The 144,179-nt window shown below is 44.9% G+C and overlaps 3 protein-coding genes and 1 long non-coding RNA gene across 8 annotated transcripts; 3 read left to right on the top strand and 1 right to left on the bottom strand.

Annotated features, from left to right (window-relative positions):
- Positions 1–39,737: 39,737 nt before the first annotated feature.
- On the top strand, positions 39,738–70,270 carry alox12 (arachidonate 12-lipoxygenase). 2 transcript variants are annotated; one of them, XM_048524214.2, is made up of 14 exons: positions 39,738–39,869; positions 47,077–47,144; positions 53,343–53,424; positions 53,778–53,900; positions 54,646–54,752; positions 56,012–56,181; positions 57,111–57,254; positions 58,610–58,813; positions 58,965–59,051; positions 62,663–62,832; positions 64,860–64,981; positions 67,398–67,498; positions 68,713–68,883; positions 69,728–70,270. In XM_048524214.2, the coding sequence occupies exons 3-14, from the start codon at positions 53,366–53,368 to the stop codon at positions 69,905–69,907; spliced, it is 1,638 nt and encodes a 545-aa protein (XP_048380171.1). In that variant the 5' UTR covers positions 39,738–39,869; positions 47,077–47,144; positions 53,343–53,365; the 3' UTR covers positions 69,908–70,270. The 2 variants fall into 2 exon arrangements, with proteins under 2 accessions (XP_048380171.1, XP_048380170.1); XM_048524213.2 differs by lacking the exon at positions 39,738–39,869 and adding an exon at positions 50,782–50,980 and having other exon boundaries at positions 46,867–47,144.
- Positions 70,271–85,005: 14,735 nt separating this feature from the next.
- Positions 85,006–93,787, top strand: rnaseka (ribonuclease, RNase K a). Its single transcript, XM_048524215.2, has 3 exons — positions 85,006–85,153; positions 89,396–89,475; positions 92,224–93,787. The coding sequence occupies exons 1-3, from the start codon at positions 85,076–85,078 to the stop codon at positions 92,366–92,368; spliced, it is 303 nt and encodes a 100-aa protein (XP_048380172.1). The 5' UTR covers positions 85,006–85,075; the 3' UTR covers positions 92,369–93,787.
- On the bottom strand, positions 85,038–96,424 carry LOC132207320 (uncharacterized). The gene is made up of 2 exons (XR_009443433.1): positions 96,370–96,424; positions 85,038–85,308 (listed from the first exon to the last, which is right to left on the bottom strand). It is a non-coding gene; the product is annotated as an uncharacterized LOC132207320 (long non-coding RNA).
- A 379-nt stretch (positions 96,425–96,803) lies between these two features.
- On the top strand, positions 96,804–118,931 carry LOC125448786 (chromatin complexes subunit BAP18-like). Of its 4 annotated transcripts, none has more exons than XM_048524319.2 (6): positions 96,805–98,175; positions 100,186–100,280; positions 106,501–106,602; positions 112,731–112,945; positions 113,996–114,100; positions 118,601–118,931. In XM_048524319.2, the coding sequence occupies exons 1-6, from the start codon at positions 98,155–98,157 to the stop codon at positions 118,663–118,665; spliced, it is 603 nt and encodes a 200-aa protein (XP_048380276.1). In that variant the 5' UTR covers positions 96,805–98,154; the 3' UTR covers positions 118,666–118,931. The 4 variants fall into 4 exon arrangements, with proteins under 4 accessions (XP_048380279.1, XP_048380276.1, XP_048380278.1 ...); XM_048524321.2 differs by having other exon boundaries at positions 96,806–98,175; positions 118,605–118,931; XM_048524320.2 differs by having other exon boundaries at positions 96,808–98,175; positions 118,710–118,931.
- Positions 118,932–144,179: the final 25,248 nt, after the last annotated feature.

Genomic DNA, 144,179 nt, shown 5'->3' with positions numbered 1-144,179 from the left:
GAAAGAAATAACCATGGCTACAGAAATATTTACAATTTGAACATTAACTCCTTGAGAAGCACAGAAAACCCATGTACCACTAGTTTGAATTTTAAAAATTCAAACTTAAAAATAAACAATACTAAAATATATATGGATCATACAGCTTACTTCACACCACAAATGCTGGCATTTCTAGCAATTCCAAGAATAAATTTTAAAATGTGCATTCTAAAAGGGTTCAACATTGTCAGTCAAATTTCAGGACAAGCCCATCTCCACAGGTCACTGCACCAGCACATTTATTTAGCATAGTTTCATTCTATTCCAGACAAACCTGGAGTTTATACATAACCATTCTGAACCTACTATTTGATTCAGCTTGTACACATTCCCATTGCAAAATATTACTCAGAAAATCCTTTCAAATGCTGTCATCGTCCTCAGCATGTCGCAGATTACTGAATGTGCATTATTCTACCCATAAACAATCTAAACCTTAGAATTAGACATCAAGTTGGAATATCTTCCAATATATCAATGATCTTATATGTACAAAAAACCTTCAAATTCCTCAATCAGCTCATAACTCATCTGTGAGTATTGTATTCTGTACCTAACACATGTATCTTACTTTACAGCTGAGAGTCACTGATGACCATTTGCCTATCGCTCCTGTTGCATCGCTAAGATGAACTGCAGGAGAAACAGCAGCTCTGCCGGTAACACTCAAATATCCCAACTAAAAGCAAAATACTGCGGATTCTGAAAATCCGAAATAATAAACACAAAATGCTGGAGAAAATCAGGAATTGTAGCAATGTAGAAATTTAGAAAATAGGAGCAGGAGTATGCTATTTAGCCCTTCAAACCTGCTGTATTGTTCAATAGGATCATGGCTGATCATTCAACTCAGTCCCCTGTTCCCACTTTCTACCCATCATTTAGCCCTAAGAACTATATCTGAGAAAATGTTCAATGTTTTGGCCTCAACTGCTTTCTGTGGCAGGGAATTCCATGGGCTCCCCTCTCTGGGTGAAGACATTTCTCCTCATCTCAGTCCTAAACTGTTTACCCGGTATCCTTAGACTGTGACCTCCTGGCTCTGGACTTCCCAGTCATTGGGAGCATCTCTCCTGTGTTTACCCTGTCTAATCCTGTTAGAGTTTTATAGGTTGCTACAACATCCCCTCTCATCCTTCTAAACTTCTGTGGATATAGTCTGCGTCAATATAGTCTCTCTTCATTCATCAGTTCAGCCATTCCAGGAATCAGTCTGGTAAACTTTTGCTCTGTTCCTTCTGTAGCCAGGACATCAAACCTCAGATAAGGAGACCAGAACTGCATACAATACTCCAAATGTGGCCGAACCAATGCCTTGTACAATTGTCACAAGACATCCCTACTCTTGTATTCAATCCCTTTGCTTTGGAGGCCAGTATACCACTGGGGAGAGTGCAGGGAAGTGGAGTTGAAATGCCCATCAGCCATGATTAAATGGCGGAGTGGACACGATGGGCCGAATGGCCTTACTTCCACTCCTATGTCTAATGGTCTATGGTCTTATGACTTCTTTGCTTCTTGCTGTACCTGCAGTGCTTGCTTTCAGTGAGTGGTATAAAAGGATACCTTGGTCTAGTTGCACCTCCCCATTTCTTAATCTATTGTCATTCAGGAAGTAGTTATAGAATCATAGAGTTTTACAGCACAGAAACAGACCCTTTGGTCCAACTTGTCCGTGCTGACCAGATATCCTAAATTAATGTAGCCCCATTTGCCAGCATTTGGCCCATATCCCACTAAGCCCTTCCTATTCATGTACTCATTGTGATGCCTTTTAAATGTTGTAATTGGTCCAACCTCCACCACTTTCTCTGGCAGCTCATTCCATGCACACACCACTCTGCATGAAAAAGCTGACCTTCTGGTCCTTTTAAAATCTTTCCATTTCACCTTAACCCTATTCCCTCTAGTTTTGCAGTCCCTTACCCTGGGGAAAAGACCTTGGCTATTCATCCTATCCGTGCCTACCATCATTTGAAACCTGTATAAGGTCCAGTCTCCGGCGCTCCAGACAAAATAGCCTCAGCCTATTGAGCCTCTTCATAGAGCTCAAGTTCTCCAACATCCTTGTAAATCTGTTCTGAATCCTTTCAAGTTTTACAGCATCTTTCCAATAGCAGGCAGACCAGAATTGAATGCAGTATGCCAAAAGTGGCCTAGCCAATGTCCTGTACAGTTGCAACCTCCCAACTCCTGTACTCAGTGCACCGACCAATAAAGGCAAGTGTATCAAATGCCTTCTTCACCACCCTGTCTACCTGCGATGCCATCTTCCAAGGAATTATGAACCTGTGCCTCAATGTCTCTTTGTTCGCCAGCGCACCCAGGTCCTTATCATTAAATGTGTAAGCCCTGCCCTGATTTGCCTTACCAAATGCAGCATCTCACATTTATCTAAATTAAGCTCCATCTGCCACTCCTTGGCCCATTTGCCCCCCGATCGAGGTCACTTTGTACTCTGAGGTAGCTTCTTCACTGTCCATTACACCATCAATTTTGGTGTCATGCTGCTTATATTCACATCCAAAGTCAAATTAGACTTAACCAAATCAAGTGGAGATCTCAATCTAAACAAATTGTCGGGCTTAGAGTCTCGCAAGAGACGTTTAGGGAAGAAAGTGAAACTATTGCAAAAAGTAAGGCAACAACTGTAACAAATGTTTTCTTCTGTAGATTTCGTGGTTAAACAGGATGAAGACTTTGAGTGTACGTCGAAGTAAAAATGTGTGTTTTAATTTAAAATCTGTTTGAATACACTGTGCGATCACGCCATGTACCCTGCTTTAAGAAAAGTAAACAAATGTCTTTGTATTATGTTGTGTGTGCAGCTCCTCAGACGAATGCGGAAGTGCTCAACTTCTGTGTTTCCGGATGACCTGTACCCGGCCGTATGAAGAAATAAAGAGTAAAGTCTTAAACAGCCAGACTGATTGCGGGTGCTCATTGACCGACCGCGGAATTGAGAGACCCTGCCGGGGGTCGAGATTTTCATTTGGTGCCGTGACTTGGATTCGGTACGGACAGATCATGGACAGTGGTGTAAGAGCCTTGAGTCTTCCACTATTGAGTGTCGAGGAATCGGTCCGCCAGACGTGAGTAATTTCTCCATCTGGTTTTCCTCTCATTTGCTGCCTATTGTCTAAGTCGAGCCTGAAAAAGCATCGGTCTTGAAGAGATTAAAAGGGAGTCAGGGACTCCATTTAAAGATCGGGGACCTATGGATCGGGGATCCGAAATAGAGTCGGGGACTCTAACATTGTGAATTGAGAGACGAAATAGACAGGTTGGGGACCTGAGTATTAGAACATAGAACATAGAACATAGAACAGTACAGCACAGAACAGGCCCTTCAGCCCACAATGTTGTGCCGACCATTGATCCTCATGTATGCACCCTCAAATTTCTGTGACCATATGCATGTCCAGCAGTCTCTTAAATGACCCCAATGACCTTGCTTCCACAACTGCTGCTGGCAACGCATTCCATGCTCTCACAACTCTCTGTGTAAAGAACCCGCCTCTGACATCCCCTCTATACTTTCCACCAACCAGCTTAAAACTATGACCCCTCGTGCTAGCCATTTCTGCCCTGGAAAATAGTCTCTGGCTATCAACTCTATCTATGCCTCTCATTATTGAAGAGTTTAAATGAGTCCGGCCTCAAATTTGGTCAAATTGACATTGTCTAAAGTGATTTTCAAACTGGTCTGTGGAAGACGAAACAAGGAATTATCACGATATGTACTGCCGCCAAATTGGGAATTGAACTGACTGATAATGGTACCGTAAAATTAATTGAGGTCCTCAAAAACAAATGTACTCGAGTCAAATGTCAACAGAAACAAAAAGAAAAGTCCCCGGTGACTGACAAACAAAAGGAGTTGTGTAATTCAATGGTTGGCTTTGGTTTAGGTGCGGGAGAGAACCGAAATTTGGATTTGGATGATTGTTGTTCCTATCTACGCCTCGCACTCCTGAGCAAGAAGTTGTGTTTAAAAGACCGGGAGGTTTGAGTCCCTCGGCGTTGGGAAAAGTAAAAATTCTGGATGTTAGCAGGTAAAAAATATAATTAAGTCTGGAGGGATTAGTATAAGACTGGTAAAGTAGAATAAGCATTTAGCTATAGGTATAGGATAAGTACTGTGTCTGTCTGTCTCAAAAGCCCTGCCTTAGACCGGTTGTTAAGCAGGGAAATCCCCCACGCGAAGGTCAGGACCCTGAAGTGGGTGTTGGGACCAAGGACACTGGTGTAGTATATAGAAATAAACAAAAAAAGTAAAAGCTCTAAAAATGGGACAAACCTTGGATCAATCTGGCACTGGAACTCCTCTACAGCGAATGTGCTGAGATAATTATGAGGATGAGGAGCGATGCAGACGTCTGTCAGCGTGCCTTAGTAACAAATTAGGGAATGAAATTTGGCCAATAGGGGGAGCTTGGGATGTAGATAAATGCATAAAAGTGAAAGAAGAAATTTGAAATCGCAAATTGGGGACAAAATGAAAAACTTTAATATCCATGTGGAGAAGGACTGCTGAGGAAATAATGAACAAATCTAAACTGGCGAGTTGGGAGAACAATGCAGGTTGAAGACGGCTTAGAGTATGTGATCATGAGGGAAACCCTAAATCATGGGAGGTGTTGAAGCAGCCATGTGAGGATTATGATTTGAGTAAAGCAGAACAGGAAAGATTGAGAAAGGAAATGCAGAATAAAGAATTAGGAGTGAAACGCCAGGCTGAATTACCGTACGGAAATAAGAAGGAGGTACCTCCTGACATACCTGGCTTGCTGATGTTGTTCCAAACTAATGACATAAATGAGTAAGACAAGGAGGACTGGAGAAGGAAATAGGCAACCTAAAATAAAGTGTTATATGCAATGCAGATTATCCAAAACATGCAGAAAACATATGATTTGCATTCTTGAAAAAAGTATCACATTACAGAAGCCGTACTTCACACACTGCAGTTATTCAACCCAAGTTAAATGATCAACTAATTTTTAATACATATCCAAGATTGTGTCATTTACAACCACAAGCCCAAGAATTATTTTATAAAGCAATGCCGGATATCCCCAAAAAATTCTACTGTTAACCAAGATCATGAGAGCATTGCATTCATATCTGTAAGAAATTCTGTTTGAAGTTCAATTTGTTAATTTGGTCTTCCCTGCCCAATTTATATTTCTGCAGAAAGATCTAAAATATAAAGTAACATTTGGCTCAACTACAAATAAGGATGTGATTTAAAATCTTCTGGCAAGTGTTCTGGTAGCATTGAGGGGTGTGTGGGATGCTTCAAGGGGCGGTGTGGACTTGTTGGGCCGAAGGGCCTGTTTCCACACTGTAGGGAATCGAATCTAATCAAAGTATCAAAAAAACTTTACTCTAGAAACATTTACAAATTAACAAATCTTGCAGAGAATCTGCCAATACTGAGTTGCAGATCTGATGAATTGGTTTAAACTCCCTGTTAACAATGCAGAAATTTAGCTGGGTTAGAAGTGCCTCATAATACAGCATCAAGGGGCTATTTCCCAGCAGAAGTTATTGTGAAAGAACACAGTAACCTGCCTTTGGTTGCCCACATTGGAATACTGGAGGAATACAGTTCCTTCATGTAGTCATTTTCAGATTAAATATCAGTAATGCATTTAAACTGTTGTCTGGCACGCCACACTTCAGGTGCACACCATAAGGTAAAGAATTACAACTTAAATAAATAAAGTGAAAAAACGTCCTTTAAAGAATCTTTAGTATCGTAATTCTTGAAGTCCAGATTCAGAATTCCTTTCCAAAAATTACATAAAAGCAGGGCTTTTACAAATGGTCAATATTCCACCATAAACTCTTGAAAACACTTGCCGGTTTAACTGCAAGTAAAGATTAAGGTAGCTCAAGGAATAAACACGTTAAAGATTTGTCTAAGAAAAATAACTGAAGTTTAAAAACCTATTGATATAAAGGTATTTTTAAAAAATTGTTGTATTGATTGTTCTAGCGTACAGTACTAGAATTAAGAGCAGGAGCACAAGTAAATCACTTTTGAATTACAATTGCTGGGACAGTGCATGGAAGAACTTCGAAAAGAATATTTAAAACAGTACTATTTACATAAGAAATACACTGTGTGTTATGAACGAACCAAGCAGGCATATGTTCACAGGACGACATGCAGTCAAATAAGACCAATGGCTTAGGTCAATGAAAAATGCACAAAAGGCTAAATATCACATTTCATTCTCTATTAAAGGAGGGAGGGCAAGATTCTTTTAAAACTCACAGGGGAGGCCTAAAAGAAAGTCCTCAGGTACGCCCATCCAGAATTCCCTGTATGTTCAAAACCTTCTCCAGGCAATCCTCCTCCCTAAACAATTGGCTGTTATCAAATGCGCTGCCCATGCCTCCGATGATTCTGTAGTTACTTAGGGTAACGCTCGGGTTGATCAGGCTGCCACAGATCAAACTTTTATTGTGCCCTCTATGAGCAAGCAGACAATAAATTGCTTGCCTCCTTCGAACACGACGGGCATGCCAGATATTGTCACTGTTCAGCCTTTACAGGGGGACACCCCTGACTCGTAAAAACGCATGGATGTTCGCACTCTGTGTCAAAGGCCTCTGGGCCACTCCAGTTGGCCAAGTGTGTCTATCTGATGCTTTGTTACCAATGCTTATTGACTGGTCAAGGAGTGTGGTGCGTAACAGGAAAACACTCTTGCCAGGTGGTCTGACTGCATTCAGCTTGATTTTATTGAATTGCCACGTGTACATTGCTGTAAGTATTGTCTTGTTATTGTTGATGTATTTAGTAGATGGATTGAGGCCTTTCCAATCACTAATAATAAAGCCTCGACAGTGGTAAAATCACTACTGACAGAAATCATACCAAGGTTCGGGGTACCTCGACAGATTAGCTCAGACAATGGCCCCCCACTTTGTAGAGAAGATCAACTGAGAGCTATGTGAGGTACTGCATATCCAGCAGCAACTTCATTGTGCTGAACACCCCCAAGCAGCAGGAGTAGTGGAAAGGGCAAATGGAACCTTTAAGACTAAACTGAGTAAGTCAATGTCCGAGACTGGTCTCAGTTGACTACAAGTCCTGCCTTTAGCTTTGTACCACATGAGAATAACCCCCATTCAACTACAGGTTTATTGGCCACTGAGATAATTTATGACCGACCTAGTAGAACCCTCTGGGACGCTGACACAGGCCCACCTACCCAGATAGACCTGAATATCATGGGAGAGGAGATGCAAATATGCTTTCAGCAACTAACCTCGTCTCTACAGTTTCTCCATTCACAGGTAAAGAATGCCTTCGGACCACTACTACAAGCAACGGATCAAAACTCGGACGACCAGAAGGAACCTCCCAGACTGCAAACGGGAGACCTCGTGTTGATCAAGGACTGGGGTTGCCCCAAGCTCAGGCTAAGGTGGAAAGGGCCATTCCAGATACACCTGCAAATACCAACAGCAGTCAAAGTTCAGGGACAGACCCGCTGGATTCACTTGAGTGATTGTAAACGACGGGCCCCGCAGAAGGATTAAAGGCCACTATTGAACTTTCCATTGTCATGGCCGCCTTTATGGCATTAGGCCTAGAGGACAATTTTTTTCCAAGACTTGTATCCTTTTATATGGAAACTGCACTGTGTGTTACCCACTTGCCCAGTCAGTAGAGGCGTTATTTGTAGCCAACCCTGGATGGACCCCCTCTGACTTATACACGACTGACACGACTAACGCCCCCTGCATAGACCAGGCTGGTACGTACCGACGAAGTGTTCACGGGAGATGTGTAGAGCTGATCCCCTAATTGTATAGGAATTTGGGGAAAGAACAGCACAACATGTTTGAACCCGCTAAGTTACCCGCTTTGCTTCTCGGGACAGGGATGGGGATGCGCATATGCTTTAGTCCCCAAGAACGCCTCCTGTATACGGACACAGTGCTCCCACCAAGATTGCCCAGTGAACAACGGCCTGTTTATGTGCACTTGCGATGAGCAAAGATATCTTAACATAACTATAGGTAGACAGTTTATTTGTGGCCAATGTAATGGGACTCATGTTAGTGCAGCCACTTGGACGTATCCATTTGATACTGTCAAGTTCGTTTTCGGAGACCCTCACGGACTTGCTGCAATAACAAGACACTGACCTGTTTAGAAAAACACAAATCCCTTTATTACCAAGCAAGTACAAGCTGTGGAGAATCACTGTACTCAACCCGGCACAGAGTGCAGAGTCTCGCAAGTAATTCTCTCCGAGCAGCGGACAGTCCCCGCTTTTTATACTTTACAAAAGACATGATACATAAAACGATTTCACAATTTACAATGGCATGATACATAAAACAATTACTACAACAGACAAAAACAGGATAGCAAACAATTATTACATCAAGAACAGAAAAGACCAGGATATAGTATCGATTGCTAGTGAAGTAGCTGCTAATGGCAGGAGGTGATTTCGAATTTTGTCCAGGACGGATTGTGATTTCAAGTTGCCAGTGTGTCTGGCTAGAACAAAGTCAGTGCCCTGGCCCCTTTGTCAGTGACAGAAGTTCCATGCTTTAGAAGTTTCACACCTTTTACAAATTTTCCGCACCTAACCCTATTTGAAACAGTTTGATTCTAATTTTAATTCAGTCAGGAAGCTTAGGACAGTGTCTGCATACCAATGTGTGAGAAGGTAAGGAGTTACCAAAGCTTTACACTGAATTCCTAGCTGGGCAGGAAGCTTCAGGGCAGTGCCTGCATACCTATGTGAATCAAATGCAGATAAAAGATTTGAATTTATAGAAGTATAGAAATCAATGGGATGTTATCACATTAACAACTCAATCCCTCCTTTTATCATTTCATGATAACCTATAACGGGGCCGAGAAGTGAGCTGCCAGCCTGTCAAACACAAATCTGCAACAAGGGCTCAGGCATGCCATAAATGTACAGCAGGCAGCTATGACAACCACTAGAACAACTAACCCATGCAGCAAAATGAGCCCCAAGAACCGCCCATAAGCCACCCCAACAAACCCTGTCCAGGCCGGGGTCCCTCTCTGTGCTGTTCCAACTGCCCCTGTATGGCTTGGATAGCCTGGGTAATGTTATAGGACTCGTTGATGACGTGGGTAATGCACTTATCCCCTATAATAGTGCAGACTCCTCCTTGCTGAGCCAGCTGATAGTCCACTGCATACCGGTTTTGCTGAGCATAGAGCCAAAGTTCAGCCAATTCTTGGTTGAGTGTCTCCAATGCTGTCATTGTGCTGTTTCCCAGGGCGGTGAGTCCACATACAAGGTAATTTCGAATTTTCTTTTGTGGCCACCAGCCCAGGGGAGCCTCCCAAGCCAACAGTTCCCAGGAAGCTGTATCCCAAGGAAGAGCCCAGGGCAACTGGGTTCTGCCATGCAGCGCAAAACTCCCGGCTGAGGTAGCATGTGACAATTCGCTGTTGAATTTGTGCATGTTGGGGACAAGGGACCGGGAGGGGCCCAATGGTCCCAACAGCAAACAGCACCGGCAGAGTTGGAGTGGCAGTAGTGAAGGTCCCATTAAGGAGGAAAGCTAATCCCTTTTTTAGCCCAGTAGCAGGTAACAGACTCACGTATTTCTTGATAGCTATGCCAGGAGGACTGACTCTTATATGGAAGTTTGCGGAGTTAAATGGAAATGACCCATAGTTGGTTTTTACATTAGTGCTATTGCAATCCCCACAACCCTACTGTATGCCCGGGGTCACAGTTATTGGCTTAGATTCTAAGCAGGGGCACTTCAACAATCCTCCTATAGTGGTGCAATTTCTCTTTACGCACCGATGAGGCCAGGAAACATTATGGAGGTGATTAGTGACTACAGCAGGCACACAAGTCCCAGTTCCATTAAAGCAAAACGGATAGCTGTTGGGATTTGTACAGTTAGCCTCTTCCTTCCCATGCCTAGGTCTAGTGTCCACACAACCAGGGAGGCCACTAACTACCCTGCACACCCCTTGTCCAAGTTCCCCCTCCCCTCGGCAAGGCTCACCGGAATACTCTATTTCATAAAGCTGACTAGGGTTCCAGGCAGATATTGCCACAAATAATGCTTCTACAGACCTGCTAGTGGGTAACATGCTGTCTGATTCCTGTGCAGCTGGATGTGTGTTTTATAAAACAAATTGTCCTGCTGCCCATGCATGGGCAGAATTACACTCAGTCCAATGGTTAACTGCACGCCGATGAGGAAATCCATTGTTTACAGTCACTTAAGTGGATCCAGCGACTCTGTCCTTTAACTTTAAGAGCTGTCGGAGTCTGAAGAAGCACTTGATATGGTCCTTTCCACCTTGGTCCAAGCTTGGGGCGATCCCAGTCCCGGACGAGTACAAAATCTCCAATCTGCAGCCACGAAGATCGATCCTGAATCTCGAGGTCTTGTTCCGGTGTCTGCGGAGGCGGTCCGAAGGCGCACTTCACCTGCGAATGGAGAAACTTTAAAGATGATGTTAGTTTTTGGAAGTACCTTTGCATTTCTTCTCCCATCACACTTAGGTCAATTTGGGTGGGTGGGCTGGTATTGGCATCCCATGGTGTTCTGCTGGGTCGGCCATAGACCACTTCCACTGCTGAGAGCCCAGTAGTAAAGTGGGGTGTTATTCGCATGTGATACAAGGCTAATGGCAAAACGTTTAGCCAATTAAGGCCGGTTTCTGATGTCAACTTGGTTAGTTTAGTTTTAAGTGTTCCATTAGCTCTCTCTACTACTCCTGCTGCCCGAGGGTGGTAGGCACAGTGGAATTGTTGTTGGATGTGTAATGTATCACACAGTTCCTTATTAATTTTCCCCACAAAGTGAAAGCCTTTGTCTAAACTAATTTGTCGCTGTACTCCAAACCTTGGTATTATTTCAGTTAATAACAGTTTTACTACGGTTGAGGCTTTGTTGTTTGTCATTGGGAAAGCCTCTATCCACCTACTGAATATATCTACAATGACAAGACAATATTTGTAACAGTTTACGCGTGGCAGTTTAATAAAATCTAGCTGAATGCATTCAAATGGTCCACCTGGCAAGGGTATTTTTCCTGGTGAGCATCTCACCCCCGAACCACATTGTTTTGCTGGCATGTGAGACATGATGCTGTATGAGACTGGGCTGCCTCAGTCATGCTGCCTCAGTCAGTCTGGGGTGCCACCGGGTACGGAGCATAATACCACTTATTCCCTCCTTGCCAAGGTGGGTGTCAGAATGCAGACAGTCCACAAGCATAGGTAACAAAGTATCAGATACACACACTTGGCCGCCTGGGGTAACCCAAAGGCCTGAGGATGCAGAATGCAAACATCCATGCACCTTCCAAATATTCTTTTCAGAAGCAGGGGCGTCCCCCTGTAAGTGCCGAACAGTGACTATATCTGGCATGCCCGTCTTGTCTGAAGGCGTGCAACGTACCGCCTGCTTGTTCATAGAGGGTATAATAAAAATTTGGTCTGCAGCAGCCTGTTTAGCAGCTGGATCAGCCCATGCATTGCCCCGAGTAACTATAGAATCAACAGAGGCATGGGCAGCACATTTGATAATAGCCAATTGTTTAGTTTTAAGTGTGAAACTGTTCAGGGAGGAGGATCGCCTAGAGGTTTTCAACAGACAGGGAATCCTGGATGGGTGTACCTGAGGACATTAAAAATCCACACTAGGTCCGCAGAAGGGAGTGGGGCATCTGTAAGGACCGGGCGGGGAGAGGTTAGAAATTGGTTCCTCAGCAGGCAGTCATGTGGGGGGATTCGCTCAGAAATGTGGCTGGGTTAATAGTGGAGCAGGAAGAGATAAGGAACAAATCGCAGGGAGAATGTGGGAATAAGGGGGGTAATCCCTGAGCTACAGTGTCCAGGCGAGTTGAGTAGTAGGCAACTGGTTGTTATAATTCAAGTTTAAAGGGCCTATTGTAAACCTGTCAGTTTCAGTATCATGTCTGTGCGTATGTAAGTGATGTAGTATCACACGGGATAGGGCAGTTTCAATACCCAGTCCGCATGATGATTGCTATCAGTCAGGAGGAAGGGCAACAGAGTGAGTGCACAGGAGGAATCTCTGCTCTGTGTCATGTCTCATTTGCACAGTGTCACCATATCCCATTTACCAAACTGAACCAGGGAGGCAGTATGGGCACTAACATTGCAATGGTGTCCTCAGTTAGAGAGAAAGAGTGTCCGGAGGGGAAGAAAACGCTAGTTTGTTTAAAAAATTACCAAGCAAGAGTTGGATTTATACATGCTAAAAAAATTAACCAAATTTACCATACACAAAAATCAGAAATTCTTGGGGAAAAAAAAATTAATGTTGCAGGTGGGCCCTCGGACCCAGCGGAGCCACAGCTGTGAGAGAAACTGCAAGTTTCAAGAGGGATCCATTACCTGGAGAAGTGGGCGTGAATTTCAAAATGATGGCGTGTGCCATTGATGGAAAGGCGCTCTCCTGGCTTAAAGCGGGGTGGGGTGGGATTTCACGGTGGTGGATATCCCGAATGGTTTCTGGTCTATCCCAGTTCGGCAGGACCAGTACAAATTCACATTTACTTTTACAGGACAACAGTACACGTGGAGTTGCCTGCCACAGGGTTTCCATTATAGCCCCAGCATTCTCCACCAGTGTATGGCAGACTGTTTAAAAGATTTCAGTGAGCCACACAGGCTTGTACAATACGTGGATGACATCCTGTTGTTCACAGACAATAGTGAGGAACATCGCCCCCTACTGAGTGAGTTGTTACAACTCCTGTGCAAGAGCGAGTTGAAGGTCAACCCTAAGGCGGCACAGATAGGGTTGAGGGAGGTCAAGTTCCTGGGACTGACCCCGAGGGCTGGAGAGCGCAGCATAGATGCAGCACAGGCTAAAGAGAGCTTGGGGGGTGACTTGGTACATTTGAATAGTGCCCAGGATGTAATCTATAAAATCTTCTGGGTTAGTCTTTCGATCAGGGGCCCTTGACATAATTAAACACATCTTTTGTGGCTTCCAAGGGGCATAGACTTGCATTGCATTTTGACCCCCTTGTGTTGGGCTCAGGTGAGGGACCGTGCGATTAGGGAATTGCCGGTGATTCTTTTCTGACAGGGGTCCTTCTTTAGGGAATGGCTATTTGAGGGTCTCTTCCAAACTCTGTCCTCACATTCACTATCCTCTGCATGTGAGTTGGGACTATCATATTCTTCGCTACTTGTGGAGTTGCCAGGAAACAGTGAACAGGTGTTAGAGGGTCAAGTAGGCTGCACCCAGGGCTTATGTCTTCCTGGGCTTCTCTAATGGGTTTTAAAAGGATTCTGTCATCCCTCCTTTTGTTCACTAACGGTCTGGTCTGCGTCCTGTTTCCTGTTTGTCTGTTTAGTTTTAGATCTGGTATGACAGGAGGTAGGGTGTGTACAAGCCGTGGGCTTGCCAGGGGATCCATGTGGGCTGACTACTGAAGGGCTTGGAGATTCTATGGGAGGTTTCGTTTGGGCAGCGTACGGTGGCCGTTGCTGGGACTGATGGCAGTGTTGGGCTGCCTGCAGATGTAGATTGGCCAAGGGCGGGTTGGGTTCTGGAGCGGGTAGCGGTCCCGATGAGGCAGGGGGATGCCTTTCCCAGTCCTCCTCGTCTTGCTCATCTGTGTCATTAATTTGGAACAACATCGGCACGCCAGATATGTCAGGAGGTACCTCCGATTTTTTTGTTTTCTGTCAACGCGGCCTGCCGCTCTAGCCCCCGATCTTTGTCTCGTTGTTCTCACTCCTGCCTTTCTCGTTTAACTCTTTCCCTTTCATTCATCTCATGATCCTCACACTGCAGTTTGAAAACTTCCCAAATTTTAGGTTTCCCCTCGCTATCACAGGCACTGATCCGTCTCCTACGTGCATTATCCACACAACTGGCCAGTTTTGATTTTTCAATCAGCTCCTCAGCTCTCTTTCTCCAGAATGACATTAACCCTTTCCAGTGCCTCTTCTGCTTTAGTACATAGATCTATATCCCACGGTCCCCCCAATGGCCAATTCTCATTTCCCAATTTTTTGTTTAAGCGTGCTGACAGACGTCTGTACTGTATTTCAGGTTTGGGATTATCCCGGCATAATCGATGTAAAGGAGTGCCGGCACCCAATTTATCCAGTGTTTGTCCCATTTTTTCCTTTGCTGTGTTTTTGTTTTATTAGCGCTTTAGCTTTTTACTATCCCTATATACTACTGCAGTGTCCTTAGACTCAACACCCACTTCAGGGTCCTGACCTTCGCGTGGGGGATTTCCCCTCTTAACAACCGGTCTAAGGCAGGGTGGTTGAAACAGACAGACACTGTAACTACACTGTATCTAGGTCTTACACTAAACGTCCTACCTTTTCCCTATTGCCCGACACAGGGTTTCACCCCCGGTCACCGGGGGGAATCTATCCTCCGGGATTTTAAAAATTACCAGTTATCTGACCTAGGGACTCTGACCCCGTCCACCGGGGGACTCTAACCTCCTGGATTTCTTTACTCAGTTATCTGACCTGGGGACTCTAACCCCGGCCACCGGGGACTCGAACCTTCCGGATTTCTTTACTCAGTTATCTGAGCTGGGGACTCTAACCCCGTCCACCGGGGGACTCGAACCTCCCGGATTTCTTTACTCAGTTATCTGACCTAGGGACTCTAACCTCGGCCACCGGGGACTCGAACCTCCCGGATTTCTTTACTCAGTTATCTGACCTGGGGACTCTGACCCCGTCCACCGGGGCCTCGAACCTCCCGGATTTCTTTACTCAGTTATCTGACCTGGGGACTCTGACCCCGGCCACCGAGGGACTCTAACCTCCTGGATTTCTTTACTCAGTTATCTGACCTAGGGACTCTAATCCCGGCCACCGAGGGACTCTAACCTCCTGGATTTCTTTACTCAGTTATCTGACCTGGGGACTCTGACCCCGGCCACCGAGGGACTCTAACCTCCCGGATTTCTTTACTCAGTTATCTGACCTGGGGACTCTGACCCCGGCCACCGAGGGACTCTAACCTCCTGGATTTCTTTACTCAGTTATCTGACCCAGGGACTCTAATCCCGGCCACCGAGGGACTCTAACCTCCTGGATTTCTTTACTCAGTTATCTGACCTAGGGACTCTGACCCCGGCCACCGAGGGACTCTAACCTCCCGGATTTCTTTACTCAGTTATCTGACCTAGGGACTCTGACCCCGGCCACCGAGGGACTCTAACCTCCCGGATTTCTTTACTCAGTTATCTGACCTAGGGACTCTAACCCCGTCCACCGGGGGACTCGAACCTCCCGGATTTCTTTACTCAGTTATCTGACCTAGGGACTCTAACCCCGGCCACCGGGGACTCGAACCTCCCGGATTTCTTTACTCAGTTATCTGACCTGGGGACTCTGACCCCGTCTACCGGGGCCTCGAACCTCCCGGATTTCTTTACTCAGTTATCTGACCTGGGGACTCTGACCCCGGCCACCGAGGGACTCTAACCTCCTGGATTTCTTTACTCAGTTATCTGACCTAGGGACTCTAATCCCGGCCACCGAGGGACTCTAACCTCCTGGATCTAACCTCCTGGATTTCTTTACTCAGTTATCTGACCTAGGGACTCTGACCCCGGCCACTGGGGGACTCTAACCTCCCGGATTTCTTTACTCAGTTATCTGACCTAGGGACTCTAACCCTGGCCACTGGGGGACTCTAACCTCCCGGATTTCTTTACTCAGTTATCTGACCTAGGGACTCCAACCCCGGCCACTGGGGGACTCTAACCTCCGGATTTCTATACTCAGTTATCTGACCTAGGGACTCTAACCCCGGCCACTGGTTGAATCTAACCTCCTGGATTTCTTTACTCGGTTATCTGACCTAGGGACTCTAACCCCGGCTACCGGGGGACTCTGACCTCCCGGATTTCATTACTCACTTGGGGACTCGAACCTCCAGGCGTTAGGAGTTAGCAGTGTTCAAGACCGTGAGCTGTCTCGGGTTCTGTCAGTACAGAGCCACGCAGGGACGAGGGGTCGCATGGGTGGCAGGTTAGTGAGAGAGACCAAGGTGAATCGTACCTTGCGGGCCCGTCCGTCTCACTCCACTGACACTCGAACGATCACTTATTCAGCCCTCCATGTGAGACTGCTGTATATGTTGGAACCCTGCTTGTTGCGCCAAATGTCAAGTTCGTTTTTGGAGACCCTCACGGACTTGCTGCAATAACAAGACACTGACCTGTTTAGAAAAACACAAATCCTTTTATTACCAAGCAAGTACAAGCTGTGGAGAATCACTGTACTCAGCCCGGCACAGAGTGCAGAGTCTCGCAAGTAATTCTCCCCAAGCAGCGGACAGTCCCCGCTTTTTACACTTTACAAAAGACATGATACATAAAACGATTTCACAATTTACAATGACATGATACATAAAACAATTACTACAACAGACAAAAACAGGATAGCAAACAATTATTACATCAAGAACAGAAAAGACCAGGATATAGTATCGATTACTGGTGAAGTACCTGCTCATGGCAGGAGGCGATTTCGAGTTGTTGTCTGGGACAGATTGTGATTTCCATAAGCCCATAAGACATAAGAGTGGAAGTAAGGTCATTCAGCACATCAAGTCCACTCCGCCATTTAAATCATGGCTGATGGGCATTTCAACACCACTTCCCTGCACTCTCCCCGTAGCCCTTGATTCCTTTTGAGATCAAGAATTTGTCGATCTCTGCCTTGAAGGCATCCAATGTCCCGGCCTCCACTGCAATGAATTCCACAAGCCCACCACTCTCTGGCTGAAGAAATGTCGTCTCATTTCAGTTTTAAATTTACCCCCTCTAATTCTAAGGCTGTGCCCACGGGTCCTAGTCTCCCCACCTAACGGAAACAACTTCCTAGCGTCCACCCCTTCTAAACCATACATTATCTTGTAAGTTTCTATTAGATCTCCCCTCAACCTTCTAAACTCGAATGAGTACAATCCCAGGATCCTTAGCCGTTCATCATACGTTAAACCTACCATTCCAGGGATCATCCGTGTGAATCTCCGCTGGACACGCTCCAGGACTAGTATGTCCTCCCTGAGGTGTGGGGCCCAAAATTAGACACAACATTCTAAATGGGGCCTAACTAGAGCCTTATAAAGCCTCAGAAGCACATCGCTGCTTTTATATTCCACCCTCTTGAGATAAACGACAACATTACATTCGCTTTCTTAATTATGGACTCTACCTGCAAGTTAACCTTTAGAGAATCCTGGACCAACACTCCCAGATCCCTTTGCACTTCTGCTTTACAAATTTTCTCAGCATTTAGAAAATAGTCCATGCCTGTATTCTTTTTTCCAAAGTGCAAAACCTCACATTTACTCACACTGAATTTCATCAGCCATTTCCTTGACCACACTCCTAAACTGTCTAAATCATTCTGCAGCTTCCCCACCTCCTCAGTACTACCTGCCTGTCCACCTATCTTCGTATCATCGGCAAACTTCGCCAGAATGCCCCCAGTCCCTTCATCCAAGTCATTAACATATAAGATGAACAGCTGTGGCCCCAACACTGAACCCTGCGGGACACCGCTCGTCACCGGTTGCCATTCCGAGAAAGAGCCTTTTATCCCAACTCTCTGCCTTCTGTCAGACAGCCAATCCTCAATCCAAGCCAGTAGCTCACCTCGAACACTATGGGCCCTCACCTTGCTCAGCAGCCTCCTGTGAGGCACTGTATCGAAGGCCTTTTGGAAGTCTAGATAGATAACATCTACTGGGTTTCCCTGGTCTAACATACTTGTTACCTCTTCAAAGAATTCTAACAGGTTTGTTAAGCATGACCTCCCCTTACTAAAACCATGCTGACTTGTTTTAATCTGACCCTGCACTTCCAGGAATTTAGAAATCTCATCCTTGACAATGGATTCTAGAATTTTACCAACTACTGAGGTTAGGCTAATTGGCCTATAATTTTCCATCTTTTGCCTTGATCCTTTCTTAAACAAGAGAGTTACAACAGCAATTTTCCAATCATCTGGGACTTTCCCTGACTCCAGTGACTTTTGAAATATCACGACCAAAGCCTCCGCTATTTCCTCAGCCACCTCCCTCAGAACTCTAGGATGTAGCCCATCGGGGCCAGGAGATTTATCAATTTTTAGACCTTTAGCTTTTCTAGCACTTTCTCTTTTGTAATGCCTACCATACCCAACTCTGTCCCCTGGCTCCCCCTAATTGTTGGCATACTACTCATGTCTTCCACTGTGAAGACAGACGCAAAGTACTTATTAAGTTCTTCAGCTATTTCCTTATCTCCCATCACTAGCCTTCCAGCATCAATTTGGAGCGCCCCAATGTTTACTTTTGCCTCTCGTTTGTTTCTTATGTATTGAAAGAAGCTTTTACTATCATTTCTAATATTACTAGCTAGCCTACCTTCATATTTGATCCTCTCCTTCCTTATTTCTCTCTTTGTTATCCCCTGTTTGTTTTTGCAGCCTTCCCAATTTTCTGCTTTCCCAGTACTCTTGGCCACTTTATAGGCTGTCTCTTTTCCTTTGATACATTTCCTGACTTCCTTTGTCAGCCATGGCTGTCTAATCCAACCGCGGATAATCTTTCTTTTCTTTGGGATGAACCTCTGTACTGTGTCCTCAATTACACCCAGAAACTCCTGCCATTGTTGCTCCACTGTCTTCCCCGCTAGGTTCTGCTTCCAGTTGATTTTCGTCAATTCCTCTCTCATGCCCCTGTAATTACCTTTATTTAACTGTAACACCATTACATTCGATTTTGCCTTCTCTCTTTCAAACTGCAGACTGAACTCTACCATATTATGATCGCTGCCTCCTAAGTGTTCCCTTACTTTGAGATCTTTTATAAAGTCTGGCTCATTACACAGCACTAAGTCCAGAATAGCCTGCTCCCTTGTGGGCTCCATCACAAGCTGTTCCAAAAAGCCATCCTGCAAACATTCCATGAATTCTCTTTCTTTGGATCCATCAGCAACATTATTCACCCAATCCACCTGCATATTGGAGTTCCCCCATGATCACCGTGACCTTGCCTTTCTGACATGCCCTATCTATTTCCCGGTGCATCTTGCGCCCCTGGTCCTGATCACCGTTTGGAGGTCTGTATATAACTCCCATTATAGTTTTTTTTGCCTTTGTGGTTCCTCAATTCCACTCACACAGACTCCACATCTTCTGACCCTATGTAATTCAGTGCCGTAAATTTAATTCCATTCTTAACTAACAAGGCAACCTGACCCCCTCTGCCCACCTCCCTGTCTTTCGATATGTTGTGAATCCTTGAATTTTTAACTGCCAGCCCTGAGCTCCCTGCAACCATGTCTCTGTGATGCCTACCACATCATAATCTTTCAAGATGATTTGTGCTGTTAATTCATCTACTTTGTTGCGAATACTACGAGCATTTAGATAAAGTGTCTTAATGCTAGCTTTCTTATCATTATTAGAGAGGTTGGAAATCCTAAGATGTCTTAAGCTATCCTTCCTTTTTGCTGTATTCCTAGTCTGCCTCGAGCTTAAATCCACCTGTACACGCTATCCTGTTGCTTATCTTTCCATTTAACTCCATACTCACTGTCACTTTCACTTTCCCTTGCCCCCGACTCAGAAGTTTGAAGTCCTACTGACCACCCTATCTATCCTTTTCGCTAGAACACTGGTTCCAGGTCGGTTCAGGTGGAGACCGTCCCAACAGTACGGATCCTCCCGGTTCCAAAACTGATGCCAATGCCCCATGAAATGGAATCCCTCTTTCCCACACCAATCCCTTAGCCACGTGTTTACTTCCCTAACTTTCTTTTCCCTGTGCCAATTGGCACGTGGCTCGGGCAGTAATCCAGAGATTATGACCCTTGAGGACCTGTACTTCAATTTCTTTCCTAGTGCTTGATAATCCCTGAACAGGTCCTCTCCCCTAGCTTTGCCCATGTCGTTAGTCCCAACATGGAACACAACAACTGGATCCTCCCCCTCCCGCTCCAATATCCTTTCAACCCAGTCGGAGATGTCCCGCACCCTGGGACCGGGCAGGCAACACACCATGCGGGACTCCCGATCCGGCTTGCATAGGATACTATCTGTCCCCCTAATTATAGAATCCCCTATAACAACTACCTGTCTTTTTGCACACCCTCTCGAATGGCCTTCTGCGCCACGGTGCCGTGGTCAGCTGGCTCATCCTGTCCACAGTCCTTTTCCTCAACCGTACAGGGAGCAAGAATCTCATACCTGTTGCTCAAGGTCAAGGGCTGAGGCTCCTGCACTCCTGAACTCTGAATCCCCCTACCTGCCTCACTTACAGTCACACCCTGTCCCTGAACACTTTCTGAATTTGAGTTATTTAATCTACCGGGTGTGACTGCCTCCTGAAACAAAGTGTCCAGGTAACTCTCCCCCTCCCAAATGTGCCGCAGAGTTTGAAGCTCAGATTCCAGATCATTTACTCTGAGCCGGAGTTCTTCCAGCAACCAACACTTGCTGTAGATGGGGTCGCTGCTGTTCTCAATGGGATCAGCCAGCTCCCACATCATACAGCTACAGCACATCACCTGTCCAGCCATTACTACTTGTTTAGTTAACTTTTACAACTTATGTATTAAATGCTTTCTAGTACTTCTCTGCTACACTCTTTTTCAATTAAGCAATTAAACTTTTAATAAATTACACAAGTTGCCAGTGTGTCTGGCTAGAACAAAGTCAGTGCCCTGGCCCCTTTGTCAGCGACAGAAGTTACATGCTTTAGAGGTTTCACACCTTTACAAATTTTCCCCACCTAACCCTATTTGAAACAGTTTGATTCTAATTTTAATTCAGTCAGGAAGCTTAAGACAGTGATAATGGGAACTGCAGATGCTGGATAATCCAAGATAACAAAGTGTGAAGCTGGATGAACACAGCAGGCCAAGCAGCATCTCAGGAGCACAAAAGCTGACATTTCGGGCCTCTGATGAAGGGTCTAGGCCCGAAACGTCAGCTTTTGTGCTCCTGAGATGCTGCTTGGCCTGCTGTGTTCATCCAGCTTCACACTTTGTTAGCTTAAGACAGTGTCTGCATACCGATGTATGAGAAGATAAGGAGTTACAAAAGCTTTACATTGAATTCCTAGCTGGGCAGGAAGCTTCAGGGCAGTGCCTGCATACCTATGTGTAGGTAGATAAGAATTTACTTCTATAAATTAAAGTCTCTGTATAGGAATCAAATGCAGATAAAAGACTTTAATTTATAGAAGTATAGAAATCAATGGGATGTTATCACATTAACATCTCAATACCTACCAACTGGTGGAGTCTCCAGCCAGCCGGGGAACTGGTGGCACAATCGGTTCATGCAGAAAAATAATCAGGAGGTCAAACGCTATTGAGCTAAGAAAGGCTTTGTGTTCCTCCTTAATGGAATATACATGACGGCCACCCCGACCTCTTTGCAGTTGGTACTCTCGGACCACTTACTGTCCCATGCCCCCAGTGAGGACATACTCGTAGGAAGATCGTGGCCTGAGCTGTTAGCGCACAATTCTGTGCAGACTGTGAGGACCCAGTCACACTGGGGACCTCGCTTGGCTACAGGTTCCTTGGGTCCCTGTCCCGAGGGGGATCAATGGGAGTCATTATTGCCAAGAATAGGAACTACCTTATTTGTGGATTAACCATCCTGGGAAACAACACTGTAGCAGGACTGGAAGCTGTTAATAAGGAACTGGCAGAACTAAGGCTCTACGCACAACAGACAAGGTATGCTGTGGATTATCTGTTGGCTCAACAAGGGGGAGTATGTACTATAGTGGGAGACAAATGCATCACCCCATGTTACAGACAAATCATATAACATAACCCATGCCATTCAGTCTATTAAGAAGCAATTAGATGATTTCAGGCAGGGTCCTGGAAAAGGAGATTGGAGTTTTGGCTCATGGTACCACTGGCTGCTCAAACTAGTGATAAATCTTGGTCTTACCTTACTTTGTCTTTTTGTTGGTATTGCTTTCGTTAAATGCATTATTGCTAAACTAGTGAATTCTATTAGTGATATCGGTTCCCCTCAGAAAATGCTCCTCCTCTGTCCTGATGGTGCCCCCAATGAGGATGAGGAGAACCAGTTGTCCACCCCGACTCCTCTTTTGAAGAGGAGGGGTATTGACAGGCTCTGGTGTCCATCCACTTGGACTGATCTAATTTATGCTCTCCCGCCCTATGGTCTGGTCATGGAATGGCCAAAGGGGGGAGATGAGAGTCTGAGAGTTGGATACAGCCTAGGCTACGATATGGAGGCTCATGACCTGCATCTGTGTGACTAGTTGCAGCTAGGAGCAACTGCCTGATGAATGCTGTTGGTAACTTAGATGGCAACAAGATGGCTTCTTGATGCAAGTTAGCACAACAAAAATGGCTTCTAGCCTGGGAACTGTAAATTCTGCTGGAGCTGCATAAATAACTAACCCTCAGCCTGTTGCAAAGATAGATTAGCAGACATTACGCCCTTTAGAATACAGAAGTAACTTGATAAGAAAATGTAGTACTAACCGTTCTAACTGACCTTCGAGTGCAAATGTTGCGGCACTATGTGGCGAGATAAAAAGTAGCCTAAGCATTGTGACATAAGTTGTTTACCAGTTAATATTATTGGATTAAGTAACTGTCAATGAAGCAAATCATGTATTGATTGGTAATTGTTTGAATACACCATGCGATCATGCCATGTACCCTGCTTTAAGAAAAGTATAAAAATGTCTTTGTATTAAGTTGTGTGTGCAGCTCCTCAGAGGAATGCGGAAGTGCTCAACTTCTGTGTTTCCGGATGATCTGTACCTGGCCGTATGGAGAAATAACGAGTAAAGTCTTAAACAGCTAGACCAATTGCGAGTGCTCATTGACCCCTCGCGGAATTGAGAGATGCAGCTGGGGGTTGAGGTTTTCACTCTCATTCTAGCTTGCTCCACCATGGGAAACATCAGCTCTACATCTACTTTGTCAATCCCCTTTAGCAGCTTATATACCTCCATTAGATTGCCTCTCATTCTTCTAAACTCGAGTGAGATCCAGCCTAAGCTGCTGAGTCTCTCATTGTAAAACAAACCTTTCATCTTTGAAATTAATCTAGTGAACCTTCTCTGAACTGCCTCCAATGCAATTGCATCCAACTTCAAATAAGGTAACCAAATCTGTACACTGTGCTGCAGATGCAGTCTCACCAATGCCTTGCACAGTCATAGCAACATTTTGCTGCTTTTACATTCTTTAGCAACAAATGCCAAAATTCCTTTTGCCTTCCTTATTAACTACATACTAGTTTTCTGCAATTCATGCATTAGAATACCCAGATCCCTCTGCACCCAATCATTCTGCAGTTTATCTCCATTTTGGTAATAAAGTCACCTTTTTAAAATTCTTCCAATCAAAATGGATAACCTCACACTTATCCATGTTCAACTTCAAGTGCCAAATTTTGGCCCATTCACTTGACATATCCCTGTGGCACGCTAAGAGTTACACCTTGCCTGCCAGAAAAGGATCCATTTATCCCATCTCTCTGCATTTTATTGTTTAGCTTTTATCATCTTGAAAATCACTGTTTTCTCAACTCTTAAGCTTGTCTGTTGAGTGTTTATTGATTTAGTTATGCTGAACTGAATTTGAAAGAGTCTGTGTACAAGACACACCATTGGACCACTGTTGAAGAATTTGAGCACATCTTTTGTAAAATCAGGAAATGGAAATCTGGCAATAAGAGGGCAAGTACCCTGACACAGAAATCTGACACAGTACCCATAAACTAACAACAGTATAACATTCATCACACCAGAGAGGCCAAGTAGAAAGAAAAAACTTTCATTTATGTAACATATCTAATGAAGTTGGGACCTTCCGATGTGCTTTACAGCCGATGATACATTCTTCAAGTTTAGTGTCAGGAACCAAAGGGAGAAGTGAATTTAATTATTTTGACTGTTTCATTTTTCTGTTCCTAGCAGAGATTTAACTTTCTGACGTATTTTTCTTTGTTTCCTTTGAAAATAGGCTATGTTTCTCCTCCCGCACCCCCTCACCTCCCTACACCCTCTGTCTGTGAAGCCCAATTTTAAAATGACTTACAACAAACTCTTTAGTGTTAAAGCAAAATAGGATGGTTTATTCAAGCATTCAAACCAAGGAATATTTTGAAAAATATACAAGGCAGAAGGAAGAGGAAAACAAAAGACCAAAAATCAAAAATATTGTCACATTAGTTCACGTAAGTTAGAGTCCAGGACATCAATGTCCAGTTAAACTTTGCAGTTGATTGGTGTGGCAGAGTTTCTTTTTGTCAGAGTTTGGATACAGGTGAATTGCAATCGAAAACACAGCAATATAATTCTTGCTGGGAATTTAGAACAAAGAACAAAGAACAGTACAGCACAGGAACAGGCTCTTTGGCCCACCAAGCCTGCGTTGACACAAAAGCCTTTCTAAACTTCTGCCTCCATGCGGTCCATTTTCTTCAAATCTCTGCCTATTCTGTCAAGATGCCCCTTAAATGTTGCTATTGTACCTGTTTCTACCACCTCCTCTAGCAGTGCGTAGCAGTCACTTACCACCCTCTGTGAAAAATCTCACCTCTCACATCTCCTTTAAACTTTCCTCCTTTTACCTAAAACCTAGACAAATGTAATGGACATTTCTTCTCTGGGAGAAAGACTCTGACTATCCGTTCTATCCATGCCTCTCATAATTTTGCAAACCTTTATCAGGTTGCCCCTTAGTTTCTGGTATTCAAATGAAAATGAATCAAGTTTGTCCGGTCTCTCCTCGGAGCTAATACCCTCCAAACCAAGCATGATCCTGGTAAACCATTTCTGTACCCTCTCCAAAACCTCCACACCCTTCTGGTGATGTCGTGACCAGAACAATGCACCACATTCCAAATGGGCCTTAACTAAACTTCTATACAGCTGCAACATGACTTACTAGGTTTTATACTTCATGCTCCAACCAATGAAGTCAAGCATGCCATATGCCTTCTTGACCACCTTATCCACTTATGTTGTCACTTTCAGGGAACTGTGGACCTGTTTGCCCAGATCCCTCTGCATGTGGATATATGTATATGTATGTATGGATATACCGTATACTCTCTTTCTGTATTAAATCTTGCAAAATGCATCACCGCACATTTGGATTAAACTCTACCTGCCATTTCTCCACTCAAGTCTCCAGCCTATCTATATGCTGTTATATCCTCTGGCAATCCATCTCATTAACTGCAGATCCCCCAATCTTTGCGTCATCTGCAAAATTATTAATCAGACCACAGACATTCTCCTCCAAATCTTTGATATATATTACAAACAACCGGCATTCCTGTGGAACACAACTGTATCACAGATCTCTAGTCAGGCCACCACCCTTCTACTGTTATTCTCTGTCTTCTATGACCGAGTTCTGTTACCACCTTACCAGCTCACCCATGTGAAATTCCATGTCACTTCACGTTATGTATCAGCCTGCCATGAAGGACCTTGTCAAAGGCCTCACTAAAGTTCATGCAGACAACATCCACCACTCCGCCCTCATCAATCATTTTTGTCACTGCCTTAAAAAAACTCAGTAAGTTTGTGAGATGCAGCCTCCCCCACACAAATCCATACTGCCTATCATCAATAAGTCCAAACTTTTCCGTTCCTAAGAATCTTCTCCAATAAGTTGTTCACTTTATAAATGAAGTATAGGATTCTTCCTAGAAACCACACTTTGAGAGATTGAGGTTGGAGGCACACTGTAACTAAACCTGGAATTGCTTCAGTGTTGACTGCACTGATGTAAGAAGCATATTGAGAAAAGCAGTCAAATCAAATATGATGAAAGATTTCAAGCAAACCAGCAGTTTCTATCATGTGACTGGAGGCTTCTGGTTCAGACAGCTCAGCTAACAAGATGGTTTTAATGTCCTTTGTCAAAACAAACTTTGCAATTTGGAGCAGATGACAGAGAGGCCATTGGCACCATGTCAGATGTAATGAAACATAGAAAATAGAAACAGGAGTAGACCATTTGGCCCTTCAAGGCTGCTCTGCCATTCATTTGATTAAGGGTGATCATCCAATTCAGTACTCAGTTCCTGCTTTCTCCCAGTATCCTTTGACCTCTTTAGCCCAAAGGACTATATCTAATTCTTTCTCGAAAGCATCCATTGTTTTGACCTCAACCACTTTTTGTGGCAGAGAATTCCACAGGCTCCCCACTCTCTGGGTGAAGACATTTCTCTTCATCTCAATCCTAACTGGCCTATCCTATATCCTTAGACTGTGATCCCATTTCTGGACTCCTTGGTCATTAGAAGCATCTTTCCTGTGTATAACTTGGTTAGTCCCACGAGAATTTTATACTCTGCAGGGGCTGTTCCTTCTGGGACCCCTAGTCCACTCCTCCTTCGCACCCAATTAGCCCCCACAGCCCCACGGCACCTTCCCCTGTAACCGACAAATGTGTAGCGCCTGCCCATTCACCGACTCCCGCCTCAGTATCCAAGGACCCAAACATACCTTCCAGGAGAAGCAGCACTTGCACTTCACACATTCTAGACTACTACATTTGCTGCTCATAATGTGGTCTCCCCTACATCGGGGAAAAGAAGCATACACTGGATAACTGCTTTGCAGAACACCTGCAGTCTGATCACAAAAGAGACCCTGGGCTTCCAGTTGCCTGTCCCTTTAATGCACCACCCCATTCCCTGGCCAACGTCTCTGTCTCTGGAACAAAAACAAAGTTTCTGGAAAAGCTCAGCAGGTCTGGCAGCATCTACATTTGCTCCCCATTTTCATAGCTACCATCAGTTGTGAGGAAGGGCCACTGGACCCGAAACGTTATCTCGGAATTCTGTTCGGAGATGCTGATAGATCTACTGAGCTTTTCCAGCAGCTTCTGTTTTTGTTTAGAATTTTAAAGGTTTCAATGAGATCCCTCTCTACATCTTTCTAAACTCCAGTGAATCTATTCCTAACCGATCCAGTCCATCTGTTGGCCTAGTGGTATTATTGCGAGACGATTAATCCAGAGACCCAGGTAATGGTTCAAGGACTTAGCTTGGAATCCCACCATGGCAGATAGTGAAGTTTGAGTTCAAACAAACAAAAGAAAGGGAGTAATGATAACGATGAAACCATTGTTAATTGTCAGGAAAAACCCATTTGGTTCACTAACATCCTTTTGGAAAGGAAACTACTATCTTTACCCGTTACCATCTTTACATGTTACTCCAAGCCCACAGCGATGTGGTTGACTTGTAACTGCCCTCTGGGCAATTAGGGATGGGCAATAAATTCTGGCCTGGCCAACAAGGGCCCACATCCCATGAATGAAGAAAATTAAAAGCCCTACATTTGAAGAATGAAGAATCAAACTGACAATTTTTGTTTGATCAGTAAACACCTGAAGAAGAATCAGCTGTTTTGAGTACTTCCTCTTATCTCAAAGATATACTTTATTCAGAGAAATATCTTTATGTACACAGAGTCACTGAAGCAGTTTGGTTCTCTGCAGTAGCATCTGGAGAAACAAACAAACCTTGGAGTTTGACTCTATCCAGAAAACAAACCCAAAGCATTTCTTACAAGAGGGTCTGATAACTGAATGGACCCCCATTTAACTTTGATAGAAAGACCTCAGATGGTGGTCTTTCTCCACTGTGCCTTGGCAGCAGTTGCCCCAACACTTTAGTTACAACGGCAGATTAAATTCGCAGCCTCTGGGAAGAGTATGCAATGTTAGCAATTTTAATTGCCCACCTGATTGCCAATTCTTGGTAGGGTTGGAATTGCTACATGTTTCTCTGGCAGTCAGTCTGTTCAATTAATTGTTTGGTTCTTTCACTGAGGTGATAAATGGTTTCAGCTTTGAACCTTTGGTTCTATCTAACCGCAGTCTGGCCGCAGAGGATTTTTCAATTCACTTTATTAATGGGATGCGGGTGTCTCGAGCTAGGCCAGCATTTATTGCCCATCCATAATTGCCCAGAGGGCAGTTAGGAATCAACCACATTGCCTTGGGTCTGGAGTCACAGGTCAGGGCAGCAGAGTTCCTTCTCGAAAGGACATTAGTGAACCAAATAGGTTTTTGTGCCCACCAACCGTGGCTCCATGGTTATCATTAGACCGTTAATTCAGATTATTGAATTCACCATCTGCCATGGAAGGAATTTCTGAATTAATAGGCTAGAGATAATGCCACTAGACTATTGCCTCTTAATGTAAGGTTCTATACTGGCTTGAAAAGACAATTAAATAATCACACACTATTTAATTCTTGTGACAAAATACGAGCGTCCTTACCTCTGGGGCAGAATATCATGTCCCACCTGTCTGAACACTGATTCAAAATAATTACAATCAAATTGCCCTGAATACATCAGCCTTGATTGGAGAACACCAGGACGCACACCTGACCTAAACACAGCTACTCTGCCTCTAACCTGAACACAGCAGTCCAACTGAGCCCACTCAACAGCCCCAGATGCAGGTTATTATAGTCTGATATGTTCTCCCTGTCATAGGCCCTGGCGGTGGTGGACAGAGTGAATGTTGAAGGTTGGTGGATGTGATGCCAATCAAGCGGGTAGCTTTGTCCTGGACGTCTAGAGTTTCTTGGCTGTTGTTGGGGCTGCACTCATCCATGCAAATAGGGGAGCATTCCCTCACACTCCTGACTTGTGCCTTGTAGATAAAATGGACAGGCTTTGGGGGGAGTCAGGAGGTGAGTTACTCGCTGCAGGATTCCTAGTCTCTGACCTACTATTGTAGCCAGTGTTTATGTGGCAAGTCCAGTTGAGTTTCTGGTCAATGGTGATGCCCCACTTATCCCAGCTGCAGATTTTTTTTCATTCATTCATGGAATGTGGGCATTTCTGGTTAGTTCAGCACTTCTTGTCCGTCCCCAAAGACCAGTTAAGAGTCAACCACATTGCTGTAGACCTGGTCAGATCAGGCCAGACTGTGCGAGAGCTGCAGATTTCCTTCCCTATATTGATTTGTTGAACCAAATGGTTTTATACAACAATAGCTTGTGGTCATGTTGTCGCCATTAGGCTAATTTTGTTTAAAATTGAATTCAAATTTCCACAGATGCCATGATGGAATCCGAACCCATGCCCCAGACTGTTGGCCTGGTGTTCAGGATTACTATTCCAGTGAGATTTCCCTCTTGCTCCATAGGCTCTCTCTAAACTTCATCGGGGCACAGCCAAGTCCACACAAGGGTGCACTGTGCAGTGCAATTGAGAGGAAATTCAGCGGGGATGGGACCTCTGGCTTTGGCCAAGTCAGCAATTGCACTTTGACTTGGAATCATGACGTACTTTCAGCTAATGGGGATACATGAACTGTGGCAGCTCAAAAAGGCAGCTCACCAACACGGCCTGAATGGGCATTTAGTGATGGACAATATATGCTTTCTAGCTGGTCACAGCTACCTCCTATAATGAATAAAAAAGTTACAGCTTGGGAGCTGATTTTTGCACTTAATCAGCTGAGTGTGCCAATTGCCAACAACCCAATTTTATGAGGTCAAAACCGAAAGAATTGCGGATGCTATAAATCAGGAACAAAAATGTAAGGTGCTGGAAAAGTTCAGCAGGTCTGGCAGCACCTGTGAAGGAAAAAAATCAGTTAATGTTTTGGATCTGGTGATGCTTCCTCTGGGGAAGGAGGACCCAAAATGTTAAGTGATAATGGGAACTGCAGATGCTGGAGAATCCAAGATAACAAAGTGTGGAGCTGGATGAACACAGCAGGCCAAGCAGCATCTCAGGAGCACAAAAGCTGACGTTTCAGGCCTAGACCCTTCATCAGAGAGGGGCATGGGGTGAGGGTTCTGGAATAAATAGGGAGAGAGGGGGAGGCAGAACGAAGATGGAGAGAAAAGAAGATTGGTGGAGAGGAGAGCATAAGTGGGGAGGTAGGGAGGGGATAGGTCAGTCCAGGGAAGACGGACAGGTCAAGGAGGTTAGTAGGTAGGAAATGGAGGTGCGGCTTGGGGTGGGAGGAAGGGATGGGTGAGAGGAAGAACAGGCCAGGGAGGCAGAGACAGGCTGGGCTGGTCCCGGGATGCAGCCTTCCCCTCCCCCCGCGGGGTATCACAGCTACAGAAGCTTCCTTTGTCGAGGAAGACCTGCCTACTGAGTCAGTATGGGTGGAAATTAGGAACAGCAAGGGAGTAGTCACCTCATTAGGGGTTTACTACAGGCCCCCCAATAGCAGCAGGGAGATTGAAGAAAGCATAGGTTGGCAGATTTTGGAAAAGTGCGGACGTAGCAGGGTTGTTGTAATGGGTGACTTTAACTTTCCCAATATTGATTGGAACCTCCTTCGAGCAGAAGATTTGAATGGAGCTGTTTTTGTAAGGTGTGTTCAGGAGGGTTTCCTAACTCAGTACGTTGACAGGCCAACGAGGGGAGACGCCATTCTAGACTTGGTGCTCGGAAATTAGCCGGGGCAGGTATCAGATCTTGTGGTAGGAGAGCGTTTTGGTGATAGTGACCATAACTGCCTCACATTTCTACATAGCTGTGGAGAAGGAGAGGATTAGGCAAAATGGGAGGATATTTAATTGGGGAAGAGGAAACTATGATGCGATTAAACATGAGTTAGGAAGCATGGACTGGGAGCAATTTTTCCATGGTAAAGGCACTTTAGACATGTGGAGACTGTTTAAGGAACAGTTGTTGTGAGTGATGAATAAATATGTCCCTCTGAGACAGGCAAGAAGGGGTAAGATAAAGGAACCTTGGATGACGAGAGCGGTGGAGCTTCTCGTCAAAAGGAAGAAGGTAGCTTGCATAAGGTGGAGGAAGCTAGGGTCAAGCTCAGCTCTAGAGGATTACAGGCAGGCGAGGAAAGAGCTCAAAAATGGTCTGAGGAGAGCCAGGAGGGGGCACGAGAAAGGCTTGGCAGAATAGATTAGGGAGAACACAAAGGCATTTTACACTTATGTGAGAAATAAGAGAATGGTTAAAAAAAGAGTAGGGCCGATCAGGGATAGCATAGGGAAATTGTGTGTGAAGTCTGAAGAGGTAGGAGAAGCCCTAAATGAGTTTTTTTCTTTTGTCTTTACGAAAGAAACGAAGTTTGTAGTGAATGAAACCTTTGAAGAGCAGGTGTGCATGCTGGAATGGATAGAGATAGAGGAAGCTGATGTGCTGAAAATCTTGTCAAACATTAAGATTGACAAGTCGCCAGGCCTGGACCAGATTTGTCCTCGGCTGCTTTGGGAAACGAGAAATGCAATTGCTTTGCCACTTGCGAGGATCTTTGCATCCTTGCTCTCCACTGGAGTCGTACCTGAGGACTGGAGAGAGGCAAATGTAATTCCTCTCTTCAAGAAAGGAAATAGGGAAATCCCCAGCAATTACAGACCAGTAAGTCTCACGTCTGTCGTCTGCAAGGTGTTAGAAAGGATTCTGAGGGATAGGATTTATGACCATCTGGAAGAGCATGGCTTGATCAAATGCAGTCAACACGGCTTTGTGAGGGGCAGGTCATGCCTCACAAACCTTATCAAGTTCTTTGAGGATGTGACTAGAAAAGTTGATGAGGGTCGAGCTGTGGATGTGGTCTATATGAACTTCAGCAAGGCATTTGACAAGGTTCCCCATGGTAGGCTCATTCAGAAGGTCAGGAGGAATGGGATACAGGGGAACTTAGCTGTCTGGATACAGAATTGGCTGGCCAACAGAAGGCAGCGAGTGGTAGTAGAAGGAAAATATTCTGCCTGGAAGTCAGTGGTGAGTGGGGTTCCACAGGGCTCTGTCCTTGGGCCTCTACTGTTTGTAATTTTTATTAATGACTTGGATGAGGGGATTGAAGGATGGGTCAGCAAGTTTGCAGACGACACAAAGGTTGGAGGTGTCGTTAACAGTATAGAGGGCTGTTGTAGGTTGCAGCGGGACATTGACAGGATGCAGAGATGGGCTGAGAGGTGGCAGATGGAGTTCAACCTGGATAAATGGGAGGTGATGCATTTTGGAAGGTCAAATTTGAAAGCTGAGTACAGGATTAAGGATAGGATTCTTGGCAGTGTGGAGGAACAGAGGGATCTTGGTGTGCAGATACATAGATCCCTTAAAATGGCCACCCAAGTGGACAGGGTTGTTAAGAAAGCATATGGTGTTTTGGCTTTCATTAACAGGGGGATTGAGTTTAAGAGCCGTGAGATCTTGTTGCAGCTCTATAAAACTTTGGTTAGACCGCACTTGGAATACTGTGTCCAGTTCTGGTCGCCCTATTATATGAAAGATGTGGATGCTTTGGAGAGGGTTCAGAGGAGGTTTACCAGGATGCTGCCTGGACTGGAGGGCTTATCTTATGAAGAGAGGTTGACTGAGCTCGGACTCTTTTCATTGGAGAAAAGGAGGAGGAGAGGGGACATAATTGAGGTATACAAGATAATGAGAGGCATAGATAGAGTTGATAGCCAGAGACTATTTCCCAGGGCAGAAAAGGCTAACACAAGGGGTCATAGTTTTAAGCTGGTTGGAGGAAAGTATAGAGGGGATGTCAGAGGCAGGTTCTTGACACAGAGAGTTATGAGAGCATGGAATGCGTTGCCAGCAGCAGTTGTGGAAGCAAGGTCATTGGGGACATTTAAGAGACTGCTGGACATGCATATGGTCACAGAAATGTGAGGGTGCATACATGAGGATCAATGGTCGGCACAACATCATGGGCTGAAGGGCCTGTTCTGTGCTGTACTGTTCTATGTTCTATGTTCTATGCTCTATCTTCGGTCCGCCTCCCCTCTCTCTCTATTTATTCCAGAACCCTCACCCCATCCCCCTCTCTGATGAAGGGTCTAGGCCCGAAACATCAGCTTTTGTGCTCCTGAGATGCTGCTTGGCCTGCTGTGTTCATCCAGCTTCACGGTTTATTACCCAAAATGTTAACTCTGATTTTTTATTCACAGTTGCTGTCAGTCCTGCTGAGCTTTTCCAACAACTTAATTTCATGGGATAATGTGTTTTTAAGTTCAGAAGAAACAGGAACAGGAGTAGTCCATTCACTCCTTTAGCCTGCTTTGCCGTTCAATAAGATCACAGCTGATCATTGACTCCACCTTTCTGTTCTTTCCCCATATCCACCGATTACCCTAGAGCCCAAAGATTTATGGATTTTGGCCTTGGATTTACTCAGTGACCGACCACCTCGCAGATTGAGAATTCCAAAGACTAACACAATATTTTAACATTATAAATATTATATTCACGTTTTAGTTTCTGACTCCTCACGTCAAGTACATAATGCACATTAACTCCATTGCAAGAACGAAACTGATAGGGGACGGTGGATCTATCAGTCAAATAAGTTATGCTCTACATAATCTCCCTGTTCTGGCTCCTTAATTACAATTCAAATATATTCAAATTTATTTAGTGCTCTCTCAGGTGTTTTGGGATAAAGATTTTCTAATTAGTGATGTTTGACTTTGAGTGTAGTCTGTGTTGTAATAACATTAATATAAATCATAATGGTACAACTAATATGCCTCTGACAAGAGTGAGTGATTCCAGTCTAGAATAAGTTTGTGAGGAGAGAGGTCTTACACACTCCACCAGACAGCTGTATTTGAGAACCCACAAAGTACAGATATAAATAAAGGAGTGGGACATCAAGCATTAGAGTGCTTCATTGAGGGATAAGGAGAAGGCAGACTCAAGGACAATGAATGTACAGACACATCCTGCCTCAAAGGAATCTCAGAATGGAGAGACTAGTATTGGCCTAAAGCACAAGATAAAGCATAACTCAATTCAGTGTGAAAGTGCCGTGCAGGATGTTTATGAAATTATGTCTTTGTCCAGGGTTTTAATGGGACTTGCAATAGCTCCGGGCCTGTTTGTGCATGAGTGCACGAGTTACTAGCATTAGAACATAGAACATAGAACATTACAGTGCAGTACAGGCCCTTCGGCCCTTGATGTTGTGCCGACCTGTGAAACCAATCTGAAGCCCATCTAACCGACACTATCCCATTATCATCCGTATGTTTATCCAATGACCATTTAAGTGCTCTTAAAGTTGGCGAGTCTACTACTGTTGCAGGCAGGGCATTCCACACTCTTACTGCTCTCGCAGTAAAGAACCTACATCTGACATCTGTCCTATATCTTGCACCCCTCAATTTAAAGCTATGCCCCCTCGTGCTAGCCATCACCATCCGAGGAAAAAGGTTCTCACTGTCCACCCTATCTAATCCTCTGATCATCTTGTATGTCTCTATTAAGTCGCTGCTTAACTTTCTTCTCTCTAACGAAAACAGTCTCAAGTCCCTCAGCCTTTCCTCATAAGTCCTTCCGTCCAGACCAGGCAACATCCTGGTAAATCTCTTCTGCACCCTTTCCAATGCTTCCACATCCTTCCTATAATGCAGCGACCAGAACTGAACGCAATACTCCAAGTGCGGCCGCACCAGAGTTTTGCACAGCTGCAACATGACCTCATGTCTCTGAAACTCAATCCCTCTACCAATAAAATCTAACACACCTTCTTAACAACCCAGTCAACCTGGGTGGCAACTTTCAGGGATCTATGCACATGGACACCGAGATCTCTCTGCTCATCCACACTACCAAGAATCTTACCATTAACCCATTGCTCTGTATTCCTGTTTCTCCTTCCAAAGTGAATCACTTCACACTTTTCCGCATTAAACTCCATTTGCCACCTCTCAGCCCAGTTCTGCAGCTTATCTATGTCCCTCTGTAACCTGTAACATCCTTCCGCACTATCCACAACTCCATCGACCTTAGTGTCATCTGCAACTTTACTAACCGATCCTTCTACGCCCTCACCCAGGTCATTTATAAAAATGACAAACAGCAGTGGCCCCAAAACACATCCTTGCGGTACACCCCTAGTAACTGAACTCCAGGATGAACATTTCCCATCAACCACCGCCCCCTATCTTCTGTCTTCTGCATTATCCCTGAATGCCAAGGAAAACTCACTTGCTCTTCTCTAAAATCACAGCCCTGGGATATTCTACATACCCCTGAGAGGGCAGGTGCAACCTGCGTTTAATATTTCATCTGAAAGATGATACCAGTATGTCAGACATCCCAGCACTCCCTCAGATCTTGGACCCAACTGAAAATTAATTACTTACTTTTTGCAGAGAGAATTGGGCAATTATGAGAAATATTTCACGGAAGAATCATTACAAAATTTGAGGACAAGTTGAATAGAATCATAGAAACCAGAATCATAACAGTGACTTCAAATATGAATACCAGTATCCTAAGAACATTGAGAACGGCATTAGCATCTGATGGGCAAAGTCGCAAGGGGTTGGTTGCCTGGATCCCTCCGAAAGCCCTGAATGCTATCAGGTTAAACGCCTGGGATGCTCATTTTGTTTTTTGCTCAAAGTACTACCCACGTTGTGAATCAAGCAATGCTCAGATAATTCGGTTGCTGTGTTTATTTTTGTACATTTTCAAGCTTTGGTGTGGCACATGGTACATTATAGTTTCACTCTGTGTGTCTGCAAACATGTGAGGTGGTAACATACATAGTTTTCCATCACAGACGTATCAATGCTTTGGCTACAGGAACTGTTCAGAGGATGGGAATTCTGGTGCAAATAACTCAGCTTATGACTTTAGGGGAATTAGTGGCATTGCAACAGTGTCACTGGATTGGTAATCCAGAGGGTCAGGTTAATGCTCTGGGAACATGGTTTTGAATCCCACCAAAATTTCAATTCATGTGACTCCTCACACCACAACAGTACAGTTGTCGCTGGGGAATAAATGCAGACCCAATCAGCGATGCTCACATCCAATGGACAAATTAGAAAAGGTCCTCAATACCTGGCCGAGGCTAGGCACAAGTGTGGATTGCGCAGGAATACTCTCCACTTGGCTGGATGGATGCAGCTTCAACAACATTAGAGAAGATTGATACCATTCTATACAAACCAGCCACCTGTTTGCACCTCACTCGCTCTCACTGTCACCACAACACCACAGTGGCAGCAGTGTGACCATATGTGCTGTGGTCATTCACCAGGGTTCCTTCATTAGATCCTTCCAAATCCATAACCTCTCCCACCCAGAAGGACAATTACAGCAGATAAAAGGGGCCTCTAAGTTCCCCTCCAGGCCACACAGCCTCCAGACTTGGGAATACATTGCCTATCCTTCACTGCTGCTGGGTCAAAGTTCAGGGACTCCCTCGTGACAGGTTGGAGTAGACTTTTCAGCCCCTCAGGGCCACTCCTCCATTCGGTAACACCATGGCTGATCTGTTTGTGGTTCGAGTTCCACATTCCCATCTACCACAATAATCTCTGACTCCTTTGCCTAACAAGAATTTACCTGCAATAATGGGAACTGCAAATGAAGGGTCTAGGCCCGAAACGTCAGCTTTTGTGCTCCTGAGATGCTGCTGGGCCTGCTGTGTTCATCCAGCCTCACATTTCATTATCAAGAACTTACCTGCCTTCACTTTAAAATATTCAATGACCTGCCTTCCGAGGCAGAGAGTTCCAAAGCCACGCAACCCTCGAACAGAAAAGAAATCCTCACTTTTATCTGAGAAGAGTGACCCTCTTTCTCTGGACTCACCCACAGGAAGAAACATCCCTTCAATATCCTCCTTGTCAAAACCTTTTCAGGATACAGGTAAGTACCCTGCTCACCGTACTAAACTCCAGGGGAAACAAGGCCAGTCTGTGCAACCATTCCTCATAAGACAACCCACTCATTCAAAGTATCAATCTAGTTAAAACTCCTCTGATACACCAAAGATACAAAGTCTAAAACACATACACTAACGGATTCAACAACAGCTTCTGTTATTAGATTTCTGAATGGACCTCAAATTTCAAATATAATGTCGGCCTCACTGTTTGTGCATGTTCTCTGCATAACATTGTACTCCTTGCTCTGTTGTATTGCCCTTGTGCACTGTGAATGGTATGATCTGCTTGTACTGCAGGCAAAACAAAATGTTTCACTGTAGCTAGTTACATGGGACAATAATAAATCAAATCAAATCAAATCTATTACACTGGCATCCTTCTTTTGGTGGAGACCAATGTTGGAATGAGTGTAATATGGATATTTTAAGCTAATTCTGTGCAGATCAAATTATCAGAACAAGCACTGTATTTATATAGCAACCTTTAATGTGGCAAAATCACTGTTTTTATATATGTTCTGAAAAGAAACTTCTCTCTAATACACCTGACAAGATAAAAGGGCAGTTGGCCAAACGCTTGTTTGAAGAGGTAAGTTTCGAGGGGTTAAGATTGGCCTTAAAGAAGATTACAGCAGGGTAGAAGTGGAGAGTGAAATAACTGGTTCATGATGGCGGCAGAGTAAGGTGCTCCAGTTGGAGCTCCTCTGCCCTGCCGATTCTTTCTCTTTCTTTCTTTGCTTTTTCTCCTAATTTCCTGATTTATTTTATTAAGTTTGGCTTTGGACTTTAATAGAGGAGCTGGCGAGCAGCAGAGGTGAATCCTGGAGCGGAGGGTGGCATGGGAACTGCAAGTCCCTGAGCAGACTGTGTTGCGGGGAATGCGAGTCCCGGGGCGGGGAATGCGAGTCCCAGGGCGGAGGCCGGGGGTGGGGGGAATGCGAGTCCCGGACCTGAGGCCAGGGCGGGGAATGTGAGTCCCGGAGCGGAGGCCGGGTGTGGGGGGAATGCGAGTCCCGGAGCTGAGGCCAGGGTGGGGAATGTGAGTCCCGGAGCGGAGGCCAGGGCGGGGAACGTGAGTCCTGGAGCTGAAGCCAGGGCGGGGAATGTGAGTCCCAGAGCGGAGGCCAGGGGTGGGGGGAATGCGAGTCCCGGACCTGAGGCCAGGACGGGGAATGCGAGTCCCGGAGCGGAGGCCAGGGTGGGGATGGCGAGTCCTGGAGCGGAGGCCGGGGCGGGGAATGCAAGTCATGGAGCGGAGGCCAGGGTGGGGAATGCGAGTCCCGGAGCGGAGGGTGGCACGCAGAATGCGAGTCCTGGAGCGGAGGGTGGCACGGGGAATGCGAGTCCCAGTGCGGAGGGTGGCATGGGGAATGCAATTCCGGATTGGAAGCTGGCATGGGAAATGGAAGTCCCGGAGCGGAGGCCGGCACAGAGAAGCAGTCCTAGAGAAATCTTACTTTGGAGCCGATGAGAGCTGGTGCTTTGAGAAGAGCTGAGGTTTAGTGTAGGCAGTCAGGCCATGTGTGGAAGCCCCTGCTCTGAGCTGACTTATACTATGAATCTCTGTAAAGAATTGCAACCACTTTTCTCTTTTTTCCTCTTTTGTATCTAAGATCTGTACCTAGGTACTTTGTACCTTGGATGGCATCATAACAGGCAACATTGTAAAGCTTACCACTGTACTCCTGTACTTGAGTACACCTGACAATAAAGGATATTCTATATTCTAAATGTTTGGGAAAAGTTAGGCTGTCAACTTTTCTGTTGCCATAAAGATAGATGGTGAAATAACTTCACACAGGCCAGTATCCCATCACCAAGTCAGTCGTGATTTACACATGGTGAGTCCTTCAGACCTATATGGCTCCCTCAGAGCCAGCTCTCAGAGTGAACAGAACACCTGACCCTCCTGTATATATGTGTCAGACAGGGCTCCCTGATTGGATGAGATTAACAGCCCCAATCAGGGAACTGATATTCTCTGAGGTCTGTCTGCCCGACATTGTTACAGTCGCTACAGAGAGGTTTAGGGAGGGAATTCCAGAGATGACGGTCCGGGAAGCTAAAGTCTCAACCACCAATTCAGCTGCAGCCATGAGGCCATAAATCCTGACCTCAACTCCAAGTCAACTGTTGTGAGCAAATTTCTCCATTTTCTTTTTCTCATCAACAATGAAATAACTCCACAGAGGCCACCGTTCCAGAAGAATACTGTTATCTCAGATTAGATTTCAGGCCTACCTTGGAAAGAAAATGAAAAACTTTCATGATGAGGCGTGGCTTAGTGATAAGGTTATCCAGAACTCTGCGCTAATGCTTTGGTGGCAGGTGATAAAACTTGAATTCAGTTAAAAACAAAAATTCAGAATTAAGAAAAAACCTAGTGAACTGGCAACTAGGCAGTCATTGTCAATCGTTGTAAAAACCCATGTGGTTCACTGATGCCCTTTCTGGAGGGAAATCTGGTTTCCTTACCATGTTTGATCTATGTGTCACTCCAGACACAGAGCAATATGGTTGACTTTTATCTGCCCCCCGCACAATTAGGGATGTGTAACAAATGCTGGCATAGCCAGCGATGCCCACATCCAATGAACAAATAAAAAGAATACTTATGATACACTGAGATAACAAAGTGTGAAGCTGGACGAACGCGGCAGGCCAAGCAGCATCTTAGGAGCACAAAAGCTGATGTTTCGGGCCTAGACTCTTCATCAGGTTTCTGATAAAGGGTCTAGGCCTGAAATGTCAGTTTTTGTGCTCCTAAGATGCTGCTTGGCATGCCGTGTTCATCCAGCTCCACATTTTTGTTATCATAGATTCTCCAGGATCTGCAGTTTCTATTATCACTTATGGCACACCTTTTGTTATCTCGGGCATTTCAAAACATTTTGTGGCCAATAAGGTGTGGCTGGAATGTTGTCAGTGCTGTAACAGAGAAGTAGAGAATGCACAGGACCCAAGGTCACACCGCAGACTACAAAGTCTGCAATGATCCCTTGGGGGCATTTGCAAACAGGAAGAGAGTTTTAGTTTAGCCTCAAAGCAGAGGAACCAGCAGAGGACAGCAAAGATCATGACTGACTGAGGAGAGAATTTACGGCAAATACAAAAATTGCTGGAGAAACTCAGCAACTGAGGTGAGACGGCTGAGTTAACATTTTGAGTGCGGTGACCCTGCTTCAGAACTGATGGTAGTTACAAAGAACTCGAATATATGTTGAAAGCAAGGTATGAGGGGGGTACGGGAAGGTGCAAGCAGATAGGTGGAGATGGAGCCCAGACAGAGAAAATCAATTAAACAGACAAAGGGAGGAATAATATTAAGCCAGGAAAAGGGGAAAATGGGGTATAAATGGGTATAAATATGTTGGCTTGCTGAAAGCAGCCCCATGTCATGACAGGGCCTGGGGTCTGGCGGAGGGTAAAGGACAGGGAAGGAGGTGTTCTGGCTCTAAGATTATTGAACTCAAAACTGAGTCCTGAAAGCTACAGCGTTCTCAAGTGAAAAATGAGATCCTGTTTGAAAGAAACTCCACGAAGGCTGGTATCCCATCACCAAGTTACCCTTCATTTACACGTGCATTGTACCTGACGTTGACTCAGCTCGCTCAGAGCCGGCTCGTAGAGTCGGCAAAATCCATGCCACTCCTGTCTATATAAACAAAAGAAAAGAACAAAGAACAATATAGTACAGGTTCACGCCCTTCAGCCCTCCAAGCCTGTGCCGTCGCATTTGTGCCCTTCTACACTAAAACTGTCTTCACCTACAGGATCTGTATCTCTCTATTCCTTTCCTATATCTGTTCGCCAGGGTTCCCTGATTGGACCAGATTAACTGTCCCAATCAGGGAACTCATATTCTATGGATCTACTTTGCTCCAATCACTACACTCTTCTTCCAAGTTGTAATTGCTGCAACTGAACCAGGAAAATGCAGAGAGAGACAGACAGGCAGACAGAGGCGGGTATCTGAGAGAGTGGGGTCCAAGATAATTGAGCGATATCATTGTCTTCTCTTGCTGTTTAACTGGATGTGGGCATCGCAGGCAAGGCCCGCATTTATTCCCCTATCCTTAAAGAGTGTGTGGCGAAGCCAACTTCAGCACCTGCAGTCCATGTAGTGTGACAATGTGAAGGATATATTTCTAAGTCAGGATGGTGAGTGGCTTGGAGGGGAATTTGCAGGGGATGCTGTTCCTGTGCATCTGTTGCCCTTGTCCTTCCTGGTGTAGAGGTCTGGACCAAGCCATTTCTACAGCCCAGTGAAAAACTCAAAGGGTGAGTCGCTATAAAAGTCCATGCGCTCTTGCAGAGGTGGCGATGAGACTAAGAAAATGACCTGCATCTAAATAACTCCTTTCACAATGACAGGAGAGTTTAAATCCAATGAAGTACTATTTTAGGAGTAGTCATTGTTGTAAAGCCAGAAGCAGTGTAACCAGTGTGAACACAGCAAGATCACATTAACCTCAAATAAATAAATCACAAGATCATTTGTTTTGGATGTTGGTTGATGGAAGAATGTTGGCCTGGGACTCAGGAGCATAGTCCATCCTCTTCTCTCAATAATGCTGCCGTGATATCTTTTACTTCTGTCCGGGTGGAGCCTCAGTTCCTTGCTGCAGCCCAAAGGATGGCAACTCTGATTGTGCAGTGCTCCTATGGCACTGTAGTGAAGTTGTCAGCCTTTAGCAAATGATTCTCTGGCATGGATGCTGGAGAAAGATTCCAACCGAGGCACGACCAAAGCAAAGGAGGAGTGGCGGGCTCAATCATGCAAGAAATGGGATTATTATCAAAACCTTGCACGAATTCTGGAACATTCTATACATGAGGTGGTTCCTTAACTTTAGTTTGAAAACCCTGGGTTGATGACAACCTGTGTTAACTCCCGTGAAATGAGGCACCCACCCTCTCCCCTTCTATAAGTTACTGTGTTCCCTACAGCCAACATAGGAAAGATGTTGTTAAATGCTACAGGAAAGGTATTGTTAAACTTGAGAGCATGCAGAAAAGATTTACAAGGATGCTGTCAGGGTTAGAGGGTTTGAGCTACATGGAGAGGTTGACTAGGCTGGGGTTATTTTCCCTGGAGCGTCGGCAGCTCAGGGGTGAGCTTACAGAAGTTTATAAAATAATGACGGGCGTGCTTAGGGTGAATAGACAAGACCTTTTCTCTGGGGTAGGGGAATCAAAACTAGAGGGGCATAGGTTTAAGGTGAAAGGGGAAAGATTTAAAAGGGACTGAAGGGGCAACATTTTCACATTTAGGGTGGTGTGTGTATGGAATGAGCTGCCAGAGGAAGTGGTGGAGACTGGTACAATTACAACAATTAAAAGGCATCTGGATGTGCATAGGAATAAGAAGGATTTAGAGTGATATGGGCCAAATGTTGGTAAATGGGACTAGATTAATTTAGGATATCTAGTCAGCATGGATGAGTTGGACCCAGGGGTTTTATGACTCTAACATGAACAAGTACACCAAACCCTGTAACCGACTTAAGGGTTTAGAAAAAGGTACCTGCTTCTGGCAGTGAGACGGCTTGATCCAGGAAATTCCACCATGAATGTGAAAGGGGATGCTTTACTTTGTCCCAAATCCCAAGTATGAATGCATGGAGTAAGCAGAGGTCCTTGAGCTTTGAAGACATCAAGTGGTCCACCAGGAGAAAGCCACAGATTGCTTGATTGTTGGTTACAGTCCTGTCATCAAAGTAGGTCCACAGGGAGCTGCGATATTGCTCAGAGTTCTGAAGAAGGGCTTCGGAACCCAAAACATTAACTCTGCTTTCTCTGCATGGATGCTACTAGATCTGCTGAGTTTTTCTAGCAATTTCTGTTTTTGTTTCTGATAGCCTGGAGTGATTGTGTTGTTTTTTTTGTGTGGGATTTGGACATCATGGGCTAGGCCAGCATTTATTGCCTTTCCTAAAGGACATTGGTGAATCAGATGGGTTTTGAATGACAGTAACAACGGATACGCAATCACAATTTCTCCCCTTCAGATTTTATGTGAACTCAAATTTCACCATTTGTCATTGTAGGATTCGAAGTCATGTCCATTTAACATTAGCCTGAGGTTCTGGAGTACTCATCCAATATAAGCTGCTACTATAGGTTTACAGTTGAGATGTTGTTGGATTACCGGCATATCCCATTGATGGAGGGACTGTCTTACGAGGAGAGGCTTAATAGATTATGACTGTAAGTGTTGGAGATTAGAAGAAATAGAGGTGACCTCATTGAAATATGCAATAGTTTTAGGGGACTTAACCGAGTAGGTGTGGAAATATTGTTTCCCCTTATAGGAGAGTCTGGGACCAGACAGTATAGTCTTAGAATAAGGGATCATTCATTTAAGACAGAAATGAGGAGGAATTTCTCCTCTCAGCGGGCTGTGAATCTGTGGGGTTTTTTTTACTGCAGAGGGCTGTGTTGCTAAGCATATTCAAGACTGTGCTAGACAGATTTTTAATCAGTAATAGAATCAAGGGTTATGGGGTAAAGGTAGGAAAGTGGAGTTGAAGATAATCCAAGATAACAAAGTGTGGAGCTGGATGAACACAGCAGGCCAAGCAGCATCTCAGGAGCACAAAAGCTGATGTTTCGGGCCTAGACCCTTCATCAGAGAGGGTTTAGGCCCGAAACGTCAGCTTTTGTGCTCCTGAGATGCTGCCTGGCCTGCTGTGTTCATCCAGCTCCACACTTTGTTATCTTGGATTCTACAGCATCTGCAGTTCCCATTATCATTGAAGATTATCCAACCAGCTATGATCTCACTGAGTGACAACATAGACTCTTAGTATCCCTACAGTGTGGAAACAGGTCCTTTAGCCCAACAAGTCCATACCAACCCTCAGAGCATCCCACCCAGAACCATTCCCCTATAACCCACCTAAGCTACACATCCCTGAACACTATGGGCAATTTAGCATGGCCAATCCATCTAGCCTGCACACCTTTGGACTGTGGGAGGAAACTACTGAGCCATTGAGCTGCCCAAAGCACATGGAGCCTCTCTAGCAGGGAATTGAGCCCTGGTCTCCTGTGCGATAGGCAGGGACACCAACCACTATACTACTAAGGACTATACTACTCGAGGAGCTGAATGGCCCACTTCTGCTCCTGTATCCTTATGAAAATGTTGATGGATGACCTTGTCACCTTTAACAACAGAAACCCCATCCTGAAAGTGGAGCGTTTTTTGTCTATTTGACAGGGGATTCTGGTGGGTTTCAAAAGCATTGGATGTCATGATGATTAGTTGACCTCTTGAGTTTTCTGTTTCTGCTACATGTCCTTTACCTTCTGAATTTGTCATTAGGCCATTGATTCATGCCCTTTAACGAGACAGGGCTCTCTGAATCATTGAATGAGTCATGTTGATAGATCCAGCTTCATGAGAAGCTCCACTAGGCATTTGTGAGAGCTGGAAGGACCACAAGAAGTTGGATTAACAATGCTCTAAGAAGTGCATTGTCTGAATCTGAGATGAATATAACCATGGACAATAATTTCCCAGAGAACTTGGAATTCAGGTACAATTCCTGATATATTCCCAAATATTTTCTTTGATTCTGACAAAAATGTCAAGTACGAAAAACAGGGGACATTTGATCCCCATAATCTAGAGCATAGAACATGGAACATAGAACAGTACAGCACAGTACAGGCCCTTCGGCCCATGATGTTGTGCTGAACTTTTACCCTAACCCTAAGGTCTATCTAACCTCCACCCCTACCTTATACTACCATCCATATGCCTATCTAATAGCTGTTTAAATGCCCCTAATGAGGCTGACTCCACTACCCACTCTGGCAATGCATTCCAAGCCCCGACCACTCTCTGAGTAAAGAACCTACCTTTGACATCTACCCTATATCTACCTCCTTTCACTTTAAAACTCTGCCCCCTCATAAAAGCTACCTCTACCCTAGGAAAAAGACTCTGGCTATCTACTCTATCTATACCTCTGATCATTTTGTACACCTGCATCAAGTCACCTCTCATCCTTCGTTATCCTAAAGAGAAAAGCCCTAGCTCTCTCAACCTTTCCTTGTAAGACCTTCCATCTATTCCAGGCAACATCCTGGTAAATCTTCTCTGCGCCTTTTCCAACGCTTGCACATCTTGATGAGGCAACCAGAACTGGGCACAATACTTTGGTACAGCTGGAGCATAACTTCATGGCTCTTGAACTCAGTCCCTCTATTAATAAAAGCTAATACACCATATGTGTTCTTAACAATTCTGTCCACCTGGATGGCAGCGTTCAGGGAATTGTAAACATGAACCCCGAGATCCCTCTGCTCCTCCACACTGCCAAGAATCTTTCCATTGACCCTGTATTCTGCTTTTAAATTTGTCCTTCCAAAATGAATCACCTCACACTTTTCAGGGTTAAAATCCATCTACCACTTCTCAGCCCAGCTCTGCCCATCAATGTCCCTTTGTAACCTAAAACAGCCCTCTGCACTGTCCACAATGTGACCCACCTTCATATCGTCCACGAACTTACTAATCCACGCTTACACTCCTTCATCCAAATCATCTGCAAAAATTACAAATGGAAGAGGACCCAGAACAGATCCTTGTGATACAACACTCGTAACTGAGCACCATATTGAATAGTTTCTGTCCACTACCACCCTTTGTCTTCTAAGGGTCAGCCAATTCGGATTCAAATGTGCCACATTTCCCCCTAAACAATCTGTCACACAGAGTTCTACAAATTTATTTCTGATCTCATCCCTCCCTTTACTTGCTAACTACTTCCAATCCCACAATTTTCCAGGATCTCTGCAACATAGTTAACTCTGAACTACCTTCTGAAGTAGCCCTTGCAAGTCATTCAGTTATAGAGTCATAGGGTCATTTAGTTCAACTCGCCCATGCCAGCCGGGTTTCCCAAACTGAGATAATCCCATTTCTCTGCATTTAATCCATATCCCTCTAAACATTTCATTTCATGTATCTGTCTCAGTATGTTTTAAATTTTGTAACTATACCTGCATCTGCCGCTTCCTCTGGCAGTTCATTCCACATACCCTCTGCATGACAAAGTTGTCCCTTTTAAAGCTTTCCCCCCCTCACCTTAAAATTGTGCCCTCTAGTTTTGAACTCCCCTACGCTGGGGAAAAGACATTTGCTTTTCACCTTATCTGTGCCCCTCATGATTTTATGAACTTCTGTAAAGTCACCCCTCAACCTCCAACTCTCCAGTGGAAAAAATCCCTGCCAATCCAGCATCTCCTTATAACTCAAATCCTTCAATCCTGGTAAGTCCTTGCAAATCTTTTCTGCAAACTCTGCAATTTAATCATGTCCTTCCTTCAGTTGAGGGGCAATTAGGGATGGGAGACAAATGCTGGCCTCGCCAGCGACACACATATCCATGGATACATTAAAGATCAGCACTGTCACTGCAATTCTGAATTTATTGCATAAACATAGGTCACCTTTACTCTTAACGCAGTTTATTGCGATTTGCATTTATGCCAGGACTGTTCCCAGTTTTTCAATCAAGTGCCCCCCCCACTTTAATTTCATTGCAAAAAAGAAATACAATGGTCAAACTGACCAACACTTTCCAAAACATTTGAATTGCATAACTGTTTATATGTAAAGTAGGCATGAGGCAACCAATAGCTTTATGTTTCCGTTAAGACATAACTGATTCTCAAGCGGTCCCTGAAAGAGCTTTGCAAGCCGCTCTGTTCAGATACACTGCAAGAGTTTCAAGGGGGCAACTTACTGCCACTATCTCAAGGCTGTTAAGGCAGGCATCAACGAGTCCCTTGCCAGTGACAGCCACATCTGAAAAGCGACCCCTTCTTGTCTAAAATAGTAATGCGATATGTATTCATCCTGTAAATTCTGGGATGAAGCATTGAAATTAACAGAGGGAATATGATGACATTTGTTGACGCACATGTGGATGTCACAGCAAATCCAAAGGTGCCCTCTGCTTTGGGCCAGCAGGTGGCCTTTTAAGCTGCAAGGGTTAATGCCACAATCCAGCAATTCTGGAGAGCATCTCATGTTACGGAACTAAGCAAACACCTGTAATAACAGGTATGCAGTTCGATACACACCTAGTATTTGCTCAAAGTTTAATAGGCCTGCCATAGCTCTGTGACACTATCCAGCACTGACTACATATGGACTAGCCCTGCCCTCTGACTGATTCACTCAGAAGCTGCTTCTCCTGCAACCAGCAGCACAGTTGCTTTTCTGTTCTCCATACCTTTGTGAAAGGATGTTTACCTACAGGGTCACGGTGGCTACAGGCACAACGTATTACTCAGGAACAAACAATTACATCTATGTCTCTCTGATAGGAGAGAAAGGTACAAGCCGGAGAACCAAACTGGACAAGTGGCTTCAGAATGACCTGGAGCGTGGAAGTGTAAGTGCCTTTGAAGGTTTATTTTTGTATTTATGTGTGTGTGTGTGTGTGTGTGTGTGTGAGAGAGAGAAGCGTGTGGGTTGAATTCTTGCAGCGAGTGAAAGTTTGTAAGTAATATGCGAGAGAGAAAGTGGGTGTGTGCTGCACATGGTGCATGAATTTTGAGTCGGCGAGTGTGGGAGAAGTCTATATGTGTGTTTGTGTGTGTGTGTGTGTGTGTGTGTGTGTGTGTGTGTGTGAGAGAGAGAGAGAGTGGGTATGTTGTGCAGGAGGGCATGTGAGTGTGTGTAAGAGGGAGTGGGTGTGTGTATGTGTGTGTGAGAGAGAGAGGTGTGTGGGTATGTTGTGCAGGAGGGCATGTGAGTGTGTGTGTGTGTGTGTGTGTGTGTGTGTATGTGTGTGTGTGTGTGAGAGAGAGAGGTGTGTGGGTATGTTGTGCACAAGGGCATGTGAGTGTGTGTAAGAGGGAGTGGGTGTGTGTGTGTGTGTGAGAGAGAGAGGAAGCGTGTGGGTTGAATTCTTGCAGCGAGTGAAAGTTTGTAAGTAATATGCGAGAGAGAAAGTGGGTGTGTGCTGCACATGGTGCATGAATTTTGAGTCGGCGAGTGTGGGAGAAGTCTATATGTGTGTTTGTGTGTTTGTGTGTGTGTGTGTGTGTGTGTGAGAGAGAGAGAGAGAGAGAGAGAGGTGTGTGGGTATGTTGTGCACAAGGGCATGTGAGTGTGTGTAAGAGGGAGTGGGTGTGTGTGTGTGTGTGTGTGTGTGTGTGAGAGAGAGAGAGAAGCGTGTGGGTTGAATTCTTGCAGCGAGTGAAAGTTTGTAAGTAATATGCGAGAGAGAAAGTGGGTGTGTGCTGCACATGGTGCATGAATTTTGAGTCGGCGAGTGTGAGGGACATCTCCTTATGAGGCTGGGTGTCATAGTTATCTTGATAATTCTTCTCATTAATCGCTGTAGCATGTTTGATCACATTAAATGAATGAATGAATGATTTTTATTGTTATGTGTATTTTACAGTGAGACATACATAACATACAGTGAAAAAGTACTGTATTAATCTAAATTGTTGTCATTGCTGAACTAAGGTTAAGCTTCCTTATATAGAACGTTACAGCACAGTACAGGCCCTTCGGCCCTCAATGTTGTGTCGACCTGTCATACCGATCTCAAGCCCATCTAACCTACACTATTCCTTCTTAAAGAATCCCCTTTACGGAATGTTGACCAAAATCTTTGGTCAGTATTTGTCTCTCAACCAACATTGGGCCAAACAGTCTACAAACATGAGCAGAAATTGCTGGAGAAACTCAGCTGGTCTGCGGAGAGAAAGCAAAGTTAACGTTTCAAGTCTATGGACCCTTCATCGGAACTGAAAGCAGCTAGGAAAAGGCAGGATTTGTGCTGATGACAGAGAGTGGGAAGGCAGGGAAAGGAGTGAGTGGATGGGTGGAAAGGGAGCCCAGAGAGAGAAAAAAAGTGTCGGCAGACAAAGGGAATGAGCCAGTAAAGATGAGAAGTTAGATTTGATGCAAATGGGGACTATGAGTGGGCGAAAATACATTGGCTGTGCAGAAAATATATCATGTCATGACACGACCTGGTGTGTGGGCTGGGTAATAGACATGTTTAGGCCCTAAAATTATGAAACTCATTATTGAATCCTGAAGGCTGTAAGGTCCTCGAGTAGAAGATGAGGTGTTATTCTTCCAAATTGCGTTATGTCTTACTGGAGCACTACAGCAGGTCTGAGACAGCAATGTTAGGAAGTGAACGCAATGGAGTGTCAAAATGACAGGTAGCTGGAAGCTCGGGGTCGCTTTTGCAGACAGGGCTCATCATTGGCAGTTCATATCACCTCAGTACTGTTTATTCACCTAGCTGCTTATCACCTGCTCGGAGACATTTTGAGATCACAAAGGCTGCCACAGGAGTGAGAAATTCTAGAAGTCAGCTGTGTGATTGCTCCCCTCATTTAACATTCAGGCTCTTGAATGAGCAGGGCAATTTTATCAATGGAATGTGGAAAGATATGTGACCCCTGTACACAAGTGAGCACCGTGCACAGCCACACCTTTTTGGCGCACAGAGACTGACTTGTCAGAAGATGTTTGGCTTGGCATGTCAACCAAACATCAAGCAGGCTGAACAGAGAGATATTGTGCTTTCAGAGAAAATAAAAATAAAATAACCTCATCCGATTTTTAGAACATTCTGCACCCTGCAGGAACCAACTGTGCATACTATCACCAAGAGCAAACTGGTAGTACATACCAGCCTGTGACCAACAAACACACAGCCTTTCAGTTTTATACTTGGTTAAGCCCCATACAAATAGAATATGATTTGGTCTAATCTCAAAGCACATTTTGCAGCCCAACGCGTTTTTCTCGCAGATTTTCTCCGTCTCCCATGGGATGTGAATGTCAGCATTTATTGTCCATCCCTAATCGCCCTGGAGAATTGGTGCTGAGCTTCCTGCTTGAACCACTCTTCTGTAGGTACATAGTCTATATTGCTCCAACAATTACCTAGCCAGCAGAATATCCAGGCCATTGTTGCTAACTAAGACTGTCGAGAGACCTGTAAATGTTGGTCTTTGACCTGTAAGAGCCTTGCGTGATCTGCCTTTTCTCCAGTTAAACTTTTGAGACACAATGTGATGGGGTGGAGGTTATTGCTGCTCCAACATTAACCCTTTCAGAATCATTACCTTATGCACCAATTCTAAGACAACTACATTTTCAAATACGGAGATCAAAACGAGATACAATATACCAGAATGTGGTATCAGCAGCAACATTGAGGATGCGGTTGTGGATTAGAGAACAAGGGGACACAGCCTCAGAATAGAAGGCAAGCCATTTTGGACTGAGCTGAAGAGGAACATCTTTACTCAAAGTGGTGAATCCTCGAAATCCTCTACCGCAGAGAGTTATGGAAGCTCAATCATTGAGCAGGTTTATTTGCAATCTGAAAATGACAGATTTCGGGAGACTGGCAACATTAAGCATTATGGAGATAATGGGGATGAAATGGCTTATGAGGTGGATGGTCAGCCATGAGCTATTTACTATGACAGACTAAATGGCTTATTACCACTTTACATTTCTTACGTTCATATGTTCCAAGGCCCACTATCATCCCCACTGGCCTGTAGCATCATCCATGTAAATCTGTGTATTTTTTCCTTTGCACTGTCTACACTCTTATATATTCTTTTAGACCTTTTAGTGTCCTGCTGAGTTGGGAATCAAGGGTCACAGTCTCAGGATATGGGGTAGGCCATTTAGGACATAGGACAGAACAGTACAGCACAGTGCAGGGCCTTCAGCCCACATTGTTGTGCCAACCTATTTTCCTAATGCACAGAGATGGGAATACTTTTCTTCACTCAGGGGGTGGTCAACCTGTGGAATTTCCTACCACAGAAGGCTGTGGGGACTGGGTCATTGAGGATATTTGAGAAGGAGATTGAACATTTTGTCTTAGATATTAAAGCCATCAAAGGGCAAGGCTGAAAATGTGGCTTTGAAGTAGAGGATCAGCCATGATCATATTGAATAGCAGAGCAGATTCGAAGGACTGAATGGCCTACTCCTACTTTCTGTGTAACATGTCTTCTCATTTGTTTGGCCAGGTGGATGAATATGAGGTGAAAAGTGAGAGGGAGCTGGGCTCAATCTGGTGGGTGCAGTTGGAGAAAGTGAAGTTCCTAGTGGAAGATGACTGGTTTTGCCGTTATTTGACAGTATGCACCCCCTCAGGAGATGTCCTGCACTTCCCCTGCTACAGGTGGATGAGTGAAGAGGACGTCATCTGTGTTCGGCAAGGAACAGGTTAGCGTGTGAATGCTGCCTGGTGGAGGACTTGGAGCTTGATGTGAAGTCAAAACAACTTTAGATTTGATTTGCTTTATTATTGTCATATATACCGAGTTACAGTGAAAAGTATTGTTATGCATGCTAACCAGAGAAATCATATGTTACATAAGTACATCGGGGTAATGCAACAGAATGCAGAATATAGCGTTACAGCTACAGAGAAGGTGTAGAGAAAGATCAACTCGAATACATGAGAGGTCTGTTCATAAGTCAGATAACAGCGGGGATGAAGCTGTTCTTGAATCTGTTGGTGCATGCTTTCAAACTTTTGTATCTTCTGCCTTATGGAAGAGGATGGAAGAGAGTATAACCAGATGGGAGGGATCTTTGATTATGTTGGCTGCTTTCCTGAGATAGCAGGAGCTGTAGATGGAGTCAATAAATGGAAGTCTGGTTTGTGTAATGGACTGGGCTCTGTTCACAACTCTGTAAATTCTTGTGGTCTTGAACAGAGTAGTTGCCATACAAAGCTGTGATGCATCCAGATAGGATATTTTCTATGGATCATCTATAAAAATTCCAATTCAAAACATCTCCATGCGCCTTCACAGGAGAATTAACAAGATTTTGAGTCACCCACTGGGACAGAGGATTAAAACTTTGGTCATGGGGTCGGCTTTAAGCAGGAGGGAGTGAGAGCTGGATGGGTTTAGGGAGGGAATTCCAGAGCTTAGGGCCCCAGACATGTCTACCAATCCATCAGAGAATGCTCAAGAGGGCAGAATTGGAGGAGCAGAGAGATCATGGAAAATAGCAGGAGATCATTACTGTGGGGTGGCACAGTGGCTCAGTGGTTAGCACTGCTGCCTTACAGTGCCAGGGACCCAGGTTCGATTCCACCCTCCGGCGACTGTCTATGTAGAGTTTGTACATTCTCCCCGTGTCTGCTTGGGTTTCCTCCCACAGCCCAAAGATGTGCAGGCTAGGTGGACTGGCCATGCTAAATTGCCCATAGTATTCAGGGATGTGTAGACTAGGGGGATAAGTATGGGTGGGGGGGCTCTGAGGGTTGGTGTGGACTTGTTGGACCAAAGGGCCTGTTTCCACACTGCAGGGATCCTATGAAATTATGGAAATGGCAAGTCATGAGGACATGAAGGGGTTTGAAAACAAGGATCAGAATTTCAAAATCAAAGGATTGCCCAGCCATTGGCAAGCACTGGGTTGATGGGTGAATGGGATATGGTGTGAATTGGCATATGAGTTTTGGATGGGCTCAAGACATTGGATGGAAGGAAAATATCCGGGTCACTGATCAGGACTGGGAGCGCTATCAGAATAGATTTACATCAGACTTCATGACACTTGATGCAGAGGCTGGTGAGGAAGACGAGCCGAGTGGGAGGAGTGCAGAGATGTTAGATTTAAGCGCTACACAAACCATCCTGGGTCCACCTTCCCTCCCTACGTCAGTGCACACTTTTTTTATCTTGCCAAGTGTCAATTTGGATAACCCCATTGCATTGGCTGCCAGTACTGGCTTGACTTTGATATCATAGAATCCCTACTGTGCGGATGCAGGCCATTCAGCACACTGAGGCCGCACTGGCCAACTGAACAGCATCTTTCCCAGAGCCACCCACTACACTGTATAACCCTGCATTTCCCACGGCCAATCCACTTAGCCTGCCATCCCCCTGGATACTAGAGGGCGACTTAACATGACCAATCCACCTAACCTGCATATCTTTGAACTGTGAGAGGAATCTGGAAGAAGCCCACAGAGATACAGGGAGAATGTTCAAACTCCACACAATCACCAGAGGTGGAATCGGACCTGGGTACCCAGCGCTATGAGGCAGCAGTGCTAACCACTGTTCCCTGTGTATTTTAATTGCAGTCCCTGTTTTCCCGTGTATATTAGCAGTTCCTGTTAATTTTTTATTCTTTCAGGGGATGAAGATGTTTATTGCCATCCCTGGAAGGCAGTTAACAATCAATCACATTACTGTGGATCTGGAGTCACATGTAGGACAGACCAGATCAGGAAAGCTGTTTCCTTCCCTAAAGGACATTAATGAACCAGATTTTTTTCCCCAACAATCCACAATGGATTAATGGTCATCATTTCACTCTTAACTCAATTTCCACTGTCTGCAGTGGAGGGATTTGAACCCGGGCCGCAGAACATTACCTGGGTCTCTGGAGTAACAGTTCATCAATAATAACACCAGGCTATCACCTCCCCATTACAATACTAGTATTGCTTATATATATTAATTATGGTCCCTGTTTTCCTGTGCATTGTAGTTTCTGCATAAATTAATCATGGTCCATTTTCACGTTACAGTTTAACTAAGCCTTTTTGTTTTCACAGCAAAGAGACCCTTTGATGATAAGATGCCTGAACTTCAGTCCCATCGACAGAAGGAACTGCAGGAAAGGCAGAAGCTATACAGGTAATGGTGATCAGTCCATCATATGGGCCTGTCTTATCATGACCTATTGAAAACCAGGGCAAAGATTTTTCTGCCTCATCAGCACCAATGAATGAGTCAACTTGCCTTCCAGCTGGCATAGAAAGATAGTGTCTTCTGTGGACGGACATGCCGATAGATCACAGTGGGAGTGCAGGGCTCTAGTTGCGGTTCGATGGAGTGGGACTCGTGAGGTTTAAAGCCCATTCAGGATTAGAACCTAGGATGAGTGGTGCCATGACCAGCCTCCCAATGGTCAAGCCTTCAGGATTACTCAGAGCAGGGGTGTAAATATGCGCAGAACATGCTGTCACAGCTTCCTTCATGTGTCCTAGGTGGAAACTGTGGAAACCTGGGGTAACCAAATGCATTGAGGCTGAAACAGAGATGGACCTTCACCCAGATGTCAAATTTGACGACGATAAACGCGCTGACTTCAAACACTCCTTCTACGTGGCGTGAGTATCACAAAGTGGCTCCCATTGGATAAGAAGGTAGAAAATATAGTCTTGCTAATCAAAGCAGAAAAAATAACGAAATGTTAAGAGCTATTCAATGGTTGGCAAGCAGACTTAATTAACCAAGATGTTGCCGTGACCAAAGCAACTAGCATCAGTTAACGTTTCAGGTCGAGTTACCCTTCCTCAGAACTCGACCCGAAGCATTAACAACAAAATGTGAGGCTGGATGAACACAGCAGGTCCAGCAGCATCCCAGGAGCACAAAAGCTGACGTTTCGGGACTAGACCCTTCATCTCGGTCTAGGCCCGAAACGTCAGCTTTTGTGCTCTTGGGATGCTGCTGGGCCTGCTGTGTTCATCCAGCCTCACATTTTGTTGCCTTGGATTCTCCAGCATCTGCAGTTCCCATTATCACCCGAAACATTAACTCTGGTTTCTTTCCCCAGATGCTGCCAGACACGCAGAGCTTTACCAGCGATTTCTGTTTTTCTGATTTACAGCATCTGCAGTTCTTTTAGTTATTTTGTTACCCAGTATCAATTCAACACATTAAATTTAAATCAGTTCCCTTTTCTCGTGCAACGTAAATTATTGCCCCCTTTGAGATGAGGTATTCTTGCCATTCTGTCCCGATAAGTGCAAGACTAAAAGCATTGACAGCATCTCTCTCTCTATATATATATCTCTCTTCAACGTAATTCATTCTCAGTACTACCAAGTTAATCATTGTGTTTTTGATCAGTTTAGGGGAACTTTTCTTGAAGAAGTTTGTGAATATGTTTGGAGACTCCTGGGATAGTCTGGAAAGTTTTCAGAGGATCTTCTGGCGAGTTAAGAGTGTTACAGGAAGTAAGCAATTGCAAATTTTTTGGTTTAAGGCCGTAACTTGATTTGGGAATCCTATAGGCCAACACAACAAATCTGACTTGGGAACTGTATTGACTAATAGGAAAACATTGAGGCTGGGAAATCTGTAGGATTCTTTCACAGTCCTCTCTTGGAAAGTTCCACTTTTCCCCTAAATTCTAATTCCACACTCCCCTCTACCTCACACGCTCTTTATCCTCTCCTTTGGATTGCTACTCAGTTAAAAAAAAGACTTAATTACACCATCTCCTACCTCTCAGAGTTTCAAAACTGAAATTCCCAACCTCCATGGTGCTTGTGTCGAAGTCATGTTGAGGTTGTAGAGGACATTGGTTGGGCCTCTTCTGGAATACTATGAGACAGCAAGAACTGCAGGTGGTGGAGTCAGAGACAACACAGGATGGAGCTGGAAGAATATGGCAGGCCAGAAAAAGGGTCCCGACCCGAAACGAAGCTCCTCTGATGCTACCTGGCTTGCTGTGTTCCTCCAGCTCCACACTGTGTTGTTTCTGGAACACTGTGTCCAGTTCTGGTCATCCAGTTTTAGGAAGGATATTATTAAGCTAGAGAGGGCTCAGAAGAGATTTACTGGGACATTGCTTGGAATGGAGGGTTTGAGATATGAAGGAAGGCTGGATGGGCTGGGACTTTTTTCACTGGAGCATAAGAGGCTGAAGGTGACCTTATAGGAGGTTTAAAATAATGTGGGCAGAGATAGAGTTAATGGTAGATGTCTTTTCCCTAGGATGGGGGATTTCAAGACTAAAGGGCACATCTTTAAGGTGAGAGGAGAGAGATTTAAAAAAGACATGAGGGGCAAATGTTTATACACAGAGGGTGGTTCATATGTGGAATGAACTTCCAGAGGAAGTGGTGAATATGTGGACACGGTTACAGTGTTTTAAAGACATTTGGATAAATTCATGCATAGGAAAGGTTTTGAGGGACCTGGGCCAAGCGCAGGCAGGTGGGACTAGTCGAGTCTGGGAGTATGGTCAGCATGGACTAGTTGGACCGAATGGTCTGTGTGACTCTATGACTATGTCACTGATTTTAATTTGGAAAGCTACCCACAACATCTGGGACTTGGTGTCTTTTTATTAATTCACCCACAATGACCAGTGTACATTTACCTCATCCTGACATTCACAGTCATAGGGCAGTGTGCTGCATCTTTAAGGAGTGCTGAGCTTTTAACAAACATATTTATTCCCCACCCATGCCACTTGTTTCCCATCCAGACTTTGTGGTGAAACACTGGAAGGAGGATTGGTTTTTCGGATACCAGTTTAAGAATGGATGCAACCCCTGCCTGATTGAGAAGTGCAGGGAGATCCCAGAGAAGTTTCCAGTGACAAATAAAATGGTCTGCCAATCCCTCAGAGGCTCCACGTTGGAGGAGGAAATTAAGGTAAGTGTGCCTGTGTACACATATTAACCTTTAATGTCAATGTCAACAGTGACTACACTTCCCAGGGCAGGCAAAAGACAGGGTTAGATACAGAGTAAAGCTCACCCTACACTGTCCCCCATCAAACACTCCGAGGACAGGGACAGCACAGGGTTAGATGCAGAGTAAAGCTCTCTTTACACTGTCGTCCATCAAACACTCCCAGGACAGGGACAGCACGGGGTTAGATGCTGAGTAAAGCTCTCTTTACACTGTCGTCCATCAAACACTCCCAGGACAGGGACAGCACGGGGTTCGATGCAGAGTAAAGCTCTCTTTACACTGTCGTCCATCAAACACTCCCAGGACAGGGACAGCACGTGGTTCGATGCAGAGTAAAGCTCTCTTTACACTGTCGTCCATCAAACACTCCCAGGACAGGGACAGCACGGGGTTAGATGCAGAGTAAAGCTCTCTTTACACTGTCGTCCATCAAACACTCCCAGGACAGGGACAGCACGGGGTTAGATGCAGAGTAAAGCTCTCTTTACACTGTCGCCCATCAAACATTCCCAGGTCAGGGGCAACACAGGGTTAGATACAGAGTAAAGCTCACTCTACACTGTCCCCATCAAGCACTCCGAGGACAGGGACAGCACAGGGTTAGATACAGAGTAAAGCTCCCGTTACACTGTCGCCCATCAAACACTCCCAGGACAGGGGCAACACAGGGTTAGATGCAGAGTAAAGCTCTCTTTACACTGTCACCCATCAAACACTCTCAAGACAGGGACAGCATGGGGTTAGATACAGAGTAAAGCTCTCTCTACACTGTCCCCCATCAAACACTCCCAGGACAGGGAGAGGATGGATGAGTTACTTGTTTGCCTAAATTCCTAAACTGTGTGACAATCTGTGCCAGGATCATTAAAGACTACTGTTTCTCTCAGAAAGGAAACATTTACATTGTGGATTACAAGGTCTTGGATGGAGTTCCTGCCAATGTAATAAATGGAGTTCAGCAGTACATCGCAGCTCCAATTTGTCTCCTGTACCAGGATCCTGAAAACAGGCTGATGCCAATCGCCATCCAGGTAGGTGGAAGCATTGTTGGGGTTTCTTAAATACTTATTTTTCATCACAGAAATGTCTCCACAGGTGCCACTCACTCTACCCTTCACAATGTTGCACTTAAGGGTAAAGAGTAGAGAGAAATAAATAGACACTGAGATGGAAAGACAGAAAGAGTAGAGACACAGAGAGAAATGGACAACAGCAAAAAGCAAAAGAGGCTGAGGTTGAAATGCAGAAAGGGCGCAGCAGAGAAAGGGAAATATAGATAGACAGGAAGGCAGAATGGAGGTCAGTGGAAGAGATACGGAGCTGGAGAGAGCAGGGAACAAGGAATGGACAGTCAAATGAGTAGGCCTTGATAGACAAAAAGAGGAAAAGAAAGACAGAAAAATATAACTAGAGTATTTTTATTCTTTCTTGTAATGTGGACATCCCTAACAGATTCTGATGGCTAGCTCGGTCATTTCAGAGGGCAGTTATGAAAAATTCACAGAAGACAAAAAATGTCAGAAATCACAGCGGGGTCAGACAGCATCCGTGCAGAGAGTGCAAGCTAACTTAACTCTTCATCAGAGCCATCTAGAGTCGAAACATTACCTTGCTCTCTCTCCATGCATGCTGAGATTGCCAGCATTTTTGGTTTTCAGGACAGTTTGTAGCATCTGTAGTAGTTTTCTCCTACTATGAGTAAACCACATTGCTGTAGGTCTGGAGTCGCATGTAGGCCAGATCAGGTAAAGACGGCATTTGTGAACCAAATGGGTTTCTTTTCAGACTTCCAGCATCTGCAGTTCTTTTGGTTTTTTGGGGGTTTTGTTTGATGTTTGTTCTGATTCTGCATTTTAATCATGAATCAATTTTTAAAAATTTAACTTTAAAATTGAATTCAAAGTCGATCTCCCTTCCGCAGTGGGATGTTCCCAAAGGACACCGGGGCCTCCAAATGACTAGACCAGTGACATTACCACTGCAGCACCATCTTCCCATTTGGCAGAATGCACAAAAGGGTCAGGAGGAGAGAAAACTTGAGCGACACAGAAAAATCAGAGCGAGAAACAAAGTAAAAGAGAGAAAGTGAGATGCGTTCAAAGAGATACACAATCAGGAAATGACTGAGATAGAAAGGTATGGGACAGAGAGACAAGCAATGTGACACAGAGAACGAAAGCATACAAGAAAAGACAGTAGAAGGGACAGAAGGAACAAAAGAGAGAGACAGTACAAATTGGTGGTTAGGGAAGGTGATATATGAATTGGCAACATCAGGTGGCATTGAGAAGGCTCCTGCTGGTGAGTTTTTGGGAAGGTGTTAGACATATAAATCTTGCTTGGCCTGCCTCATTTCCTTATTTCTCAACCAAATCCACATCCACAGCTCCGCCAAGTCCCCGGATGCGATAACCCTATTTTCCTGCCCACGGACCAGGAAAATGCCTGGCTCCTGGCAAAGATTTGGGTGCGGAGTTCCGAATTCCAGCTGCACCAGATAGTCTACCACCTGTGCGGGACCCACTTGCTGGGGGAAACTTTCTGCATTGCGACCTTGAGGCAGCTGCCTGCCGTGCACCCGATTTTCAAGGTAAGGGGAGGTGGGGATAGTGCGATGCCCTCTCGGGACCCTGCAAAGACTTCTGTTACCAGGTATCTACTTGGAAACTGGGGTTGCTGTTGGAGTTTGCCAGGTTTAAATTGGTTTTGTGACATTAATGTTTTCTTCTGTCCATTTTCAGCTCCTCACCCCACACACGAGGTACACACTAGAGATAAACACCCGGGCCCGAAGTGACCTCTTGGGCAAGGATGGCGTCATTGCCAGGGTAAGTCATCCCTTCTCTCTTCACGTCTTTAGAATGTGAGGTGTGTCCTTCCTTTAACCTTCCTTTAATGATGCCAGCAACAATAGCAACATAGACTTTTAATTGGGCTCAGCCACTTGACAGACTCAATAGAACAGGACCCAGGTCAGTTCACTCAAAAGCTCAATCACTGAGATTGAGTAGAATTTAGGTCAATTGTTTCTGATTGGACAGGAGAATAGCTTTTTCCCTTTGTGAGTTGTGGAAGGCAAGTTTAAGACTTTTGTAGACCTCCAGCCGCACACACGGCCCTTGTTACTTTAATGGATTCATTATGGCTCGGAAATAAGGCAACTGCTACACAGAATACCACATGTTAAATTGGTATTCACGCACCTTGTCATCCTCCAACTTCTGTTTCAGGATGGTCTTATTTCTCACAATCTTGCATTCATCGGATGTGGGCATTGCTGGCTAGGCCAGCATTTATTGCCCATCCCTATTTGCCCAGAGGGCAGTTGAGATCAACACATTGGATGGGGTCAGAAGTCATATGTAGGCCAGACTGGGTAAGGCAGATTTCTTTCCCTAAGGGACATCAGTGATCCAGATGTTTTTACCAAGGTTTTTCTTTGTGACAATTACGCCAGCTTTCTTAAAAAAAATTCCAGATTTTTAAAACTTGATTCAGATTTCACCATCACCCCATTGGGACGCAAACCAATGGCCCAGAGCATTAACCTGGTGTTCCGGAATACTAGAAATTTTCATGACAACTCCACCTCCAGACCTCCCCTTGTTTGAATGAAGCATTTAAGGATAGAATCACAGACTCATGAAGCAGGGAAGCAGACCCTTCAGTCCAACCAGTCCATGCTGAACATAATCCCAAACTAGACTAGTCCAAATTGCCTGCACTTATCATGTCCCTCTAAACATTTCTTATTCAGGTACTTATCCAAATATCTTTTAAACATTGTAACTGTATCCACATCCAACACTTCTTCATTCCACACATGAACCACTCTCTGTGTAAAAATGTTGCACCTCATTTTTTTTCTCTCTTTCTCCTTTCTCCTCTCACCTTAAAAATATGCTCTTAGTCTTGAAATCCCCTACCCTAGGGAAAATATATCTGCCAATCACCTTATTTGTATCTCTCATAATTTTATAAGCTTCTATAAGATAACCCCTCAACTTCCTACGCTCCATTGAAAAAAGTCCCAGCCGAACCAGTTCTTCTTTATAACTCAAACCTTCCTTACCTGGCAACACCTAGTATATCTCTTCTGAATCTTCTTCAGCTTAATATATCATTTCAATAACAGGGCAAGCAGAACTAGACGTAGTACTCCAAAAGTGGTCTCACCGATGTCCTGTACAACCTCAACATGATGTCCCAACTCGTACACTCAAAGGACTGGGCAATGAAGGCGAAACGTCTTCTTAAGTACCCGGTCTACAAGTGATGCAAACTTCAAAGAATCATGTACCTGTACCTCTAGGCCTCTCTCTGTTCTACAACATCACCCAAGGCCTTACCACTAATTGCATAAGTCCTGCCCCTGCTTGCTCAATAGGGAAGAATGGGAGGAGATTTGCACTAGGTAATTATGCTCATTTGAAGAGTTGGTACAGGCACGATGGACTGAAAGGCCTCCTGAAGCACCACAACATTTCTGTGACTCTGTAGTTATATTTTTTAGGACTTTGCAATTGGCAGCAAAGGTCACCATTTGCATGCTGACTGGTGCCAACCAAATTTTCATCTGAGCACACATATGCTAAGGTTATAATGGTGTAAATGGAAATTGAAATTGCATGTGAATGCTGAAATGCTACTTTTTTTTCTAGCATGCCTAGTGGGTCACCAGTGAGTATACCTATAGTACATATCTGCGAACAATCACAGAGTCACACAGTTGTACAGCACGGAAACTGACCCTTCAGTCCAATTTGCCCATGCCGCCCAGATATCCTAAATTAATTTAGTCCCATTTGCCAGCATTTGGCCCGTATCCCTCCAAACTCTTCCAATTCATGTACCCATGCAGATGTCTTTTAAATGTTGCAATTGTACTAGCCTCCACCACTTGCTCTGGCAGCTCGTTCCATATATGCACCAGCCTCTGTGCGAAAAAGTTAACTCTTAGGTTCCTTTTATATGGTTCTTCTCTCACCTTAAATCTATGCCCTTTAGTTTTGGACTCCCCTACCCTGGGGAAAAGACCTTGGCTATTCACCTTATCCATGCGCCTAATGATTTTATAAACTTCTCTAACGTCACCCCTCAGACTCCGACTTTCCAGTGAAGATAGCCCCAGGCTACCCAACATCTCCTTATAGCTCATCTCCTTCAATATCCTTGTAAATCTTTTCTGCACCCTTTCAAGTTTAACAACGTCTTTCCCAACAGCACAGGGACCAGAATTGAACATGGCATTCCAGAAGTGGTCCAATCAAGTGATCCTTAAGTTAAAAGAAAGCTAAAACCTCAATCACATCAACTTAATCCAAACCCTGATCCTGGAATAGTACTTCACAATTTTTGTTCCCACTGTGACCCCCATTTCAAGGCTTTAAAGACGCAGTCAACCATGGTGCTGGAACTTGAGGATGAGCAAAGCTGTGAGCCTGGGTGGGGAGTCGTTGGAGAAAAAGTATTCATAGGTTTTCACTGGCTTTTTATAACATGAATCAGTCCTCAAAGATTGGTCCTTCAGGCTATGCCCATCATTCCAAAATAACATGAACTGTTAGCACGCAGTTGCGACTTTTCCCTGGAGCGTCAGAGGCTGATTGGTGACCTTATAGAGGATTATAACATCATGAGGGTTATGGTAGGGTGAATAGCCAAGGTCTTTTACCTAGGGGCGGGGGTGTCCAAAACTAGAGGTCATAGGTTTATGGTTAGAGGGAGAAGATTTGAGAAGGACCTAAAGGGCAACTTTTTCACACAGAGGGTGGTGCATGTATGGAACGAGCTGCCAGAGGAAGTTGTGGAGGCTGGTACAATTACAACATTTACAATAAGCATACGAATATGCCAGGGAGTCTATTCACACAGGTGGAGGGTGTGGGGCTTTTGGGGAATGGGGCAAAGGGAACATTTCAAAGGCAATTCATTTGTCAGATCTTTGAGTATAGGAGTTGAGATGTCATGTTGAGGTTGTTCAGGATGTTGGATGGGCCTCTTCTGGAGCACTGTGTCCAGTTCTGGCCCTCTGTTATAGGATGGACATTATTAAGCTGGAGAGGGTTCAGAAAAGATTTGCCAGGATGTTGCTGAGAATGGAGAGTTTGAGATATAAAAATAGGCTGGAAAACCTGGGATTTTTTCACTCAGTATATGAATAGGAAGAGTTTCGAGGGATATGGGCCAAATGCTGGCATATGGGATTAGGTCAGTTTGGGATGTCTGGTTGGCATGCTCAAGTTGGACTGAAGAATCCTTTTCCATGCTGTGTGAATCTATGACTCTATACTCAAAGGCAACCATTGCTGCCTGAGAGCTCACAACCCCAGTATCTCAGCAGGGTGGCAACTCACTGTTTGGGAAGCTCTGTCCCGGTGCATACAAATAAAGAAATAGGGAATCTGACAATATTCCTTTGTTCATTTCTGTTCTCAAGGTGGTTGCCTCAGGAGGCGTTGGTCAGGATGTCATTGCACAGAAAGGGTTTCAAGCATTCAGCTACGAGGCCATGTGCCTGCCAGATAACCTGAAGAAACGTGGGACTGAAGGGTTGAAGGAATACTATTATCAAGAAGATGGCCTCCAACTCTGGTTTGCAATCAATAAGTAAGTTCTTGCTAAGACTTGGGGAGCTGGATTTTTAAATTTGCTTTTATTCATGGGAAGTATATGCTGCTGACAAGGCTGGTGTTCATTGTCCCTGAGAAGGTGGCAGTGAGCTGCCTTCTTGAATTGTTGCAGCCTAAGTGGTGTTGATTCACCTATAATGCCTTTTGGAGAGGGATATCAAGGATTTTGTTTCGACGACAATGTAGGAACAGCCAATGTATTTCCAAAGATCAGGATGGAGTGTTGCTCGGAGGGGAACGTGCAGGGGGTGGTGATCCCATAAGTCCTTCTAGGTGGTAGAGGTCATGGGTTTGGAAGGTACTGTCGAAGGAGCATGAGAGAGTTGATGTAGTGCATCTTGTAGATGGTACCCACTGTTGCTACTGTTGTGAAGGGATTGGATGCTAATCCAAGAAGGAGGTTGCTAGATTCTGAATAACCAGAACGATACATTTGTCCCATGACTTTAACATCAGACTGCGATCATAGGTTTTCTTAACAAGTGGGCATCACTGCAATTACAATCTTGCCTCCTTCCCAGTCTTGTTAATTTTTCAAGATATTGTGTAAGGCATTTGATCTGAGAGGGTTAATATGAAGTCTTTACATTGCTCTACCTAATGAGGCATAACTGACTACCTCTGGGAGGTGTCAATCAGTTGTCTATGTTATTTATCAGCTCATTTATTCTATAATCACATAGCATTGACCTAGCCAATATCTCTTAAGAAGTAACAGTATCTCTTTATCTAATGCTAATGTAGTCAAACCAGCTTTAACATAATCCAACCTGTTTTCTTATCATTATGTCATAAACTACTTCTGTTTTTTTTCTACTATCTACATCTATTTTTTTGGAGATGTATTAAAGGTTAAGCTGTCACCATTCAATACTACAAAAATCTGCAGACTAGAATTACAAAAAGGGAATTCTATCCAAAGAAAATTCTGGCTGACACAAGAGGCAGCTGTGGACATCTCTTACAATGCAAGAAATTAAGGGGAACTGATAAGTAGGAAGAGAGAGAAGAAACTATTTCTGTTGGTAATGAATTTAAATCTGAGATTTGGGTCTGAAGTGCAGTTTAAAAGGGTAGTAACTGCTTGATTAAAATTTTCAAGCACTGTGTATATGTGATGGAAACACATTAGCTGTCACCTCACCTGTCTATGGAAGGTGTGTTTTGGGTGATGGTTTTTTGTGTTAGAAGTGCATGTTTGTTATTTTGAAAAGAACTTTGTTCTTAACCTATGCCTGTTGTCTTGCACCATTGTCAATGCTGTGGAATCTGGAAACTAATGCTTTCCTTGTGAGCTGTTGCTCTGAGTTTGAGGGAGCATAAGCAATTAACGAGATTAGATTATTCTTATTCTCTCTCAATGTTGAGCCTGAACACTCCATTTGCCAACATAAATACAGACTGTAATGTTATTATGTGACTGAATTAATTTCATAAATGAGTTAGTGAGAATGAAAACGGAACCCTGGATGACCAAAATACAGACCCCAAAAATCAAAAACAAACCCTCAAGAAAATTTCAAAAGATTCTGCCTCCCCCATAAAAGCTTATTTTGTATCCAGTTGGTTAGCACGTATCATGTGAAGACTGGGTGCCACTTCCACAAGTAGTTAAATTTCCTGTTGAAACCTGTAGTCATGTCTGAAATAACTGCACAGAGGCTGGTATCCCATCACCAAAGTCACCGTTTATTTTGCACATGGTGAGACCTTGACACTGATCCAGCTCCTTCAGAGCCAGCTCTTGGAGTTAGCAGAACCTCTGACACTCCTGTTATTTCTGTCAACCAGGGCTCCCTGATTGGACCAGATTAATAGCCCCAATCAGGGAAATCATATTCAAAGATGTCCACCTGGCTGACCTTGTTGCAGTCACTGACACTATCCACAATTGTTAGTTCCAGGAAGTCTATTGTTAGCTGTAGAGGACTTGGTGGGCCCCTCTATCTCTCAATGATCACTGAGCAAGGGAAAACCATGTTTAATACCTGTCTTAATCCCCAGGTACGTCAAAGGCATTACAGAGCTCTACTATGAGACTGACGAGGATGTACTCCAGGACAGTGAACTACAGGCTTGGATTAAAGATCTGGCACAGGAGGGATTTCAGGACCTTCCAGGAATTGGTAACTGAAAGCAATTGCTTGAGGAATAATTGAGAAAAGGATGTAGAGTGAGGAAGTACAAAAGCTCCTTGTGGACAAGCAGATAGTAAGATAGGCCACAGCACCAGGAGCCCAGGGTCAATTCCAGCCTTGGCAACTGTCTGTGTGGAGTTTACACGTTCTCTCTGTGTCTGCGTGGGTTTCCTCCAGGTGCTCAGGTTTCCTCCCACAGTCCAAAGATGTGCAGGTTAAGTGGAATGGCTATGGTGAAATTGTCCATAGTGTTCAGGGGTGCCTAGGCTAGGTGGATTAGCCATGGCAAATATGGGGTTACAGGATATGGTAGGTTTAGGTGGGATGCTTTTTGGATGGCCAGTGCAGAATCAATATTTTAACTTCACAACAGGCTTATTCAGATTGCTTTAGAATATCTCAGCACTCACAGGATTTCTGAACATGTTGCATAGGTCTTTCTAGAAGCTTTTTGCACACCCAGGTTGAATCAATCTAACATAATCAAACACAGATCGATTAAACGATTGAACATTGCAGTTATGTCAATTCCCCAAAATCATTAAATGTGTCCATTTGGGACAAGAAGATTTCTATTTTAGACTCCAGAACGTGGTCAGTTGGCACAATTCCATAAACAAATCACATGGCCAGAATATCTTGGTGGGGGAATAGTCGGAAGAGAGAAATATCACTCTTATTTACTGTTCCTGATGATGCCTGTTTGCTTGTGGAGTCAGTAGTAGCTGAACAATTTGTGCGCGGTCACCGCTAATGCTCATGTCTTCAGAATGACAATTTAGGCGATGATGGAAGACAGACAATGCATGTGCAACCATTGGCATGTGGGAGATCTACCCTCAGCTCTGGCAAGGCCATATTGAAGATTTGAATATCAGCCTGCCAGAATAAACAGAACAATTTCAAAAGATCTACATTGCCAAATGCAGTGGAAGTCAATTATAATTTAGAAATTGGGTTCCAAAAATGAAACCATGTTACAGCCAGACCAGTTTACAGCTGGACTGGATTATAGCTGGGAAAGTGTTTAGTTTGAGGAGCTTGGTTGGTATGGATGAGTTGGACCAAAAGGGTCTGTTTATGTGCTGAATGACTCCCTGACTCTGTGGACCACACTATAGCCAATTGCATTATAGCTGGACCAATTATAATGTGCCACATTATTAAGAAAACTCCTAATTTCAAGCAGCAAAATGGAGATTTAAATAAAGATTTTCTTCTTTTGTGAGCCAACAGAGCCCCTCTGCTACAAGTGAATTCAAGCTGTACAAATCTTATTGTAAAGGACTTCCACTGAATAAATTCCACACTATGAACTTCTGTTAATTTAATAATACAAGAATCAATAAGCATTTATTTAGCACTTTTAACATCTCAAACTGAGATCTTGTGAAGAAATGGGAAATGTTCCTCGCCCTGGGCTCACGCTGTGACCTATCACCCATGGGTTTATTTCTGGGAAATCCTTCCACCAACTTCCAAAAACCCCCAAAAGTGGAATGAAATTGCAGTTGAAGATGCAGGAAAAAAACATATATTAAACTATCTCCCGCACCAGGAACATCATTAAAACCAATCTAGACACCAAAACACATAATGAGCTAATATGGACAGGTGATTGGAGCTCGGTCAAAGTGGTGAGTCTTCAGGGGTATTTTCAAGAGGAAATATATGATTGTAGAGACTTAAGAAAGGAATTGCAGGGCTTAGGGCCCAGGCAGCTGAAGGCATTGCTGCCAATGGCAAGTTGATGGGAATCAAACCGAAATTGGAAGAGATTTCGGAAGCCTCAAGTGAAGATAAAATATTATAGTAGGGACGGGGTGGGTGTTTTAAGCACAGGTCTTGCTGTGAGCACACCCCAACCTATGTCTGAAAGGAAGTTCAGGAAAAGCTCCTTTATAATTCAGAGAGGGTAAATGTACAGAAAAGACTGGTTGAGGCAAATAGCAGAAATGTATTCAAAGTGAAGCTGGATAAGTCCATGAGGAAGGAAAGAACAGAAGGGTGTGTTGATAGGATGAGTGGAAGATGGGGTGACTGGCAACTTGCAAACATCAATTCAGTCAAGTAACCTGTTCCCATCCTCCATGAAAGCAAATGTCACCACAGTCCCAGAGGATACTCTTCCATTCAATCTGAGGGTCACCAAGCCTCAGGTGAAGTTAAGAAGACAAGGCCTTCATAGTGACTTCAGCCGGTACAGGGATGGAACCCAATCTGTTGGCATTACACCAGATCACCGTCCAGCCAACTGTGCTAACTAGCCCCACTATGTTCAATGGAGCAGGGAAAGCAAAACAAAGGGCTCTGCAATAGTGACGTCCCCTAAGAGAAACCCTTGCGTCTCCTCTGCTCTTTGTGTTCTGTCTGACTATCTGAACTTTTTGTGGGATGCTTTCAGGAATCCCGTTGGTCCTTCACACCCGAGATGAGATGTGCAAGTTCCTCACCATGGTGGTCTTCACATGCTCAGCCCAACATGCTGCAGTAAATAATGGACAGGTAATGAGTTGTCAATATCTTTGTTTCATTCAACCCTCACTGTCAAGTTGGCTCAAGTGGGATGAGTGTGGAGCACATGAGATAGGATGTTTGGGTGGGCGATTGGGGGTGGATAAGAATCCAAAATTAGGACAAGTGTGTTAATTATGGTTCAATGGGCAGCACACTAGTCTCTGTCTCACAATGTTAGAATCCTACAGGGCAGAAAGAGGCCATTCAGCCCATCGAGTCTGCACTGACCTTCCAAAGAGCATCCCATCCAATTCCCATGGCTAACCCATCTAGCCTGAACATCCCCAGACAATGTGGGCAAGTTTGAATGGCCAATCCACCCATCCATCTTTGGACTGTGGGAGGAAACTGGAGCACTCGGAGGAAACCTGCACAGACATGGGGAGAATGTGCAAACTCCACACAGGCAGCTGCCTGAGGCTGGAATTGAACCCTGGAATCTAACTACTGTTGCACATTCAAATACTACTCTCGAGGTTGAGCCCTCTGTGCCATGCTGGGGGAGTGCAGCACTGTCCAAAAGGGCTATCTTTCAGATGAGATGTTGAATCAAGGCCCCAGCTGCCTGCCTGAGTGGGTATAGAAAATCCCACAGGTTTGAAGGACAACAGGGAGATTCTCTCAGTGTCCTGCCAAAATCCATCCCACAGTCGATGTCACAAATAGACATCATTACCACAATGCTGTCTGGGACCTTGCTGTGCACATATTGGACATTGCCTTTCCTACGCTACAGTATTAGCTACTTGTCAAACAAAATCTACTTCATTGGTTGTGGAGTACTTTGAGATATCCAGTGGCTGTGTAAAGTGATACTTAAATGTAGGTCTTGTTCCTTTTTAAAGGAGGTGAAATCAGGTGAAATGGGAGGAAATGCAGTGCGGGGACCTCTGTGGTTAAACGCTAATGTTGAGGTATCAAACACTGACGTATGTCCTTGCTGGTGCAGAAGCAGTGAAAGTTACAATACAGAGGGATGTGCTTTGGCCCATCCAGCCAAACTAGCTCTCTTAAAGTGGCCCACTCAAGATCCCATTTCCCACTATGGCCTGGCATTCCATATCTGAAAAGTGTAAGAATTCTCCAAGCATTTCCCACTCCTATTTCCAAAATGTCTCATCATTTTGGGCAAATGAACCAGATCTATTGATACGTGTACTTTTCTGTATGACTGTTGATCTTTGACCTCCTTCTATTGACAGTATGACTGGTCGTGTTGGGTACCAAACACTCCCTGTACAATGAGACAGCCTCCCCCGGTAAAAAAGGACAACATTTCAATTCAGAACCTCATGGAAACCTTGCCAGACATGAGCCAGTCCGCTGTGCAGATGGCTTTCACCTGGCATCTGGGCCGACCACTTCCTAACAAGGTAAGCCATCCATGAGCTGTCCTGAAAGTGAGGTCTCTTAACGTAAACAGTCACAGGGAGTGTTGTATGGATGTATGCTGCCCACATCAGACACACACACATACAAATACTAACACACACAGATACACATACAGATACTAATCCACACACATGCACAGATACACACAGACTTGGACATGTACACACAGACATACATTACAGACACACATACAGATACCAACATTCACACATACAAATGCTAACACACACAGAAACTAACATATACCCACTGACATATACTAACACAAACACAAACACACACAGATATGCACACTCACATGCAGATACTAACACACACACAGACATACACACCATTACATGCACACAGATACACACACAGGCATGTTCAACCTTACATACATTGACAGATACACACATTCACGCACACACTTACATATACGCCCACCCTCTCATACACACACACAACCACATACATTTTCTCTTATCTACGCACACTCACAGTCACACACACTCACATAAACACACAAGAGCACATTCTCTCACACACACACACGCACACACACACAGTTACACAGAAACACACACTTTCTCAGAAAGAAACACAGCAGCACACACTCTCATATGCACTCTCTCTCACACACTTTTTGGCTGGACAAGCAAAAGTGGAGAGGAACAAAAACAAAGTTGCTGGAAAAGCACAGCAGGTCTGGCAGCATCTGTGAAGGAGAAAACAGAATTAACGTTTTGGGTCCGGTGACCCTTCCTCAGAAAGTGGACAGGAGATGTCTTACGATTATCTGTAACACAATTTGCATTTTTCTAAATAAAATAATGTTTATTTCAGATATTACTGGGCTCTTTTGATGAGGAATACTTTACAGAGGAAGGGGCCAAGCAAATCATCACAGAGTTTCAGAAAGACCTGCAGCAGATTGAGAAGCAGATTCAGGAGCGTAACAAAAGATTGCCTCTGCCATATGAGTACCTGAAACCTTCCAACATTGAGAACAGCATCAGCATCTGAATCTTCACTTACAGCCCCTTTGCAACCCAACCAGGACCAATTAGACCCATGACAACATCAAAAAGAATATTATGTTATATCCTTGGTCCCACAATGGGAGAAAGCTGGGCTGGAGGTTCCCAATTTCACCTTCCAGCAAACCCCTCTTGCTCTGCAAGGAGATACCTGTCCACTTGGTGAGGTTTCCAACTCTCAAGGATTGGTGTGGAATCTCTAAACTTTGACAATTAATTTCCAGGACACTGCCCTGTGCGACACTGGGGCCATATCGGCATTAAAGAAAGCACTTATGTTTGTCATTTTCCTTTAACCAATGATTCAAAAATTGGAATAAAATGATATTTAGATGACAATCAAACATCACCCCATTGGGTAAGGAGTCTTATTTTGCTTTCCAGTTGGCATAGAAAGATGGCAGATCAGAGGGACGAATGCACTGCCAATAAATAAAACTTCCAGGAATAGAGCTAATTGCAATAGGCAGCTCTACCAAGCACTCAGCGATGCTTCCCAGTTTATGATGCAAGTCTCTCTACAGAACCTGAAGGTGTTATACAGAATGAAAACTGCTTGTTACCTGCAATGGCTGTGGTGATGTGCATTCTGGGGTATTGTTGGTGGTTTTATTGTAGCCTGGGCTTTCAATGTCCCTTCCCCCATCCCCTCACTGGGTGGTGGTTGAGAAGCCTTTTTTAAAATTCATTTATGGAACATGGGTGTTGCTGGCTGGGCCAGCATTTTATTGCCTGTCTCAAGTTTCCCTTAAGAAAGTGGTGGTGACCTGCCTTCTTGAACTGCTGCAGTCCTCCTGCTGTGGGTTGGCTCACAATGCCATTAGGGCTGTTTTAGCTGCAACCGCACCCACAGACACCGAAGTTTCTTACCTCCCCTTCCCCAGCCCACCAATGAAGCTTGCTTCACTTTTGATCCTCTGAACAGAACAGAATAGCCTTTATTGTTGCATGTACTTGATGAGTACAGTGAAAAGTTTATATGTTGCTAATTACAGCGCCGACTTAGATACAAAAGTACCGAGGCACAGCTTCTTTTGCTACACTATTTTAGACAGCACAGGAATAGAAGTTGAGTACAGCAGACCACACTGGCATCTAGGTTCCAGTCTGCAATGGATCCTGGCTCCACATCGTACTGGTGATATGCCGTGCCAGGAGGCTGCTTCAGGAAGCCGGAAGGTCGCCTTGCCACGCGCCAGGCTAGGAAATCACCACGTCAAATTGGGATGCCAGGAGGACACCACACCATGTCAGGAGGCCGCTGTGCCTGGCCGGGAATTGTCACCAGAGGCCGGGAATCAATGAGAGAAAGCTGGGGTAAAGGCAATTACGATGAGATTAGGCAAGATTTAGGGAGCATAGGATGGGGAAGGAAACTGCAGGGGTTGGGCACATTAGAAATGTGGTGCCTATTCAAGGAAAAGCTCCCGTGTGTCCTAGATAAGTATGTACCTGTCAGGCAGGGAGGAAGCTGTAGAGCGCGGGAGCCGTGGTTTACGAAGGAAGTGGAATCTCTGGTCAAGAGGAAGAAGAAGGCTTATGTCAGGATGAGATGTGAAGGCTCAGTTAGGGCGCTTGAGGCCTACGAGGTAGCCAGGAAAGACCTAAAGAGAGAGCTCAGGAGAGCCAGGAGGAGAAGTTGTTGGCGGACAGGATCAGGGTAAACCCTAAGGCTTTCTATAGGTATTTAAGGAATAAAAGAATGACGAAAGTAAGATTAGGGCCAATCAAGGATAGTAGTGGGAAGTTGTGTGTGGAGTCAGAGAAGATAGAGGAAGCACTAAATCAATATTTTTCGACAGTATTCACTCTAGAAAACGACAATGTTGTTGAGGAAAATACTGAGATACAGGCTAGTAGACTAGGTGGGATTGAGGTTCATAAGGAAGAGGTATTAGAAATCCTACAGAGTGTGAAGATAGATAAGTCCCCTGGGCCAGATGGGATTTATCCTAGGATCCTCTGGGAAACCAGGGAGGAGATTCCCGAGCCTTTGGCATTGATCTTTAACTCGTCATTGTCTACAGGAATAGTGCCAGACAACTGGAGGATAGCAAATGTGGTTCCCCTATTCAAGAAAGGGAGTAGAGACAACCTTGGTAATTATAGACCAGTGAGCCTTACCTCAGTTGTTGGTAAAGTCTTGGAAAAGGTTTTAAGAGATAGGATTTATAATCATCTAGAAAAGAATAAATTGATTAGGGATAGCATGGTTTTGTGAAGGGTAGGACGTGCCTCACAAACATTATTGAGTTCTTTGAGAAGGTGACCAAACAGGTAGATGAGAGTAAACCAGTTGATGTGGTGTATATGGATTTCAGCAAGGCGTTCGATAAGGTTCCCCACAGTAGGGTATTGTACAAAATGCGGAGGAATGGGATTGTGGGAGATATAGCAGTTTGGATTGGAAATTGGCTTGCTGAAAGAAGACAGAGGATGGTAGTTGATGGGAAATGCTCATCCTGGAGACCAGTTACTAGTGGTGTACCACAAGGGTCGGTGTTGGGTCCACTGCTGTTTGTCATTTTTATAAATGACCTGGATGAGGACATGGGAGGATGGGCTAGTAAAGTTGCAGACGACACTAAGTCGGTGGAGTTCTGGATAGTGACGAAGGATGCTGTAGGTTGCAGACAGACATAGATAAGCTGCAGAGCTGGGCTGAGAGGTGGAAAATGGAGTTTAATGCGGACAAGTGTGAGGTGATACACTTTGGTAGGACTAACCGGAACGCAAAGTACTGGGCTAATGGTAAGATTCTTGGTAGTGTAGATGAGCAGAGAGATCTCGGTGTCCATGTACACAGATCCTTGAAAGTTACCACCCAGGTTGACAGGGCTGTTAAGAAGGCATACAGTGTTTTAGCTTTTATTAATAGAGGGATCGAGTTCCGGAACCAAGAGGTTATGCTGCAGCTGTACAAAACTCTGGTGCGGCCGCACTTGGAGTATTACGTACAGTTCTGGTCACCGCATTATAAGAAGGATGTGGAAGCTTTGGAAAGGGTGCAGAAGAGATTTACTAGGATGTTGCCTGGTATGGAGAGAAGGTCTTACGAGGAAAGGCTGAGGGACTGGAGGCTGTTTTCATTAGAGAGAAGAAGGTTGAGAGGTGACTTAATTGAAACATGTAAAATAATCAGAGGGTTAGATAGGGTGGATAGGGAGAGCCTTTTTCCTAGGATGGTGACAGCGAGCACGAGGCGGCATAGCTTTAAATTGAGGGGCGAAAGATATAGGACAGATGTCAGAGGTAGTTTCTTTACTCAGAGAGTAGTAAGGGAATGGAACGCTTTGCCTGCAACGGTAGTAGATTTGCCAACTTTAAGTACATTTAAGCCATCATTGGACAAGCATATGGACGTACGTGGAATAGTGTAGGTTAGATGGGCTTCAAATCGGTATGACAGGTCGGCACAACATCGAGGGCCGAAGGGCCTGTACTGTGCTGTAATGTTCTATGTTCTATGTTCTATGTAAAGAAGAAGAAAAAGCACTGTCAGGAAGAAAAAGAACGGGTGGGGTGGATGATCTCTGGCTGCAGTGTCCTACTCCGCCACCATCTTGCTGGAAGGAAGAGGACATTGGAACCTCTGCTAAGGAGAATAAGAAGGAAGAATTGTGACTTGGAATTTGGTGATGGTGGAGGGGTGGAGGAGATTCTTGCAGCGGGTGGAAAGGGGTGTGACAGGAGAGGAGGATGAAGGAGAAGATTGTATGGAGAATAGCCATTCTTGTTTTAGATTAGATTAGATTCGCTATAGTGTGGAAACAGGTCCTTTGGCCCATCAAGTTCACACCGCCCCTTGAAGCATCCCACCTAGATCCATCCCCCTATAACCCACACACCCCTGAACACTACGGGCAATTTAGCATGGCCAATCCACCTAGCCTGCACATCTTTGGACTGTGGGAGGAAACCGGAGCGCCCGGAGGAAACCCACGCAGACACAGGGAGAATGTGCAAACTCCACACAGTCGCCCGAGGCGGGAATCGAACCTGGGTCCCTGGCGCTGTGAGGCTGCAGTGCTAACCACTGAGCCACCGTGCCCCCCCAGAGGTGGAAGAGGTGGTCATAGAATCACGCAGCACAGAAACGACCCTTCAGTCCAACTCATCCATGCCGACCAAAACTTGTCCCATTTAAGATAACAAAGTGTGAAGTTGGATGAACACAGCAGGCCAAGCAGCATCTCAGGAGCACAAAAGCTGACGTTTCGGGCCTAGACCCTTCATCAGAGAGGGGGATGGGGAGAGGGTTCTGAAATAAATAGGGAGAGGGGGGATGCGGATCGAAGATGGAGGGAAAAGAAGATAGGTGGAGAGGAGACTATAGGTGGGGAGGTAGGGAGGGGATAGGTCAGTCTGGGGAGGACGGACAGGTCAAGGAGGTGGGATGAGCTTAGTAGGTAGGAAATGGAGGTGTGGCTTGAGGTGGGACGAGGGGATAGGTGAGAGGAAGAACGGGTTAGGGAGGCGGGGACGAGCTGGGCTGGTTTTGGGATGCAGTGGGGGGAGGGGACGAGCTGGGCTGGTTTTGGGATGCAGTGGGGGAAGGGGAGATTTTGAAGCTGGTGAAGTCCACATTGATACCATTGGGCTGTAGGGTTCCCAAGCGGAATATGAGTTGCTGTTCCTGCAACCTTCGGGTGGCATCATTGTGGCACTGCAGGAGGCCCATGGTGGACATATCGTCTAAGGAATGGGAGGGGGAGTTAAAATAGTTCGCGACTGGGAGGTGCAGTTGTTTATTGCGAACTGAACAGAGGTGTTCTGCAAAGCGGTCCCAAAGCCTCCGCTTGGTTTCCCCAATGTACAGGAAGCCACAACGGGTACAGTGGATACAGTATACTACATTGGCAGATGTGCATGGTGAACATCTGCTTGACATGGAAAGTCATCTTGGGGCCTGGGATGGGGGTGAGGGAGGAGGTGTGGGGGCAAGTGTAGCATTTCCTGCGGTTGCAGGGGAAGGTGCCGGGTGTGGTGGGGTTGGAGGGGAGTGTGGAGCAGACAAGGGAATCACAGAGAGAGTGGTCTCTCCGGAAGGCAGACAAGGGTGGGGATGGAAAAATGTCTTGGGTGGTGGGGTCGGATTGCCTGCATTTGTAAATAATATGAAATATGAGCATTTAATATAGATCTGGAGCTAAAGGAAACCTTGATAACTCACAGTTAGTTGTCAAGTGGAATGATATTAACGTCTTGCAGTTCACTGAGGGGTTCTGAGTTGCTATGGAAACATGCAATTTCATTTGTATGTTGGGTAAAGGCTTCAATTTCCTTTCTGGAACCTATCCTGCTGTTACTGTTGTCCATTGGAGTTGCATTGGAAGGATTTATGAGCTCATAGTGAGCCTGTTAAAAACACATCTGCCTTGACCATCAAATCCTGGAATGGGACTCAGACCCAGAGCTTCTGTCTCAAAGACAAGAGCTCAACTAGTTGTGTCACAAGACCTTCACTAACCTGTTATATAAAAACCACAGTTGGAATGGTGGGTATCATTCCAGCCACTGCATTACAGGCAGAATGTATTGGACTAAAATAGTATCAGAGATAATGGGAACTGCAGATGCTGGAGATTCCAAGATAATAAAATGTGAGGCTGGATGAACACAGCAGGCCAAGCAGCATCTCAGGAGCACAAAAGCTGACGTTTCGGGCCTAGACCCTTCATCAGAGAGGGGGATGGGGGGAGGGAACTGGAATAAATAGGGAGAGAGGGGGAGGCGGACCGAAGATGGAGAGTAAAGAAGATAGGTGGAGAGAGTGTAGGTGGGGAGGTAGGGAGGGGATAGGTCAGTCCAGGGAAGACGGACAGGTCAAGGAGGTGGGATGAGGTTAGTAGGTAGCGGGGGGTGCGGCTTGGGGTGGGAGGAAGGGATGGGTGAGAGGAAGAACCGGTTAGGGAGGCAGAGACAGGTTGGACTGGTTTTGGGATGCAGTGGGTGGGGGGGAAGAGCTGGGCTGGTTGTGTGGTGCAGTGGGGGGAGGGGACGAACTGGGCTGGTTGAGGGATGCAGTAGGGGAAGGGGAGATTTTGAAACTGGTGAAGTCCACATTGATACCATATGGCTGCAGGGTTCCCAGGCGGAATATGAGTTGCTGTTCCTGCAACCTTCGGGTGGCATCATTGTGGCAGTGCAGGAGGCCCATGATGGACATGTCATCAAGAGAATGGGAGGGGGAGTGGAAATGGTTTGCGACTGGGAGGTGCAGTTGTTTTTTGCGAACTGAGCGGAGGTGTTCTGCAAAGCGGTCCCCAAGCCTCCGCTTGGTTTCCCCAATGTAGAGGAAGCCGCACTGGGTACAGTGGATGCAGTATACCACATTGGCAGATGTGCAGGTGAACCTCTGCTTGATGTGGAATGTCATCTTGGGGCCTGGGATGGGGGTGAGGGAGGAGGTGTGGGGACAAGTGTAGCATTTCCTGCGGTTGCAGGGGAAGGTGCCGGGTGTGGTGGGGTTGGAGGGCAGTGTGGAGCGAACAAGGGAGTCACGGAGAGAGTGGTCTCTCCGGAAAGCAGACAGGGGAGGGGATGGGAAAATGTCTTGGGTGGTGGGGTCGGATTGTAAATGGCGGAAGTGTCGGAGGATAATGCGTTGTATCCGGAGGTTGGTAGGGTGGTGTGTGAGAACGAGGGGGATCCTCTTGGGGCGGTTGTGGCGGGGGCGGGGTGTGAGGGATGTGTCGCGGGAAATGCGGGAGACACGGTCAACGGCGTTCTCGATCACCGTGGGGGGAAAGTTGCGGTCCTTAAAGAACTTGGACATCTGGGATGTGCGGGAGTGGAATGTCTTGTCGTGGGAGCAGATGCGGCGGAGGCGGAGGAATTGGGAATAGGGGATGGAATTTTTGCAGGAGGGTGGGTGGGAGGAGGTGTATTCTAGGTAGCTGTGGGAGTCGGTGGGCTTGAAATGGACATCAGTTACAAGCTGGTTGCCTGAGATGGAGACTGAGAGGTCCAGGAAGGTGAGGGATATGCTGGAGATGGCCCAGGTGAACTGAAGGTTGGGGTGGAAGGTGTTGGTGAAGTGGATGAACTGTTCAAGCTCCTCTGGGGAGCAAGAGGCGGCGCCGATACAGTCATCAATGTACCGGAGGAAGAGGTGGGGTTTGGGGCCTGTGTAGGTGCGGAAGAGGGACTGTTGGAACTCCCCACCTACGTCCGTGACACCACCCACGCCCTCCACCTCCTCCAGGACTTCCAATTCCCTGGCCCCCAACACCTCATATTCACCATGGACGTCCAGTCCCTATACACCTGCATTCCGCATGGAGATGGCCTCAAGGCCCTCCGCTTCTTCCTGTCCCACAGGCCCGACCAGGCCCCCTCCACCGGCACCCTCATCCGTCTAGCCGAACTCGTCCTCACCCTCAATAACTTCTCTTTTGACTCCTCCCACTTCCTACAGACTAAGGGGGTGGCCATGGGTACCCGCATGGGCCCAATCTATGCCTGCCTCTTTGTAGGTTACGTGGAACAGTCCCTCTTCCGCACCTACACAGGCCCCAAACCCCACCTCTTCCTCCGGTACATTGATGACTGTATCGGCGCCGCCTCTTGCTCCCCAGAGGAGCTTGAACAGTTCATCCACTTCACCAACACCTTCCACCCCAACCTTCAGTTCACCCGGGCCATCTCCAGCATATCCCTCACCTTCCTGGACCTCTCAGTCTCCATCTCAGGCAACCAGCTTGTAACTGATGTCCATTTCAAGCCCACCGACTCCCACAGCTACCTAGAATACACCTCCTCCCACCCACCCTCCTGCAAAAATTCCATCCCCTATTCCCAATTCCTCCGCCTCCGCCGCATCTGCTCCCACGACAAGACATTCCACTCCCGCACATCCCAGATGTCCAAGTTCTTTAAGGACCGCAACTTTCCCCCCACGGTGATCGAGAACGCCGTTGACCGCGTCTCCCGCATTTCCCGCGACACATCCCTCACACCCCGCCCCCGCCACAACCGCCCCAAGAGGATCCCCCTCGTTCTCACACACCACCCTACCAACCTCCGGATACAACGCATTATCCTCCGACACTTCCGCCATTTACAATCCGACCCCACCACCCAAGACATTTTCCCATCCCCTCCCCTGTCTGCTTTCCGGAGAGACCACTCTCTCCGTGACTCCCTTGTTCGCTCCACACTGCCCTCCAACCCCACCACACCCGGCACCTTCCCCTGCAACCGCAGGAAATGCTACACTTGTCCCCACACCTCCTCCCTCACCCCCATCCCAGGCCCCAAGATGACATTCCACATCAAGCAGAGGTTCACCTGCACATCTGCCAATGTGGTATACTGCATCCACTGTACCCGGTGCGGCTTCCTCTACATTGGGGAAACCAAGCGGAGGCTTGGGGACCGCTTTGCAGAACACCTCCGCTCAGTTCGCAAAAAACAACTGCACCTCCCAGTCGCAAACCATTTCCACTCCCCCTCCCATTCTCTTGATGACATGTCCATCATGGGCCTCCTGCACTGCCACAATGATGCCACCCGAAGGTTGCAGGAACAGCAACTCATATTCCGCCTGGGAACCCTGCAGCCATATGGTATCAATGTGGACTTCACCAGTTTCAAAATCTCCCCTTCCCCTACTGCATCCCTCAACCAGCCCAGTTCGTCCCCTCCCCCCACTGCACCACACAACCAGCCCAGCTCTTCCCCCCCACCCACTGCATCCCAAAACCAGTCCAACCTGTCTCTGCCTCCCTAACCGGTTCTTCCTCTCACCCATCCCTTCCTCCCACCCCAAGCCGCACCCCCCGCTACCTACTAACCTCATCCCACCTCCTTGACCTGTCCGTCTTCCCTGGACTGACCTATCCCCTCCCTACCTCCCCACCTACACTCTCTCCACCTATCTTCTTTACTCTCCATCTTCGGTCCGCCTCCCCCTCTCTCCCTATTTATTCCAGTTCCCTCCCCCCATCCCCCTCTCTGATGAAGGGTCTAGGCCCGAAACGTCAGCTTTTGTGCTCCTGAGATGCTGCTTGGCCTGCTGTGTTCATCCAGCCTCACATTTTATTATATTGTATTGGACTAAAGACAGTTTAGAGTAAAGGGTTAACTATACAACTATTGTGACAAAAATACTAAATGCGTGCTGTGGAATTCTGATTCAGCATTCAATCCCTCTACTCGAGTGCCAGCAGTAGATACTATGCACAAGATGCTCTGCAACAATTCCCCAAGACTCCTTTGGCAACATTTTCCAAATCCACAACCACTACCAGCCACAGGAAAAGGGCAGCAGACACACCATCACCCGCAAGGCCTCCCCTCCAAGCAACACACCATCCTGACTCAGAAATATAATGGCCTCTCCTTCACTGTGTCACGTTCAAATGTCTGTAACTCCCACTGTAAAGGCATTGTGGGTATCCTTGTACCACACAGACTATAGGCTCATCACCACCTTCACAAGGATGGTTGGTGAGGAGTAACAAATACTAAGGGGACAGACGCCTTCTGATGTGTCCACTCTGCCCCTTCCCAAGCATTTTACCTTCCAAAATCCAACATAGGAAATCTGCCGTCCTTACCAGGTCTGGCCTACATGTGAATCTAGACCCACAATAATGTGGTAACTCACAACTGCCCTGTGAAATGGTCCAATAAGTCACACAAGGGGTCTTGGGGGTGGACAACATATATTAGCTGCGCCAGCAATGAAGCATCTACTTGGGGAAATAGTTCACAGGATGTTTGCAGCACAGAAGGAGTCCGTTCAGCCCATTATATTCATGTCATATTACTACAAGTTCAGCACACTGAGATCTACCCCATGCCTTTTCCCTTTAGACCTGCAAAGATTACTTCAAATAATTATCCAACTGACTTTTGAAATCTTTGATGCAATCTACTTTTACCACATTCTTGGGCAGTGTGTCCACATCCTAACCATCTGCTGTATTAAGCCCATTTCTCGTGTTGCCATTGCTTCTTTTGTCAAACATCTTATATTGATGCCCACTGGTTCCCGAGTAGTAACGTAGGTCACTGTCACAAAATATGTAAATACCCGCAATAAACATCCGATTGTTTCCTCAACACACTGTTTTAATTTGGACAGAAAATGGACATCCTGAACCATACTAAATTACTTTGATCTTGGTGGAACCCACTCACACCATATCCTTTCACAAGGTGTGGGGATCACTGGTCAGCATTTGTTGCCCATTCCCTGACTGCCCCATCTACTGATTAACTTGCTAGGCATTTTCAGAGTGAAATGTCAACCACATTGCAATGGGTCTGGGAGTCATGAGGAGGCTAAACAGTCGAAGGAAGGCAGATTTCCTTCCCCGAAGAGCATTAATGAACCAGACGGGTTTTTACAACAATTGATGATAATTGTCAGGTTGTCATCCCTGAGACTAACTCTCAATTCCAGATTTCAAGTAAGATGGCAGTGGAGTAGGGCTTCTTGGCCCAGGCTTGTCCGCTCTGTCAGCTTTTCTTTACATTTTCTTCGTTCCTCTCCTCTTGTTTGTTTTCTCTTCTATTTTATTTCACTTACTTCTTGGTGAAGATCTTGGTCATGGCCCAGCAGCACAGGCTCGAGTAGGTCCAGCAGTGTGGATTCATGGCAGTGGTCTTGGAAACGAGTTTGAGTTCCCAGTGGCTTCTGTATCATCCAGGCAGTCCTAGCACCAACTCATGGTTACAGCTGCAGAAGCAGGTTTGGGTTCCCAGTGGCATCTGCGCCCAGCGCAGATTCATGGAGGACATGGCGGAGCTGAGTTCGGACACAGTGCCAGTCCTGGCGACATCAGTGGCATCGGAGATGTGGACCCAAATCAGACTCATGGCGATGGTGGAGTCAAATTTGGGCCAGTGCGGTACCCCGCAATGTTAGTGTTGGTGAGGTCCGGTGAGGATTCATCATGGCAAGGACGTCAGCAGAGGTGGCACGGTGCTGAAGAGTGGTGACTTTTGTTCCAGCGGCAGCATGGTGAAGGGGACTCGTGCCTGGCCACTCGGCTCATGGCCCATGAAGGAGCACTTAACAAGTGTAAAGTTGGACACTTCATTTTTATGCCTTTATTGTTCATAGAGTCATAGAGATGTACAGCACGGAAACAGACCCTTTGGTCCAACTTGTCCATGCTGATCAGATATCTAGATAAATCTAGTCCTATTTGCCAGCATTCGGCCCATATCCCTCTAAATCCTTCCTCTTCATATACCATCCAGATGCCTTTTAAATGTTGTAATTGTACCAGCCTCCACCACTTCCTCTGGCAGCTCATTCCATACATGCCTCTGTGTGAAAACGTTACCCCTTAGGTTCCTTTTAAGTCTTTCCCCTCTCACCTTAAACCTAGCACCTCTAGTTTTGGAGTCCCTCATGCTGGGGAAAGGACCTTGTCTATTTACCCTATCCATGCTCCTCATGATTTTATAAACCTCTAATAAGGTCACCCCTCAGTCTCCAAGCTCCAGACAAAACAGTCCCAGCTTATCCAGCCTCACCCTACAGATGAAACTCCCCAATCCTGGCAACATCCTAGTAAATCTTCTCTGAATTCTTTGAAGTTTCACAAAATTCTTCCTATAGCAGGGAAACCAGAATTGCACACATATTCCAAACATAGCCTAACCAATGTCCTGTATAGCTGCAACATGACCTTCCAAATCCTATACTCAATGCACTGACCAATAACTCAAATATACCAAACGCCTTCTTCATTATCCTATCTACCTGTGATTCTACCTTCATGGAACGATGAACCTGCAGTGCAAGGTCTCTTGGTTCTGCAACACACCCCAGGACCTTACCCTGAAGTGTGTAAGTCCTGCCCTGATTTACCTTTCCAAAATGCAGCACCTCACATTTATCTAAATTAAACTCCATTTGCCACTCCTTGGCCTATTGGCCCATCTGATCAAGATCCTATTGTACTCTGAGGTAGCCTTCTTTGCTGATGACTACACCTCCAATTTTGGTGTCATCTGCAAACTTACTAACCATACCTCCTATGTTCACATCCAATTTATATACTTAGCAAAAAGCAGTGGATCCAGCACTGAACATTGTGGCACATCTATCTCAGTCTTCTATCTTTAAGCCAGCTCTGTCTCCAAATGGCTAGTTCTTCCTGTATTCCATGTGGCATACCTTGCTAACCAGTGTACCATAAGGAACCTTGTCGAATGTCCATTGAGAAATCATGACCCATGTTCTGCCCTCATCAATCCTCTTTGTTATTTCTTCAAAAAACTCAATCAAGTTAGTGAGACAACTTCCCATACACAAATCCATATTGACTATCCCTAATCAGTCCTTGCCTTTCCAAATACATGTAAATCCTATCCCTCAGGATTCCCTCCATCAACTTGCCCACCATCAAGCTCACTGGCCTACAATTCCCTGGCTTTTCCTTACCACCTTTCTTAAATAGTGGCAGCATGTTAGCCAACCTCCAGCCTTTCGGCACCTCGCCTGCGGCTAACGATTGTACAATTATCTCAGCAAAGGGCCTAGAAATCACTTTACTAGCTTCCCACAGAGTTCTAGGGTATACCCGATCAGTTCCTGGGGATTTATCCACCTTTATGTGTTTTATGACCTCTAGCACCACCTCCTCTGTAATGTGAACATTTTTCATAACGCCACTATTTATTTCCCCACATTCTATATCTTCTGTATCTTTCTCTGCCAAAACACCGATGCAAAATACCATTTAGTACATCCCCCATCTCCTGTGGTTCCACACATAGGTGGCCTTGCTGATCTTTAAGGGACTCGATTCTCGTCCTAGTTACCCTTTTGTCCTTTATTTGTAAAATCCCTTTGAATTCTCCTAGACCCTATTGCCAAAGCAATCTCATATGCTCTTTTTAGCCTCCTGATTTCCCTCTTATACTCTTCTAAGGATTCACTTGACCTCTACTTTCCTCTTTTTCTTGACCAAAACCTCAATTTTTCTTGTCATCCAGAATTCCCTACACCTACCAACCTTGCCCTTCACCCTAACAGGACATACTGTTCCTGGAGTCTCATTATCCCATTTTTTAAAGCTTCCCATTTTGCAGCTGTCGCTTTACCTGCAAACATCCGCCCCAATCAACTTTTGAAAGGTCTTGCCTAATACTGTCAAAGTTGGCCTTCCTCCAATTTTGAACTTGAACTTTTAGATTTGGTCTATCCTTTTCCACCACTATTTTAAAACTAATAGAATTATGGTCATTGGCCCCAAAGTGCTCAATTCACTTACACATCAGGCACCTGCCCTGCCCTATTTCCCAAGAATAGGTCAAGTTTTGCACCCTCCCTAGTAGGTCCATCCACATACCAAATCAGAAAATTTTCTTGCACACACTTAACAAATTCCTCTCCAACCAAGCCCTTAAGACTGCCAGTCCCAGTCTATGTTTGGAAAGTTAAAATCCCCTACCATAACCACCCTATTACTCTTATAAATAACTGAGATGTCCTTACAAATGTGTTTCTCAACTTCCTGCTGACTACTGTTGGGGCTATTGTACAATCCCAATAGGGTGATCTTCCCTTTCTTATTTCTCAGTTCCACCCAAATAACTTCCCTGGATGGATTCACAGGAATATCCTCCCTAAGTACAGCAGTAATGTTATCCCTAATCAAAACACCACACCCCATCCTCACTTGCCCCCCCCCCCCCCCCCCATCCTTCCTTTAGCATCTATAATGTGGAACATTAAGCTGCCAGTACCGTCCATCCCTGAGCCGTGTCTGTATAATTGCTATGATATCCCAGTCTCATGTTCCCAACCAAGCCTTGAATTCATCTGCCTTACCTGTTAGGCCTCTTGCATTGAAATAAATGCAGTTTATCAGTCCTACCTCATTCTCTGCTTTCTTCCTGCCTGCCTTGACTGTTTGAATTGCTCCTTTTCCCAACTGCACTAGCCTCAGACTGATCTCTTTCCTCACTATCTCCCTGGATACACCCACCCCCTTACGAGTTTAAATGCTTCTGAGCAGCTCTTGCAAATCTCCCCACCATTATATTAGTCCCTTTCCAATTCACGCGCGATCCACCCTTCTTACACAGGTCACTTCTACCCCAGAAGACATTTGTGCACCAACTCTTATGTTTTTGTGTAGGCTTATGTGTTGTAAGATGGCACTGGACAGTGGCAACAGTATACAACACTTTTCACTGTAATTTGCAACAAAATACATGTGAAAATAAATAAAACAAACATTAATTGAATTTAAATTCCATTAGCCTGTAGTGGGATTTAAAACCAGTGTCCCCCACAGCATTAAACTCGGGCCCCTGGATTTGTAATCCTGTGATGTTTGCCAACTCCTTCCGGAAAATCGATATAGGCTTGAGGTTGCAAACTCTGTCCAAGATGTGATATTTTTCGTAGTTCCTTCTTCGGCTGCTTTCAGCTGATTGTTTAAGCGCAGTCGGAGGGTGTTTAACAAGTGGACAATTCCAGGCCACTTTTTAGACTGAGCGCAAGCAACTTTTGCACAACAGAGAAAGAAGGAATCCACAAAACACACACACACACACACACACACACATGCACGCACACAGATATGCCCAAAATTCTGATTCACTGTTGTAAAAGCTTAATGAGGAACAGAAAGGACAATGTCTTGCATCAAATGAAATAAATTGAAATACTTATGCTAGGAACACGAGGATTTTGATCAACAAACAATGTCATTTTTCAAAAGTGAACAGAATAACAAATATCAACATTTTTAGTGAAATATATGTAATTATAAAGACTCAGCAAAAACCCACACCCGCTATTTCAAACAATGACATCGAAAGCACATTCAACCTGTAAAAAAAATCACATGACAGCTCATTTGATCATGTGATCCAGCAGTGACTGTACCATTTTACAGGCAGGGAAGGGGGAGTAAAGGTTCAGTTCGACATCATTTAAGAAAGAAAGGTGATCTCTGTTATTAAGTAAAAATTGTAATAAAGTTTGAAATTAACATAAGTAGAGCTGCGTTTGTGAGGTGTCTGATTGCTTGTCTTTTCTTTCCCTGTTGTATTTGTTTTTCGATGTTCACCACCTCTCTTTGTCAGTGGACGATGCAGGATTTGCTACATTTCACAATCAGCTGGAGTTTGTAACATTTCTCTTCCGGAAGAGGCTGGACCTGGGCACTAGGAGATGGCTTCTTTACTGTGCTGTGGCCCGAAGCTGGCAGCTTGTGGCATTGTCCTCAGTATCTGGGGAGTGATTATGTTGGTGAGTCCAATTCGATCCCAGTCCAGTCCAAACTAAACGTTGGGGGGGAGGTGAAGACACGGCTTGTGTCACCTTCATCTCTGTTGGGCCTAATTGCCCATACCTCCATTCCTGGGACTGCCCTCGGTGAGAATCTGGTGATGGAGATCCAGAGGCTGAATTGGGGAAGAGGTTTTGGGTGGTTAGATTATCTGGTGAGGGAAGCCAGCTGTGCAGAAAACTATAGCAGGCACGTGGAAAAGAAAAGGAAGATAGAAAGGGTGAGAGAAACCAGGGAAAACAGAGAGGGAGAGATGACTGATGATGAGAGGTAAATGATTTAAGGAAGAAAGAATAAGTGAGGGTGGGAAGAGACAAGTGTGGGGGGGGGGGGAGGAGAGAGAGAGAAAAACAACAGAAAACTAGGTTTTATTAGGGGGAGAGAGAAAGAGACAGAGAAAACTGGAGGGGTGGGAGAAAAGGTAATAATAGAGATAAAATGAGGGCTAAATGAAAGATTGGGGAGGGTGGAGTGTTGGAGAGTGGGAGGGACAGATAGTGACAGAGAGACAGAATAAATGAGAGGGAATGGATGAAGGGCAGATAATGATGGAGTGAATGAGAGGTGTGTGTATGATAGGAGAGACAGACTGGTGGAGATACAGGAGGAGTTTGAAGGAGATTGGTAGAGTGGTGGTGCATGTTTGTTATCTCCATTTTAAAGTTTTCATTAGCAGGCTGAACATCTCAGCTGTTCATACAGGGTGAATCCATACCTAAGGCTTGGGCAGTGGTGCCTAGGATTTTTCTGGAGATCAGTTGGAGAATTAGAAATAGAATTTATTGTCAGATATACTCAAATATACAAATACATGTGCATTTTTCACTGTACTCAAAGTTGCTATTCTCCAGTGCCATCTTGGTTACCATGTGAACTTGTGATGATACACTGTGCCCTACCAACAGGGATCTTTGATGGACAGCTGTTGCTTATTTCTGTGCCTTCAGCTTCCTGAGTGTGGGACATGTGCCTGCATTGTATGCATGTATTCTGTGGTGCTTTGTCAAATTATTTAGCTTACTATAAGTCCAAAGTTACATTGTGACCACCTTGGCAGACTCTGATGTCGTGAACAGTGATATATTAGTGTAGGATCCTAGTCTCTGGCTGTGCACAAGATTCTTTCTCAGTCATGCCTTCTGTCTTTGTTCCAACTCTGATATTGGCTAAACTGTTGGAGTTGAATCATGCCCTTGTCTTACGTCCATACATGTGGATTTAGTTGTGGGGGTTGAACGATGGGTAGGAATGACTGATGTGCCAATTGCTCATCCTGAATTGGTACTCGCCAGAGCTGGCCAGCTGAGGCCAGGTTCTGGGAAACAAACTGGTCTGTGCTAGATCTCAAGGTGATGTGTTCAGTCTGTAGTGCCTGGAACAATAATGTATTCTGCTTATGACATGCATTTAACACAGGAAAGTGTCTTGCTTCCTTCACAGGAATGTTAGCAAACAAACTGTAAATAATACCCAGACTCAGCTGGCATGTACTACTTTGATCAATGAATGGTGACATGTTGTAAAGCCAGTGGAAGGAACATTTTGGGTTGATTTCAAATAATGTTTGATGCATGCTCTATCAAAGCCTTCTCCCCTAGAAAGGCGTTGTCTTTGCAACGTTAGTTTCTGTTCTTTAATCTCAATGTTCCCTGGTCATGGCTGTATATGGTCACCAAGGAGATGTCCTCTGGAGATTGACTAAGTCCTTGAGAGATTGTGTGGTGTGGAGAGGCACACTAGAAGAGGCAAGCAGCAACAGACAGCTTGGCTGAACAGAAGTGGAATGTCATGGGAGCTTGATGTTTCCTGTTTAGTTGCCTTTGTAGCTAGGTCTTTTTAGGCTCTAAAGGCAGCGATGGGTATGAGGAGAAAACTGACCTGGTATTGAGATGGAGGATCAGCCATGATCATATTGAACAGCAAAGTAGGCTCAAAAGATGAAGTAATCTGTCCTTGCTTCTAGTTTCTATAGAGCCATACAGCATGGAAACAGACCCTTTGGTCCAACTAATCCAGGCTGACCATCTTTCCAAGCTAAACAAGTCTCACCTGTCTGCGCTTGGCCGATGTCCCCCTAAACATTTCTTATTCATGTGCTTATCCAAATGTCTTTTAAATGTTATAATTGTACCCATCCAACACTTCCTCTGGAAGTTCACTCCATGCACGAACCACTGTGTTTAAACAAAAATTGCCCCTCATATCTTTTTAAAATCTTTCTGCTCTCATCTTAAAAATATGTCCCCAGTCTTGAAATCCCCCCACTCTAAGGAAAAGATGCCTACCATTTACCTTTATCCCCTCATGATTCTATAAACCTCTATAAGGTCACCCTTCAGCCTCTTACGCTCCATGAAAAAAGTTCCAGCCTCTCCTTTATAACTCAAAAACTTAATTCCTGGTAAATGTCATCTTAACCCTCTCCCAGCTTAATAGCATCCTTACCATGATATGGTGACCAGAACAGGCCTCATTAACATCCAGTACATCTTCAACATAATTGAATATTATTTCTAAGAGGGGTGCTAATCTAATCCTGACAGTTAATTCAAGGTGTGCCTGGAAAGGCCTCCTTTTAACAATGGCATCACTTTGTCACCTTGAGCTAGGGTTCCCGCACTTGGGGTCGGGACCCTGAGTGAGATCACAGAATTATGCGGTACAGAGAGGCCCTTCAGCCCATCGAGTGTTCGTGTATTTTAAAAAAAACTCTAAATCTATACTCGCTCCACTTTCTAGCACAGGCAAGCTGGTATTTGGGGATCCTGAGCTCTGAGGCAGAAATAGCCTCTGGAACTGTCAGAGTTACAACAGCTGTGTGCCTGGTCCCTCAGCTCCTGCTCTGTCTGTTCTCACTGAGCGGGTCACAACAATGTTTTGAGCCTCAAAATCATGGTGCAAAAATATTTGGGAAGCTGAGCCCTGGAGTCTTTTTTTAAATGGGAGATTTCTCACAAAACAGCAACCTCCTCTTCTTCCCCAATCCTTGTATCTAAACATTGCTGCCGCTGACCAGGGGAAATAAAGATTGCTATTACGCTGATCATCATGAAGCCCGAGACTGGGATGTCCTGAATTCATAAAAGGTGGGTTTTAAAAAAAAATCCAAGAGAATGGAAGCTGCTCTTGACCCTGTTATGGAATAAATTAGAATGGGCTATGATTCCAGAGAGGAGAAGGGTTGTGGGGGGTGGGGGGGGGGTGGTGGAGATTGTGTGTGAGGAAGCATGTTTGTTTGTTTTTTAAATACTGTGTGATAAATGACTTGGAACTCGCTGTCCTTGTGTGTAAGCAGAAGTGATGCATGAGCTCAAACGGAAATGCAATGGGCACTTCAAGGGTCACTAGGATGATCTCTGTGACAGATGGATTATCTTTGAATAAAGGTTAAACAGATTGGGATTCTATTCACTGGAGTTTAGAAGAATGAGAGGTGATGTCATTGAAATACGTTCTTAAGGGGCTTGACAGACTAAATGTTAAGAGAATGGCTCCTTCATGGGAGAGTGTAGAGCCAGAGGGCACATTCTCAGAATAAAGGGGTGCCGGCTTGAGACTGAGATGAAAAATTTCTTCTGACGTTTGAGAGTCTTTGGAATACTTTGCCACAGACAGAACAATGGAGGTAGAGTCCTTGTGTTAATTGAAGGTTGTTGGAGATTCTTGGTCAATGGAGGAATCAAGGGTTATGGGGAAAGGGTAGAAGAGTGGATGTGAGGAATGTCGGATCAGCCATGATTCTGTTGAATGGCAAGGCAGGTTCAAGGTCTCGGATAACAAATTGTGAAGCTGGATGAACACAGCAGGCCAAGCAGCATCTCAGGAGCACAAAAGCTAACGTTTCGGGCCTAGACCCCTCTGTCAGCTTTTGTGCTCCTGAGATGCTGCTTGGCCTGCTGTGTTCATCCAGCTCCACACTTTGTTATATTGGATTCTCCAGCATCTGCAGTTCCCATTATCTCTATCCCAGGTTCAAGGTCTCTCCTGTTTCTCCATCTTGTGGCCTAAGGCAATAAAGAGGTAGGGCCACTGATGAAAAGAGTGGGGGAACATAACTGATCTAAAGAGGGCTGGCATGGATTTAATGGCCAAAAGACTTGTTCTTGAATTAGTGTGATGTGGCACTCCCTGCTTTGGGAGTGAAGAGTTTAAGGTGGTGCTATTCTGTTTTCAAACCTGTCTGTTTTTAACGTGTGTTCCAGGTCCTACTGGGAATCTTCTTCAACATCCACTCGGCTGTTCTGATTGAAGATGTTCCCTTAACTGAGGAAGACTTTACTACGTGAGTGCATTTGGGGAGGTAATGTTGAGAGGTGCTGTTGGAAGGCCAGCAATCAAGTTGAACTCGGGCACAGGTTCTGGCCACTAATGGGCATGTAAATTCTTCATCACCAGGATGAGCAATAAATACCAGTGAGACACACAGCTGTGAATGTATTCCAGTTCTGGTTTAAATTAAGGGGGTCAAAGTTAGATACCAATAAATACAAATGGAGATCTCTTTATGGTGCTGAATAAATACAATTTCCCAAGAGTGTTATTGGGCTAAGTGAATTTAGTCCGAGTGTCATAAGATCTAATAGGCAGAAGTAAGCCATCCAGCCACTGAGTCCACTCCATCTTTCAAGTAGATCTAATAATTAAGATTAAGAAAATAAGGTGGGATGCTGTTTGGAGGGTCAGTACAGAATCAATGGGCTAAATGGCCTCTATCTGCACTGTAGGGAGCCTATGATTTTTATAATGGCCCAGACTTGAATGTCCTCTGTAATAAAGAATTCTGCAGATTCACTACTTCATGAGAGAAGAAACATTTCCTCATCTCTGTCCTAACTGGGCTACCCTTTCCTCTGAGATTATGCCCTCTGATCCTTGACTCTCCTGCAAGGTGGTGGTGGGGAGGTGGAAAACCTCTTGTCTGTGTCGGTTTGAAGGACAGCAAGGTTTGAAGGACCTGGGCATCTAAAGGCACGGCACCTAATGGTGAAGAGATTAAAACCACAGCAGATGCTGACCACACCTGAAGGATCACAAAGATCTCTGGGCCAGAGAAACACTGCAGATATACAGAGCAGGTGAGGGGCTGTGGAGGGTTTTGAAAACGTGGGCAAGAGCTTTAGAAATGAATTTTTTTTGAAAGATGCCGATGCCAGTTGGTCAGAGATAGGAACTGCAGATGCTGGAGAATCCAAGATAATAAAGTGTGAAGCTGGATGAACACAGCAGGCCCCGCAGCATCAGAGGAGCACAAAAACTGACGTTTCGGGCCTCGACCCCTCTCTGAAGGGTCAAGGCCCGAAACATCAGCTTTGGTGCTCCTAAGATGCTGCTTGGCCTGCTTTGTTCATCCAGCTCCACACTTTATTATCTCTGCTGGTTGGTGACTTGAGGACTCAATTGGATCTTGTGTGATTTCGGGGAAGCTTTGATGCCCCCTGTAAAATGGAGGACATAATGTAGGATTGCAGTTGTTGACTCTTGTTTGGCATAATAGTGTTTAGTTCTGGACTCTGGATATGACTCCTGGAGGGTGTTCTCTACCAGTCTGGTGGAAGGAGACTGGGGTTTTCAAGTTAGATTGTCAGACTTGATCTTCTACAGTCAGAAGATACAAACCAAGGAATGAACAAGGAAAGATTTTAAGATGATTAAAGATTTGGCTTGTTTAATTGAGAGAAACTCCTCCATCTGTTGGAGGGACCCCAAACCAAGGAGGTCTAACTTTTTATAAAGGCAAAACACTGCAGGAGCTGGAAATATGAAACAAACAATGCTGCAAAAACTCAGCAGATCTGGTCGGGGTGGGGGGGAGAGGAGATGGAGATGGAGACACAGAGAGACACAGACACACAGGTTAACGTTTCTGGTCTGGTATGACTCTTCCTCAGAATACTAAACCTTAAGATTGTAGCTTGGGCTGGAGGATGAATGCATTTCTTTGCAGAAGGTTTATAGGTAGTCTGGAACACTACTGCCTGCCCATCATTCCCCCCCTTCCCCAACACCAAAAAAGGTTATCCAAGCTGGGGAAAGGGATGTAATCAGGACAATATCGGTGAATTTTTCTCTGGAAAGATCAGCAAGGGCATATGAAGGCAGAATAGGTAAGTGGAGCAGCTGTATTTGGAGTGCTGTGTACAATTGTAGCTGCCCTGCTCTAGGAAGGATATTGTTAAACAGGAAAGGATGCAGAAGAAAACTTACAAGAAAGTTGTCAGGACTGGAGCATTTGAATTAAAAGGAGAGACTGGATAGGCTGGGACTTTTTTTTTGCCCTGGAGGGAGTGTCGGAGCCTGATGGATGACCTTGTGTAGGTTTATAAAATCATGAGGGGAATAAATAGTGTGAATAGTCAAGGTTTTGTTCCCCCAGGACAGTCTAAAATGAGAGGGCATAGATTTAAGGTGAGAGGGGAAAAATTTAAAAGGGAGTTGAGGGGCAACTTTACCCTAGGGTGGTGATTGTATGGAATAAGCTGCCAGAGGAAGTCAGAGGTTGGCATAATTACAACATTTAAATGGCATCTGAATAGGTACAGGGATAGGAAAGGTTTCGAGGGATATGGATGAAATGCAGGCAAATTGGACTAGTTAAGTTTGGAAAACTGGTTGGCAAGAACTGAAGTCAGAGATAATGGGGACTGCAGATGCTGGAGAATCCAAGATTAAAGCAGAGATGCTGCTTGGCCTGGTGTGTTCATCCAGCTTCACTCTTTGTTATCTTGGCAAGAACTGAAGGGTCTGTTTCCATGATCTATGTAGATAATGCCATGCACTCCTGAGAGCTGAGGCAGGCTAGAGGAGCTGAACGGCCCACTTGGATTCCTGTGGTATTGATGTTTCACAAACAATGATCTGTTTGAGAATGGACTCCAAGGGACTGAAGGAAGGGGAGGAGGGCTGTTAAAGTTTGGAGGTCGAAAGAGGAGGGTGTTGTGAAGCTACAGCAGGAGGGGGACATGCAATGTTAAAATTAGAGCTCGAACTTTTGTATCTAACTGGTTCCTTGCTTTTTGTGATCCACTTACAGCACTGATGCTCCACAGAGAATCTATCGAATCTACGAGCAAGTCAGCTACAACTGCTTTATTGCAGCTGGAATCTACATTGTCCTGGGAGGGTTCTCCTTCTGTCAGATTCGCCTTAACAAACGCAAGGAGTATCTGGTGCGCTAAGACATCTCATTATTTATTTAAAGTGCTGCCACCCTCTAACCCAAGCAACTGCTGTTACCTTTTTTAAATATTCAAAGATCTCTCTCTCTCTCCCTCTCTCATCAATTGTTGAAACAAAAATAAAATTGTACTTGAAATTTAAATGATGTGGTGGTGGGTGGCATTCAGATGTGTCTGAATAAATGTTACAAGGTGTTTGCTTGAAAACTTTCTTGTGGGAACCTCTTGTTGAAAGACTTTTTTCTTTTCACCTCCCTTGCCCCGTTCTCATTGTCCCTCTGGAATCCTTCCAAGTTGTGTATTCATCATTACATGGTCACACATAAGCCGCATCAGATTTGGTGGTACTTTGAAGCCTGACAACGTCAAAGCCATTTTGTTGCCGGAGTGGGTGAGGTTGGGATGGAAGAATAGGCTGTGGTGTTGAAACTGTGAACGTCTAGTTTGTCTTCCTAGATACTCTACTGTGAAGGAATGTATCCCATTTGGTGGCAGGACTGTTGTGATGCTTTTATTTTTGGAGTTAGTGGTTAGAAGGAAGGGGAGGACTGTCTCGCAGGACTTTTGGGGTGGTCAGCACATTAATTTGTGTAAAAGCAAAATAGTGCAGATGCTGGTAGTCTGAAGTTTTTAAAAAAAACTAATTCTGGAGAAACTCAGCAGGCCTGGCAGCATCCACGGGAGGCGTAAACAGTTAACACTCCAAGTCTTGTATGACTCCTCTTCGTTTCCAAAGAAGAATAGTGTTGAACTCAACATTAACTGTTTTTTGTCTCCCCAGATGCTTACCAGACTTGCTGAGATTCTCCATACTTTGTGTCAGATCCCTCTGGCATTCTATAGGTGTTGTACTCTTGTTGCTATGGTAATAGGCCTGCTTGGAGTTGGACTAAAGCTTCGAGGCCTAACCATTGCTGAATAAGGGCAGGGGAATTTCCCTGGCCATCTTTCACCCCAGTGTTTGTTTTCAGGACCAAAACTAATCTTGTGAAGGAAGCACAGGCAAAGCAAGGATCTGGACTACGGTTTCTGTTACCTGATGAAAATTGGAATCTCTTTAAATAATTTTCTAATTTTGCAGAAATAGAGGGGAGGAGAAACATTGACGCTTGTATTGCACATCAGTCAGTGTCAGTCACTGACCCATCCGGATGTGTTTAGAGAGTGATTTCAGAAGATTCCCATTTCCTTTCCAATTCCATTATTTCACAACCAATTTTTCATAGCAAGAGAAGTCTACAAATATTAATGTAGGACCTTGAGTCACGAGGCCCTGTCTGTTCATGAGAAACTTTTATTTTTGTCATTTTTTTTGAAGTTATAATTTGAGTAGTTTGTGTTGATGTAACTGTGGAAAACAAATGTAAATGATCCATTATTTGAAATTTTAGAATAATAAAATGGATGAAATTCACGGTATTTGAGCTTTTTTGTCATTTGAGTCTGTAAAGAGACAGCCTGATTGTGCTGTATGACAACAATGATTCTAAGCTGTAACGTAACTATGTGGCTGGCAGTTAATTGTCAATCGTCATTAACACACCCTCAGAGGCAATGTAATGAAAGACAAAATCTCAAAAGCAACTTTGATTTAAATTTTAATGTCATTGTGGGATTATGATTACCACTGAGCCCCTGCATGTCCTGTACATGTCCTTACCTTTGTACTAGAAGGCCTTAGTTCAAATCCAACCTGCTGCAAAGATGTTAGGATCATGGAGCTGTTATGTTGCAGGAGGACATTCAGCCCCTTGTGCCTGCATGCCTTGTTAAATGAGCATTTGTTATCCCTCTTTATTCATTCACAGGATGAGGATGTCACTGGCTAGGCCAGCATTTACTGCCTATCTCAACTGCCTTCTGGGCAATTAAAGAGTCAACCACGTTGCTATGGGTCTGGACTCATGTAGGCTAGGCCAGGCCAGATCTAGTAAGGATGGCAATATCCTTCCCTAAAGGATATTAGTGAACCAGATGGGTTTTTCCTGACAACTTGCAATGGATTCAGTCAAAATTAGACTCTTAATTTCAGATATTTACTGAATTCAAATTCCACCATGGCACGATTCAAACCCAGGTCTTCAGAACATTACCTGGGTCTCTGGATTAACAGTCTAGAGATAATACCACTAGGCCATTGGCACTAGGTAGTAATGCTCACGAAAGGCAATGTCCTGCTTTTCCTCCCATATTCTCGCACACTTTTTTTTTCTAATCTAATGTCCTCGAGTGCCTCAATTCAACCTCCCTCCACCTCCTGGCAGTGCATTCCATAACCTAAATATTTCATCTTTCCTCACTGTACCATTGCTGTTTTAGTGAATTACATTATACTTTCTCATTCTTGTTAATTTATACAAATAGGAATAGTTTTTCTCTAGCAACTCAATTCAGCCTGTTCATCATTATGAAGCCTCTATCAAATCTCTTATCAGCAGAAGGTCACTCCAAACAGAACAATGTCAACTTCAATATATCCTCCTGACTGATGTTCCTCATCCTTGGAACCATTTGAGGAGGCAATGACCTAGTATCACTGGACTGTTAATCCAGAGACACGGGTAATATCTGGGCACCAAGGTTTGAATCCTGACACAGCAGATGGTGGAGTTTGAATTCCAATTTTAAAAAAACAAAAATCTAGTCTAATGACCATGAATCCACTGCCAACTGTTGGGAAAAATCCATCTGGTTTGCTGTTGCCCTTCAGGGAAAGAAACTACCATCCTTTACTGGTCTGGCCTAATGTAACTCCAGAACGATAGCAGTAGTTGAGCCTTAACTGCCCTCGGGTAATTTATCTAGGCTGGCATTTATTGTCCATCCCTGTGATGTCTTCACCCTGTGAATGAATTTAACAAACTGTTCTTGTAAGCCACATTTGCATTCTCTCCAATGCATTCACGTCTGTACGATAATGTGATGCCCAGAACAGTATACTATACTTGAGCTGAAGTCTGGCAAATGTCTTGCATAAGTTCAAAACCACCCCATTGCTCTATGCCCCTACTAATAAAGCAGAAGACACTGTATCCTGACTGCTCTATTTCTGCCTGATATTCACTTTCAATTATCTGGGCACGCATACCTCTGCTCAGGTCCCTCAACTCCTGCAAACCCTTTAGAACTGTACCATCTATTTTATATTGCCTTTCAATGTTCATCCAGCCCATGTGATGCACAAGTAATGGAAAATATATATGATGTACACCAGCAGTCCTTAGCCACAGAACTCTAATCCTCTCTTCCTAGCTCTTCTGACAGGCAGAAGATACAGAAGCTTGAGCACAAGCACCAACAGGTTCAAGAACAGTTTTTTTCCCTGCTGTTATTAGACTCTGACTTCAAATAATCAGAGATAGCAAGAACTGCAGATTCTGGAGTCAGAGTCAATACAGTGTGTTGGTGGAGGAACACAGCAGGTCAGGCAGCATCAGAGAAGCAGGAAAGTTGACATTTCACGTTGGGACCCTTCATCAGAGTCTGATGTTTCTGACCTGTATTCATTTAGCTCCACACTATAGTAACTTCAAATAATGTTGCTTGTGTCAATGTTAATCTTGCTTTGCATGCCTCCTGTGAGGTGCAACCTTGTAAGCCTTATTCTGACTAAGCGGAATCTGTATGTCCTTGTTTGCTATGATTTTCCCATTCTCCTGGGAAAACAACAATTTTCACTGTACTTAGCTCCATGTGACAACAATAAATTAAATCAAATCAACATCCAAGGCCTACCATGATCACAGAGTGCTGCCTCTCTGAGGTGCGATGTGTAGCCAGGGATGATAGGCTGGCAGTCAGGTTTCGGATGACCTTCCCCCATTGCCTGGTTACCTGTCCACACCCAGGCACATATCTAACATGATAAGATGGCGGGTACATGACGTTGTTAATGAAACAAAGTGTTATTTTCTGATGGCAAATTAAGCGGAAAATGGCACTGAAAGAAATGTCAGCACTTTATACATATACTACAAGACAACTGGACAACTTGTACATACCGGGTTGCCAGATCTGATTGGACATCTTCCCGCCTCCAACGATTCCCGTCCACGCTCTACTCCAATTGGTTAATAGAGGCGTCGATCATACATGGGCCCCGCCCTCCCCGTTTTCTCTCCATTGGTCAATCCAGTTCCAGTGACGTTGGGAAATAGGATCGCTGAGCAAAGGGGCGGGTCGAGACTTTCCAATGGATTGACCTGCAGACCAACCAATCATTCAGGGTAAAGGGGGGGTGTCGGTTGACAGGCAACGGCAGGAACCAATCGGCGGGCGAATGGGAAGTGCGATGACGGGGCCCAAAGGTGCATGATGACCTCAACATTGATGGACGTCGGGTCAAACCAATGGAAAACAGTATCGGGAAGGCGACTGTCCAATGGAAACGGAGTATCTCTGAAAAGGCGGGATTGAGTGGATGGAGGTGGGTGTTGGGGAAAGAGGGTGAGAACCGATTGACATTTGCCAAGGCCAATCGATGGGCAATTGGACAAAGCCTTCAATGGAAATGAAGCTGTTGAATGCGGGTTTAAGAAGGGGGGCATAAACAGAAATTGGTCGAAAAACCCTGCAGGTGTCGCAGCTTCTGCACAGAGAAAGAAGAGTTAACGTTTCGAATTCAGTGAGGTTTCTTCAGAAGTGAGAGATGCCATTTGATTCACGTAGCCGCCCATTCGAGGCTTGACCGCCAAAGACAGTCTGACGATCGAGGGCGGGACTTTGCGTGTTGATTGCTATCGGCTCTTACCAATCGGAAAGGTGGATAGGAATCATCTCTACAATGAATAAGCAGGATTGTTGATTGACAAAATGTAGACCAACCAAGATGGCGCACCGGATGATGCCGTCCAATAAAGCCGCGCGGATTACGGAGGGTGGGACCAGAGGTGCTGATTGACATCCATCTTGTCCAACCACCCTGCGTGTCCCGGAAGGCACCCGTCCAATGGAGCAGGGGGTGGAGAGTGATAGACATCTTTCTTGGCCAATCGCTGCGGAGACAATGTGTTGCCGTTGGAGACGCGGGCCGTCGGCGGATGTGGAAAAGGCCGCGGCAGTAGTGAGGGTTTGGCCTGTGCTGTGAGGGTGGTAGAGGGACAGGGTGGGTAAACCTGGGGAAAAGTGGATCCCGGCCCTGAGCTTCCAGGGAAAAGCTGTCAATCAAACCCTTGGAGGGAGTTTTTGGGGGGAGGGGAGAGATCCTTCCCACTTGCTTCTTGCATTGCAACTTCAATAACAACTGAGGGGGAAAGAGATGAAAAGCATCTAAAAAAAATGCTGGCAAACTGATCATAAATTCTTGTTGCACGTGCACTGCATTGATACTATCTGTTTTGATATCAGTAACAAACTCCCTCTCATCACACAAAGAGACCAAAAAAAGAAAATTAAGCATTTTATCTTAGTTTTGGGGTGACCCATCTTCAAGTTTGCACAAAGTAAGGGGGCAATTGTGGTGCAATCTTGTTGCATAACATCAGATCACACCAGTATTGGGTTGTTAAAGTGGAGCTGGAGGGTTGTTCGTTGGTTGAACAGTTGGTTGTGGGATTGGGGAGTGGTAAAGAAGATCATTTCAGGTCCCCCCTCACTTGAAATTGGGGAAGTACCTTGGATCAGGCGTTGGCTATCCCTGTGTCACACGTCAGGCTGTTTGGCATTGATCGGTTCGAATTTGGGCCCATCTTGGGTTCTGGAAATCTGCTAAGAGAGTTTACCCTTCCTTCTGCAAAGTCCCTGGGCTTAGGAATTGTTTCTCTCCTGACTGTTGGAACACCAGCAGGATGACCTCAGCGTCAACCAAGGTAAGCGTAGTCTCTCTTATTGTTTATTATAAAAGATTTTGTGGTTTGGATGTGGGTACAATTGGCTGAGCTGACCGATAGCGCCTATATCGAACTACCCTGCAGAAGATGGAGGTGACTCCCCATGCTCCTTGAGCTGCTACACTGCCATATCTTGTAGATAGGTTCACTGTTCTGTTAGGGAGGAAGTTCTAGGATTTTGATCCAGTAACACTGAAGGAACAGCAATTCATTTCCAAATCAGGATGGTGAATGGCTTAGAGGGAGAACTTTCACGTGGTGCTGTTCCTTTGAATCTGCTGCCATTGTCCTTTTTAGATGGCAGTGGTTGTGGGTTTAGAAGGAGTCTTCAAGTGTCTTGGTGAATTACTCAGAGATGACTCGTGGGTTGTCCACACAGCTGCTGCTGAGCACCATTTGTGGAGGGAGTGAATGATGAAGTGATGATTGGTGTGCCAATCAAAGCACAAGAAGCTTTTGATTGTCTTGAGTGTTGATCTAGTTGTAGTCAGCTAGGCAAGTGGGGAGTATTTCATCCCACTCTTGACTTGTGTCTTGTTGGAAGTGAAAAGGCTCTGGGGAGTCAGGGAGTAAGTTCTTGAATTTCTTACTTTAACAGCGACAATATTTATGGTCCAGTTAAATTGCTTTGGCCAGTGGTAGTCCCCAGGTTATTACTTGGTAAGCAAATTGTAGCCTTGGATTGCCATCCTATTGCAGTGACATGCAGTTCAGTGAATTGAGAAAAATGCCCGTTAAGGTGTACTTGACATGTGTCTGAGTTGCTTCGCATGTAGAGTAGACACAAAGTGGACCTGTCTCCTACCATCACATCTTCCCGCCTCCTCTTGCCCCATTCCCCTCCCTCCCACCAAGTCTCTTCCTCAAAAGGCGATGGAAGTAGTGACTAGATGGATGCAGATAAATTCTTAATAAGCAAGAGGGTGAAATGTTTTGCGTTAGCTAGGACCATGGAATAATTGGATAAGCCATAGCTGACCAGGCGCGATGGGTTGATTGGCCGATACCTCCCAATTTGTACATTCATCCAAAAGCAAGATGAAGATTTACTATTCTGAGGAAGGGTCACCGGACCTGAAATGTTAACTCTGACTTTTTTTTCACAGACCTGCTGAGCTTTTCCAACAACCTTGTTTTTGTTGTTGAAGATTTACTGATACTGACTACGTAGAAGGATTAGAGCCTAGGAATAGGAATGCTTTGCTGTAGTTTTACAGGGCCATGGTGAGGCCACACCTTGAGTATTGTGTGCAGTTTTTGCCTCCTAGTCTGAGGAAGGACATTCTTGTTATTGAGAGAGTCCAGTGAAGGTGCACCAGACGGATTCCCGGGATGGCAGGAGTGACCTATGAAGAAAGATTTGGATTGATAGGACTTGTACTCACTGGAATTTAGAAGAATGAGGCAAAAATCCCACAGAAACATATGAAATCCTGATTGGACTGGACAGGCTAGATGTGGGAAGGATGTTCCTGATGTTGGGGGAAGTCCAGAACTAGGATTTCCAGCCTAAGAATAAAGGATAAACCATTCAGGACTGAGATGAGGAAGAATTTCTTAACTTCGATTTGTGAACCTCTGGAATTCTTTACCACAGAAAGCTGTTGAGGCCAGTTCATTAGATATCTTGAAGAATGAGCTGAACATAGCTCTTGTGGCTAAAGGGATCAAGTGTATGGAGAGAAAGCAGGAATGGGATACTGAAATGGCATGATCAGCCATGATCGTATTGATTGTCGGTGCCAGCTCGAAGGGCTGAATGGCCTACTCCTGCACCTATTTTCTATGTTTCCAAATGGGACAGAAAGACAGGGCTCACCGGCCCGGTGCAGTGGACTCTAGCCTGGGCACTCAGCTCACTTGTAATTCCGCCCAAGTCGGCATCTCGGAGTGTGAATCTGGAGCCTGTTGTGGTTGGGGGCTTGGGGGTGATTGGAGAATTCCATTTGTGGCTGGTGTGTGACACTGTCCTGCCCTTTGACCTTGCAGGTGGGCGAGATCTTTTCGGCAGCTGGTGCCGCCTTCACCAAGCTTGGAGAGCTGACCATGCAGCTGCACCCAGTGGCTGACTCCTCACCGGCCGGGTAAGTAGATGGCAGCAGACCCCAGGTATCTTACCCCCTTTAAGGCTTGCCACCGCTGTCCCTCCAGGACCTTGTTGACCACTGGCTTGGCAATGAATGCCAAAAGGTGCCCACCCTGTGACATGAACCCCTTCTGCCTTTGGCGACAACTCTGTGGCATGTAGCGCAGACCTTTTCAGGGGATGTGGCAGAGGGAGAGGCAAGTAGACATTTTTCTTTGGACAAAGATTTGCCACACCATGAATGAAGACATTCCTCCTCTTTACATACCTTGTGTGGCAGTCAACCCAGGCAATGTGTGTTGATTTCTGTGCTGCTTGTGGTCACAGATTGCCAGCCCCTCAGCAAAATAAAACTAGCTGAAGCTGCTGACACAGCTCAGTTTTAAAACAAAACTCTGTTCATTTGTCTGGCATTAACAAGTGGTCGTGATGCTGTGTTCCCAAGCTGTTGGCTTCCAGGTTCCAATGCTTTGGTAGCTGGGCACTTTTGACCCAGCTTTCACCAGTTGACAGCAAGATACTGCTATTGGCCAGTGACCGCCACGGTCATAGAGTCATACAATTGTACAGCACGGAAACAGACTTGTCCAACTTGTCCATGCCGAACAGATATCCTAAATTAATCTAGTCCCATTTGCCAGCATTTGGCCCGTATCCCTGTAAACCCTTCCAATTCATGTACCCATCCAGATGCCTTTTTAAATGTTGTAATTGTACCAGCCTGCACCACTTTCTGTAGCAGCTCATTCCATACACACAACACCCACTGAGTGAAAATGTCGCCCCTTTAGGTCCCTTTTAAGTCTTTCCCCTTTAACGTTAAAACTGTGCTCTCCAGTATGGACTCCCCTATCCTGGAAAAAGACCTTGACTATTCACCTATCCACGCTCCTCATGATTTTATAAACATCCATAACGTCACCCCCTCAGCCTCTGACCCTCCAGGTAAAATAGCCCTGGACTGTTCACCCTCTCCCTGTAATTCAAACCTTCCAACTCCGGCAAGATTCTTGTAAATCGTCTTTGCGCCCTTTCAAGTTTAACAGCCTGGGGCTGATTGACACAACACAGGCAGCCTGATTCAGTAGCATGGTAAGGGGGCACTTTGTGCAGTTTGGTGCATGTTAGGTACATTTTTGAAGAGGTACAGGAGGAGTGAAGAGATGCATTATTGGAGTTTGAGGAAGCTTGAACCTCAAGCTTCATTTGATGACATCAACCCAGAGTTCAAGTGGGCAGTGATAGATGTGCGTATCCAGCACTGTCATTCTGTTTCTGTAGACTGCGGACATTTTCAATTTACTTGCATGCACGTGAACTTTCTCTAGCCTCTTCCATGTCAACCCTGCTCCCATTATTCTTCTCTCATTCCCTGGTTCACAATGCTCTCTCCAGTTCTGAATCCCTCCGTGCCATTCCTTCTGCCCCTTTCTTTCCTACACCCTCTCGCCCGTCCTCCACCGCTCTGATGTTGGTTTGCACATCGAAATTTGGTTGGCCATCCTTTGCTCCTTTAGCCTTGTGTGCGGTTCGCCCATAGGCAGTGAGCAGAGGGAAGGAGTTGAAACTTGGAGAGCTGGGGGTCCTGATGCTAAATCTTAGCTGCCATACAGACATGCCTGTTGCCAATCAGGGATCAGGAGTAGAAGATTGCCAAGGTAGGCCATTCAGCCTTTGAGCTTGTTCCACCATTCAGTGAGATTATGAATGATCTGTGGCCTAAACTCTGTATACCTGCCTTGGCCCATTATCTCTTATACCTTTGCGTAACAAAACTGTTTGTGCCACAGATGTAGAATTAACAACGGATTGGATTAGTTGAGTCTTGGTTGAACATCGGGCAGATTGAGACTAGCTGTACTCCCTGAATTGCTGCTTCATCAGTTCAGTTCAATCACTTTTTGGATTTTATTATCCATTTCAAAGTTTGCTGTGGGAATGCTCATTAGAAATAACAAATGAATCATCGGCCACGAGAAAGGAAAAAAAATTAAACAAGCACAGAAATGGCACTTTGATTGAGTACATGTCTAAAACAATCATTTCAGGACATTTAAACTAAGCAGTGAAGTCATAAAAATTATACAAACCAAATCAGTGTTTCACAGATGCAGGGTTTAGAAAAGATTTACCGGGATCTTGCTGGGAATGGAGAGTTTCAGCTATAAGGAGAGGCTGGGACTTTTTTCACTGGAATGTAGGGGGTTGAGGGATCACCTTTTAAAGAGGTTTATAAAATCATGAGGGCTATAAGTAAGGTGAATGGCAGGTGCCTTTTCGTTAGGGTTGGGAATTTCAAGACTAAGGGGCATATTTCTAAGATGAGAGGAGAACGACTTCAAAACAGACAGAAGGGGCAACCATTTACACACAGAGAGTAGTTCATGTGTGGAATGAACTTCCAGAGGAAGTGGTGGATGCAGATACCATTACAAAGGATAAATACATGAATAATAAATATTTGGAGGGATATAGGCCAAATGTGGGCAGTTAGGATTAGTTTAGTTTGGGATTATGGTCGGCATAGACTGGTTGGACCGAATGGTCTGTTTCTGTGCTGTGTGACTCTATGACTGTAAATGGAGAGGTTGTTTCCCCTTGAGGGAGAGTCTAGGACTAGAGGGCATAGTCTCAGAAGAAGAGGTCATGTGTCATGACAGAGATGAAGAGAAATTTCGTCTTTCAGAGGGTAGTGAATCTGTGGAATTCTTTACCACAAAGGGCAGTTGAAGCTGGGTCACTAAGCATGTTCAAGGCTGAGGTAAACAGATTTTTAATCAGTTAAGGATTATGAGGAAAAGGCTGGAAATTGGGAGTTGAGGATTCTGAGGTAAACCGTGACCTAATTGAAAGACAAAGTAGACTGGATGGGCCAAATGGCCTATTTCTGCTCCTCTATCCCAGGATCTCAGAATTGAAGCCCTCTTTCCAGAAATCATTCCGTCCCCTAGTTGGGTTCACAGAGTTCACAAGAGAGTAAATAAACATGTTCCATGATAATGGCTGCCTGGGAAGAAATGAGGGAACAGAAATTGATATTTTCTTTCTCATTATCTGAAAGAGGCAACTCGTGCATATAGCTAATATTACCAATTGTCGAACCCAATATCATCTGATATAATCTTTGTTTAACAAAGTTGTTATTCCATGAAAGAATTATTCAATTAAACTGTTGTAGTAGCTTTGAGACCAGCAGCCCAGGTTCATGCCGTAGTAATGTGGGTTCACAGCATCTGGTGAAACATAGTATTCAGTTTAAAAAATGAAGAATTGAAAGCTGGTCAGTGATGAAATAGTGAGTGTGAAACTACCGAGAGTTTTGCAAAAACCCATGATTCACTAGTTTCCTTTATGGAATGAAATCTGCTAACATGCAACATTCACAGCAATGTAGTTGACTCTTAACCACCCTGTAAAACACCTGAACATGCCACTTAATCAAGGAAAGTTGGGGTGGTAAGCCCGTGCTCTGCAAAAGAAGAAATGTGCGGCACAGTGGCTCAGTGGTTATCACTGCTGCCTCATAGACTCAGGGACCCAGGTTCGATTCCACCCTCGGACAACTATCTGGGTGAAGTTTTCACATTCTCCCTGTGTCTGCATGGGTTTCTTCCCACAGTCCAAAGATGTGCAGGTTAGGGTGGATTGGCCACACTAAATTGTCCCATTGTGTCCAGGGATGTGCAGGCTAGGTGGGTTAGCCATGAGAAATGAATGATTATAGGGACAGGGTAGGGTCTGTGTGTGCATGCCCCCGAAGCACATTTCTTCTTTTGCAGAACACCGACTTGTTGGTGTGGACTCAATGGACCGAATATCTGCTTCCACACTGTAGGGATTCTATCATTCTAAGAAATAAAGCTTTACTGCAGACAACTGAATGCAAAAATCAAAGCTAATGACTCAGTACTAGTACTGAGAGAATGCTACACTGTTGTAAGTGCCAAGGTCCCGGTGAGTATTCAATGATCAGAGAAGTGTAAAAATGTCCAGGCCAATATCTACCAGTCTGTCAGCACCATTAAATAGTGTACGATTTGTCCATGATCCTGTTTTCTAGGGAGCTTGCTTGCTGTAAATTGGCTGTCATGTTACCCATGTAGCAACAGAGACTGCACTCCAGGACTGCTTCACTGGCTGTAAAGGGTTCAAGAATATCCTGAGGTTGGGAAATTCACTGTGCGTTCAATTCTGGTCTCTCTGATGTGGGAAAGATGTTGTTAAACCTAAAAGGGTGCAGAAAAAATTCACAAAGATGTTGCCAGGATTTGAGGGTTTGAGCTATAGGGAGAGGTTGAACAGGTTGGAGCTATTTTCCCTGGAGCATCAGACACTGAGGGGTTACCTTTTCAAGGTTTCTGAAATCATGAGGGGTATGAATATGACGAATAGTCAAGGTCTTTTTCCCAAGGAGTGGGGAGTCCAACGTAGAAGGCACAGGTTTAAGGTGAAGGGGGAGTGATTTAAAAGGGAACTAAGGGGTTCAGGTAGTTCTGCTATAATGCATGTTTCATTAATTAGCTGTAATTAGCTGTAACATGATTAATGAATAGTGGACACTGTTTGGATAATGTAAACTTTCTGTTGTACAGGTATAGTGTTTTTCTGTAGTGATTTCCCTATCACATGATTTTCTATGTTGATTTGCTATAACACAATTTACAATATCACAAGCAACAAAAACAAAGTTGCTAGAAAAGCTCAGCAGGTCTGGCAGCATCTGTGGTGGAGAAAACAGAGTTAACATAGAACATAGAACATTACAGTGCAGTACAGGCCCTTCGGCCTTCAATGTTGCGCCGACCTGTGAAACCAATCTGAAGCCCATCTAACCTACACTATTCCATTATCATCCATATGTTTATCCAATGACCATTTAAATGCCCTTAAACTTGGAGAGTCTACTACTGTTGCAGGCAGGGCCTTCCACACTCTTACTACTCTCTAAGTAAAGAATCTACCTCTGACTTCTGTCCTATATCTATCACCTGTCAATTTAAAGCTATGTCTCCTCGTGCTAGCCATCTCCATCCGAGCAAAAAGGCTCTCACTGTCCACCCTATCCAATCCTCTGATCATCTTGTCTGGAAATGTTTGCCTTTTTTTTTGCAAAACTATTCATTGTTAACTAATGCCTCTTAACTTCTGCCAATTTAAATACTTGGGAGTTCAGAAATACGTTTCGGGTCCGGTGACCCTCAGAACTGCAGAAGTTCTGATGAAGGGTCACTGGGCCCGAAACGTTAACTCTGTTTTCTCCTCCACAGATGCTGCCAGGCCGGCTGAGCTTTTCTAGCAACTTTGTTTTTGTTCCTGATTTACAGCATCTACAGTTCTTTTGTTTTTTTTTTATTTACTATAGCACAAGGCCATGCAAAAACACAACTATCAAGTTTTAGGAGAACTACCTGTGACAATTGTTTCAATTGGCCCGGCACAGTGGTTAGCACTGCTGCCTCATAGCACCAGGGATCAGGGTTCAATTCCAGCCTCGGGCGACTGTCCGTGAGGAGTTTACACATTCTCCCCGTGCCTGCGTGGGTTTCCTCTGGGTGCTCTGGTTTCCTCCCACAGCCCAAAGATGTGCAGGCTAGGCGGATCGGCCATGCTAAATTGCCGGTAGTGTTCAGGGATGTGTGGGTTATAGGTGAATGGGTTTGGTTGGTTGCCCTGATGGTCGGTGTGGACTTGTTGGGCCAAAGGGCTGTTTCTACACTGTATGGATACTACGATTCTATGAACGTTTTCGTGCAGCAGGAGATGCGTGTATGCAACTAACTGCCAGAAGAAGTGGTGGAGGTTGGTACAATTACAGCATTTTAAAGGCATCTGGATGGGTACATGAATAGGAAGGGTTTGCAGGGATATGGGTCAAATGCTGGCAAATGGGACTGGACTAATTTAGGATATCTGATTGGCATGGCTGTGTTGGATTCTGTGCTGTAAACTCTGTGACTCTAAGATTGATCTTTCTTTAGCAAGGATGTTCAAGGCAGCACTGGGCAGTTGGTTTACTGGCCCGGCATACTAACCTGGCACCGAAGCCCCTCTGCCTTCTGGCAGCGATGCCTCCCTTGGCCAACTCAGTTGTTCTGTCAGTGCCAACCCACTTCCCCTTCTGAGGAACTACAGCAGCTGTTTGCACAATCCCGGCTGTACCAACATTTTTGTTTTCCTCTTTCCATTGCTGTATCCCTCTCTGTCTCTCTTCTCGCCAGTGCCAAGTGGACAGACACGGAGATTGAGATGCTGCGTTCGGCCGTGAAGCGCTTCGGAGAGGATTTAAACAAAATCAGCACCGTCATCAAAGACCGCACCGTGTAAGCGGGGGTGGGTGGAGGGGGCAAGGCAGAAGGGCACTGGGTATCCCAGGGTGGAGGAGGCGGGCTGGGGAGGCCCCATAGTTGGCGTGGGCAGTTTCCGGGGGTGGGAGTATCCCTCAGTTGAGGGTGCAGCTTTGCAGTGAAGCTGCTGAAGTATTAATCCAAGGGTGAAAGATTAGCAAAGGACTTTGGATCAGATTCAGAGCAGATGGCAAGCGCGTTTCCAAGTTGAGGAAAGAGGCTACTTGGGTCATTGGGTAGCAGCTGGCTAATGATTGAGTCATAAGACCAAATGAGCAAAGGTGGCTGCAGTATTTACAGACAGCGTACTCCACAGAAGATCCTAAATGTTGCATAAAGACCTTTTACTCTTTAAGCAAGCAGAATATGTTTTGGAGAGAGTGCAGCAAATGGCATTGAGATGGCTGATCAGCTATGAGCAAGGTGAATGGTGAAGCAGGTAAACTGGGCTGAATGGCCCTCCTGCTTGAGAACAGTCATGTTCAGGTGCCAGACAAGGCAACAGGGCAGATGTAAGGAATAGCAGGAATAAACAGTATTCCGAGAAAGGGCAACCATTGGGCAGGATCGATTGACCAGAACACTGAGCTTGCTTTAAATAAGTGCATGATGATGCAGTGAAAGAAGACTTGTATTTGGATAGTGCCTTTCAGAATGTCAGCATGCCTTAATGTATTTTATTGCTAAGGATTACTGTTCTTGAAAATCCAAGGTTTGACCCTACTGGGGTCTGTAAATTGTGAAAGCTTACAATAGTTTGGACATAGAGAGAACTTGTTGGGAAGAGCATAACAGGAGGCCAGTTACACAGGAGGATAGTCACCCAGAAATCCATTAGGGAATTCATAGAATCCTGACAGTGTGAAAGCAGGCTATTTGGCCCATTGGGTCCATGCTACCCCTCTGAAGAGCATCCCACCCAGCCCCATTTCCCTAAGATATAACCCTGCACATTCCTGGACACAACAGGACAATTAACCATGGCCAATCCACCTAACCTGCACACATCTTTTTTGACTTTGGGAGAAAACCAGAGATCCCAGAGGAAATCCATGTAGACACAGGGAGAATATGCAAACTCCACACAGACAATCACCCGAGAGTGGAATGGCTGGGACTGCGAGGAAGCAGTGCTAGCCACTGTGCTGCCCTAATTCAGGAGAAACATTTTACTTAGCGTTGTAAACAGGACTCTTAAGTCATTGAATGGGTACCCTATGAACACAGTCCGCCGATTCCTCAGCAATAAACCCAAACAAACAGACAAAACGGGCTCAGAAACCATAACCACTCTCCCCTACATCAAAGACATTTCCGAAATGACTGCCAGACTACTCGGACCCCTTGGCATCAGGGTAGCCCACAAACCCACCAAAACACTAAAGCAGCAGCTAATGAGCTTAAAAGACCCTCAACAGACAACAAATAAAACAAACGTCATCTACAAAATACCTTGCAAGAACTGTGACAAACACTACATTGGACAAACTGGCAGAAAGCTAGCCACCAGGATACATGAACATCAACTAGCCACAAAACGACATGACCCACTATCACTCGTATCCTTACATACGGATAAGGAAGGACACCACTTTGATTGGGACAACACATCCATCCTAGGACAAGCCAAACAGAGACACGCACGAGAATTCCTAGAAGCATGACATTCCAACCGGAACTCCATCAACAAACACATTGACTTGGAGCCAATCTACCATCCCCTGAGAAAAAGAACAGGAAATGACATCACCAACACAGGAAATGACATCACCAACCCAAGGAAACCTAACTAGATAAATAGAAAGCGGGACATAACACCAGAGCTTCGTCGGAGGCTCACTGATGATGTTACCTAGAGTGGTGATGAAACATTTGAAAACGAACCTTCCAGCTCAGTGAGCAAACTCACATCCAGATTACTATCCTTCCTAAAGGCTTTAAAATTAATTCCAAGGTTACTGTGATACAACTGACAAATTAAGAACAACGCCTTTCTCGCTTCAGCCTGAGAGATCAAACAACAGTCCTTCTGACTAGCAGCTGCAGTTAATAACCTCTGCTATTTACATGTTGTAAGTGGATTTTAAACTAAAGTTTAGTTTAAAAATATTTACTATTTCCACTCTAAACACTTTCCATTACTAATTATCTTTTCTTAATAAAAGCATCTATTCAAATTCCACTGATAAGAGCGAAATTCAACCACTTTAAAACATTACCAAGCCATTAAATGAAACTTGTTTAGATTCCATAAACAACTAGGAGGTAACTCTGTTAGGTAAATCTTTGCTCTGTATTTTGTAATCTGCCTTTGTCACTCTTCCCTTGGTCTTTGGATATAAAAATTTGTTCAAATTGTTGACATCCACACTTAATTTCAATTGTTTATCTTTCCTCAGTCATGACTTCACTTTTTACAACCTTTCTTCCATGTCAGTGTTTTTTTTGGAGGTCGTGTTTAGACCATTTACTACTTTATCTTCCCTAATAAGGCATTGGGCCTCTATTGCTGACAAACATTTGCTCAAGGAATGCAAATAACCTTGGCACACTAATTTGTTCTTTGCCTTTCTAATTCTACAATTACCTAAACAGCTCAGAATACCGTAGGGTCAGACTTCTACTTTTGCAGGATAGTGAAGAAGGCATTTGCTATGCTTGCCTTTATTGGTCAGTGCGCTGAGTTTAGAAGTTGGGAGGTCATTTTGCGGCTGTACAGGACATTGGTTAGGCCGCTTTTGGAATACAATGTGCAATTCTGGCCTCCCTGATAGGATGCTATGAAACTTGAAAAAGTTCAGAGAAGATTTACAGGGGTGTTGCAGGGGTTGGAGGGTTTGAGCTATTGGGAGAGGCTGAATAGGCTGGGGCTGTTTTCCCTGGAGTGTTGGAGGCTGAGGGGTGACCTTGGAGGTTTATAAAGTTACGTGCGGCATTGGTAAGGTGAATAATCATGGTCTTTTCCGCAGGGCAGCGGAGTCCAAAACTAGAGAGCATAGGCTTAAGCTGAGAGGGGAATGATTTAAAAGGGACCCAAGGGGCAACGCTTTCACTCAAAGGATGGTGTGTTTATAGAATGAGCTGCCAGAGGAAGTGGTGGAGCTTCATACGACTACAACCATTAAAAGGCATCTGGATGGGTACATGAATAGGAAGGGTTTAGAGGTAAATGGGCCAAATACTGGCAAATGGGACTAGATTACTTAGGATATCTGGTTGACATGGATAGGTTGGATCAAAGGGTTTGTTTCCATGTTGTACAGCTCTCTGAATCTACTAAATAACCAACTTGTGACCATGGCTAAATTAGGCCTTTCAAAAATGCTCCTTATTAGTATGGTTATGTGTTTAGAACTGCCTGTTTACAGAAACCTGATTGACTTCACTAATGTTTCTTCCTACGGAGAATCTCATCTTACCCAGTATATCTATATGGAGACTACAAGTCTAGCTGTGAATATCTGCTGTACCTAACGACCAAAGCCCTTTGTCAATCTTGTGTTTGCTAAAAAAGCCCCACGTGGCCATCTTGTCAACTTAGTCACAGGCCATTACAGCACATAGCAACGTGAAAGATAAGAATGTTGGGTTTAGGATTGGCCGTTCAGCCCTTCATTTCTGCTCCACTATTCAGTAAGCTCATGGCTGATCTGATTTTGGTCTGAATCAGTGTGGTCCAGTTTCTCTCTGCTTCCCCGATAACTGCTGACTCCGTTGTCGATCAAAGGTTCTCCTAATCCATGTTGATGCTATGGTGGAGAAAGCACAACATGCCTCTACTTCCTCAGGAGGCTGAGGAAAGTTGGCATGTTCATTAGAAATTCTTACCAATTTACAAATGCGCCATAGAAAGTATTCTATCTGGATGCATCATGTCTTGGTATGATTTTCCTGTACTGCACCCTGGGTGGCACGTTGGTTTAATCGTTATCACTGCTGTTTCACAGCACCAGTGATCAGGGTTCGATTCTACTGTTGGGTTGACTGTCTGTGTCCAGTTTGCAGTTCTCCCTGGGTTTGCATGGGGTTCCTCCTGCAGTCTGAAGATGTGCAGCGTAGGCGGATTGGCCAGTGGAAATGTAGGGTTATAGGGATATGGTAGGGGAGTGGCTCTGGGTGGGATTCTCTTCATAGGGTAGGTGTGGTCTCTATGGGCCAAATGGCCAGCTTCCACGCTGTAGGGATTCAGTGAGAACAAAACTTTTCACTGTACCTTGGTACATGTGACAGTATAAATCAAATCAAATAACCCAGCCTTGATTTAATTCAATAACACAGTCTCCATGACTTTCTGCTTCTCCATCAGAGTTCACTTCCACAATCTCCTTAATTCTGTTTTACAAGGAGATCTCTCATTGTTAACCTGTGCCCCAGGTTCTAGTCTTCCCCACTAGAGGAAGCATCCTCCCGGTATTTACCGCCTCAGGATTTTCTGTATTTTAATAAGATCACCTCACACTCTTTAAAAGCTTCAATGAATATGGGCCAGCCTGCCCAACCATTCCTTGTAAGCTAATTCTTTCGTCACTGGAATAGAGAGAATTACCAAGGAAATGGTGAGATTGTGGGGCTTGCTACCACATGCGGAATATCATTAAATCATTGTGGGTGAATAATTTGGATGGGAAGTTGCTTGAGTAGAACATAGACACTTGTGCATACCTTTGTTTAAATTCATTCGTTCAGGGGAAGAGTGCGTTTCTGGCCAGGCCATTTGTTACCCATCCCTAATTACCCAGAGGGGAGTTAAAAGTCAACCACATTGTTATAGGTCTGGAGTTACATGTAGGCCAAACCAGGTAAGGATGGTAATTTCCTTCCCTAAAGGACATCAGTGAGCCAGATGGGTTTTCCCCCCCCCAACAGTTGACAATGGATTTGTGGTCATCATTAGACTCTTAATTCCTAATTATTTTTTAACTGAATTCAAATTCTACCAGCTGGAATGGGCGGATTCAGACCAAAGTCTCCAGAACATTATCTGGGTCTCTGGATTAACAGTCCAGTGATAATGCCACTGGGTGGTTGCCTCCTCAGTTTAATGTGATGGCCTCGCCCTGTGTCATACATCCTATATACCATGAAAAAGAGTGGGGTGATCTCACCAGCCTGGGCTGACATTCATCACCAAAACAAATGATCTGGGCTCTGTGGGATCCTACTGTGCACAGGTGAGGCGCTGTATTCCCCGTGTTGCAACAGTGACTGCAACACAAGAAAAGTACTTTGTGACTTGAGAAGGTGGATGCTCACGGATGGTCACGTTGTAGGAGAGACCAGAACTAGGGTTAAACATGGTTCATAAAAGTAACAAATTGCCCATTTAAGACTGAGGTGTGGGAAATCTCTGAGGGATGTGTGTCTGTGGAACTCCTCTGCCTAGAGAGCAGTCTGGGAATGGTGGGAGAAGGTCATAGATTCATAGAGCAAGGAAGCAGAGCCTTCGGTCCCACTTACCCATGCTGACCAAGTTTTCTAAACGAAACTAGTTCTGTTTGACCCATATCCTTTTAAACCTTTCCGCCTTTCATATTCATTGATTCCTGTCCAAATGACTTAGAAATGTTGTAACTGTTCCTGTATCTACCACTTCCTCTGACAGCTCATTCCACATTCACACCACCCTCGGTATGAAAAAGTTGCCCCTCAAATTACTTGTAAATCTTTTCCCTCTCACCTTAAACCTATGCCCCCCAGTTTTGAACTTCCAACCCGAGGGAAAAGACCTTTGCTATTCACCTTATCCACTCCCCACGTGATTTTATAAAACTCTGTACTTTCAAGGTCATTGAATATTTTTAAGGCAGAGGTAGATAGATTTTTGATTAATAGTATAGTTAATCAAGGGTAGGTAAGAGTATGGAGTTGAAACCACAGACAGATCACCCATGATCTTATTGAGGGGCTGAATGCCCCATCCTTGCTCCTAATCCATCTGATCATTGGCTGTGAAGCATCATGTGATACCCTGCAGCATTGCATGGTGCTATAGAAATGTAGGTTCTCTGCTTAGATGGGGCAGCTGTTGTGCTTTTTGGCATTTGACAAGTTGGCCACCACCATGTTGGTCCTAACATTTCACCCTGCGCCTCCGCCCCTCCCAGCGCCCAGATCAAGACCACGGTCAAGCGGAAGGTCTACGAGGACAGCAGCGTTCCCCTCCCCTCGGAGTCTCCCAAGAAAATGCAGAAGAAGGCGGCAACGGTGGGGGCAGCAGTCTCGGCGCCAACCACACCACCGGCTGCGCCAGCGGCAGCAGCCGTCGTGGGGAACACGCCACCCACAGACCCATCGGCTGTCAAGAAACAGAAGGCATCTGGTAAGATCAGGGTTGGGAGTGGAGGGGTTGGTGGGTGAGGGCGGTGGTAAGCAATATATCATGTTGGGGCATTGTGTTATGGGCCAGACCAGACCCCCTCAGAATATATTAAAGAGATAGCCTAGACCCTAATATTTTCCTACTTTAAAGGCAAGTTTCACCCTGGGTGCAAATCGATTGGCCAAACTATCAGATTTGATTCAAAACCCACTCTATTCACGCTCTACAGTTAAGATGCAACAAAAGAAAGAGGAAACTGGAATAAGTTAACTCTATTTGGAAAACTTAACATAATAATAGATTATTTTACTACTAAACAGTAACTGTTCCAATATAGTAACATACTGTAATCACATCCATATCAAAAAGCAAATTCAGAAAACAGATTTTCTCACATGCAACTCCAGCAGCAGGAAGAAAATCCTGCTGTAACTGCAATCAGGTCACCCATGATATTATTGAGGAACTGAATGTGCTGTGTCTATGTATGATAGAAAAAAATAGCTTCCACTTCTTTAAGACTGCTGAAAGCTAAAATGAAAAGTCCTGGTTCTGTGGGAGCTTGACCACACCTAGTCAGGATGCATCTATTGTTTCAACATTTAAAAAAAATCTCCAAGGCCTGTCAAGCAGTTCATGAGTTCTCAACAGACAGCTCGATGCCTCTGCCTTAAAACCTCTTTTCAAAAACAAAGGACAGAATACACCTCTCGAAGCCATAATATCGTTACAGTTGTCCTGGTGGAAGATTCAAATGCCACCATGACCAGACCCCAGAAATCTGAACCTGTTTTTCTCAAGGGCCTTGGTTTCCATGAAGGATTTTACTTTGTTTTGCATCCTCTTTTATTCCTTAAAGTAAAGAAAAGATTTGAAGTTTTGAGAAATGATATATTGAGTCCCCCTCCTTCCACCTCATCCTGGGTCAGAGAACACTGGGTGGGTGGTTAGTGATGGACCTGTAGAGGATTGGGGCAGGAAATGGTTCAACAATTCCTGTGCGGTGGTAGATTACATGTTTTCCATCTGCTTCCCCCCCACCCCAACAAGACGTGACACTCAGTGCCCTCAATGACTCTGACGTCAACAGCGACCTGGTGGACATCGAAGGACTTGGAGATGGATCGCCAGCTAAGAAGCTCAACTTTGACCAGGGTACGTGTGGTGGGGGCGGGGTGTGATGGGCTGGGAGATGTAGAGGTTGGGTTGGATTTCCCTATAAGAAACCTCCAATTTGAGTTGGACGTGATGAATTTCTTTTTCCAAGGTTCTTTGATATATATGTGTGTATATATTCCACCTTAGAAGGGCCTTTTCCTACACTGTATGAGTATATGAGGTGGGATGTAATTTTGAGGTTGTACAGGATACACTCCTGGAGTACTATGTGCAGTTCTGGTCGCCCTATTGTAGGGAGGATATTATTAAGCAGGATAGAGTTCCGAAGAGATTTACCAGGAAGTTACCAGGAAACGAAGGTTTGAGTTGGAGGGAGAGGCTGGATAGGCTGGGACTTTTTTCCACTGGACCGTATGAGATTGAGAAGGGGTGACCTTAGAGATGTTTATAAAATCATGAGTAGTATTGATATGGTGAATGGCAGGTGTCTTTTCCCTAAAGTGCGAGATTTTTCAAGACTGTTCTTAGGTATTTGTCAAAAGTAATTTCAGGGCATTTAAACTAGCCAGTGAATTCATAAAAATTAGATAAACCTAATCAGTGTACCTTAGATGTAGTTTCGGGCTCGATAGGCTGGGTCTCTTTCCCACTGGACCATAGGAGGTTGGGTGGCCTTATAGAGGTTTATAAAATCATGTGGGGCACTGATAAGGTGAATGGCAGGTGTGTTTTCCCAAAAGCGGGGGTTTCGAGACTAGGGGACATATTTTTAAGGTGAGAGAAGAAAGATTTAAAAAAGATGAGGGACAATGTTTTTTACAGAGTGGTATGTGTGTGGACTGAACTTCGGAGGAAGTGGTGGATGTGGGTGCAGTTACAGTATTCAAAAGACATTTGGATAAGTATGTGAATAAGAAATGTTTGAAAGGATATGGGTCAAATGTGGGCAGGTAGGACTAGTTTGGTTTGAGATCATAGTCTGGACTGGTTGGACTGAAGGATCTGTTTCCACGCTGTATGACTCTATGAGCATCTGATATTTGGATTTCCTGCCCCTCTGCATCTCTGTAGAGCTGGGTCATTGAATCAAGGCCAAATTAGACCATTTTTGATTGACAGTAAAGGTTGAGGATTAAACATGACAGATTGGGAGTTGGAGTTAAGGTCACGTTGTATCAGCCATGCCCTTATCAACTGGTGGGATAGACTCAAAAGATTGAATGCCCATCTGCACCTCTTTCTTATGTTCTTGAGAATGGTTAGGGATGCAAAATTGGCTGAGGGATAAGAATCGGAGCAATGATTAATGACTATTTTACAGCAGGAAGAACGCTGGTGGTCGAGTTCCCAAGGAGTTGACATTAGGACCCTTGTTTTTCCTGATTTATGGAAATTATTTAGATCCTGGGGTGTAGGGTATATTTCAGAAGTTTATGGTCAACATACATTTTGGAAGAATTATGAACCATAAGGAGGACTCCATGTAGAACTCCAGAAGGACCATAAAATGGTGGAACAGAATTAGGCCATTTGGCCCATCGAGTTTGCTCCACCATTTGATCATTGCTGATATGTTTCTCAACCCCATTCTCCTGTCTTTTTTCTGTAACCCTTGATTCCCATAAGAACAGATCTATCTCTGCCTTAAACACACTCAATGATTTGGTTTCCACAGTGATTTCCACAGATTTACCACCTTGATGAAGACATTTCTCCTCATCTCAGTTTTAAAGGACACCCCTTTGAGGCTGTGTCCTCTGGTCCTACCCACTCCTACTAGTAGAAACATCTCCACATCCAATCTATCCAGGCCTCTCAGTATTCTGTAATTTTCAGTAAGATTCCTCTCATTCTTTTAAACATCATCGATTACAGACCCAGAATCCTCAGTCACTCCTGATATGACAAGCTCTTCATTTCTGGGATCATTCTTATGAACTGTGCCTGGACCCCCTCCAAGGCCAGCACATCCATCCTTGGATATGGCGGCACAAAACTGCTCACAATATTCCAAATGCAGTCTGACTAAAGCCCTGTACAGCCTTTCGCTGTACAAGTCTGATCTTATATTCCAGCCCTCTTGAAATTAGTGCTAATGTTGCATGCCATCCTAACTGCCAACTGAACCTGCATGTTAACTTTAAGAGTTCTAAACTAGGATTCCCAAGTCCTAATGTGCTTAAGATTTCTCAAGCCTTTTTCAGTTTTGAAAATAGCTACTCCTTTCTGTTTATTCTTTCCAAAGTGCATAATCTCACACTTTCCCATGCTGTATTCCTTCAGCCACTTCTTTGCCCACTCTCCTAGACGGTCTAAATGCTTCTGCAGCCTCCCTGCTTCTTCAACACGACCTGTCCTTCTACCTAACTTCATGCGTCTGCAAACGTGGCAACAATGCCCTTAGTTCTTTCACTTATCCATTAAAGTATAACTTGAATAGTTGTGATCCAAGCATTGACTGTCACTGGCTGCCATCCTGAAAAAAAAATCCCTTTATCCCTACTCTTTTTGCCTTCTGCCAGTCAGCCAATCCTGTATCCATGCCAGTAACTTGTCCTTAACTATGTGGGCTCTTTTCTTATTTAGCAGCCTCCTGTGCAGCACCTTGTCAAAGGCCTTCTGGAAATCCAAATAGATTGCATCCACTGGCTCTCCTTTGTCTAATTTGCTCATTATCTCCTCAAAGAATTCTAACAGATTTGTAAGGCATGGCCTCCTCTTGACCAAACAGTGCCGACTCAGCCCTAATTTACCATGCATTTCCAAGTACTCTACATCTCATCCTCAGTAATGGACTCTGACATCTTACCAATGACCGAGGTCAGGCTAACCTGCTATAGTTTCCTGTCTTCCATCTTTCTTAAACAGGGGTGTCACATTAGACATTTTCCAATCCTCTGTGGTACTCTCCCAGATTCCAGTGATTCTGAAAGCTCAGCCCCAAATCCTCCACAATCTCTTCGGCTATCTCCTGAAGAACTCTGCAGTCCAGGTGATTTATCCACCATTAAACTTCTCAGCTTCTCCAGCACTTTCTCCTTAGTAATGGCCACTACACTCCCCTCTGCCTTCTGAGTTCCTAGAAATTCTGATGTGCTGTTCGTGTTTTTCACTGTGAAAATGGATGTAAAGGACCTATTCAGTTCCTTCATCATTTCCTTGTTGCCCATTACTACTTCTCCAGCCTTAGTTCCTAGCAGTCCACTCATGCCTCTCTCATCCCTTTTAGCGATCTTAAAAGAAACTCTTGCAATCATCTTTTATATTACTAACTGCCTTGTTCTCATTTCAAGTCTTCTTGTCCCTTATTGCTTTTTTAGTTATCCTTTGATGGCTTTAAAACGCTTCCCAATCCCCTGAGTTCTCATTAACCTTCACCACATTATACGCTATTTCTTTTGCTTTCATACTGTTTTCCTTTCCTGACTTTCTTTATCGGCCCCCGTTGCCTCATCCTCTATGTAGTATGTTTCTTCTTCCTTGGGCTGAGTTTCTGGTGTTTTTTCCGAATTACCCAGAAAAGCTTGTACCATTGCTGCTGCACTATCTTCCCTGCTTGGCTTCCCTTCCAATCAACCCTGGCCAGCTCCTCTATCATGTCTTTGTAGTTACTTTGATTCAGCTGTAATGCTATTATATCTGAGTCCAGCTTCTCCCTGTTCAGCTACAAATTGAAATCTATCATATTATGATCACTGCTCCCTTGGAGTTCCTTCACCTTGAACTTCCTAAGCAAGTTTGCCTCGTCACATGCACGCACTCTGTCACACTCGCATGCACACTCCCTCTTGTACCCAGCTCCCCTCTGACGCACGCACTGTTCTCTTTGACACATGCATGCTCCTCTCTGAGGCATTCAATCACTTTTCTTACACACTTGAGATCTTCCCAGGAAATTATGGTATGTTTTATTTTGCCTTTGCTGATCTGAACATCCTGTTTAGGCATCATCTTTGGACAGGTCAAGGTATGAAGCACCAGATCACCGGAGAGGAAGTTACTGGGAACAGTAAGGTACATACTAATGTCAGACTTTTTAAACAAATGATTATTTCATAGGATGTGGGCATCTATGTTTGGTCCAACACTTGATGCCCATCCCTAATTTCCTTTGAGAAGCTGGTGGTGAATTGCATCCTTGAACAATTGCAGTTCTGGGAGTGTAAGAAAGTGAGTTCCCAAATTTTGACCCAGTGACAGTGAAGGAGTGGCAATATGGATTCAAGTCAGGATGACATGGGCCTCAGAAGGGAGCTGACAGATCGTGACATTCCTATGCATCTGCTACCCTGTCCTTCCATCTGTTAGAGATCAGGGGTTTTGAAAGGCCCTGAGAAGGATATTTGCCAAGGTCTATGAAAGAGTACCAGTGGAGAACTGCATTAATAATGTCTGGGGGTTTAATTTTCGATAATTAGTTCAGTTGTGTTTATAGGGATCGTTTTGAGGGAAATTGACTCTGAACCGATTGATCTGCCATCAGGTAATCCCTGGCTGTTGATCTGCCTTTTATTTTTTCATCTGTCTCTGTTTCAGACAGTCTGAACCTCGATCCCAGTCTCATCATGAGCACCTCGGACATCATGCTCTTGTCTCGTTGAACCTTCACCTCCTCCTCTTTCTCTGTCTCTCCTCCACCATTCAGTTTCTCCCTGACGGTCTCTCCAGAGATGTGCTGCTTTGGACCGATACCCGCTGGCTGAGTGATCAGGACAACAGGCTCCCCAGTGATGCCCATCGCCACCTGGTCATGCCTCCCCGAGAACATCGTTCGTGACTTTTTAACCAGCTTTTACACCGGCAGTTCTGAGGGATTTTGTTTTAGAAGTGTAGCAGGTATTGATGGATTTCTTAATAAAAGACAAAATACTTCACATCTCTATGTTTAAATGTGCATAATGTCATTTGTTAGGGGAGGCAGTGGCCTAGTGGTATTATTACTGGACTGTTAATCCAGAGACCCAGGTAATGTTCTGGAGACCTGGGTTCGAATCCCGCCACAGCGGATGGTGGAATTTGAATTCAATAAATATCTGGAATTAAAGGTCTAATGATGACCACGAATCCATTGCCAATTGTCGGAAAAATCCATCTGGTCCACTAATAAGGAAACTGCCATCCTTAGCTGGTTCTGGCCTACATGTGTCTCCAGACCCACAGCAATGTGGTTGACTCATAACTGCCCTCTGGGCAGTTAGAGATGGATGATGAATGCTGGTCTAGCCAGTGATGCCGTCATCCCCTGAATGAGTAAAGAAAGTTTGTCTGCCGATTATACTGTCTTTCTCTTTAAAGGACTCAACCTCCCTGAGTGCAACATTGGCCTATGAACCTTAGTCCCTTTCAGAACTGAGGGCTTAGAAGTGAGGGCACTACCAGCCAAGTCAGCCTTGAATGAGTTTCTAATATGTGCTAAGAAATTTGCACCCTGTCCTATGTTTCAGCCTATTCACTTCAGAGTTCGTTACATTCTGACAGGTATCCAACTCTCTAAATTGAGAGATATATGTATTCTAGATAATGAAATGTGAGGCCGGATGAACACAGCAGGCCCAGCAGCATCTCAGGAGCACAAAAGCTGACGTTTCGGGCCTAGACCCTTCATCAGAGAGGGGGATGGGGTGAGGGTTCTGGAATAAATAGGGAGAGAGCGGGAGGCAGACCCAAGATGGAGAGAAAAGAAGATAGGTGGAGAGGAGAGTATAGGTGGGGAGGTAGGGAGGGGATAGGTCAGTCCAGGGAGGACGGACAGGTCAAGGAGGTGGGATGAGATTAGTAGGTAGGAGATGGAGGTGCGGCTTGGGGTGGGAGGAAGGGATGGATGAGAGGAAGAACAGGTTAGGGAGGCAGAGACAGGTTGGACTGGTTTTGGGATGCAGTGGGGGGAGGGGGCGAACTGGGCTGGTTTTGGGATGCGGTGGGGGAAGGGGAGATTTTGAAGCTGGTGAAGCCCACATTGATACCATTGGGCTGCAGGGTTCCCAAGCGGAATATGAGTTGCTGTTTCTGCGACCTTCGGGTGGCATCATTGTGGCACTGCAGGAGGCCCATGATGGACATGTCATCTAAAGAATGGGAGGGGGAGTGGAAATGGTTTGCGACTGGGTGGTGCAGTTGTTTGTTGCGAACTGAGCGGAGGTGTTCTGCAAAGCGGTCCCCAAGCCTCCGCTTGGTTTCCCCAATGTAGAGGAAGCCACACCGTGTACAGTGGATGCAGTATACCACATTGGCAGACGTGCAGGTGAACCTCTGCTTAATATGGAAAGTCATCTTGGGGCCTGGGATGGAGGTGTGGGGGCAAGTGTAGCATTTCCTGCGGTTGCAGGGGAAGGTGGTGAGGTTGGAGGGCAGTGTGGAGCGAACAAGGGAGTCACGGAGAGAGTGGTCTCTCCGGAAAGCAGACAAGGGTGTGGATGGACCAGTTCGTCCCCTCCCCCCACTGCACTACACAACCAGTCCAACCTGTCTCTGCGTCCCTAACCTGTTCTTTGTCTCACCCATCCCTTCCTCCCACCCCAAGCCGCACCTCCATCTCCTACCTACTAACCTCATCCCACCTCCTTGACCTGTCCGTCCTCCCTACCTCCCCACCTATACTCTCCTCTCCACCTATATTCTTTTCTCTCCATCTTCGGTCCGCCTCCCCCTCTCTCCCTATTTATTTTAGAACCCTCACCCCATCCCCCTCTCTGATGAAGGGTCTAGGCCCGAAACGTCAGCTTTTGTGCTCCTGAGATGCTGCTGGGCCTGCTGTTTTCATCCAGCCTCTCATTTCATTATCTTGGATTCTCCAGCATCTGCAGTTCCCATTATCACTGATATATGTATTCTGGTATCTCTTAGTCACCTGCCTGTCAGGGATATACCTGTAGACTGACTGATATCCCGAAGTCCCTGCTCTCTCATTGACTGGTATCTCTCAGTCCCTCTCTCTGGGAGATATCTGTACACTGGTAACTTTCAGTCCCTTCCCTGGGGATATAATGACAATGACTCTGTTTTGTAGTGAGAAAGTGTCTCATTGGACCTAGGGGACCACCATTCTTCTCGCCAACCCCCAGCAAGCAGACACCGTTGCTCAGCTACAGACATGTGCAAATGTGTTTGCACACACTCGCTCCGACAGTCTAAATGGCTGTAGACACTGGTTCTCATGTTTTGTTTCTGTACTTGATCTGGCCTCCCATATCTGTAGACCCTAATTTCTCGCATTGTTTTTGCTCTTTGCCCTGTGTGGACCTCTCGACAAAGAGCTCTGGTCTGGTGTTGGCTCTCTGATAGCTCACAATCTCTGTGAATTTGTATTATTTTTGCCCCACCTTTGCTTCACGTTTTCAGTGGTTCTGAGGTGTGTCGCTGCTGCTACAGTGCCAGTTGTCTGCCAGTAGCTGGCAGTATCGACCTGGATGAATGAATTGGCCTTCAGCCAACTGATATCAGAAGTGGAGAAATTTAAAGAGGATCTGCAATTAATGATACATTTTCACACAAAAAAGTACTTCATTCTCCAGACAGCACACTTTTATTCTTAGGTGCTTCAAAGTGTTTGTTAAATCATTATTTTAAAAACATAAAACTGATATCAACAAAAATGACGGTCAGCCTGGACCGGGCCACAGACTCTGGATTCTCTTCTCTAACCCCCTCTGTCCTTCTCCTCCTCTTAAGAACCGTAAGAAATAGGGACAGGAGTAGGCTGTTCGGCCCCTTGAGCCTGCTCTGCCATTCAGTCAGATCATGGCTGATCCAACATTCCTCACATCCACTTTCTTCCCCCTTTCTTCATGACCCTTGATTCCGCCCCGACTGATCAAGAATCTATTGATCTTAGCCTTAAACAGCCCCCACAGCTCTCTGTAGCAACGTGTTCCAAAGACTCAGAAGAAATTTCTCCTCATTTCAGTCTTAAATTGGTGTCTGTTTATTCTGAAACTGCCGCCTGGTCCTACACTCTCCCAGGAGGGGAAACGTCCTCTCAGCATTGACCCTGTTGAACCCTATAAGATGCTGTCTGTTTAAATGAGGTCACCTCTCATTTCTTCTAAATTCTTTTAAGATGGTATCTGATATCTACTGCTTTGACCAAGCTTTTAGCCAGCAGCCTTTCGTGACTCATTGTCAAACGATATTTGATAATTGTCCCTTTGGATGCCCGAGAGTCTTTTACTGTGTTTACATTACTGTAGCTCTTTTAACGGTTGTTGTCTGGTTCATTACAATTCAGATAAATAGTCATGGACAGACAAGCCTGTTCTTTATTTTACTTTTTAAAATCAATTTTGTATAATTTTATTACTTTTTTCATACGTTATTTAGCCCAGCTTCTTCCCCCAAATCACCCGGGGTTAATTCCATATTCTTCATTTTTATAGTGGGACAGAAAATTAAAGCAGCATCTTTTTAAAACACCTACAGGATATTATTAAAATGGCGCAGATTCAGAAAATATTTACCATGATTTTGCTGGGAACGGAAGGATTGAGTAATAAGGAGAGGCTGGGACTTTTCTTGCTGGAGCGTAGGAAGTTGAGGGGTGACCTTATAGATGTTTATAAAGTCATGAGGGCCATTGATAAAGTGAGTGGCAGGTGTCTTTTCCCCAGGGTGGGGGATTTCAAGACTAGGGAGCATAATTTAAGGTGAGAGGAGAAAGATTTAAAAAAACTTGAGGGGCAATGCCTTTACACATAGTGGTTCACATATGAAATGAACTTCCAGAGGAAGTGGTGGATGCGAGTGGAGTTACAATGTTATGAAAAGGAAAGGCTCGAAGGGGTACGGGCCAAGCACGGGCACATTGGACTATTTTAGTTTGGGATTATGGTCGCTATGGACTGGCTGGGCCGAAGGGTCTGTTTCTGTGCTGTATGACACTGTGACTGTACGTATTGGAGCTTCGGTGATGCAGTGGGTAGTGTCTGTGCCTCTGAGACAGAAAGTCCGGGCTTGAGTTCTGTTCCAGGTCTTGATGGTCGAGGAAGGTCCACTTATACCCCTTGGTTGAGTCACAGCCTACAAATCATTCCAAGACATGCCAAAGCCAGGCTGGAGGAGCAGGATTTCTCAGCAACTCTGTGTTGGGATAAACATTGGAACCTCTACCATCGCTGTTTGTAGCTCTGGGCCACCACATGTTAAATAAAAGTGCATCTAACATGAGCAACTCAGATTTGCTGAGTACCAGGCTCCAAGCCATTTCATTGTCATGCATCTCCAACCAAGTGTACTTGGTTTCAGGCTTGTCTAAAAAGCTAAGAAAAGATTAACATAAAAAAGAAATTAGTTACAAATGAAAACTAGTACATAGAGTCATACAGCATGGAAACAGGCCCTTCGGCCCAACTCGTTCATACCAACCAGGTTTCCTAAACTGAACTAGTCCTATTTGCCTGTATTTGGCCAGTATCCCTCCGAACCTTTCCTATCCATATACCTGCCCAAATGTCATTTCAATGTTGTAATTGTACCTGTCTCTACCACATCCTCTGGCTACTTGTTCCATACACACTCCTCCCTCTGAGTATAAAAAGTTGCCCCTAAGGTACCTATTAAATCTTTCCCCTCGCACCTTAAACCTATGCCCTCCAGTTTTGGACCACCCCTACCCAGGGAAATCGATCTTGCTTATTCACCCTAGCTATGCCCCTTATGATTTTATAAGGTCACCCCTCCGCCTCCTACACTCCAGACAAAACCATCCCAGCATATCCAGCCCCTCCTTATAACTCATTTCCTCCAGTCTTGGTAACATCCTTGTAGATCTTATTTTTTTGCACCTTTTCCAATGCATTTACATCCTTTTCTAAAGCTGGCTAACTAGACCTGTGTGCAGTACCCCAAATGTGGTGTTACCAATGTCGTGTACAGCGAAAACATGACTTCCCAACTCCAGCACTCAGTGCTCTGACTGATAAAGCATGCCAATTGCCTTCTTCACCACCATGTGTACTCAAGGAATTAGCTACCTGTACCCCTTGGTCTCTCTGTTTGACAACACTCCTTGGGGACCTACCATTAACTGTGTAAGCCTTGCCCCAGTTCTTTGCTTTTGGCGAGAGCCTTTGAGAGTTATTTACTTTCCACGCTGAGAGTGAGAGAGTTGGTTTTAAATTAAGGTATGACTTTGTAGAGTGATGATGGCCCATAGTCGTGTGTCAGTCAATCATGGAAGACCTTAAGCTTAATTGTGGATGTTGCCTTTTCCCTCTTCAAGAACATTCAAATTGATTTGCATCTTTATAAATCCTTCGAGAGCAAATCAAATAAGGAAGCAAATTAAATAACAGTGTCTTAATGGGATACTGTAATTTGCATTCTTTTGCAACTGAACAAATCAGATAATTAAGAACCAGTCATTAAAGGGTCTCATAATTAATTTGTCAAAACAAATTCATAGAATTAATAGAGATTTGGTAGTGCAGAACTTATATTGCTGAAATGGATGCATTTTGTTGAAGCTTTTCATCTTGCACTCAACAGGACAGCCAGAGACGTGATAACTCTTCATTCTTTTATTATTTAGTTGGGGCAGTGAGGTGGCTTGGTGGTTAGCAATGTTGCCTCACAATGCTGGGGCCTGGGTTTGATTCCACCCTCGGGTGACTGTGTGGATTTTGCATGTTCTCCACGGGTCTGCATGGGTTACCACCAGGTGCTCTGGTTTCCTCCCACAGTCTTCAGGCCTGCAGGTTAAGTGGATTGGCCATGTTAAATTGCCCCATTGTGTGCAAGCTACATGGATTAACCATGGGGACAGCAGTGTTACAGGGATAGGGTGGGTCTGGGTGGGATGCTCTTTTGAGAGTCGGTGGGACTCAATGGTCTGAATGGCCTGCTTTCACACTAGGAGTTCTGTGTGTTAGGTGCCACAGCATACAAGGCTGGAAAATGGGACAGACTAGGTAGGTGCTTAATGGCTGGGGCATGGGCACGATGGGCCAAAGGGTCTCTTTCTGAGCTGTACAACACTATGACTCTGAAGAGTGAATGAGCGAGGCCAGAAGTCACACGTGAAGGCTTAATTAGCCATCATCACCTTAATGACGCAAAATCAGAGTTGTGGCTAATTTAGTTTAAGACACCAGGTCAGCATGGAAGAGTTGGACCGAAGACTCTGTTATGCAATGCATTTCCTTCACAGGTGTCCTCCAATTGACAATGGATGTGTTTACTGAAACTTAAAACCAATATCTTGAGATTGATAAAATAGCAAGAACTGCAGATGCTGGAGTCAGAGATAATAAAGTGTGGAGCCGGAGGAACACATCAGGCCAGGTAGCATTAGAGGAGCGGGAGAATTCTGAAGACGCAACCTTTCCTGCTTCTCTGATGCTGCCTGGCCTGCTGTATTCCTCCAGTTCCACACTTTATTATTTCGTCATTGATGTTTGTTTCTGGTTGGTATGGATGTGTTGGGCTGAAGGATCTGTTTCTTTACTGTATGACTTTATGTTTGTTGGTTGCTGATTGTGATTGATTCCAGAATTGAAAAGGTTAGCTTATGAGGAAAGGTTGAATAGACTGTGACTATACTCGTTTGAATTTAGAAGAATGAGAGGGATCTTATGGAACCGTATAAAAGTATGAAGGGAATGGGTAAGATAGAAACAGGGAGGCTGTTTCCACCTGTGGATAAACTAGAACCAGGGGGCATAGCTTCAAAAATAAGGGGGAGCAGATTTAGGACTGAGTTGAGGAGGAAGTTCTTCACCCAAAGGGTTGTGAATCTGTGGAATTCCCTGCCCAGTGAAGCAGTTGAGGCTATCTTGTGAATGTTTTTAAGGTAAATATAGTTAGATATTTGAGCAGGAAAAGAACTAAGCGTTATGGCGAGCGGGATTGGTGGGGGGGAGAGCGCTGGTAAGTGAATCTCAGTCCATGAAAAGATCAGACCTCATCTTATTGAATGGCAGAGCAGGCTTGATGGGCCAGATGGCCTACTCCTGCTCCTATTCTTATGGTCTTATCACTACCTGGTCAAATGATCTTACTGTGGAAGCTGGCTGTGTGACTGGCTATGTGAAAATTAGTTGCAACTTTTCCTGACAACAGTGACTACCCTTTAGAAGCTCTTCAGCGCCTGCTTTGGGATGGACTGGGGTAACGAAAGGTGCTGCGGAAACACAAACCTCCCGTTCTTTATGACAAACCCTCCCTGTTTGTCACTGCCAGATCCTTTCTGACCAAGTAACAAATTGTATTCACTTCCCTGAGTCAAAGTCCCAGAGGCTTTCAATTCGAGGCTGATGTGTCAATTTCATCAGCACACGGTACTCCATTCATGAGCTGCCTGGCACAAGGAATTGACGATCTTGTCTCAACATGGACAGAATGTCAATGGATTCGCAAGACTTTCATACTAGGAGTGAGTGGGGACGCAGAGAGGTGCTTCAAAGCCAGTGTCCTCACTCAGGTCGCTGTGGGCAGTGGTGTTGGAGTAACATTCAGTGTAGATTAGTTTTGATAATGGGAATAAACCATGTGTCATTTGCTACGGAACCCACAATTGGGTCTTAGCTCATGCCTAGCCGATTTCACAGCGTGATGGACCCAGCAGGTCAGCCCATGTTGGTTGTTGTTAAGAGCAATGAAGTCTTGCTTCAGATGTGCCGTTGGTGTTGGTGAGACCAATGGTTCCCAACTTTTTCAGTGTCACACCGTACTTCCACGGTGCTGCCAGTCTTTTCAGCTGAACTGATTGCTTGTTTATTTGTATTTTTTATGGTTATGGCCTTACTGGAGAGGTTTGCAACTTCAATAAGCTAAAGAAGAATTGAAAGCATTGCACTGTTTCTGACGGCGAGTGCAAACCCAGTTTCAAAACCCACTCAACTCAACTAAGTCTGTGCTTGCGTGGTGTTGCATCTCTACTCATGGACGGTATCGGATGTCTACGCAGGGGACTGCTTGCGAGTGTAGTTGATAGGGGATCCCCACCGCCAGCAGTGCCACTTCCCGAAAATTTCACCATGCACTTCTCAGCTCGTGGTGGCACACACTCCTAGAGTGCAACAGAATATGATGAAGAATTCCCGTCTGCTTGCCTTCGGTGCAAAAACTCAGGGGATCGACATTTTGAAAGGTTGGGGTTTCCCCGGAGGAGCAGCTTGTGCAGAATGAGCCTCTCGTTGACATTTGGAAGAATGAGGGTCAATCCCATGCATTCAGGTGCAGCCGATTGAAGTCTTGGGAGGGTAGACTCTGAGAGCCCATTACCCTCAATTTGGAGGTCAAGAATTGGAGGGGTGTGGGAGGAGCCTTATACTGCATTGGTGGTTCAGCTATTAGTGCTGCATCCTCACGGCACCAGGGACCCAGGTTTGATTCCTCCCTTAGGCTATTGTGTGTGGAGTTTGCACATTTTCCCTGTTTTTGTGTGGGTTTCTGCCAGGTGCTCTGGTTTCCTCCCACAGTCCGAAGATATGCAGGTTAGGTGGACTGGCCATGTTAAATTGTCCATAGTGTCCAGGGGTGTGCAGGCTTTGTGGGTCAGCCATGGGCAATGTAGGATTATAGTGCAGAACCAATGGAGGCCAAATGGATTCTATGAGGCTCGGCTGTTTGGGGCTTTGATTTGAGGAGAAATTTCTTCACTTGGAGGTTTGAGAGTTTTTGGAATTGCTTCAAACATACGATTAAGGAACAAATGTTGGCCATTCGGCCCTTCAAGTCTGTTCTGCCATTCAATAAGCTCATGGACGATCTGGTTTTTGTCGCCCTGTGGTCTTTCATCCCCATGGTTCATCAGGAATCTATCTGCCTCTGCCTTAAATAAAATGGAGAAGTTCTGAATCGTCAGCTTGTTGAGGAAAAGAATTCTAAAGACTCACAACCTTCTGAGAGAGAGAAAAAACTTCCACCCCCATCTCCATCTTAAATGGGGTGATTTTTTTAATGAGGAGAAAGAAGGATAAGGATGCTCCCTCATCGACAATATTCAAAGCTGAAATTGATCAATATTTGGCCACTGGGGAAATCGACAACCCACAGGGATGGGGCAGGAAAATAAAGCTGAAACTGCAGTTAGATCAGACCAGAGAAAGACTGAAAGGTTTTCTCAGACTCTTATTTCTCTTGATAACTCACACCAGCAGAGCCGATATCTTCTCCTGCCAATGTCTGGAGTCATGTCTGGTGTCTGAAGTTTTTTTCTGGGGCTAGCTCTGGTCCTACAAGATGTCTACGCTCTCACAGATATCAGGCTGACACAGACAGACAGTTGTAGTCCAGCGGGGTGTGCAGTTTCTCTGACATCAGGGACAGCAGACCTGTTATTACATTAATGGAAGGTGTGGAATCTGAAGTGCTGATTTGATGCTGTTTTTAGGCACTGGGCAGAGGGAGGAGAGAGTAGGCCATCCTTGTGCAGTTTGCCCTGAATGTCAATGTGTGAGTGCTGTATGTCCATTTCAGGTGGGTGTCCAGATATGCCTCCCACCAGGGATTGAGCTCCATCCCCTTCCCCCAACAACAGCAAGTGAGGGCGGCTTGAAATGAGCCGGAGAAAAGGGCCTCAAGTCTAACCGAAACTGACAAGTCTGTCTCCTGGGACTTTGAAGCTTCAGGTGGTGTCAAGCTGATCGCTGAACTTGCCAGAGTGCATGTTAATGTAAACTGCGGCTGTAATTAATTCACAGAGCTCCTGGGTCCATCACTGTCTGACAACTGCTGAGAATTGGAGAGGAAGGAAGGCTGATAGAGATATTTATAAATCACCTTGCTTCTCATAGAGTCATACAGGAAACAGGCCCTTCAGCCCGACTCCTCCATGCCGGCCAGGTTTCCCAAACTTAACTAGTCCCTTTTGCCTGCTTTTGGCCCATACCCTCCTAAACCTTAGTTCTGAAGAAGCATCATTGGACCCAAAATGTTAACTCTGATTTCTCTCCACAGATGCTGCCAGGCCTGATGAGATTTTCCAGCAACTTCTGCTTTTGTTCCCTCTAGGGCCTTCCTATTCATGTGTTCATCTGGATGCCTTTTAAATGTTGTAATTGTACCAGCCTCCATCACTCCCTCTGGCAGCTTGTTCTCTATATGCACCACCCTCTGTGTGAAAAGTTGCCCCTTAGGCCCTTTTTAAATCTTTCCCCTTTCACATTCAACCTATGCCCCCTAATTTTGGACTCCCCTAACATGGGGGGAATGAACTGGGCTATTCACCTTATCTACACTCCTCATAATATTATCTCACACTTTGAGACCATTGGTAATGAGACACTCTCAAGCTCTGAAATGCACTTGTCCTTTGATTCTCTTTAAGACACTTTTGCAAACGAATGTTGTTTTAATTGCAGTACTCCATGACAACATTGTTCTTTAATTTATTTGCTTATTTGATTTGCTCTAAAAGAGTTTACATAGGAGCAGATGACCCAGATATATTTGGAGAGGGAACATCCAATGTCCATAGTTTCGCTCTCATTTTCCCGTGACTGACTGACCACGTGGGTCAGAGAACGCCATCTCTTCTGCAAAATCACACTTTAATTGAGGTACATTACTTTTCCTTTGGAATTCATGGGGTTTTTTTTCTTGAATTCCCCACTTTATAGGAGTTTTTTAAAAGAATCTGGCCTGGTGTGAACTGAACCAGCTTCATGTGAGCTGGTTTGCACAGGATAGGGGCCCAGGCATTCCTGCAGCGCCTTCGACATCCTCAGTACATCCTAAGAGCAGGTGACCGCAAGTGACAGATTGTGCAAAGTGGAATCTCTTAAATCTTTAACTCATGGGATGAGGGCACTGCTGGCTAGGCCCAGCATTTATTGCCCATCTGTAATGAGAGGTTAAGAGTCAACCACATTGCTGTGGGGCCTGGAATCATGTTAGGTCAGACCGCGTAAGGAAGGTGGATTTCCCCACCTAAAGGGCATTATTTTGATTTCTTTTTGGTTTGATTTATTATTTTCATATGAACCGAAGTGCAGTGAAAAGTTTTGTTTTGCGTGCAGTGCAGGCTTTCGGGTAATAGAGCGAGGAATACAAAGTTAAGGCTACAGGGAAGGTGCACGAAGAGCGTGATCAACAAACTAGATTTAAAATTTGAGAGATCCATTCAGAAGTCTAATAACGACAGGGAAGAAACTGTTCCTGAACTTGTTGATATGTGTGTTTAAGCTTTTGTATCTTCAGCCTGATGGAAGAGACTATAATTGGGATGCGAGGGGCCCTGGATGATGTTGGCTGCCTTCCTGAGGCAGCGAGGAATATAGATGGACCCAATGGACTCGGCTGTGTTCACAATTGTCTGTAGTTCCTTGAGATTTTACAACAATTGACATTGGACACATGATTGGCAATGGCCAGCTTTTGAATTCCCAAGTTTTAATAAATTCACATTTCGTCATCCGCAGTGGTGGGATTCAAACTTGTGTTCCTTGAACATTAACCTGGAGTTTGGGAATTATTAGTCCAGTGACATTACCACAATGCCACGGCCTCCCCCTGGAGTACAGATATAACTGCAAAAGAGAGGTCGTAGTTGGAAATGAAGATGCACCCCACATTCCCTGGGGTGGCTGCCCTATCTCTCTTTATATGGGGTGTGTGGATGGAATGAGCTCCCAGAGGAAGTGGTGGATGTGGGTACAATTAGAACATTTAAAAGATGTTTGGACAAGTACATGAATAGGAAAGGGTTAAACAGATATAGACCAAACGCAGGCAAGTGGACTTCTTAAGTTGAACTACCTGGACAGCATGGACGAACTGGGCCGAAGGGTCTGTTTCCATGCTGTATGACTCTACACGGTCCCAGACCTGAATCGAACATGACCATTTCCGCTGTGCATCTTCAATAACATAATCAACAAACATTGACACTATTATTCAGCAACATAGGCATCACAGCAGCAAAATGGAACACAATAAGATTCCACAAAGGGGCACAGCAAGATTCTGCAATCTGCAATGTGATGGTTGACCAGATAGTGGATTTGTGTCTCATCGCTTGAACATTGTGATAGTAGTTCGGAAGCAGGGATCTGTAGGGCTGTGCACTGCGAATAAACCTAATACCAAGACAAAGAATTGAGTCTTGCTTTGCACTTCGCTGCCCTGGCTTGGATTCGTTTCGTGGTGGTTGTGGGGAGAGGGGTGTGGTCAGGGGACCGGTGGTGAATGTTGTCCCAGGGCATGGAGTTGTGAAGAATTGCATTTCCCTTCTGAAAATGTGGGATCTTTTCCCAGAGCTGGGATTGGGAAGATGCATTAAAGTAAGCAGACTGGTGACTGTGCAGATCAAAAATACCAACAGTATTGACCTGTTGGGCCGAAAGAAATCGGTTGAGAGGGTGTTCGGGATTCTGAATCAACGCCTTGTTGGAAAGGTAGCCCGTTGGACAGTGCCACACTCCCTCTGCGGCGTGGGAGCTCTATGGTAGTAGCCTGGATGAGGCAGTCAAATCTACTGAATGAAACTTGCATCTGCAGCATCTCTGACTCAGAGTCGGATGCCTTATCTGGCAGATGGACTCAGTGAAAACTTTGCAGGAAGTACACAGCAATTGTGCTGTTTAACAGAACTCAGCCGGATGCGTTGTGGTGTTGCTAATGGTAAACCTTCAGTAAAGCTAAAGAATGAGATTCATCAGGAATCCCACAAAGGTGCTATGTAACCACGGACACTGAGCAAGGAAAGAGTTGCATTTATGTAGCATATTTCCAGTTGTCTCAGAGCATTTTATAGCAAGGTACTTTTGAAATAGGGTCACCGTGATGAAGCTGGGGACATGGCACAAAGCAGTGCACTGGAAGATCCCACAAAACGACCGTACCTGGATAATTTTATTGAAGAGATGATTTCTGGCTGAGAAGTTCACTGGATAATCCCACTCCAGTGAACCGTGTACGCTGCTTTGGCCTCGAAACCTGAGGATGGGCAGGATTTGCCTCCGAGAGAGTGCAGGGAAGATTCTGCAAAACCCACCCATGCCCTGGATTATGGGATTGTCCCATGAGGAGAAATAAGGCACTTGACACACCATAACATGCACTCTGTAGTCGCTGTTTGACTTCAGGAAATCATGGCAGCCAATTTGTGCATAGAAAGATCCCGGAAACAGCCACAAGCTGACTGGCTGGATAATCCGCTTCAGGGTTGCTGTTATATAGCTCTGTCGATATTGGGTACTAGAAACTGATACTTTAATAGGCAACATTTCATAGATGCACTTCAGTCAAGTAGCTGGACCTTTGTGATATGGTGCTGAATAAGGCGATTTGGTGCAGAATAAATGGTGAGCCCCATCTCTATAAGCAGCTTGCATGAACTAAAACAGAAAAGTTCTCATTTCTTCAAACTTGAAATGTGATTAATCAAACATTGCGAAACTCATGTAAGCATAACATATTGCTTGGGAGAGGGACTCACAGGGAGAGAAGTCTAGGCTATTTTCCTTGGAGCTTCGGAGGCTGAGGGGTGACTTTAGTGAGGTTTATAACATCATGAGGGTCATGGAGAGGGCGAATAGCTAAGGTCCTTTCTCCAGGTTAAGGGAGTCCAAAACTAGAAGATAGAAGTTTAAGGTGGGAGGGGAAAAAGTTAAAAGGGACTTAGGGGGCAACTTTTCTACACTGAGGATGGTACGTGTATGGAATGAACTGCCAAAGGAAATGGTAGATTCTGGTGCAATTGCATTTAAAAGGCACCTGGATGGCTGTGTGAAAGGGAGAGGTTGGGTAGGATAGGGGCTAAATACAGGCAAATGGGACTAGTCCACGATGACTTGGTATCCCAAACTGAACGAGTTGGGCTGAAGGGCCTGTTTCCGTGCTGTATGACTCTAAAGTGTGGGATCTTCTGATGGTTGTCAAAGCTTCGGTTTAGTATCGAATAAAAATGTCTAGTGCCTCTTGTAGGAGCATGCCGTAAATGTCAGCAGGTCGACAGGAGGTGTTGGGCATAAAGGTTATTGTCCACCAGAGCAATGGCAACACGATCGTCAATATTTTCGTGCAACAGGATGTTGGGATCTGGAATTTTCTGCTCAAAAGGATGTGATAGACTGGTTCAGTTGAGGTTGACGAGAGGGAATCAAGTTATTATCTAAAATGAAAGAATGTGGATGGGGCTTAGGCAGGACTGTGGGGCTCTGATCAGTCAGTGAACCACACAGTGATAATGGGCTGAGTGGCCTCCCTCTGTGCTGTTACCATTCAGAGCAGTATTTTATGTTCACCTTTCTGGTGCAGGAATTGAACCTGTGACCTTCTGACACAGAGGCTCAGCTGGTATCAAGCGTAGAGTTGCCATGGGAGCCCATAATAGGATTCTTGAGTGTATTCAACTGGGAGTCACTGATTCATAATGATTAGCATGTGAAGTGAAATTTATCCATGAATGACAATATGATATGCTTTCAGATGGTAAACATCAAAGATACTTTAAAATTATGTCTGTGTCTGTGTGTGTGTCCGTGTGTTTGTGTGTGTGTGTGTGTGTGTGTGTGTGTGTGTGTGTGTGTGTGTGTGTGTGAATGTGAGAGAGTGTGTGTCTTTGTGGGTCAGTGTGTGTGTCTGAGTGTGTGAGTATGTGTGAGTGAGTGTGTGTATGCATGTCTGTGTATGAGATTGTGTGCATGTGTCTGTATGTATACGTGTGTAAATATGTGTGTGTCTGCATGTGCAAGTGTGCATCTGTATGTAAATTTGTGTGTATGTATATGTGTGTCTGTGTGGACGTGTGTGTGTGTGTATGAAAGACAAATAAGCGGTAACGAACAGCACCCATTCTGTAATAACTCGACTGCAGGCTGTCAGCTGTAGCTCAGCGGGTGACAGTCGCACCTCTGAATCAGAACATTGGGTGGGGGGTGCTTTATGTGGCACATCAGACACCAGAGCACATTACCTGCACTGACACGCACCATGCAGCAGTGCTGGAGCTAGTGTCTCTCAGATGGAGGGCCCCTTCTCCCCTCATAACTACAGCTAAACACCTCCATGGCCGTTCTGTCAGAGGAGATAACCTCCTGGTGTTCTGAGGAGAGGGACTGCTGCAAATATAGACTGTTCAGCACCTTGAGTTTATTCTGCCTTTTAATAAGTTGTGGCCAATCAAATCTGGCCTCATCTCCAATCTCCAGCCTTAACCCTCCCCATTACCATTCACTCTCTTGTAGATCAAATACCTATCTAACCCAGCCTGAAATGTATTAAGTGAACCCCGCTTCTATCGCTCTCCAAAGGGAGAGCATCCCAAACATTAATGACATTGCAAGAGAAAAATATTCTTCCTCATTGCTGGCTTAAATGTGAGATCCTTTATTTTGAATCTGTGTAGCTTGGTTCTAAATTTTCAGGAGCAGAACCATCCTCAGGTCAAGCCCCCTCAGTACCTTATTTCTTAAAATAAAACCACTTCTCATTCTCCTAAACTCTAGTGAGCATTATTATGACTTTTTTTTAAAATCGCCAATTTGTGGGACGTGGGCATCAATGGCCGGCCAGCATTTATTGCCCGTTCCTAGTCGCCCCTTGAGAAGGCAGTGGTGAGCTGCCTTCTTGACCCACTGCATGTCCACCTGCTGTGCGTTGACCGTTCGGCAGAGAATACCAGGATTGTGACCCAGTGACAGCGAAGGAACGGCTGATATATTTCCAAGTTAGGGCAGTGAGTGGCTCGGAGGGGAATTTGAAAGCAGTGGCGTTGCCATGTGTCTGCTGCCCTTGTCCTTCGAGGTTGAAGTGGGGTTCGGAAGGTGCTGTCTGACGATCAAGTGAATTTCCAGTGATTCCAATCCAGTGGATGGTACTGGACAGTCAGATTGCTGACAGAAAGCGAGCTGGGTGAGACGATATATTTTATTGATTTTTTTCTTAAATATGTGAATTTTTACTTTGCAGTCTTTGTTTTAACAGCAAAACAACACAGAAGTTCATGCACATCAGAAATACAGGTAAAGAAGGAAAGAAAAACAGTCTATTCCTATTAACAAAGGGTCTGTTTCCATGCTGTATGACTCTATGAACACAGATTCAAAGATGTTTAAAGACATGGTAGAAATATCTAATGCTTCACCTCCAGAAAGATCTAGCCCAGCTTATCTCTTTTTTAAACTTTTCATGGGTTCAAAGTGATTAAAATTTCAATGAATCTGCTAGAAGTGTACATAACGTTTCCTTAATTGTTATTTATATATTTCTGACTTAGTTTCCTTCCAGTACAATACTTCGTTGCTCAGAACTTTTGAGTATAGGAGTTGGGAGCTCATATTGAGTTTGTACAGGACATTGGTGAGGCATCTTCTGGTGCACTGTGCCTAGCACTGGTTCCCTGTTTATAGAAAGGATATTATTAAACTGGAGAGGGTTCAGAAAAGATTTATCAGGATGTTGCTGGGTATGGAGGGTTTGAGATATAAAAATAAGCTGGGAGTTTTTTTCTCTGGCATGTAGGAGATTAAGGGATGACCTCTTTGAGGTTTACAAAATCATGAGGAATGTAGACAAGATGAATGAGAGCACCAGCGGGCATTTTTTTAAGGTGGGAGGAGAAAGATTTAAAAAAGGCAGGAGGAGCAATTTGTTTTACACAGAGAGTGGTTTGTGTGTGGAATGAACTTCTAGAGGAAGTGGTGGACGTGGGTACAGTTACAATGTTTAAAAGACATTTGGAAAAGTACATGAACAGGAAAGGTTAGGAGGGATGTGGGCCAAGCGCAGGCAGGTGGGACTAGTTCAGTTTGGGGTTATGGTCGGCGTGGATGGTTGGACCGAACGGTCTGTTTCTGTGCTCTATGACTACGACCAGTTGTCTAACTGTTATGAGGGAAGGATGTAGAAGGTAATAATCGACAGGCTTAACAACACACCTTCCAACTCCAGCCACAGATGGCTTGGGTCTTGAAGGGAGGTAGAGATGTTACTACTGCAGCACAAAACCTCCCCCGCACCAGGCAGGACTCCCTGGTTAAGGTAGCCAAGCCTGTACACAACGCACCAAGTCCTGTCCCCCCTCCGGGCACTCTATATCCCTCAGTGAGCATCCTGTGAATGAAGAAAACTAAAAGCCGATTCATATCTTGTTGAAGTTAGTTTTAGAGTATTGCATGTCATTCTGGGTTCCCTACTGTACGAAGGATATTGTTAAACTGGACAAGATGCAGAAAAAATTTGCAAGGATATTTCCGGGGCTGGAGGGTTTGATTTTAAGGTGAGCCTGGACAGGCTGGGAGTTATTCACCCTGGATCATTGGAGGGTGAGAGATGACCTTACTGAATTTTATAAAACCATGGCGGCATAGATAGGGTGAACAGCCACGCTCTTTTTGTTCCCCAGGGTAGGGGAGTCAAAAACTAGAAGGGCATAGGTTTGAGGTGAGAGAGAAAAGGTTTAAAAGGGACCTAAGGGGCAAGTTTTCCTTGCAGAGGGTGGTGCGTTTATGGAATAAGCTGCCAGCGGAATTGGTGGAACCTGGTACAATTACAGTATTTAAAAGGCATCTGGATGGGTAGATGAATAGGAAGGGTTTAGTATGCCAAAAGCTGACAAATGGGCCTAGTTCAGTTTAGGAAACTTGGTTGACATGGACAAATTGGACCAGACGGTCTGTTTCTGCACTGTATGACTCTATGGCTCTATGACTCAGTATAGCGAAAGGATGGTTGCTTGCATTGAGTTAGCTAGGTATCTGAAGCATGACATGCAGTGCAGTCAGAGGTGCTGTTTTCTCTTCATATGCCATCCCCGGAATCAGCCTGGTAAACCTTCGCTGCACTCCCTGGAGAGCAAGAGCATCCTTCCTCAGAAAAGGAGACCAAAACTGCACACAGTATTCTAGGTGCGGCCTCACCAAGGCCCTGTATAACTGCAACAACACATCCCTGCTCCTGTACTCGAAACATCTCACAATGAAGGCCAACATACCATTTGCCTTCTTTACCACCTGCTGCACCTACATGCTTACCTTCAGCGACTGGTGCACAAGGACACCCAGGTCCCGCTGCGCACTCCCCTCTCCCAATTTACAGCCTTTCAGGTAGTAATCTGCTGCCTTGTTTTTGCTTCCAAAGTGAACCATATGGAGGGGCTGAATAGGCTGTTGCTATTTCGCTGGAGCTTCAGAGGTTGAGGGGTGGCTTTATTGAGGTTTATAAAATCATGAGGGGCATGGATGGCGTGAATAGTCAAGGTGTTTTCCCCAGGGTAGCGGAGTCCAAAACTAAAGGGCATAGGTTTGAGGTGAGAGAGGAAAGATTTAAGGGGCAAGTTTTTCACACAGACAATGGTGATGTATGGAACGAGCTGCCAGAGGAAGTGCTGGAGGTTGGTACAGTTACAGCATTTAAAAGGCATCTGGATGGGTACATGAATAGGAAGGGTTTAGAGGGATATGGGCCGAATGCTGGCAAATGGAACTAGATTAATTTTAATTTAGGATATCTGACCGGTGTGGACAAGTTGGAGCAGAGGATCAGTTTTCATGCTGTGCAATTCTATGACTCTATGAAATATTTAAGATAAGGGCAGAAAGTGCTGGAAACACTTAACAGGTCAGGAAAATGTGTGGAGAGAGAGAAGAAAATAGATTTCAAATTTTAAATTAATGAGCTTTTATCAGTTCGAATTCCATAGTTTCAGCAGAACAGAGTGCCTACTCCTTAACATTTTTCTATTAGTTGTGATGATGCTGTCACTTTAAAAGATTATTTTGTTTTCTTTTCGAAGAGTAGTTGTAAAAGCGGAGGTGAAAAACTCGCCACTAAAGGTAGCTTAAGTAAACAGCATAGGAAGCTTTGGGGTTTTTCTAATAGCCTGAATTGGTGTTGCCAGCTGTCTCAGGATTTCTGATTTTTGTTTTTTATTTCAGTAGCATCAGAGGCCTTTGGGATCTCAAAAGTGTTGGGTGCTCCATTGAATGATTCTTAACGGCTATTCTCTCTGAGCTTTCTCTTGATGATCTTTTTTCGTCCTGGATTAGTGAATTGCACATAAGAAGCTATGTCTGAATGTACCTTTACGCCAAGGGGTGTGTTCATGGGATGTTACTATATTTTAACAGTTAATTAGTAGTTGTTACTGAATCTATTATTTGGTTAATTTTCCAATAATTAAATTATTCTAAATTCTTCTTTGCTTGTATTTTAACTCAGTGTTTAAATAAATTGTGTTTTGCTTAACGTCTAATAGTATGACCAGTCACATTGCATCTGGAACACAGCATTTCACATCTACCTTGAAAATAAGAAAATGTTAGGGGCCAGGCCACCTTCTGAAAATATTTTGAGGGGGTCTGGCCTGGCCCATGACATAGTTGCTAAATATTTTCTCAGTTTGCCCTAATGCAGTTTGACAAACTGAGATAACTACGCAGTGTTATGAATGTGACAGGAAGAAACTGGTGATAATCCAGTCCCATAAGTCACACCTTCAGTTTAATTTGGTGGTAAAATAGCAAATTGCTACTCTTTTGCCCTTCTTCCAAAGAAAAAGTATTCAGGCTAATTATGGAATAATTACATTCTGTAGATAATTGAATAGAAGTACAGGACTCCCAGCCATAGATTCAGACTTCTAAAAGGCACTAGCAAGATTGGTATCTCAAAGTATGATCAATATGAGCAGTATTCCTACATTTCCCACTTCTGAAAACTCCATAATTGAATGATTGCAGTTGAGCTTATGCCTGGCCAAATTCACAAATGGCATTCCTTACTTTGACCTTGTCCAGAGAGACAATAACCCATCATCCCAATCCACATCTTCCATTTCCTTGCTAGTGTTTTGTGCATCAGTGCACAGTTGCAACACTGGCATTTACCGGATAATATGAAAAATTGGCCAGGTATATTAACAAAAAGCAAAAGAAAGCCTATCATACCATTACCATCCCATCAATCTGTTCTTGATGATCAACAATTCAATTGTTGCTGCTTGGATAAGCATATGGATAATGATGGGATAATGTAGGGGGAGGAGCTTAGATGAGTTCACAGGTCGGTGCAACATTGAGGGCCAAAGGGCCTGTTCTGCGCTGTATTGTTCTATGTTCTATGTTCTACCAACTTCTTTAACAAACTTAAATAATCCATTCATTATGAACAAACTTTTTTCTTAAACTAAGTGGCAAACACAAGTTAATGCCTAAACTGTGATCTGGAATTAAAATTGCAACCCCGTAATCTACATACAGACATTCTCACACAACACAAAAATACAGATCTGCAGGGATGGTGAATTCATTAATAAAAATAGGCAACATGTGGAAACAGAAAACTGCCCTTGTGGACTGAGGGTTGAAAGTAAAAGACAGCATGGGATGACTTCTCACATCCATAGGGTCTCCTGTTCATGAAAGTTGAATTTTTGGCAGTGATAGATTGATGATGGTTGTCCTCTTATGATTCTAACCAACTTAGATTTGAGTTGTTAGGTATCAATTTCAGCCTACTTCTTCCAGTTTATCAGATACATATCGGTATGTGGAAACTCTGTCAGGTTTGCAGGAGGTCAAACTAAGAAAAAAAAATCAGGAGAGAGTTTCTTGTCTTGTGGGGTGTCTCCTTTACTTTTGGATCTGTAACATGGAAGTTTTAGGACCAGAAAGTGTTGCTAGGCAACTATTCGCACATAGTCCACACCCAAGACCTTTCAAAGGTGGGATGGCATGGTGGCTCAGTGGTTAGCACTGCAGCCTCACAGCACCAGGGACCTGGGTTCGATTCCAGCCTCGGGCAACTGTCTGTGCAGAGTTTGCACATTCTCCCTGGGTCGGCGTGCGTTTCCTCCGGGTGCTGTGGCTTCCTCCCACAGCCCAAAGATGTGCAGGTTAGGTGGATTGACCATGCTAAAGTACCTGTAGTGTTTAGTGTGTGAGTTATAGGGGGATGGGTCTGGGTGGGATGCTTCAAGGGGTGGTGTGGACTTGTTGGGCCAAAGAGCCTGTTCCCACACTGTAGGGAATCTAATCTAATCTATAAGCCAGGTTTTCCCATAAACTCCATCTCTTTTCGCTTTGTTAAGCTGTTTTCTCCAAAGTCACTTGATTTCCTGTCGATAGGAAGTAAACCACAACACACTTGAAACCTTGATTTTATATTTCCAAGAAATCCATGTGGCTTAAAACCCTTTTTCATTCCAGAGAATGTGTAAATAGTTCAAAATTTTCAAGTATTTCCCAGATGGCTCTTAAATATAAACAAGTATTCACAACGGAAGTCCAGGTTTCAGTCAGATGCAGTGCCATGTGCCTGTTAGTATTGGGAACTTTGAGTCATATTAACAAGAGAAGGTGCTGGGATCATTTATGGGAGTGATAATTCTAAACCCAGGGAGAAATCCACAGCCACTTCCAATCCCTAACCTGAACACTTTAAGATTTTAAGTTAGACGTCAAGACCATAATATTGAATTTTGGTAAAGCAAGCTGTAGAATTAAAAGTAAGGTAGAGTTGTAGAACAGGGGAACCTAGAGATTCAGGTACATAATTCTTTGAAGTTTGCGTCACAGGGTGGTTAAGAAAGTGTTTCGTACACTCACCTTCATTGCTCAGACCTTTGAGGATAGGAATTGTGATGTTATGCTGCAGTTGTACAGGACATTGGGGAGGCCTCTTCTAGCCTACAGGTCGCCCTGTTATAGGAGGGATATTATGAAGCTTCAGAAAAGATTTACCAGGATGTTGCCAGGAATGGAGGATCTGAGTTGTAAGGAGAGGCTGGGACTTCTTTCACTGGAGTGTAGGAGGTTGAGGGGTGACCTTACAGAGGTTCATAAAATCATGAGGGTACAGATAAAGTGCGTGGCAGGTGTCATTTCGCTAGGGTGGGGGTTTTCAAGATTAGGGCACATATTTTTAAGGTGGGAGGGGAAAGATTTAAAAAAGACATGAGGGCAACTTTATTACACAGAGTGTGGTTCACATGTGGAATGAATTTCCAGAGGAAGTGGCGGATGCAGGTAAGTTTATAACATTTAGAAGACATTTGGATGAGTACATGAATAGGAAATGTTTGGAGGGACATGGGTCAAGCGCAGGCAGGTGGGACTATTTTGGTTTGGGAACATGTTTAGCATGGACTGGTTGGAAAGAAGGGTCAGTATCTGTGCTGTTTGACTGCATTATTTTCTAAGACGTGGAAGCAGAAGTAGGCCATTCAGCCCATTGAGTCTTCTCTAACATTCAATGAAATTATGGCTCATATGATAATCCTCAACTCCACTTTTCTGTCATTTCTGTATAATCCTCTTGAAATCGAATCTAACCCAGCTGTAGTGGGGTGTGTGGATCTAGTATTGGACCACTGAGTCACCTCAGGACTGGAAGAAAGTTATTTTCGATTGTGGGAGGTAGTTCAGAGAAGATTCACTAGGTTTGGAGGGATTGTCTTATGAACAAAGGCTAAACAGGTTGGGACTCTACTCATTGGAGTTTAGAAGAATGAGAGGGGGTCTCACTAAAACATATTGGATTCTTAAGGGGCTTGACTGGGTCAATGCTGAGAGGATGTTTCCCCTCGTGGGAGGGTCTAGGACCAGAGGTCACAGTCTCAGAATAAAGGGGTGCCTGAGATGAGAAGGAATATCTTCTCTCAGAGGGTTATGAGTCTTTGGAACTCTGCCCCAGAGAGCTGTGGGGGCAGATTCCTTGTGTATATTGAGACAGATTCTTGATAAGTCAGGGAATCAAGGGTTACAGGAAAAGGACAGGAAAGTGGACGTGAAGAATGTCGGATTAGCCTCGATTCTGTTGAGTAGGGGTGCAGGCTTAAGGGGCTGAATGGCGTACTCCTGTTCCTATTTCATGTGGTCTTACTGTCACAGGGGTTGAATAAGAAAAAAGGAAATGCAAGACTATTTTTGTACAAAACAAACTTTGTGCTAAACCTTTTCAATGTGATTTAAAATACCCTTGAAAAATCTGTCACTTCCTCTGATTTGTCTCTGAGTGCAGCCTTGCAGCACTCCACATTGTCTCGGGACCCTGCTTGATGACCCTCTAAAACCCAAACTTATTATCTGTAGCTTTCATAATTGCTTCATCAAACTCTTACCGAACACTTACACTCAATGATTTACTGTGTACAGGAAATCTCATCACATCTGAACAAGTGGTTAAAAAATCCTTTTGCCATTGGGCACAATTTGCAGTAGACTCATACAGACATACAGAACGGAAACGGACTCTTCTGTTTAAATTGTCCAACAAGATATTCTAAATTAATCCAGTCCCATTTGCCAGCATTTGATGGTGGACAGTGTTAAGGGAAGCTTTACTCTATATCTAACTCTGTGCTGCCTCTATCCTGGGAGTGTTTAATGGGAACAGTGTAGAGACAGCTTTCATTCAGTTTCTAATTCTGTGCTGTCCCTTTCCTGGAGGTTTTTGATGAGGGGCAGTGGAGACAGAGCTTTACTCTGGCTCTAACCCTGTGCTGGCCCTATCTTGAGAACAGTGACAAAGAAGCCTTACCCTGTATCAAACCCGGTGCTGCCCCTGCCGTGGGGAGTGTTTGATGGGGAGAGTGTAGAGGAAGCTTTATTCTGTATCCATCCTTTCTTATTCATGTACCCATCCAGGTGCCTTTAAATGTTGTAATTGTACCAGCCTCCACCATTTCCTCTGGCAGCTCATTCCATACACACACCATCCCTCTGTGAGAAAATATTGCCTCTTAGGTCTGATTTAAATCTTTCCCCTCTCACCTTAAACCTATACTCTGGTTAAAAAGCCTTGGCTATTCACCCTATCCAGGCCCCTCATGGTTTTATAAACCTCTGTAAGGTCACCCCTCAGCTTTTGATGCTCTAGAGAAAATAGCCTATCCAGCCTCTCCCTATAGCTCAAACCCTCCAGTCTCTGTAACATCCTTCTTAATCTTTTCTGCACCTTTTCAAGTTTAACAACATCTTTCCTACAGCAGGGAAGTGAGAATTGAATGCAGTGTTCCAGAAGTGGCCTAATTAATATTATGTACAGTCACAACATGACCTCCCGACTCCTATACTCAGTGCACTGACCAGTAAAGACCAGGATACTAAACGCCTTCTTCACTGCCCTGTCCACCTGCGACTCCGCTTTCAGGGAACTATGAACCTGCGTCCCATGGTCTCTTCATTCGGCAACACTCTCCAGGACCCTATTATTAAGAGTATAAATCCTGCCCTTGTTTGCCTTACCAAAATGCAACATCTCACATTTATCTAAATTAAACTCCATCTGCCACACCTTGGCCCAACAGCCCAGTAACAGAGCATTTGGAATGCAGGCTTTGGCAGCATTTATTGTCCATCCCTAATTGCCCATGAGAAGATGGTGGTGAGTTGCCAGTCCATGGGGTAAAGGTGCTGTTAGCAAGAGACTTCCAGGACTGTGACCCAGTGGCAAGGAGAGAACCCGGCGATGTGTGACCAGGGATGGTCGGTAACTCAGAGGGGAATGTGGTAACTGGCAATGTTGCCATGAGCCTCCTGCCTTGCCCATTGTGCAGACTGTGGTTTCTCTTGATTCACCTCCTGAGTTGAGCTGGTTGGTGGGGACAGTGTAGAGGGAGCTTTATGCTATAACTAATCCTGTGCTGCCCCTGTCCTGGGTGTGTTTTGATGGGGACAACGTAGAGGAAGCTCTGTGCTGTATCTAACCCTGTGCCGTCCCTGTCCTGGGTGTGTTTTGATGGGGACAATGTAGAGGAAGCTCCGTGCTGTATCTAACCCCGTGCCGTCCCTGTCCTGGGTGTGTTTTGATGGGGACAATGTAGAGGAAGCTCTGTGCTGTATCTAACACTGTGCTGTCCCTGTCCTGGATGTGTTTTGATGGGGACAATGTAGAGGAAGCTCCGTGCTGTATCTAACCCCGTGCCGTCCCTGTCCTGGATGTGTTTTGATGGGGACAATGTAGAGGAAGCTCCGTGCTGTATCTAACCCCGTGCCGTCCCTGTCTTGGGTGTGTTTTGATGGGGACAATGTAGAGGAAGCTCCGTGCTACATCTAACCCCGTGCCGTCCCTATCCTGGGTGTGTTTTGATGGGGACAATGTAGAGGAAGCTCCGTGCTACATCTAACCCTGTGCCGTCCCTGTCCTGGGTGTGTTTGATGGGGGGACAGTTTGAAGTGATCCTCACTAACCGCGCACTGTTCTTGAGCAGGTAATGTATCAAGGTTGTGTAATGTTG

The sequence above is a fragment of the Stegostoma tigrinum genome, chromosome 45, assembly GCF_030684315.1.
Source record: "Stegostoma tigrinum isolate sSteTig4 chromosome 45, sSteTig4.hap1, whole genome shotgun sequence".
NCBI classification, from domain to species: Eukaryota; Metazoa; Chordata; class Chondrichthyes; order Orectolobiformes; family Stegostomatidae; genus Stegostoma; species Stegostoma tigrinum.
The sequence above is the reverse complement of the archived record's forward strand: the minus strand, read 5'-3'. Positions and strand labels throughout refer to the sequence as shown.

Excerpts from the sequence above, each read along its gene's own strand:
- alox12 (XM_048524213.2), top strand. The coding sequence starts at position 46,995 with ATGTTTACCTACAGGGTCACGGTGGCTACAGGCACAACGTATTACTCA. Across the intron at positions 47,145-50,781 it reads ATGACCTGGAGCGTGGAAGT|GTGGATGAATATGAGGTGAA; the intron begins GTAAGTGCCTTT and ends TTGTTTGGCCAG. Across the intron at positions 62,833-64,859 it reads CTCTGGTTTGCAATCAATAA|GTACGTCAAAGGCATTACAG; the intron begins GTAAGTTCTTGC and ends CTTAATCCCCAG.
- rnaseka (XM_048524215.2), top strand. The coding sequence starts at position 85,076 with ATGGCTTCTTTACTGTGCTGTGGCCCGAAGCTGGCAGCTTGTGGCATT. Across the intron at positions 85,154-89,395 it reads TCTGGGGAGTGATTATGTTG|GTCCTACTGGGAATCTTCTT; the intron begins GTGAGTCCAATT and ends CGTGTGTTCCAG. Across the intron at positions 89,476-92,223 it reads ACTGAGGAAGACTTTACTAC|CACTGATGCTCCACAGAGAA; the intron begins GTGAGTGCATTT and ends ATCCACTTACAG.
- LOC125448786 (XM_048524319.2), top strand. The coding sequence starts at position 98,155 with ATGACCTCAGCGTCAACCAAG. Across the intron at positions 106,603-112,730 it reads GTCATCAAAGACCGCACCGT|CGCCCAGATCAAGACCACGG; the intron begins GTAAGCGGGGGT and ends CGCCCCTCCCAG. Across the intron at positions 112,946-113,995 it reads CAAGAAACAGAAGGCATCTG|ACGTGACACTCAGTGCCCTC; the intron begins GTAAGATCAGGG and ends CACCCCAACAAG.